Source organism: Numida meleagris, chromosome 19 (assembly GCF_002078875.1).
Source record: "Numida meleagris isolate 19003 breed g44 Domestic line chromosome 19, NumMel1.0, whole genome shotgun sequence".
In the NCBI taxonomy this organism is placed as follows: domain Eukaryota; kingdom Metazoa; phylum Chordata; class Aves; order Galliformes; family Numididae; genus Numida; species Numida meleagris.
Window position 1 is genome coordinate 11,122,014 of NC_034427.1, and position 144,179 is coordinate 11,266,192.

Consider the following 144,179-nt stretch of genomic DNA (forward strand, 5'->3'; position numbering starts at 1 on the left):
TAAAAGCACTTCACAGTTCTGATTGACAGAAACCTGGCCTAAGCAGACAAGAATTCAACTTTTGATGCAGTCTGAGCTAAATGCAATGTATTAAATAACTTGATCCCATTAGAATTTGTCAGGCCTTGAGCCAGTTGACAAGGCTGTGTGTGGCCTGCAGTTTCTCAGACATTGTGCCGCAAAGAAAGGAAGCACGAGACAAAAGCTGCATTCTCCCTGCCATTTTTTCTCCATCCCTTTCTGTACAAACTTGTCTTTTGTCTGTCTGTGTATACATAAACCATCGAAAAGCTTCAGCTTCTGAATGATCATTAGTGATTGCTTTTGGAAAACAGCTATTTGGACTATCACTTAGATCCACTTTGCTGTGGTGCTGCTTAACACTCCTCTTCCACCATTCTATTGCTACAGAGACTACTCTTGACAATACTGAGAATTTTGGAACCACTCAAACAAGGCCAGCACATTTATAAACAAAGCTTTTTATTAATAAAATGTTTACACCTTTTTTGCACAATACATCGGACTGGTAGTGATTTAGCATGTTATTACACTATAAAAGTTTATTATGAATGCGTAAGCTGAAAATGCCGTTTACATTATGCCAAACCAACATTTCTTAATTTTCATTCTACGCACTACATGGGAGTATAACAATACAAACAAAAAGGAGAAAACAAAAGTCTGGTTTTCCTCATTAGCATCTACAAACCAACAATACAGACAGACCTGTACACACCCTCGGGACCAGCCCAAGAGAAGACTAGAAAAGTCTCAGAACATTCATTAGCTTGGGAACTCGTCACTGTAATATTTCACCACTCGTGATCTGACTACAGGTCATGCAGTGAAGCAATGGTAGTAAATTTGTGCAGTTTACAGTGCTGCAAAGGCTCTGTAACTTTGAGCGGCTTTAGTTTGTTTCAGTAAGAGACACTATTAATAAGAAGGCACAGACCCTTCCATCTTTTAACAGGTTAACCCAATACTATAACGAAAAGGCAGAACGTTCCTAAGAGGGACAAGAACTGCTGATTCACAAGTTAACCTTCACGCTTAATTTTACAGGCGTACATTTATTACACCGCAAGAGCTACACGCGTATCAGGTTATTCTTGTGCCCTGAATACACAAAAGCAAATGTAAAGTTTTTGTTTAGACACTTCCAGAAAGATTTCCTTTCTTCTTCATCGTACTGGGGAACGGAGGGTGCAAGGGGGAAGACTGCCAAGAAGTCTTAAGTGTCTTACAGCTACAGAAATATCATCCATTTCTGTGTCTTATTCCAATTCACTGTGCCACAACTTCAATGCTGGATGCACTACGTTCAAAAATACGAAGTACAAAAAGAAGTTAATTGCTTCCATATTTTAAATGATGCTGTTAGGGCTTTACAATAATTTACTTCCTCCAGATGAAAGTGCTTTTTGCCCTCTTATCGAGTACAGTGAAGCAGTGGTACATGTTTCAGCTGCTATGATTTCTTAGCAATTTCATAAAGCTGCACTAAAGAATGGCCATTTTGTTCACAAGTGTTTGCTGCTGTGACAGATACTTGAACTTCTGAAGAGAAAAAGACACCTCTCACCTCTTCTTGGCTAAGTCCCGTGAGGAAACAAAGAACAAACAGTCAAGAAAACATAATGGATTTAATAGTAGGAAATTCACACTGTAACAAGAGTGAAAATGAGGCAAGAAAGCAGCAGTGATGAATTTATCTATGGGTCTGAGATGCAGCAAACCCAAGTGCAGCAACTGGATGGCGTCTTCTATCCATACAAATGACAAGAACGGCAGAAAAGCTTCCGTATCCTTCAACGTTAGAACAGGAGTAGCAGTTGGTTTGTTCAGTAATTTGAGTTTGAAAACATTAACAAGAATGAAACAAAGAAAAACTCAACTTTCTTGAATAAAACAGTTAGTGTTTAAGCAAAAATTTAAAGCTCCTAACTTGCAGGATGATGCAATAGGATGAGCAAAGCTGTTTCTTCTAAGAATTTTCTGTTTTAGAATACGGACCATTTCAGCAAATGCTGTACCAAGTTTTAGCAGGACAAATTCATCCTAATGCCTTGATTTAATAAGTAAAATAGGAGGCATCGAGTAACTCTGAGCTACTAGAACTCCTGTGTTTTTAAATTGCTGCTTATAGCATGTCCGCTAAAAAAAAAAATCAGGGTTGGGAGGGGAAAATTGTGAGAGGAAGGAAAGAAGGCAAGGCTGACTTTAACGTGTCAGAGACGAAGCTCATCAATATTCTCAGAGCGCAGGATAGTCTTATATCCCTCAAAAAACCTAGCAATCTGTGACACTTCATGGACAGTCTGGGAACGCTTATTCACTTTTTGCAGGTCAAACATTTTTGATCCTAGCTGATAAGAAAGAGCTCGCATGCAAATTTTCAAGACTACCAGAAGATCAAAAGGGATTTTTTTAAAAACAAACACGGACATCAGAAGGCCTAACAATTACAGAGAAATATATTTTGGCACTTGAATACTTGTATAAGAAACAAAGATATAGTTTCAAGCTTATTTCTTTTGACATGCTGGAGTCATACAACTCTGGAAAGGTCAGCTGACAATCTTTTGTTCTAAAACACTTCTAAGAAAAGTTAGATTAGCAATAGACAACAATATCTTTTATAAATTTTCTGTTGCCTAACATTAGCAGGGATGTAATCTATTAATAGAGGTGTGACGTGAACATAGAGTAGAATAGTTCAGTTGAAAGGGACCCATGAAAATCATTGACTTGAACTGCCTGACCACTTCAGAGCCAGCCAAGATTTAAAGCACATTTTGAGGGCATTGTCCAAATGCCTCTTGAACGCTGACAGGTGTGCAGCATCAACTGCCTTACTATAGAGCCTGTGCCAGTGTTTGACCACCATAACCGTAAAGAAATCTTTCCTCTTACCCAGTCTGAACCTTCCCAGGTGCAGCTTTGTGGTGTTCCATGTGTCCCATCAGTGGTTACAGGGAGGAGAGACAGCACCATCCTCTGCTTCTCTTCCTCAGGTTGGTGCAGATAGCAGTGAGGTTGCCTCTCGGCCTCCTCTTCTTCTAACTAGACAAGCCAAGTGACCTCAGCCTCTCCTCACAGGACATGCCTTCCAGCCCTCCTACCAGCTCTGCTGCCCTCCTCTGGATGCATTCAAGTACCTTAATATCTTTTTCACAGAACCACAGAATCATAGGGGTTGGAAGGGACCTCTGGAGATCATCTAGTCCAACCCCCTGCTAGAGCAGGCTCCCTACAGTAGGTTGCATGGAAAAGTGTTCAGGCAGGTTTTGAGTATTTCCAGAGAAGACTCTCTGGGCAGCTGTTCCAGTGCTCTCTCACCCTCAAATTAAAGAAGTATTTTCTCAAGTTCATATGGAACTTCCCACCTTCCAGTTTGTGCCCAGTGCTCCTTGTCCTGTCACTGGGCACCACTGAAAAGAGCCACTTGACATCCACTCTGTGGATATTTATAAGACTTGGTAAGATCCCCTCTCAGTCTTGTCCGTGCTTCTCCAATGCCAGTAACAGGCATCGATCACTGGACTAAGGATTCCTGAACTAATTTTGATGTATTGATGAGAACTTGCAGAGCCCAGAGCTGCACACAATATCCAAAGTGAGGCCACACCAACTCCAAATGTGGCAGGAGACGCACCTCTTGACCAGCTAGCTATGCTGTGTGTAACACACTCCATAACATGGTTTGCCTTCCTGGCTGCCAGGACACACTGCTGCCTTGTGGTAAGCCTGCTGTCACCAGCACTCCCAGGTCCCTTTCTGCTGAGCTGCTCTCTCCAGCTACTTGTCTCCCAGTCTGTACCTGAGTATGGCACTGCTCTGTCACAAGTGCAACATCAGCATTTTACCATTGTTGAAATTCATGCCACTGCTGATTGCCCAATGCTCCAATCTATCTAATCCCTCTGCAAGGTCTCCTGTCCTCCAGGCATGAGCACCTCCCAGTTTACTGTCATCAGCAAATGTGCTGAGATTGCATTCCACTCCTGCACCCAGATCACTGATAAAATGATTGAACAAAACCATCTCTAGAACTGAGCCTTGGAAACACTGCTAGGAACTGGCCACTGACCAGACTTTTTACTACAAACTTTTGAGTTCTACTATCAAGTCGGTTTATCAACTCACAGTTGGACAACTGTCCAGAAGGATGCTGTGTGGGAAAGTATCAAAGGCCTTATTATGATCCAGAAGGACTGTATCTACTGCCTTTCCCTCACAGACCAAGCAGGTGGCTTGTCACTGAAGGAGATCAAGTACCGAGGCAAGGCTTTCCCTTTGTGAACCCATGTTGTCTACGCCTGATAAAAGCTTTTTTCTTTAAAAGCCTTTCAACAGTACTCAGGGTAATCTTCTCCATAACTTTTCCAGGGACTGAGGTTAGAATGTAGGTCTGTATGTTCCTGGGTCTTCCTTCACATCTTTCTTGCGGAGGGGCATAACACTGGCTATCTCCCAGGCAGCAGGGATGACCCCAAACTACCACATCTTTTGGTAAATTGTTGAGTAGGGTCCAGATGTTAAGAGTTTTCTCTGAATAATTTCATGCAGATCTTTGAAAAAGCTTACTTCCAAGCACAGAATCGTCAGGCTTTAAGAAACCGTCTCACTGCATAGTCTCAGATCGCTGCAAACCAACGCCCTGCTAAGAAAGCTCATCCCTGCCTCTTGTCCACAAAAAGATGAGCCTCTTTTTAGAAATTTTAAGTGTTTAAGAGAGATACCTGAAGCTTTTTCTAGAGAATTAACAGACAGTAGAGAAGTTTAAATTATTTGGGTGCTGAGTCTCTCCCCGTGCTTGTGATATTTTTTCAGTTTTATGTAGTTATTGCTACTTGTAAGTGAGGCTCCCTGCAGGGTCACCTGCCACGTAGTTTGGACTGTTTCTGTTCTGTAAATCTTCAATTCCCAAGGCAGCCTTTGCAGATTACTGACAATGCACACCACAAAGACTACCCCACTGTTACCAAACACTAAAAATACTTTGACAAGTATTTCATTCAAACATCATCAATAAAGCTTCCTTTCCCAACTAATACTCAATAGGTTATACTGAAAGCGACCACAAATGTTAAGGAACAATTTAGAATTAGCATCTAAACAAAAAGCTTGTCAGTACTAATTTTTAAACCATTCAAGAAATTTAAAAAGATTTTTTTTTTCATAATTAAAACGAAGCTTTGATCAAGAGGACAATTTCCAATGAATCCCACATCTCTTGGCCAGGCTGAAGGAACACAATTCCAGATCAGTAAGAAGGCATTGGCTCCTCTCCTCTTACTCTCTTCCCAAGCACATAGATACTCTTTCTTGAGCAGGCTGGTAACATTAAATTGGTATTACATACACCAACATATCAAAAACAAGTCGAAGCTGAACGCCCCTCTAAGCTGTTAACTGCATGATACGGTGGCACTTACAGAAAAGGTCTCACTGAAGTCAGGAGGGATTTAAAGTGCAATGATTTGTTTTGCTTCAACATGTATCTAACAATATAAAAAGCCTTTACTTCCCTGTCAACAGCAAAAGTTGTAAGAATTCTCCTAGAACCTTTTAAACCACGTATTATAGTAGTTTGGCTACTAAATGCCTCTGTGTTTTGTTAAGCACAAGCTTCCACATTTCACCTACCTAGGCACTTTGCATGCCAGCTTTCAACGTGTATATAAGATATACTACAAAACTATGCACAGCACTGATCAAGAACACTACAGGTCATTTAAGAGAATTTATAGGGAACGATGAAGACACCCTCCAAAACTTAGGCAGCACACTGAAGTAGCTCCAAAACTAAGCTATTTGTCAAATGACATTTTTCTACAGATCTATACTTTCCTAGAAAAGAGTTGGTGTTGCTCAGAAGTGGAAACAGCAATATTTTGTCAGTTTAAAAAAAGCCCTGATCAATGGTATGACACACAGCTCATTATCTTTTTACATATCTGATGTTTGCCCCTTCAAAAAACTTTTTGCAGCAATCACTTCCCTTTAATAGCATTTTAAAATCTAGTCTCCGTGACGAGTGCCATTCATTAATGAGAAAGGCAAACCTCAGGACTTAGGTTTTATTCCGCTATTTCAACAATTCCTTCACAAAATTATTAATAAGTTAGCTAAAATGGTTGATAACCAGTACTCTGAACACTCAAAGGCTAATCTGCCTCCAAATAGAGAAGTTATGTTAGGATAAAATATAATTAATTTCAGCAAGCCTAGTACAAAATGAAAGCAGATGGCCTAAAACTAATACTGAAGAAACCATTTTTCTCCAATGAAAGTGAGACATTGAACATGTGTGTCTCATCTAGAGAGGGCTGCACATCAGCTTTCAGCCAAAGCCAACTGATCAACAAACAGTTATCTTGGCTCAAACCAACTTACATCAACAGTCAGTCATTTTGCACAGGCATGGTCTTTAAAAGCAGCCTCACGTCAATGTTTGGGCAGTTTGAAACAATGGCCTTTTCCATGGTTTCATTAACTGGAGTAATTCAAGATCAGAACTGCAAGAAAGATATGAAGTCTGTGTTCCACCCAGATCAGTAAGATGGATACAGGCACACAAAATGAGTCTGAGGCATCACAATTTCATTACATGTGGGAGGAGTCGGCTGATTCTCACGTGTTTCTCTTTCCCCCCATTTGCTTGTAGTCTAATTCTGGTGTGTATTAAATAAATGAGAATAACTTAGGAAGTAGTTTATAAAGATTTCCTAAGAGATACTATATAGTATCAGTGAGTTAATAAAAATGGTGTAATAGTACGGTACTCTGACTGGAGTTACAGCTACAGTAACATCTGTATGAACATAGTTCTCAGTCTAGCCTAGAATCCAATATTTTATGCTCAAGTCAATAAACATTGGATAAAAATGGTAAAAAATAAAATGTAGTCAACAAATGTAGTCTCCATATTAGCTCTACAAGAAATTTGACTAGTACAAACTAATCTGAATAACAATTCCTTTCATTTCCTAAAAGCTTTTCTCTGTTTCCTTCAGAGAAAATACTTGAGATGATAGAAAGCCAGACTGCAAACAGAGAACAGACCTCAGTTTCATACTAAAGCTTAACAACATGTTAGTATGTGCTTGAGTACTTGAGTCTTTTAAGAACCTCAATAGTGCCAGTGGGAAACAAAAAAGTGAAAATAAATTTAAAAAAGCACAAAAAGGCATGGTCAATCTATGGTTTAATTGCAAGCATACTAAAACCAACACAATATAAACTAAACATTGAATTTGCAAAAAAAAAAAAAAAAGAAAGAAGGAAAAAAGAAAAAAGTCACCACCAAAACAATAAACAAAAAAGCAACCCTAGCAGGTAAAAAAGCCCAGGAACTAAGAGGTAATGATCTACATTACCACGTGTCTTAAGGTTATTTCTTATTTGTACTTTTGTGCCCAAAACAAGAAAGATTGGGTGCACCACAGACTAAAACCTGTTCAGACAGACCTCACACTGTACCAACAGCAGCCTCTATTGGATCTTTCAAATGCAATTTAAAGAGAACGAATTTCAGCCTGTCCCTGGATGAAATTACAGCAACACTGTCTAAGATGCTGGAGAAAAAAATCTAATGGAGAACCCCAGAATTGTATCCATAGGTGTGGAATGGAAGAAGTGAATAAGACTGCCATTTTTTAAAGACTGTTTTTACATAATTTATAATATTTTAAACACTGGTCTCATAAATATAATATGAACACTTTACACATGCTAAGCAATTAAAGGCTTTCCCCCAGACCTTTTAAGTCTTATCAGGACTATTGGAAGCATCTGTTTACAGCATCCGTTTTTAGTCAGTAATCGCTTCATATAGTCAGAACTACATCTAGGCTTTCATTGACCAACAACTTAATGTCAACATCTTGTAAGAACAAGAAGACGCCTATAAGCACATCAGTTTGCCTCAAAGTGATAAAGTCAGCATAGAAAAAAAAAGAGATTGTCGTTTAAGATCTGTTGCTTGTGTCCCCACCCCCGCTGCTTATCTTTAAATAAAAAGTGCAAATGGGTCCTGGGGAGTGGACGGACTGATTTGACTGTTACCTGCCTTCATTTGCTTATTCTGTAGCCACCTCAAAACCAACTGTCCCACTGTACTTTGGATTAGCTACACTTAAATTTCAAATAAGGCTCACTGAAGAAAAGGAAGAAACGACATCTCACTAACCTTCAAATTCCAGACTCCTTCCACCCACCCCCAAGTCCCACAAAAGTGCTCGTTTCCCTTTTTACAAGAACACACAATCTTGATTACAAAACTACTAAACATTTCATTTCAGTTCATCCACCCATTGTCAACTTCCTTTCAAGCAAGGCCAAAGAAGTGATGGATTCCCTTTGAATGCAAGAGATACTACAACTTTTTGTAAGTAAACAGGCTGACGTACGATGGCAGTCTTTTCTGCGAGCATACAGATGTCAGATGAACTGGTCCATTTTTATTGGACCGTGGGCATATGAACACCAGCAGATAGAGATCTAAGCCTGATAATATAAATCCAACGTGAACTATTAACTTCCAAGACCACCTACTGTATAAACAAGTCTGATTTTCAAATGGATCAGTCAGCAGCAGCTGCGCTTTGTCACCGACGGCTGTCTTCTTAGTTTGAAGCCCTTACCACTAGACGGGGGGTTGGTGTCAGTTGATGGAATTCTACGACCTACAAGGAGGCAGAAAAAGACATTTATGGGAAACATATTTGAAACTAATTCCATTCATTCAGTGTATGTCAGGTCATATGTCATTAATGCATAACAGAAGAATGGCAGTTAACAGCCTATACTGTGTCTGTTCTAACACACACAAAAAAAAGCAGAGGCGGCGTTAAGCTAACTTTACACTTCAGGCTAACCTTGTCTTAGAAATCTTAAGTATAGAAGCACCCAGAGAATATGCTCTGCAGGATGCAATACCTTCTGGAATCTCTCTGCTCTTGATCTGTACTTTCCCAGCAGACCACCTGCATGAGGCTTAGCACCAAAATGCTTCTAAGAATAGCTGCTTTAGTCACCCAGTAAGCGTTTGAAGCCGACCGTTCCTGGCTGAGCATTCTTTTTGAGAGGGATTTAAGAAATTATTCCATAGCTTACTCAACATAAATTTTTAGAGTTAGAGGACAACTATTAAGTCAGTAAACCATGAAGTATATATACAGCACATACTTTTGATATCAGCTTCAATACATTGAACTGCTTACAAGAACAAGGAACGTCTGTTTTTATTTGAGAAACATGCCGATATCTGTATCCTGGTGCTGCTGCCTGAAATATATCCTACAAATAATGTGTTCACTTAGGAATACTGTCTGTTTTTTATTCACACATGGGAAAAAAAAAAAAAGGCACTTGCCATCACTCCCTGTCATGAATGAGACAGAAAAGATTTGCCATTTAATTGAAAAATGAGAAATCACAGAAGTACTGGTGGAAAATCCACACGCTAGGTGCTATTTCTCAGGCAGTAATCTACTACTTTCAATTGTTATGTTTTTGAAAATGCATTATTCTGGACTAAGTACAAGCACTAAGACTGAGAATTAAATTCAATTTCTCAGCTGTATGTAGTTCAGATATTCCCCACACCATTTACGGTCCCTTCCATAACCTTGGAAGTACTAACTGAATCATTCAATAACAGATAAAGTAAGATGACACTGGCTGCTATTCATCCAGCAGCACAAGAGTACATGTAAAATTCCTACACGCAATCTTCAGAAGTCATTAAACGATGAAAAATGTATGCAGCTCATTTTGCAGTTAGTATTCATATTTGGTTGTAACACATTTAGATCAGCATACTGTTGCCTAAATAGCACAAAAAACTAACACAGTATCAAATTTCTACTCGAGCTTCTTTCAGAAGAAAAAAACATTACCTGTTTAAATACTTACTAATTTCTATAAAGAGTTCATTAATGTTTATTGCATTTTTCGCACTTGTCTCTACAAATATTGCATGAATGGAATCTGCATAGTCTTTAGCATCTTTTTCCATGACTTCTCTGAAAAGAAGCAAAGAAAGAACCGAATGTAGAAAAGATACATAATTCAGAACTTTAAGGGACTGATTAAGCTTTTAAGTGTCTTGTTTAATGAGTATTTTGTATTACCTGTTTTGCATCGACCTGTTCCCTCGTCCTGAAATTGATACTCATTTTTCACTCTGTGCTGTCTCCTTACTTAGAGGCAGGAGCATCACTAAAGCGTAATCAAACTAAACAAGGCCTCAACCCATCTGACATGACAACAGAGTTTCTTTCTTGACTACTCTAAGTGCAAGTCTGCAATCAATCATTGAGAGCCGTTTATTTTTTCCGCACATACAAGTTTTAGACGCATTGAAAAGACCTTAGTATTCATTCCCCTAATCCAGTGATTTCCTACAGCTGCTCAGAAAACCAGGCATCTCTCAATGCTGCACAGATCATTAGTACAGCATTTAGTTTACATGAAGCAGTGAAGACATAGCTGTGAACAGGAACTTACTTAGACTGTGCACGCAACTACAGAGCCAAGAAGTGAAGAAATATTTTACACTCTTAAGCAGGCAAGTTGCTAATGCAGTATTTCCTTCAACAACAGAAAAAAAACAAACCAAACCCCAACAAGTAAAGAGAAGACTATGCCCTACGTGGCTTTATATAATGTTTCTAAAACACATCACTACTTTCAGTAACAATAGACTTAGGACATCAAGACACAAAACCACAGAATTTATGTCAATGTCTCAAATACTGCCTCTCACAAGGAGAGGAATCTTACTCATCATGAGGAATCTTACTTATTGCTTCAATAGCAACGTTTACATGATTTACAATTCCACCAAAGTACCAAGAAATAAGCATAAGTGTAAGACTTAATATTGCATGCCTTACAGCTGGCACATAAATAGCTTTATTCCATATTCACTCCAAGGGACATGCTATTTCTGACAAAAGTTATTAGAGCACACTAGGTAACTAAAATATAGGAATGATTTGTAAAACTATACCAACTTTGCAGTGGTTCTTTAAACACATAACCATCTGTCTCCCTCGAGACAGCAGCTGCAGTACCTTTTCCAATGAAAGCTGAAAACAAGGACTTTGCACACACCTTCGTTCTGAATTCTGGCTTATTTAACCAGGATATGAATAATAAAGGGCTTCTTTTGTTTTTAATACATGCCTGCTTGAAACTTTGCCTGTCCATAAAGTTTCTTAAAAACCTGTTCCCACTCCCTGCAAACATTCAACCACAGCCAATTCCACCCTAACGCTTAAGGAGCGAGGGAAGGCACCTGAACAAGCAAGTCAGAAAAACCTACACAATGCTTTCCAACAGGCTCGATGTTTTTCATAACAAAATGAGGTGCTACAGATTGACAGGAGTACTTCTTATAAAAGCAGGTAAACAGCTTGTATTACGCTGTAGTTTCATAGGCAGTTTTAAGCTTGTGTAACTTGGCACTGCCACCAGAAGAGGTAATCCTGTCTCCCTGTAAACTGCTCATTCCTAACCCTGCTACCCCTCCTCTGGCATGCTAGCAAGTTATCATGTTGTGAGCAAGATAAATACACAAGGGTAAGTTTTCCTTTTTTAAATTGGTTAGTTTTAATCTAGGTCAATTTTGCAGCCTGATTTAGTGCCGAATCACACAGGTACTCACACCAACAAAGAGGATGTGGGCAAGAAAAACAAAGGTAGACTATAATCAAACTTGCTGGCAGTAGAAGTGGCTCAGTCTCCTTGTGAAACTATAATGGCAGTGCAAAAAAAAAAAAAGCTTAAATTGTTCTAAATCTTTTACGGGCTTTGAAATCTTAAAAGTATTTAGCACTATGAGCTTATCTCCTGAAATGAAGGCTCCAAACTGTCAACAGTTATTTACCTTACGTCATTAAGATCACATTTATTTCCTGCAATAGCTACAACAATGTTTGGAGGTCCGTGCTGTCGAAGCTCTTTAACCCAATTCTTTAATGTTGAGAAAGTTTCCTGATGTGGAAGAAAAACAGAATGAATTAAGAATCAGAAGTGGTTCACAATATGGAAAAGAGAATTGGTAATGATGAGTTAAAGAAAACAAATCAAATTTCTTACCTCTTTTGTGATGTCATAGACTATAATGGCAGCTGCTGACCCTCTATAGTACATTGGGGCTAAAGCACGAAACTAGGAGAAAAAAGAACATATTATGAATCTGATTTTTCACTGACCTCCAGAATTTGCTTATTAATATTAAAATAAGAGAAAATTATTTTTAAATTTATCATTAGCATAAAGCTTTTCTTTGCAGAGAACCAGCACAACAGAATATGTAAAATTCCATAGAAGTATTATTATATGAAGGCCAACCAATAAATAGTTTGGGGATCAGCAGCACATCTACCATAAAAATCAAGCAGCCTAACTTGATGTTGACTAAACTAAAATCTCTCCTTTAATAGGCCAGTTATAAATAGACAAACCCACAGGATATACACTCAGCTTTAAAGACTAAGGGGAATGAAGTCAAAATTGAACTCTTTTATTCTTGCTAGTGCTTTTGGACAAAAAGTAATTTAAGAAAGCTAGCATCTATCACTGCTGATCTGAAATGTTCAGAGGATAGCGTCAATCTCCAGCCTTGCTGAAAAGTGGTTAAGTTATGCCTCTCATTAAAAGCTAGATTAAGAAGAAAAGAGCATTTCTAACTTAAGGCTTTAGGGATTTCGCTCAAGTTTTTCATCAAAGCTCAAAAACTTGAAGCACATTTAGAACTAAAAACGGCAAAAACCCAAAGCTGTGCGATCCACTGCAAATAGACGTGAAGGAACATTTTGGATAATAAAAGCCTACAATAATTTTATTGCAATATTCAAAATTAAATCCACATAAGATATATTTGGCTGGCTGTAAGTTTGCAGGGTATAAACCGGGTCTGTACCTTCACAAAGACAGAATGTTATGAATCCATCATGGCAAGAAAAAACAAGAAGGGGGGGGATATGTGATTGAATGTATTTCCTCAATTTCCTAAAAACCAATGTGATATTCTGCTTATTAAAAAAAGAACCAGACAACTACTCTATGAAACAAAACTCTCACTGAAGCAGAATAAGCTACACGTGTTGTTTTGATGTAAACATATGCAACTCTGGTCTTCTATGCATCTTGCTAGCAAGGAAAAAAAAAATCATGAATAGAACACAGATCTTCATAAAGGCCTATTTGGTTCTTATAAAATATCAATTTCCTTTTGCTTAGTACAGTTCAACTGAGAGCAACATTATAAATCATAAAAGTTTTGGTATAAAGGTGAATTCCAGACCATTTACATTTGGCTCTCAAATTCTGTTTTGAAAACAGGGTTTTGAACACAAAGTTCAGAATAGAAAAATATTTAATAGTGGGAAAGGGAAACACAGGGAGACATTCAGTTCACATTGGGGCATAATCTCTCCCCTCCACAAATACTAAAATGTAAAGGGAAACATATTTGGTAAACCACCACTTGGACTGTTTGCAACTTGGCTTTTTGATTATTTGACTATTTACATTGGGAACAAACCAGCTTTCACTTGCTGATTTTGTAGTACTCTCATTTCCTGCCTGCCAACACTTAGATACATTTTTCCACTTAAGAGCAGTCAGCAGATAAAATACATTAACGAAACAGATGTTACCAGAAACACTAAATTTTCCTTCTGCTGTTTTTTTCAAAGACTTGAGCTTGCCATCCAGACTGATCAGCATTTTGACAGAACTGACATAATGTAATTTCTACAGTTGTTAGATAGGAGCACAAGAATCCTAACTCCTTTAAATAGTCTTCTACCAACTTTGCTCAGTGCAGAAGAAATGAGAGAACAAATTCAGCACACACGTGTAGCTGTATGCCTGGAGAATTAGTGCACATCTCCAGCGCAGAGCAATGATAGTTTGCCACTCCCTGAAACCATTTCGAACAAGGGGCTGCCCCATTTAGTTTGCTGATGGCTTTATGAGTAGAAAAAAGCATGCACTCCTCCAAAAGCCAGGACTAGGAATTGTGTTTTTTAGTATCATAACTTCTTAGAGATTGCAATTCCACGAATGGTTTGGACATTCTTGGTGTTCCAGACCACCACAAACGGGATTCTTTCCACAATACACTGTCAGATGTGTTGCACAGCCAGAAAACCATGCAGCAGATTTCAGCACAAGGCATGTACACAGATCAGCTGTGACTAGCAGTAAGTGACAGTACTGGCTTCCTTGGAAATACATGGGTCCCACACTGATTTCCTTCAGGTGTGGAATATAGGCTTTAAAGATATCACAGATCTCGGGTCAGGGGCCAGCTAAGTCATCCTTCCTTTTTTGATTAAAAAACAAACAAAAAAAACCAGCAACAAAAACACCACGCAACTTGACTAGAAGAAAATTAAAGAGATGTCACTCAGTCTAAAAACAGAAAGACACGGAACGTACTAGTCATGTACAGATAGCTTCCTCAGATTGTAGCATGCTGAAGCCAAACAGGATGGAATGCTAATACGTAACGGGCGCTTCCTGCCAAGTTGTTGCAGGCAGGTTTGTCAAGCTTTCTGTTTAAGAGTAGCACTCTCACAAAAGTTATATTTTACTGCTCAGAAGACTCACATTCAAACACTACCAATTCAGAAGGAGCTATGATGTTCACATAAGGCAAACTATTAACAGTAAATGCTGACTGACTTCTGCAAATAGAAGGACTGGGACGCTTCTGCTAACATGTATATGTATGACATATCCCTGGGACACATCCCTGATGACGAAAGTTGGCTTTGTATCATGCTGCTGCGAGGAGATCATTCAGAATCTAGAGTTCTGAATACAATACAAATATACTAGAGTGACTTTCTAGACATCAGGGCTGTTACCGCCCTAAAAGGCAGCAAGTCAGCTCCACCAGGACTCCAGAAGGTCAAGCAACCGCACAAGAATAACTGAGCCTTTACAAGATTATTATTTTTTTTTCCTCCCCCTTTATAGCTTGGTGACCTAAAACAGGCTCACTCCTTCTTGAGTGAATCCTGAAAATGGTACAGCTGCATTTGCTGGTTACTATCCTAAGGTAATAACCCAACCTGACCAAATGGACTCCTCAGAGGGAAAAGTCTGGTGTCTATCTTTGGTGTAGTTAGCTCACATCTCAGGTAAATTCATCATGAGTAATTGACAGTGTCAGTAGAATTTGAACCGTAAGAATCAGCACTGTTAACATAGGTACTACAATTTCAAGAAATTTGAATTTCAAAATACATTTCCTGATATAGCTTCTAAAACTATCAATTCTGAGAAGACGGTCTACAAATCGATGAGTTCTCATCCAAAACATTGTTCAAAATAACTTTTGATCACCTAAATCCACATCCCACAACCACCTTTATAACCTTAGACATGTCAGTCATTCTGAATACTTCAACTAATAGAATGTGTTAGCTGTATATTTTTACAGAACCAGGGCCTTACTTGTGCAGTGAAACAAGATTGTTTATTTCACTTTAATTCTTGTGTTAGCAGTTGTACTGCTTGTAAAAATTGGAGTTGGACATTTAAAACTCAACTTGTTTTCTCTTAAAATACCACTTTCTTTCACAGAATCCAATTCCAATCTTTTGTTTTCAAAGTTGCTTTTAGATAATCATCCTTAACTTTGTTCTTTAGTCATGATACCAATAATGAAAAATATAAATGTATTTCCATCACCCCTACCTTGATAGAAACACGCACAGAAACAACCGCTCTCAAAGATGTTCATAAAACCAGATCACACTGTGACTTTCAGGGGTAGTGTTGCAAAACATCCAGACTCTAACCAGAACTGTATTTGCAGACGAGATGAAAGATATTTGATGCTACTCACCCGTTCCTGTCCAGCTGTATCCCAAATTAGGAATTTATGCAGCTCATTTTGATACTGTACAGTCTTGGTCATGAATGAGGCTCTGGAAAACATGCCAAAATGTGTCATCTTAGAACACTACCAGAATGAACTGTTGAACAGGTTTCTATTTCAGTTAAATTGCTTTTCTTCTCTAGACATAACTAATTAAAATTTTCATTTATAAATGTTGGAACTAAGGCAAAGGGCTCTATTCAAAGGATGAAGTTCAAGTAACAGACCAGGAGAAACAAGGATGCAGGCTGTAAGCCTTTTGATAAAAATAAAGAACGTATGATGACAAAAAAAAAGTCAGAAAGGTCAGCTTTCTCAACAACACTTTTCTTAAAAGGAGGAATTGTTACCATGAATTATCTAAATGTGTACAGGATGCTTTTGGAGGGTAAGAGATCAAAGCCTCACCCTTGGCATCAGCTTTTTTTCCTTTTTCTTTAACATCTCAGTACTGAAATTCAAATGAATTCTTCATCATTCCACACGTGGGAGTACAGCACAGGAGAGTCTTATTGCCATTTGTAGGTGTTAAAGGGACAGACATCAACAGTAACTCACTCGCTGTCTCCACTCTGTACTGCTCCCATAACCTGTCATTATATATTTCAGCCTGAAGAGGCTCTTGCAGATCTAGAAGACAAACGAAAACCTCTGCTTCAAATACCCCTGCCCTCTCAACTTCCAGTGTATTACAGTAACATTTTAAAACACTACTGTGTTTTACTTGATCTGTTTAATATGAGGTAGCCTTCTCCCCATTCCTTAAGCTCAGATAGTTTGCCAAATAGCATGTCACTGTCCAAAGTTCATTGCTCTTTTAAGAAGCTGAATATAAGATTACAGCATCCCTACAAAGAAAGGATCTAACAACAATTTATTTAAATGCAATAAGCTAGATGTATTTAAGCAACGAGTAAAGGTAAAGAAAATGATAGAAACATCTGTTGAAAAGTGCAAAAGACTTCAGATTCTTTAAGACTGCTGGAAATTAAGCATTACTTCCTAAATTAGACTCTCACTGACAACTTCTCCGGTTCTACAAACCAAACCATACCAGTACCTTCAATTTGAATTGAATGGCTGTAATTCACATCACAATTAAACACCCCAAATGGCAGCTGACTATAGAGGCTCAACTCCACCTGAAATTCTTTGAGAAGCATGACAGGAGCAAGCAAGAGTGCATGAGCAGGTGAGTGCAACTCAAAGACAAACTGCTCTGGGAGCATCCAAACCAGAGTTATCCTTGACTTGTTCTAAGAAAACTGGCAGGATTCCTCCAAATTTCTTAGCTGCTTCTGCCAGCACACACCGTAGCTACATGATGAACCTGAAACCTGTATTATATTCCTTCAGAGTGCCTATGTAACGATACAAAGAAAGACACGAGATTCTGCAGCAGCAGTATTAAGTGCCCACAGCACTGACAGCACAGAGGTTCCAACATTCTAACAGGGTTTCTACAGGCTGCCCACGTTCAAATTTGAAGCATGAACTAATCATGGTCAAGTATGATTGCTCACTTATTCTTAGAAGAGTGGAAACAGGACAGGAAACATAAGATCATATCTCATGCACTCAAATACCCAGGAGGAAATAAAGTTTTGGTTCTCACCTTGAGCTTAGTAAGATGCTCTAAAACTCCCCTCTAGTCCTCACTTTATTCTTTCTACCTCCTGGTCTCAAACAGGAAATAAAAGCATGGTCTAGCAAAAGATCCAATAAGCAAAACCATTTTTGCAACTTCACATAGTCCGGCAGATGGAAAGTTTTGACCAATTACACTACTATTGCAAAGTACTAAAATACCAAGTCCTCGGACCATTTAATTTATCAAGATTGCCAAAAGATGCGAATTTCTAGTCTGTCACTTCAAAAAACCATGGCAATCCCATGACAGTCACTAAATGAATGAAAACAAACAACATCCTGCAAAGCATCCTCACTACCACAATGGTGAGCACCATCCAAAAGTACACAATGTATTCTCAGCCCTTCTCTTCAGGAGAAGCAAAACAAAACTAATCAATCAACGAAAAACACTCTCCTGAGTTTTCTCCAGAATGTAGAAAATTCTGCACTGTCACAACAGAAGTATCACAGATCACACAGATCTTTGCTCTGCAGCTTTACACAGTCTTGTGGATACATGGAGCCTAAGCCATCACATTCATTTTTTCTAGAATTAATAATCTGAGAGACAAATTGAGGAGAATGCAAATCCATACTAGGTTACTGCAAGGTTTAACTCAGGCAATTTAAATGTGTGGTCACACACATCTAACTATATAACAGAGCATCCCACAAAAATAGATAAGTACTCCCCACCTTCACAGACCCTAAGATTCTGTTACCACACCTGGACACCTACTAGTTAAGTAGATTTATTATTATTATTTAAATCAAAAACAATGAAAAAACCACAACATCCAAATGAACAGGATCAGCATGCACAAGCATGACTGTCAGCTTTGGGCCTCTGTAAATACTACCCATAGTAGCCAGCTATTTAACAGAATAAAACTATAAAAAAAGAAAATGTTTTTATTTTTATTTTTTCAAGTATCTGGACAGTTAGGAATGAAGACAGGCGACTGACTAATTTCTCAAAAAAACCTCAGGTAATACAAACAGTAAATTGACCTTTCAGTAGTGCCTCAACAAGTTTTGCTTGCAGTTGATACCACTGTGAGCAGTAGGTCTTAACTTTCTGCACACGCTAAACTTAAATGTTTAGAACAGACTGGCCCCCAGCTTAAGCAAACAGCTCTACAGCTACTAGCCCCGCAGCAGTTTCACTGTCTTCTGAAAAAGAACACTATCTTAGCTGAGAGCTAAGAATGTTCAATCATTGAAGTCATAACAAAATAATCTAGCAATCTATCTTAAGGGCTACCTTTGTTATAACAGGAAAATTAAAATAAAAACATAATTTCTACACAACATCTTGCAGTTTGATACCAGTATTTACACTGAAAAAACAGGAAGAGAGGAGCAGAAGGGAAGAGAGTGGAAGAGAGAAAGACAGATCAAGTAAACCACATTTTTAGAAGGACAGGATGTAGCTGACATTTAATCAGCAGAATCTGTTTGAGCAAAGCTGTAGTAGAGGCTGTGTGGCACCTGAGACAGGAAGATGCATTGCCCCCCACACTTCTCAGCATCAAGTCATGTCCTCCTGTAAGCAGAGAATTGCTTATGAGCAGAGCAGCTCATAAGACATTTTGAAAGTAAAAAAAAACAGCAAAAGAAATAATCAGAAAAACTTCCAACTACTCCAGCAATTCCTGATGTCCTCCCTCTTATCAATTTGAAGATTTGAGCTCAGTAACATTGCTCCTCCAAGGCTTACCTTTAAAAAAATCCTTAGCTGTGAGACCAGTTGCACTAGCAATGTCTTCAGTTACTTAAGAGAATAGGTATAACATATCAATGTATAACATTAGACTGAATTAATGAAAAGAACTACTACCTGATTTAATATATTAACACCTGCAAAAGCCTAGGAGACTTGATATTGTAATTGACTCAAAAAGTTTTTTAAAAAAAAAAGGTCACAACTGCATTATAATCAGACTTTGAAATTTAAGAATAGTGCATGAGAAACGCGTATTGTTCACTTAACAGAAGCACCTAAAATAGAATACTCCTAACAGAATTTTATTAGCTGACATTAGCAACACATTATGGGTCCAGAACTTACAAATGAAAACTTCGTTTACTTTATTTAGTTTCTTACCCTATTGTTGGGTTGATGTTGGGATCAAAGCTATCTTCCACAAATCTCCACACGATACTTGATTTGCCCACACCAGTGTCCTAAAAAAAGAACAGAAAAATGAAAGAGTTACTACTTGCTGTAAACAATTTTTTGCCCTCTCACCTTGCAATATATTTTGTAGGAATAACACATTCCTGCAGAGAATCTCAAGGAAGTTAGAGATTCAGAAATATTTCAGGTTTTATTTTATTTGTTAACTAGAAAAATGAAAAGTCTCTCTCATAAGTTATAACTTCCTAAACAAAGTTGTTACCAAGGAGTATAAAGATCTGTATTCCCTTCTTATTATCAGTCATTCCACCTTCCCTCAGCCCCCTAAAGCTGTACACAAACCACGTATGAACTAGAGCAGGGAAAGACATTCCACATTTAATAGCGTGTACAGAAACTGAATTTGGTACTCCACCTTCGTCAGCCAATTGAGCGTATGAAATTATACAAATGTGACACACACATTTCCACGTCTGACTAATGCTGTCCCACCCTGCTTAATGAAAGGCCTGAGATGTCTTCTATGACACACCTGAGACATGCTTCAAATACAACTTTACAGGGTTGTAAATGGAAGAGGAAATGTCACATAAAAATTTCAGGTCACATTTGTATTTGTACCATCAACTAGATTGTTAAAAAAATAAGTAATAGCAGGCATATCTCTAGGAGTGAAATGATACGCTATCAGCACGAAAGCCATTCCCAATAGCAGCTGGACACTCTGAATTGCCATTTAACCAGGCAGGTAACAACAAGCTTTTTGCTTTATATCTCCAGGATCAAGGAAGTATTAAGGAAATAAACAAACAGAGGCATAAGCACTTCACTGAAAATGAAGTTTTACACCACTCATGCATCTTTTCAAATTGCCCTCCTCTCAGTGACGATGTATGACCTTGGTTTTATACTTTATAATATTTGCAATCTCAACGAACAAAGCAAATATTTAAAGAGAAAAGCAGACACAGCTCCTGGCTCCTGGAGTTCAGGAATCAGTTTTCTTAGGTGCTTCCTCTCCTCTTCTTAGAAGAGGAAACACAGGACAGGGTGAACACTGAGCAGAAAGGAGCTCTGCATTGCCCCAGGTTGTTTCGTATCACAGCAAGCACAGAAACACACAGCTGTCTCTCTGAAGGGCAGTGGGGCCATCTGTGAGCCATGACAAGCCTGCCTGTGATCTACCCAGCACAGGACAGAGGTGCCGGGCACTCCACCTCTTCCCACAGCGGCTCCGCAGCAGAGCCCAGGCACAGACCCTCAGGACGGCAGCGCTCGGCTTCTTCTGAAGATTCTGAAACTCCGACGTCACTTTGCTCCAAGTCTCTTCCTCCCTTACTGTTATGCTTAAAGCACTTTCAAAAGCTAAATATACCGCAGAAAATAAAATTCTGCTTCCCTCCCTCTCTTTCAAGTTTGATTTGGGATATTTATGACCTCCACGTCCGATCCAGCGTGCAAGGAACCGGGAAGCACCCACCGGCTGCCCGCGCCTCCCGTGCCTCCTCTCCGCTGCTTTTCAGACGATAACTCCGCAATAAAGCCGCAGCATCTCCCCGTAAGCCCCGTCCCTCAGAGCACGGCTTCCCACCCTGCGTCGCCGGGGCCGGACAGCCGGGACCGGGACCAGCCCCAGCGGGGCCGCGGCCCAGCGCTCACCACGGCAGGGCCCAGCACTCCGAGCCACGAGAAGGCCGTGCCCGGCGACCTCCGCAGCGAAAGGCCTGGGGCGGACGGACGGCCGCCTCCCTCCCGCCGCCGTACCCCGCGCAGAGCACTCACCCCCAACAGACAAACTTTCAGCTCCCTCAGAGCCATGGCCGGGCAGGCTGCGCCTTCAGCGAGCGCTAGAGACGCGGCCCAGAACGCTCATAGCCCTCCTCGCCGCACGCCCGAGGCCCGAGGGGCGCGGGCAGCCGAGCGCCAGGAGCGCCGCCGCCGCCGCCACCTCCCGCTACCAGCGGCTCCCCCTCCTCAGCCGCCGCGGACCCGACGCCATCTTGGGCGGCCGCCGGATCACCTGACCACACCCCCCAGCGCGGCCACCGCCGCCCACAGCTTTCCTCCCTCAGAGGAAGGGACGGCGGCCGTCGAGGGGCGATCCGCCCGCGGGGAGCGGCCGGGTGTTAAACCGGTCGCGTTTGGAGGCTGAACTGAGGGCAGGAAGTGCGGGCGGCTCCTCCCTGCGCCCTCCCGCTCCCGTCCTCCTCCTCCTCGCCCATGTCCGATCCAAGATGGCCGGTAAGTGGGCGCGGGCGGGGGGCGGCCTCGGGCAACGCCGCCACGGACCGTCCTCACCGCCGCCCCCAAACCAACCCCTCGGTGTCTCTTTTGTTTTTGTTTGTAGGGATCCCTTTGTATTTTGTGGATTTGCAGGATGACTTAGATGATTGTGAGTAACTGTTTTTTTATTTTTCTGCCTCCCTGCTCAGGCCCTCCCCCTCCCCAGCGCTCTGTTGTCTGTCGCTCTTTTTTCACCTCTGCGTTTTTACCCAGGGGAGGGGTGTCGGGCGGCCTGACGGCTCGCAGGGTGCGGTGCTGGCAGGGCAGCCCGCATCGCTCTCCCCGAGCGGCCGTGCTGAGGGGGAGCAGGCCGGGGCCGCCGAGCTGCGGGGCTCGGGGCGGGGGGAGGACGGGGTCCGTCCGGCGGCGGCTGAAGGGATTAGATCCGCTGTGCTTGTGGCTGAAAGTTGGCCGGCGGCTGTAATTCCAACGGGTGAGGCTTTAGGCGCTGCTGAAGGCGCTGTGTTTTGCTTTTGAAGCATCACTGAAGTGCGAGCGTTACTCTGCGTGCTGCTGGAGCAGGGCATGAAAGAAAATCCGCCTTGATGCTGCGGTTCGCTGACACGAGTTCGTGTTTTGAGGCAAGGGAGCAACCCCAAGTCCTGCCGTTGCAGTCCGGAGTTGTGTTAGGCGGTTAGAACAATTCGAAGGAGCATCGGGCAGCTTGGAGAGGCTGTTAGCTCGGGAGATAAGGCTTTGGCCGCTCATCGTTTGAGCTAGAAACCAGCCGGTGCATAGGGCAGTTGGGATGCTGGGTTGAATTTTCCATAAAAAAAGAAAAAGGATGCAGAATTTGTTTTTAGTGAGTGCGTTAATTTGTTTATCTCATAAATATTATTGAGTAATAGTGCTTGAAAATGTACAACAGAAGGATTATTTTTTTTCTAAATCTATCATTAGCATTTAAAGCTAGGAAGGTGATCTTGAGGAATAGAAGGAGAAACACTGGAGTATTTAGGAGCTGAAGTGCTTTCCTGGCAAGGTGTGCAGGGATGTGGCCTCTGCAGGCAGGGAGGGGGTCCTCCCATGGAATGTTGTTAGCTGGTGCTGCTAATTGGTTTTGCTTTCAGTGCTTGAGGCTTCACCATTTTGATAATAGGAAAAAAAAGTGTGCCACTTGTATTTTGATAATATTTAGAAAACGTGGGTATTCTTTGAGATGAAAGTAATGGGTGAATGGTGGGATTAACTGTATGCAAGATAGTTCTTGTTTCATTTTATGTCTCTAAGTGTATTGCAGAATGTCTGATATTTATGCAGAGAGTTAAACTGTAACTGTGTGAGTCTTAGTGAATTTGAAACTATAACTAAAAGTGAGGAAACCTTGGAAGATAATACTTGCAGTATATGGGATTTTTAGTATGTAAGGATTTGAAGCCTTGTTAACACTATGAGGAGTTGCTTAAAAGTGTACTGAAGGTTGCTGTTTACTGCAGTTGGTAAATTAAAGAAGGCCACGCCAAGACCTTAAATGACAAAGTGGGAGAGTTTTGAACAGGATTTAGGCGAGAAGAAAATTAGATAATACATTTTAGTGTGCTTATGCTGATCTGAAGACTGTTCTGTAGAGCGTATCTATCTCACCTGAGTTTCTCTATCAGCTGGAGAACTGCAACAGCTGGTGCAGCACCTTATTTAAGACTCGGAAATCTTTTATTCTTTCTACTCTAATTAAAAAAACAAAACAAAATAAATCCTTTTCATAGCGCTAACGAATGCTTAGCTATTTGAATTGATTAGTTCTTTCTGAATTGTTCCCAGTTCCCTTTCTCTTTTTTTCTCTCTATGCAATAAAACAAAGATACTAGTGTGTCATCTGAGTTCTGTTTGCTGAGCGTAAAGCACAAACAACAGAAATAAGTGCAAATTTCTCATAGTGTCCCGTGGATCTTGGCCTCAAGCTAGGAGTTAGGTGTTCATTCTCCATCAGTTTTCTATATATGTACTATCACAGGTGTTCTTCAGACAGGTGGGATAGGTGCAGATAGTTCAATTGGAAGGAACCTGCAAGGATCATCAAATCCATCTGGCTGACCAGGAGTTCCTAATTCTAGCTGGGCAGATTTCAAGCTTGTTTGTTTGGTATCACTGGAAGGAAAATACTGAATACTTCATCCACCTGTGAGGAGGTATCATATATGTTAGAAGTACTAGCTCATTTTTTTTTTTTTGTAATTTATTTACTAGCTCACTGTGCTCTAAAACTTGGATGTACTATACCTACTTATTTAATGGGGGAAAAAATTGTGAGAGAAGTAGAAATGGGTTCTGCTGTGACTGTTCCTAAGTTCTGTGTACTGAGAGTGTGTTCAAAAATTTCAAGTATTTAACTCTCTTCATCCTTAGCAAAATTGATTTGCTCTGTTTTCCCTCAGGTCCTAGAAGCACTAATGTGTACTTGGCTAATTTAAATGAATAATGAAATTGCTCAAGTAGTAAAGTTAATCCTAGGTGTAGTGTTATAGTCAGGCGTTTAACTGAGATTTGTTTCACTGTCATTTGACTTGGTAACAATTCTGCACAAAATATTTGAAGGGACCAATAGTAAAGTGGATTGCTGAGTCCCTTCATTTTTGAATTGTTTTGTAGTTCAGTAACAAGTGGGAACTAGATGAAGTTAATGGCAAGTGTGTTGTTTTTATATTGTTTGTGTTGTGTTTTTTAAGCCTCAATGTGTCCAGTCTGTGTGTGCTTCAGATATATAATGCTGTAATTGTGTAGGCATAGGGATGGGCAGAAATTAGTTTATGAGATGGGGGCAGTGTTACAACCTTGGAAAGGAAATGTACACCCTCACCTAGAGCATGTAGCTTCCTGCCAGCCCTCAGGCACACAGTGGGTTTGTTCTGAAGCAGGGACTGCTGGGTTCGTTCAGATACAGTGCTTGGAGGGAGCCCAGCAGGTGGATAATCAATCCCTATAAGGTCTGTGTAATCTAAACTATCTATCTATGCTTGTGCAAATAAGTGTTTTGAACCTGACAACTTCAATGGCTGTTGTTTATATACTTTTAGAAATAATAATGGCCACTTGAATGAAACTAAGGGTGCCGTAAGAATGCACCAGAATGAGTAGCATATGCTTTTGGTCAGGTAGGTGGGTTCTATTTTGTCTGTGTGTACATTTTAAATGGGAACAATTAGTCTAATCCCACAGTTTTCTTCTTTTTGAGTCCTGTTGAACTTGTTGGTGGGAGCTCATTGTTTCCAACAATTAGAGAAGTGCTCTGTTTTATAATTCAAGTGGGTTCCTTAGAAAGCGTGCTTTCAGAAATCCAGTCTGCTTTGATTTTATTCTTTTATTCTCCGGAGGACTGTGGCATGATATTTTGCCTCAAGTACGTCCAAATGATTTCTTCTTCTTTTTTTTTAAATGACCAGTATTTTCTGTTGAGAATGTTTTCGCTTCAGTTTGTGTCTGGTACTAGGAAACCGTTTCCTAGCTGAAGTAATGGATGACTTCTGTGAGTTCAAAAGCAATGTTCTAAAGATTCAGTCTGTTTAAGCATGTAAAGGAAAAGCTGAGTATTAAATAATGGGAAATCAATCTTAAATATATGTAAAATTGGACTTTCTTCTTTTTTGTTTAACAAGGATACTGAAGATGGGGGTTACGTAGGTCTTTACGTGTGTATTTATTAATCTTCTAAGCATGTCCTGTTCTTCCCATTTAATAAGCGGGAGAAATTGATGCTATAAATGAAACTGTATCTGGTTTATTTATTTGTTTAGCCAGTGGTGTGCTGATATTTTTTTTTTTTGGTGGTGCCTTTTTTTTTTTTTTAACTTCCCCTCCCTGCAGGCAGGAGGTCTCTGCCTGTAGAGGTGCCTGGTTTTTATTTTTATAGGCAGTTTCAAACCAGCCCATTTGGCTTGTCATTGTGCTTTCAGATTGTTACCAGTTTTGTGTTTTCTTTACCAATCTAAATACCTGATAGAATGTCTTGCCAAGTCAGAAACCAGCTTCTGTTCTGCAGTGGTTGTCACTCCTAGCACATAATGCTGTTCTGAGAGAGACTATTTCTTGCATCTGAGAAGCAGTCCTGGTGTGATTTGTGCTAAAGGAGTATCACCTTTGCTGTTATTTATGTGAACAAAGTGCACAAATTTTATGTGTGCTTTGCTGGGAAAGTTTTAAACCGAGAAGAGAAATATCAGCTACTGAAGTGCAGTGTTTTCTGCCAGTTTGGTTGCTGTATGTGTTTCTATATGAAGTGAGGGAAACTCTTTAGTTGATAATGTCTGCAGTAAAAGGGCCCTGTTACAAACGAGGTAAAATTGAGGTATTTTCCAAAGCTACCAGTGTGATTTAGATGAGCAAGACCCAGTGACTTTGGTGAGAAAAGTGAGCCTTGGTAGCTTTGAAGCAGACATGAGAATTTGTGACTTCAAAGCAATATGGTTTTGGATTTTCTGTCATTGCAAAAATTACTGTTTCTTTTAATGGAACCGATTCTTATTCTGAATTTGTCTGTTAGTTTGTGGTGTGCAATTCTGTTAGCTGAGCCCCCTTTAAAGTGCACGTAGTGAGTTCACTCAAGGTGCAAAGTAAAATGTGTTAAAAGGCAAAGATATTGTGACAGCTGAAATAAATTACATTTCAAGGCCGGACTTTACAGTTATATACGGAAGTGTTGCTGTCTACTTAATTAGGCACAACTTAAAGATTTTTGTAAGCAGTTTCCAGTGATACACAGATAGTTTTGCTTTGAAGGATAGCTCTGAGAAGAAGTGTTGCTATAGGATGCTTTGTACTCCAGCATCTCTTGCTGACTCTTGGGTGATTTTTTTTTTTTTAATTTATTGTTTTGTTTTGTTGTTCTATTGTACTTGTCTTTCAAGTTGGATTTGAAGATTATGGACCAGACTGTGATAGCATGAGGATAACAGCATTCTTAGACATTCCAGGACAGGATAATTTGACTCCACTGGCTCGTCTAGAAAAATACGCTTTCAGTGAAAATGTATTTAACAGGTAAGGGTTCAACAATTCTGCTGGTTGGCAGTCTGAGTCTGATAGCATTGTGGATGTTAGGAGATCACTACTTTTATTATTTTGCTAAATGGAAAATCTCTGTTTGAAAAATAAGCTGTTGTGAAATATTTTTCATAAAATGTAGTTTAATTTGGTCATCTGAATAATATCTTTGGACTCCATCTTCATTTTGTTGGAGCCTGGCAAAATTGTGTAACTTGCCTGTCTAAATGGCCAGAGTGGATCCTGATCTTGTTTTTTAAGGTGCCTATTTCGTTTTGCTAAGATCCTCCTGTGTTCCACCCATGTTGTTGACAAGATATTAAGGCAATTAATATGTTGTCTCTTCACAGACAGATTATTGCCAGAGGTCTTTTGGATGTCTTTCGAGATTTCAGTAACAATGATGAAGATTTCCTGACTGTAATGGAAATAGTGGTCAGGCTCTCTGAAGACGCAGGTTTGAATATATTTATTTTAATTTTTGTGACTCTGGACCATGGTGATGTGTATGAAGTTATTCTATTTTATTTCGTATAGAATCCAGCAATCTCAGTGGTAACGTTTCCGTATGGTTTGAGTCTTTTCATTTTTGTCCATTTTGAAAGCATTAAAGCAAAACAAAATCCTACCTTTTTCCTAAGGTTTTTAATTTTACTGATTTACTGATTTCGGTTTTTTTTTACAGATTTACTGATTTAGTTTTTACTTTTTTTTGTTGGTAGAACCGACTGTACGTACAGAGCTGATGGAACAAATACCTCCAATTGCCATTTTTCTGCAAGAAAGTCGACCAAAATTCCCAACAGCATTTTTTGAATACCTTATGCCCATAGTAGTGAGGTATCTTACAGATGTGAACAATCAGGTAGGAAAAACAGGCTGCACGAGTTAAATATCTGGAAATTTTACTGTGGTTTGGTAATACTGAGGCATGAGAATAAAGATAATAAGAAATTCCCTGTTAATTGATATCTGGCTCCTCTGTAGTGCTTTGTATTTATTGATTGCAGCACAATTTGCTAAGGATGTCTGAATATATGGATTTTTTTCCTACTTCCCTTAGTGGGGAGCTTGTAGGATTATGTAATGGCCTATTGACATTGTGTCACGGCTTTCAAATCCTGACTTACGCTTCAGATTTTGGCTTCTCCTCAGAATGTGGTACAAGGGCATCTAACAATTATATTTAGTATTTATTACTAATTATTTATACTGTTAAACTGCATTTTTTCCCGTTTCTTTAACTTGTACCTTTGTATTCAGTGGAAGCATGCCTTTTGTGGCTCTCACATCAGTAAGTGTTGTTTTTACAGCTGTAGACTTTTGCTCATTCACACAGGTTAGAAAGGCAGGTCAAGAAGCTCTGCTCATACTGCTGGAACAAGATCTTGTTTCTCAGAGTGACATTGAAAACAAGGTGTGTCCTATTCTGTTGGACCTCTCTGCTCCTGACAGTGATGATGAGTACAAGGTGGAAGCTGTGAATGTAAGTAAACTTGAAAGAAGCTTATATATTTACATTATTAGGCTTTTTTAAATTGCTATTATTTTCTATTTTTATCAGTGTTATTATAAAGCTCTTTTGGAATGTATTTGTAACTACTTTTGTGCACTACTTTAATAAGCCTAAGAGCTCTACATTAATCATGGAACTTAAACTTTCTATACCTATTCGATTTCAGTTTGTTGTATTCTTTTTCTGTTTGTTAGTTGCTCTGCTGCAAATTGCAGAACTTTTGTAGTGATATAGTTGATGCTGGAACCAGAGCCTGTCTGTTAAGCTGTTAAATCTTGAATCTGTAAGTTTTAGTCATTTGTAATGTTGAACACTGTTGGAAAAACATAAGTTCTCAAAGAATTTGAGCGGGGTCAGGACTTGATACCTTATACTGAGAGGTTAAAAAAGAGACTAGAGTTTGTATCTTAAATGAATTCAAGCAGAAAGTGAGAATATCCTGAGTACGGTAATTAAGATGAGGTCCAAGAACAGTGCTGACATTAAACAGCAGTGAGCAACAGAACCTTTTGTTCATTCATCAGCATAGTTGAATTTTTGGTTTAGCACAACAAATCTTTGATTTTTACTCTTCATTTTTGAGAAGGTCAGGTTTGAAGAAATTGTTTTAATAATTCAGGATGCAAAGTGATTGTCAAAATGGTAGTCAGTAAAGAAAATGGGTAGCTTTAATTTAGCAGCCTTGTTTTAATTCTGTTAAGATCATTGTTTCACAACAGGCTCTTTATTTGCTCTAACAGGTTTCTCAGTAATGTTGTGAAAGTGTATGATGATGATTGTGGTCTTAATTCCTAAATGTTACAGGGGAAAAAAGCCAACATTCCCTCTTCATTTGCAGGAGATCAGCTAACTCCACAAAATGTGTTGATGTGTAATTACATTTTGGTGTGGCTGTCTGACTCTTGAGCTGTAGAACAGTTTTACCTGCTAGGTTTTCCTCTTCCTCGCCTGGGAGTTGAGTATTGCTTGGGCAGTTTTCCAGGGTGATATCTGAGTTGCAGATGCCTTTTAAGAGTTTGACAGTTCTAGGAACATGCTTGAAAAGTGTCTTCTGTATGTCTTATATAGCATTCTGTTACGAAGGCAGAGAGGTAGGAAACTTCAATTTAATTTATTTTCACAGCAGTAACGTGGCTTGACAGTTCCTTAGATAAAGGAGCTAAACTAATGAGCATATTACTGACTAAATTCAATTATGCTGAGATGTTAACGCTTAAAAATTTTGAATATAAGTCTGGTAAAGTTTGCAGTAGCTCCCACATACAATTAGTTTTGTCTTACTCTCCTTTGTTTTCTCCTGTTGTATGGAAAACTTCTGTTTTATCGTGACTTGTCTTCCTGTAAAGAGAACTGTACTTGTTTTTAGGCATCAGAGCAGACCTTTTAGAGCCAAAGGGGTTACCTGCATTCCTTAGTTTGAAATATGTCATATGCTTAAAGATTATGGCTTTATATACTGAACAGTGCGGTAGAACACTCTTCTCTGTGCAGAAATAATAGTGTATTCCGCACGTAAGTCATGTTGAAAGCACATTTATTAATGGAAGCCAATTTATTACTTAATCCAGTTAAATAATGTAAAGATATGTTCAGGAACAGTGATATCAGAGTTATCTTTAAATAAAAGATACAGTTGTGCTTTACAGAAAGAGATATATAGAAGTGTGCATAATCTACATCAGTGATATCTCTTTCATGGTGGTTCCTTTCTTGCTTTTGGAAATAATTTTTTAGGATAAGCTATGCTTATAAGCTTTCTAATTTTCTTGTCCTTCCATATATCCTCTTCTTGATTTCAGATAATCTGTAAAATGGCTTCTATGCTGAGCAGGACAACAGTTGAGCACATGCTACTTCCTCGTTTTTGTGAACTTTGTAGTGATGGGAAATTGTTTCAAGTCCGAAAGGTCGGTATATTTTCAACCGAAAAAGAATCTGTGTATATGTAGTTATTCAGATGCCTCCTTGAAGAATTAAATTGTAAATTTTGCTGATGAAATTTGAAAGATTCTTAGAAGAATACTTTTAACCTTTTGGAATGGCTGTAGCTTCTGAAGTTCAGTAAAGAAATAGGTAACAGCCCTTTGGGAATAGCAAGTCTGGTGCCGTTTATAGTTTTTCACAACCAGTATTTAAGCCACCATGGTCAGTTCCACGATGCACGCAAATTACTCAGTCTCCATTGTCATATATGTCCATTGTTGTATTTCAAAACCACAAATTCAGAAATAGTAGGTATTTGAGACATTTGTCTTTCTTTAAAACTTGGTATTATTGAACAGAGAAGTCTCATAAGTGTGAGATTTATTCAAAGTCATGATCAAGTACAAAGGAAACTCATAGCATGAAGTCTTAAAATAGCTCAGTAGAATTAAGGGTCATTTAGAACTTCAGCTTGGCCCCAAACGTAAGCTCTGGTTGTTGGAATGTGACCTGCCTTTAGAGCATTACAATGCTGATTTATGTTAAATAAATCATACATTAACGCAGGCCCATGTTCATTGATTTTAGATTTCAGATACTTTTTTTTGCAACATGAATGAATGTCCTTTCCTCCCTTAATTATAGAATTTGTAATGTAATGCACTGTAAACGGCATTAACTTGAGACCTTGATTAAACTTTGCTTCAGCAAAGCGCTTAAGCCAGCAAAGATCGTTCAGTCAGTACACCTAAGTCCTGACCCTCATATCATATTTTAGTCTGCTTCATTTTTGACAGCTGGTGTTCAAAGTCATTGAAACTTCTAGTAGGCTTGTTAGCCCCTTTTAATTATTACTGAAGCAGATGAAACTCTTCACAATGCAGAAGACTTTTCACTATTGATTCCAAAGACATGTGGTTTATGGAAGCCTGCTCTAATTGAGTCTTTATCTGGGGTGAGTTAATGTTACAGGGTGTAGTTACATGGCTGAAATTTGAATAGTCAAATGTGCAGTTGTTACTGGGTGTAAGTAGTGCGTGGTGAAGTTCATGATGAAACTAAAGCTCTTGAAAAGTCCAGAATATTGTTATTGACTTTTTTTTTCCTTTAGATTTGTGCAGCTAATTTTGGTGACATTTGTAATGCAGTTGGGCAAGAAGCCACAGAAAGACTTCTGGTATGTTTTAAAAAAAAAAAAATCCAAATCCATTTACAACATGTGTATTTATCAGTTCAAAAAGTTCAGTAATTAGGTCTTTTCCCATAATCTGTGTTAATACATTTTTAAATATAATTGATGGCTTATATGTGTACTTGTGAATTACTCACTCTGTTTTCCCTGAACTAGGTGAACAGTCAAGTTTTTAATTTCAGGAAAAATCAGCCATTTATAATCACATTTTCTAGTGCATTTTTAAATGAGTGAATGAGAACAGGTTGTTCTGTGAGGTTTTCATTGTCTCCAGTTCCAAAGAAATACCTCGATAGTAAATTGCTGCAGCCTGACCTTAGTCTTTAATTTGTCTTGGTTTTGCTTATTTTTGGCAGATTCCCAAGTTCTTTGAGCTTTGTTCTGATAGCGTTTGGGGAATGAGGAAAGCTTGTGCGGAATGCTTTATGGCAGTGTCTTACACCACATCCCCAGAGGTCCGCAGGAGCAAACTGTCCCCGCTCTTCATCAGTCTTATTAGTGACAGTTGCAGATGGGTAAGGAACTCGCTCTGTCACTGATGCGTCTGCCCAGGCAGATCATACACAAATAATGGGCAAGTCAGAAGCATGCTCTACGTTCTCCACACAGTTTGCTGGGATTAGATTCGAATCTAGTAAAATCTAAGCAAGATTTTAACTTGCTTTACCTCTCTTTTGCTACTTAGAATTTCTATCAATTTTCTTTTATAAGTGTACTCTTCAGAGAATAGCTTGCTTTTGTTGAATGTATTCATTGAAGTATGCAATGAGACCATTCAAGTTTGTGACTTAAAAATCCTTACTGTGTTTGTAGATGTGTGTTGAATGTGCTAGCGTTCTTTGTGTAGATTGCACTTATTTGTTAATTGTTAATATTTGGTATTAAATGAAGTTATTATAGTAAGAAACGACTTCAAACCTAATTTTATTTTCAGCATTAACTCTATAGGAGTTGCTTGAACCCTGAAAGTTGTCTTTCTCCTACACCAGGTTCGTCAGGCAGCTTTTCAGTCTCTTGGCCCTTTTATTTCTACTTTTGCAAATCCTTCAAGTGCTGGTCTCTACATTCGAGAAGATGGGACACTGAGTATCCGACCATCAGCACAAGATGTAAATTCCAATTCCTGTCAACCAAGCAAGAATATAACTGTAATGGCCTCTAGCACAAATGCTTCATCATGCAGGTAAAATCATGGGAAAGATGTGCTATAGGGGAAGGGAGAAGTGAGAAGGTAATTCCTTTAGTTGCTGCTTAGGGCTAAAAGTCGTGACAATAGATCCAGGAAAGGTATGAAATATGAAGTCGAGCATGTATGTCTATTTGAGTGTAGCAACACTATTGAAGTGTAATTGACTTTGATGGCTTCAAAGGAAAATAAAGGGAAAACTGGTGAAATAAATCATAGTACTAACATTTTTTGTCTTTCTGCGGGAAAAAATAAGCTTCTGTAGTTGAAATGATCTTTTCTGAAGTATTTCACTGAGAAAGTATTGTTATAGATATTTTATATGGATAACTGTGTGTCTGTTATCAGTTCGGAACAACCAATGGAAATCAAACCAGAGTCATCAACTGAGGAGACTTCAGCTGAAGTTAATGTGCCACTCTCTGTTGAGAACCTCAATAGAAACACGTGGGAAGCAAGTTCAGATTGCTGTATGAGTTCTGGAGAAGATCTGTCTAGATTGTCTCAGGATAATGGAGTTGTTGCTGGTGTGGTAGAAGTTGCTAAGGACATCAATTTCCCAGGAATTACCTCAAGGCTACAGTGTTCTGAGGATGTATTTAATACTTTCCTATACTGGCGTCCTCCGCTGCCTGATATAAGTCAGGATCTGGAGTTGCTTCAGTTCAAGACTGAGAAGCACAAAGACAGCTGCTCTGTGCCATGTAATAACTGTGTTGCTAGTAGTGAAATAAAAAAAGTTCTGGAAAGCTTACAGGAGCACATAGATGATCCAGATGTTCAAGGTGAGACTGTAACAAAAAAAATAACATTCTCTCCCAGCAGATCCTTACCTTTACAAAAATACTTGCAGTGTGTGTCTCATTACCACCTAAAAAACCAGTCAAGTCAGTCATCCTTAATCAACCAAGTTTCTCATTCCATTGTGTCTCTTGAGTATTGTAGTGAATTAGCTTGTAAATATACCTGTTATCAATTCTACTGTTTCCCTAATTTCCAAAGTATTCTAGTATTCTTCACCTTTAAATTATGCTCTGTTGTGTCTTGAGTTTATGCTTGCTGTAGACATGTGGAAATACAGCTACTGCAAAGTTTTTGCATTCGGAACAATTAGTAACTTCCTGTTCATAGCAGCAATGCACCATAACAATACAGTTTGTCCGAGGTTAGGTGGTGGTACTGGTCAGTGGTAAACCTGACCTTTTATTTTCCACCTACTTCTGCTGACCAGTTTAGAAGTGGTTTGACTAATTTCCTTCCCTAGCTAGAATTTTTTAAGAAATGTTTTAAATGCGTATTCAGCTGCCTGGAAAAGGCATTAAACAATTCAAGTATATTAAAGAATTTGTATTAATATGTTTGATGTGGTGGGGAAAGGGATGTGAGCCAGTTTGCTGTGATGCTTCATGAGGGATTTTCAGAATCATCTTTCACTAGTAGAAATTAGTAAATGCTTCTGCTGAAAACATTAATATATCCAAATCATTGTTCTTAATTTACAGGAAAGTTTTGTGGAAGAGTATTAGGCCTTCCTAACATCACATGTTTGCTAATATACTGTTTATGTGAAGCTTAGATTGGGCTTCTTTTTATCCCTTCAGATTAAGTAATTACAAGTTTAATTCTTTTAAGTGCAGAATAAAGACTAAGTGGTCTCTTTTGCTTCATACAGCTCAGGTCCAAGTGTTGTCTGCTGCTCTCAGAGCTGCTCAGTTTGATTCTGTTGGGGATTGTGAGACCAAAAAGATGGAAGAGAGCAGTGGTGAACTTCAGAACAAAACCATTTCAGATCCAACAGCTGTTTCAGATGCTACCTGCAACCAGGTGGAGGAAGATGCTCTTTCATCCTCTGTGTCCCAGGATGGCATTAGTGACCAGCCTGCTGCCAGTATACTGAAAAGCACAGTAAGTATGCATTGTGCTCCATGGCTGATAGGAATTCCTACCAGCTGAAGTAGCGTGTTTATGTAGTCAGTGACATCAACCCACTTCTGACCTAAAGGCCTTGAGTATCGCTACTAACTTTAAAACCAAAATAAAACTATTGAGGGTTATTATTTCTACGTGCTCACAGAGAACGTGAGAGGTAAAGTTTTGTGGTAGCCTTGAAGGATTTTTCATATGAAAGGTATCAAGTACAATCTCACTTCTCCCTGCACTGAATTTAAAGTTAGTCTGTTTATCTTCAGACAGAAGGCTGAATCAGGTGGTGACATCTACACAGCTCCTGGTTGCGATTTCTTGATTATAATGTACAGATTGGAGAATTATTTGTGCCTTAATAGTATTTTTGGAGCTAATTTTGAATAAAAGACAAGCAAAAAACTTGCTTCATTTATGAACAAAAACTGTAAAAACAAAAATGTAAAAACAAACAAAAATCCCAAAAGCCCAGCACCCAAACTGCGTGATCTTTTAGACTCTCTACGATTTTGGTCTTTTAAACCTTTTAATTTTCTGTTTTCTGTTCATGTTTGGAGAGAGGTGTGTGATTTTTCCAAAGCAAGTTACACATTTATTGTATTGACTTAGTTGAAGCGACTGCTCTGCTACCTTGTTTAATATTTAATTCCATGCCAAGAATAAAAACTAGTAAAAGTAACCATTCAAAATCTGAATGAATGTTGAGTTTATTGCATTAAAGTATCTTTGTTTTTATAAGGAAATCTAACTACCATTCCCCTTTTTGTTGTTGCAGTCTTAATAGTGTTTGTCTTTAGTATTTAACTGTTATCTTTTTTGCACTTGTATAAACACACTGAGCAAGGCTTTGCCTGCACAAGGTTTTGTCTGTTAAAGGCTATTTTGTGTGTGAATTGCATTGCTCTTAGTGTGATGCTTTGAAGTATTGCAAACAATGCTAAGTCTGATTTCACTGGCTAGTGTGTCTTTCTGTAGGACTCAGAAGAACAACACAGAGGAAACTGTGTATTTACAAAGAAAGAACAAGAAAATAATCCACCATTTGAAGATGATAAGTCAAAGTTACAGGTGACTAAAATAGCAACTAACTGCTTCAGCTGAGTACTAAATACAGTTAATCTTATCCTTAATACAATTCTAGCTTTTGCAGTTGATCAGTTGTAGAATGTGAAGAAAGGCTCTGAGCATTTAAGGAGAAAGCTCTTTCAAATCTGAAAACTGGAAAAATTGTTTCTAATAAACAAGCTTACCTGCTGCCTTTTAGGTAGAGGAGGAGTTAACTATAGTTCTTTTAACTGAATTTATTGTTTGTCTTCAGTAAAGAATACATTTTTAGTTTGATTTAATGTAGCATGTTGATAAAGTAATATTTACTGTTCATTGCTGACTGCTGTATCGTAATGGGAAGACAAATAACTCCTCGTTTGCAGTTTGTGAAGCTAACCCATGAAATGGAGTTGCTGTTGCTTTAATTTAGATGCTAGCTAGTTGGTAGCAAGAGAGCACTGTAGCAGGACAGGAATGTTTTCTTAGTGATTTTAAATTAAAGGAGAATGTGTGCTTCTCATGTGCTCTCTCACTCTACAGGATATCATACCTCAACCTTTGCTAGACCAGTACTTGTCCATGACTGACCCTGCTCGAGCCCAGACTGTTGATACTGAAATAGCCAAGCACTGTGCATACAGTCTTCCTGGAGTGGCCTTAACGTTGGGTAGGCAGAACTGGCACTGCTTGAAAGATACTTATGAGACACTGGCCACAGATGTACAGGTAAAAAAACAAACAAAACCCACAACCAAGCAAAGCCAAACAAATTTAAGAAAGTCTTGTAATGATAAACCAGAGTTTTGAGTAGTTTTATTGTTGGTTTACTGCACTGAAGTTATAATAGGCTTTCTTATAAGTGATTGAATGTAGACTAAAAATACAGAATTCAGGATTTAAAGCAGACTTCATAAATGTAATTGACACTTCCTACTGCTGTGTAGCTTGCTCCATTTCTTCTGCTTTCTCAATCCCTCACATGGGTGTAGTTTAAAAGTTGTTTTTTTGTTTTCCTTTTTCTTTTCTGATGATTGTGCCTAATCTATATCCCTTCTTCAACTGTTTGCAGTGGAAAGTACGTCGAACACTAGCTTTCTCTATACATGAGCTGGCAGTTATTCTGGGGGATCAGCTAACAGCTGCTGATCTGGTGCCAATTTTCAATGGTTTCCTGAAAGATCTAGATGAAGTGCGCATTGGTGTCCTTAAACACCTCTATGACTTTCTAAAGGTAGGAAAGCGTAAAAGCATAATGTAACTTCTCAAGAAACTATAATTGACTAAAAAAAAAAGTTGTTTTAATTAGAGGTACGGGTATCAATATCTAATTGGACAAGTTTAGTTTTGTACTATACTGCCATTTTGTGTGCATGTCTATTGCAGCTGTCCTATACCCCAACAAAATATCAAATCTGAAAAATGTGATTTTGAGTGCTCCTGATATGGGGAAAGAGTTAGTACCTCATGCAGACAAGTTGGACCATTAGCAACTTGTATTTGGGGCTGGGAGAGAAGAGAGCAAATTTTTGTGGGCTGCTGCATAATAAGCAAAAATCTGTAGGTTTTGATTGGTAATTCTTATACCTGGAGATGGTGCTTTGGCAGGTATCCTTGCAGAAGGGAAGACTTGCATATTTTTTGGATGTCATTGTCTGGCGTGTCCAAGTACTCGGCTGGTTATACACAATTAGTAGTAAATGTCTTGTGGATAACCTTGCTTTCAAGTGGGAAAAGGACACACATGTTAATAGAGAAAAACCACCAGAGTTTTTAGCTTCAGTAGTTTCATGGTAGTGTTGCTTTTCTTTCAGTTACTTCATGCAGACAAAAGACGAGAGTATCTTTACCAGCTTCAAGAATTTGTGGTGACTGACAACAGCAGGAACTGGAGGTTTCGTTACGAGCTGGCAGAGTATGGGCATTTTCACATACATTAATAACCTGGGAATAGATAATTATGTTAAGAAGCTAGTGGGTAGTAATCCTAACTAGCATTTTTTGTTATTTCTTTTTAAATGGAAATTGTATTGTGATCAAGAATGATAGAAACTTAAATGCCTGTCAGGTATCAAAGTGGAGATCTGACTTGCATATAGCTTTTGAAATAAGACAATCTGATAGATGCGATTCAGTGAGGTTTCAGATTTTACTCAGTTCTGGACTGATGTAAAGTTAACTGACTTATATTAAGGAGATGTATTAGAAAAATGACTCCATGCGTAAGTATCTTCAGGATAGAAAAACCTGTTCTCAGGAACATTATTCATTTGGTATTTCCATATGACTGGGAATATAGTTGAGATAGTGTCATCTCCCAGTTCTTTTTCTTGCAAACCTTACTGATAGTTGAGTACCCAAAGAATGTTCGTAAACACTGCAGCTAAAAACCGACCTTCCTGTTTATCTCGTTGCTTTGTGATGTTGAGGATGTACTCTCCCTTCATAGTTTGACTCAAGAAACTAAATCCCACTGTGGTGCAGCTCTGTTGTACAGCAGTGCTCTGACATCTAGTGGAGACTTCTGTTACTCTGTGGTTGGTTGGTTGATGGCTGCTGGTAACGTACAGCGGTCGGTGTGACTGAAGTGAGTTCTGTGCAGTTTCCTAGATTTAAACCATTTTCTGAAACACATTTCTACACAGAATTAAAGCTGTCATTTTTTACTTTGCAGTAAGGTGAACGATACTGGTCTGAAGTTGCAAAGAAATTTCTCATTGTACTTCCATGTGTAGTTTTTATTATTTTGCTGCATTTGTACAGCTAGTTGGGGTAAAAGTTTCTCTTGTGCTGCTTGATAAAGCACGTCCCTGTTTTGATATGTGTGTGTACCCTCCTAAGAAAAGGATCTGTTCAAGTGCTTCATAGTAACCATGGTGATTTCACGGCTTCAAATGATCCTTCCTTACCTCTAGCAGTCACTGTTGAAGCGGGGTAGTGTTGCTCTTGTGTGACTCCATTGCTTCTTTACTTCAGGCAGCTAATCCTGATACTGGAACTCTACAATCCCAATGATGTCTATGACTACTTAAGACATATTGCGCTGACTCTGTGCTCCGATAAAGTTTCAGAAGTTCGGTGGATCTCCTTCAAACTGGTCAGTTTTTGTTTAGCTTAACTTATACTTTTTCTGCAGAAATCTTTTCTTCAGAATAAACATAATAATTTGTTCTGTGAGCAGAGCTGATTACGCCGTATATGCTTGTTTTTTCTGAAATACAATTGATCCCCTTTTCCTAAGGGCTACAACGTAAGTCTCATTTCTTCTTCTCTTCTCCCCTTCCTTTGCTTCACAGGTTGTAGCAATACTACAGAAGTTCTATGCAAACAATGCAAATGCACTGGGATTAAATTTCATTAATGAACTTGTAGTACGGTTTCGCCACTGCTCCAAGTGGGTTGGAAGACAAGCTTTTGCCTTCATTTGTCAGGTTGGAATTTTCTTTCTCGATGGTTATATGCAGATTTAATTTAGAGCCAGTTTGAGGCTTTCCAATAATGTAGTCAAAGCTGAAATCTGGAATCCAGAGGTTTTTTGGTTTTTTTTTAAGTCGTAGTGTGATAAACATTTTGTAATACCAACTTTGATATCATTGGACAAGGGCTTACAACATTGACTTTTTTGAATGATTAGGCAAAATTAAGGACAAGATAGGAAGGAATGGCAAATATGTTTGGTTTTTTTTAAAACAAAAATCTCACTCTCTTATTTTTTGCTTTTGTCTTGCAGGCTGTGGTGGAAGAAGAATGTATGCCTGTTGATCAGTTTGTTGAACACTTGCTACCCAGTCTTTTAAGTCTTGCTTCAGATCCTGTGCCAAATGTAAGGGTTCTGCTCGCCAAGGCTCTAAGGCAGACATTACTGGAGAAAGGTACAGTCACTGACTTCCTCTGAAAGAACCCATGTCTCATGAATGTTGTCCATCTGCCTGTGCAGTCACTCATAAATTGGCTCGCTTGACTGATAAAAACCTGTTGTGTTTTCAGTATAAGCAGAACCAAATTATACCTTGTAATCTGGGATATTGCATTTTAATTCAGATTTTGGAATATAGATTTAGGCACGTGTAACACAGTGACATTTTTGTCTTGGAGTAATTGTTCATCATCATCATCCACGAAGGGCTGTAACCTGGCATGGATAGTACATCAAATGCGGCACTTCCCCCACTAGGGGGCAGTTACACACTTGCTTATACCAGGAAGTAATGCTCTTGCTCCCTGTTGCTGCGTGTGTTTATTTTTGGTATCTATAATGCTTATGGCAAATATATTTAAAATTATGAAATAAAAATGTCATCTTGGATACTCTTGCTTTATTTCAGACATTTCTTTTGAATTAAGTGTATTTTGTTTTGATCCATCAAATGAACTCTGTACTTCTTTCTGAAACATTTTGCTTTTTGTCTCACGCTAACAATTGTAGTAGGAAATACTGTAACTTTTTGTGCTGCTCTGATTTCCTGTACTATCATTACCTTCCTTTTGATTAACCAGAGATCAGTCAATTTTTTGTTTTCTAAGGAAATAAATTTCCTGGTTTTATTTCTCAGTTAAAATTTTGGAGAGGTTTTTTTTTTTTTTTGGAACTTCATATAGCTGCAGCTTCCTGAGCCTCTTTTTACTTGCTGATATGCTTCCATTCAGGGATTAGAAATACTTTATGTACCTAGTAAGATGAATAAGAAGCTGCATATTTCTGTCAGTTTCCTTAGCTTGCTTTAACGTCTCTGTGGAGTCTATAAATGAGGTGAGATACCCCATATATTGTCAGCATCCTCTGTATTTCTGTGCTGTGTATGCCCTGTGGTTTAAAAAGTTCTTTTTGGCTGTGATTAAAATTCTCATTTTCTACCCTTATTCTAGCTTATTTTAAGAGTGTTGGCAATCCTCATCTAGAAGCTGCGGAGGAGACTATTCTGGCTTTGCAGTCTGACAGAGATCAAGATGTGTCCTTCTTTGCTACCATAAAACTGAAGCAAAACAACATGGACAATACTCCCATTGAAAAACAAAACTAATCTGTTCTTCTCCAGTAAGCTCTGAACATCAGAATGATTATTTGCACATTCATGGTTAGTATGAATAAGGTGGACAAACAAAAACTTTTTATCACCTTGTTGAGTTCTAAAGGGCCTATTGAGAATTGCTGTAATCTTCATTCCGTGACCACCTTTCACCTACAACCGTTTTTCTACCTTTGTTTTTGAGCAATTGATTTTTGGATTTTTTTCTTCATAAATGTGGGTGATAACTGCAGGCAAGAGCACAGTTAAGTGTTGTATGTAAGTTCTTACACATGCTTTATGTTTTCAGAGTAATTGGAAATCACATTTCCTTTTTTTAACAAAACAGTTCCAGTAGTAGTTTGCTTGCTATAAGCTTGTAATGTTTTCTAAATCTTAAAAGTTGATTATAGCAAATTTACCTGAAGATATTATTTTCTCGTTTTTATTGTAGCTTTTGTATTGTTTCAAGGATTGCATTTTATTTTAACCGGAGGAATTGTATATATGTGAATAGCTCTTAAATTTTAACAGAAAAGGATGAAGACTTTAATTCTGTATCAGTGGAAAAAAGCTCAATCATTTCATTTTATAAAGTAGTTATTCTGCTGGAGGTAAAGCACGGTTCATTTTTACTTAGTATAATGTGATATTTTTCAAAGCACAGAGCTCTGACGTTTTTTGTGACTTTTCTGTTACTTTATTTCTAAACTATGCTCTTACAGGTGTTAATACTGTTTCCGTTACTGCTGGTGCTTGTAGCTGTAGAGAGACTGTTAATTTCCCAAACGGAAAATTACTCATCCTGCTCTCAAGTTCCCTTCAACTAAAGGATTCAGTTCTTACAGGGTGTGCAGTATCCTTAGAAGGGTATTACAGAATTTTACAGACTTAAGCTATTTTACAGGTCTGTTTCATGCCCACATCATTTGAAAAGCACCGTTAAGTGGGCCAACGTTCAGATCCCCATCAGCCTGTAACTTTTTTCATAAGACAGAGGACACCTAAGTTCTGGAGAAACTCCAAATAGTAAGTGTTGAGGGTAAAGGTGTTTGTTCAGTTTGCTCTAGAGCTTTTGTTTATTACATGGTAACTGTTGAGGCAGACAAAAATAGGCTACTGAGATCCTGAAGCTTGAGCAGGACATGCCTATTGTTGATTTAGATGGGTGTTTCAGAAGGCAGAATATACAGGTGGAACAAAATTCTATTAATCTGGTAGCTTCTGACTAGTTTGCAGAAGTGGGATGCTAGCACTTTTTGGTGGATGCTGTCTTCTGTCATGCTCCTAACCTGCAGGTAATGTAGGGCCTGAAACAAAAAGAATCTTTTTATGTTTGGTTTGGTAGTTTGTCCTGTTCAAAAAAAAAAAAAAATTCTCAATACTAGAAAAATTTTCATGTAATAAGTTACTTTGTGGACCCACTAATTTGTTGTCAGTAGACCTGTGGAAATATTTTCCCCTTATTTCACTTCTTTACATTATTTTTTTAAAAACGTGGCATGTCTGAGATAAGGAGTCCAGCTGAGGAACCTACTTGCTGTATTTTTTAAGGGTAGAGTTTTGTATGAGTTTGTCTAACTAGTCTTGTATTATAATGTACAGTATTTGTAATAAATTGTTTTCTTGTGAGTTCACAAATACTTTTGGAAGGTAAAGGCAGAAATGTACCATTGCCATCACTGCTCTTACAGAAACAGTATAAACTGTAAATTCTGGAACGTTCTACGTTTAATTTTTTACAATTTTTTTTAATAATTTTAAATGGTTCTTCACTACAGACTTTTTATGATTGCAGTTTCTTAACAAAGATTCTTCAAGTTAATTTTTTCTAGTTCTAATATCTTTAATGCTGGCATTATATTGGTATTTTATAACAGTTCAAATTTTCTAAGGCCTTTCTGATAAGGTTTTACTTCTGTTTTTCTATTATCAGCTCATTAAATTTCTCAGCACTGATCAAAATTTTTGTGTGTATATGTAAGTATGTTTGTAATGTACATAAAGTAGATATGTTGAATGTTAACACAACCCAGGTTTCTGTTTGTTAGATAATGTTTTGTCACCTTGCAATAATCCACTGGAAGACACACAAGCTTTCATGTTTAGGCATGTCTGGTTAGTGTTCATTGAGAAGTTTTAGTTAGAATATATATAAACAATAAGCCACCATCTGTAGAAGTTCACTAAAAACTAAATAAAGATCTTTGTTTTTGACAGCATTTGATACCTCTCTAGCTCTGGAAATCACATCTATTTCAAATGATAAGATTTCAGTAGAGCATTTAAAATTTTGTTTAAACTCTACAGTTGCATGCACTAATGGAGGACACCATAGCTTTTGGGTATGTCTTTTTTTTTTTGTAGACAATGTGCAGGTCTGTTTGTAAAGGGTAAACCTGCATAAGGTTTGCCTTTTTGTTGTAATTTTATGCTAGAAATGATTTTGGCATGACTGAAGACTGCACTTTACATCTTGTTCTAGACAAATGTATCCAATGATGAGTAAAGCTGTGTGTTAACAGACAATTCTCTGGGTTTAAATTATGCAAAAAAAGTATGTATTTTAAAAGCCAGATGAAACAAAGTTAGGTAGTTGATCCACTCCCACAAAAGCAGTAAGAATATCACTTTAAAGCATTTCTAGCTAAGGAACATGAAAACAACGTTAGTGGGTGCAATATTGCTTGAATGTTACTGGAAATTATCAAGCACTTGTAATCCAAAGCATGTTATTCATGTTGCTTGGAATTCAGACTCACTGGTATCTTCTGTATGATGTACATTGGGCATCTGTGGGGATGCTGCCCTAGTGGCAGTTGTGACTGTACACAGTGTTGTTTAGAACCCAGTTAAATGGAGACACTCTGGAAGTGTCATTCATTTGTCAGAATAGAGAATCTATGTAACTTTCTATTTGTATTTATCTCAATAAAATCTGTGACTGTTTTATAAATCAACTTGTAGTAACTGACCTTTGTCATTAGTGGGATAAGAATGTATTCCTTATGGTAGGGAGGTGTTCAGTAACCAAAGTACAGTCATCTCTTTAAACCAGAGTGGTGTGGAATTCATCATGATGTGTAATAAAAAATCCATTAGATGTCCAGAGATTTGAAGTAGCTTTCAGCACTTACTCCTCAAAGCGAGCATGCCAGCAGCACTTTCAAACTAAGATTTTGTCACATCTGAAGCTCTAACAAGGTATATTTTAAGTGGAGAAGGCTCGTGTATGTGTTAGGGGGGAGTGGCATTCACATCTTTATATTAAATCCTTCCCTCTCCAGACTTCAGTTTGGAACAACATTCTGGACTTTTTTCAGTGTGATGCTTCTCTCAGACATCCTGCATAAATGAATGATTATGGAGCTTTTAGGCTTTATGGGAGGAATGAGTAATCAACACCTGGATGGTTAGTTTTGCTTCTCATATCAGGAGTCTGGCTGTTCCATCTCTTGCCCTGGAACTTCTGCCAACTGTTGCAAAAGAATACATGACTTCTCCCCTTCTTTTTTTCTCTTCAAGATTAACATGATGCAAAAATGAAGAGAATGAGCAGCCCCTTGCAGCTCCTGGTAAAGCCTTTCTGCACTCTTTGAGTTAGAACAAAAGACACATGTAGTAAAGTGGAAACACAAATGGAACAGCCATGTGCTCTTTTTAGGACACATCAAGCTAAATATCTGTGTTGTGACCTGAACTTGAACAAAGAAAACAAGAACATGAAATATGGGCGGCTTAGATGTTTACCTGAGTAATTACTTCGTTTCTTTGCTCGTCTTCCAAGTAAGTTTGTCATCCTAGTGAAAATCAAAAGATAGTGAAGAACAAAGAAATCCTTGTTACCATCTTGGTGCATACAGGCTGTTACATCACACAAGCAGGCTGTACTTCTGTGATGTCAGTTTATGCTGCTTGGATACTGTAACGTGCTAGCGATGTACAGGGGAGTCTGTCCTTAGTGACATCTGTCCTGATGACAGGGGGTGTTCGGGGAAGGGAGAAATTACTGCTGGTTGCAGGCCCCTGTCCTTATAATGATACCAGCCTTTGTTAAGAGGAAAGCCTCAAACTGTCCCAGTCAGTAACAACTGCATGCCTGGGTCTTCCTTGCCTGTGCAGCCCTTTAGCATCCAGCTCAGGCTAGCTGAAACTAATGAGATATTTTCACTACCTCAATGCCACAATGACTTGACTCTGAAGAAGCTTAAGTCTGATTTAGAATTATTGACTGGGATCCCCTTCCATTTCCAGCGGCTTCACTACCTGGATGAAAGTGAGAACCTGTAACCTCTGTGGTTCTTGAAGGTTATTCGTAGCGTCTCTTTATCTGCTTGTTCACTCACTATCTATTTACTGTAGTTTACGTTTGTCATAATCTCTGACGGTGCATTGACTTGCTTTTATTTTATAACTCCCTTCAGTAGATCTGGCAGACGATTCTACGTTTATGGACAATGATATTGTCCCTGGTGGAACGATTACAATGCGCATCTGGAGGCAGGATGGCTGGGGGCATCTCGTGGCAGCTGCTGCAAAAGGAGACACTGTGAAGGTTGATTCCATTGCTTCTGTGAATGGGTGGGGTGCTGTCTGTAGAAAAACGCTGGGAGTGTGTTGCTGAAGGTCTTAAGTGCTTTTATAAAGTAAGAGTTCATAGAGAAAAGAGCGGGGAAGTCCTTAGTGGAAGAGACAAATGTTAAGTAGGTTAGTGGTATTTCCTTCAACAGTTAACAGTGAAAACTGTAATTTGGAGGGGGCTGGCAATCCAAAAACAAGAAGGGATGTCAACCCTTAATGCAGGCTGTTCAGAAATAAGGCTTTTTGCTGTTATTAGCAGACTGAATATACAGCTGGAACCCAGTTTTCTTTCTCTGTCTTGGGACTTCTTGTAGGACTGATGTGAGTATACTTTTGGTTTACTTTTCTGGTTCCTGCTACCGGAAAAAATGTTGGGATTTTTGTTAAGCTGCTTGCTATTTTTAGTCTTCTGATGTGTTCTGTACAAAAGACATTTAAGATAAGAGAGCTGATGCATAGTATGCAATAAAGGCCTTTTTCTTAAATACCTTAATCATTAAAAGGCTTTGAATTATTTCTTTTTAGGCATTCAAGAGGGGCTGAGTGACTTATTCGTATTGTGGAATTGAGGCAGAAACTCTTTTTTAGTCCATCCTCCTCTGGCAATACTGACCATGGAGGAAGAGTGGGAATTGATGCTCTTTCAAAGCATGTAGCAGATTCAAAATCGAGGATCAGCAAGCATTCTGCATCCCTTCCGCTTTGCCTGCTGAAAGCTCGCCAATCATCTTCAGTTTGCAACGCTGTCAAGCCTGATTAGTAAGACAGCTTTTTTTTGTGGAACAAGTAGTTTCCATGGCTCTCTGATAGAGGACATGCTGCTTTCTTGATTTAGGACTGAAGTGTTGTCTCAGCAGAAACGTGAGGTATTCTGATTTGTACCGTAAACCTTTAGGCCCGAACAGATGTGATTGTGAAATATCCTTTGGTGTCTTTCATAAAGAACCATTATCGCTGTTGTCCTGGCCAAATTCCAACTTGGCTAATTATATTCCGTTCCTCTGTATTTCCCCAACCATTTCCAGTTGATACTGCGGGATTCTTCGCTTGCTGTCGTTAACTGTTGTGTAGTGTTGCAGTTCATTGGTAAGCAGCTGTTCTGCATCATGCCATAAATGGTTTCCATTTTGCCATTGGGCGAAGTTTTTTTTCTCCATGTTTTCTTCTCTCTCAGCATAAAGTAGGAGGCAAAAAGATGCGCCAAAGGCAGTGGTCTCCTTTGAAGGGAGAGATGTATTGACATAAGAGCCCCACAAGAAGATTGAGACTTCTGACTTTCAATTATATTTAACAAAAAAAAATCCTCAAAGAAATAACTGTGCAGCTGCTCTGCTGATGTGCTTCCTGTTACTAGGTGAGAAGGCCATGGTGCATTGTTGAAGATTTAATCCAACTTGGAAATCCCATCTCAAGAAAAACAGCAGTATGAGGCACCTGAAAGTTGTTCCTAGGAGGCCTTTCGGCAACACTTGAGAACACTTGAGATGTAGTTGGCTTTATTGTCAAAAAAAACCCATAAACCACCTTCTGGGAAAGAAAGTGATACAGGACTGTATCCTGAAGCAGCTTATGTTTATGAGTTGCCTACAAGAATTAAGGCCCAGAGTCTTCATTAGATCCTAAGAACTTGCGCTTACATGGCAAGTGTCTCCTGCCTTTGTTGTCCTTCCACAGAAAACTTGGAACCTGGTCAGTCTCCAGTGAACTTGAGAGGGACAGAAATATTTCTTCAAGATTTTGTAGGTCTTAGTAACTACATACATAAAGAAAACCCCACTTAATGTTCCCTCTCAGGGATGGCAATGAATAAAAGTTGTTAGGTAGTGGCAAATCAAGATAGGGCAGAGCAATATAGAACAAGCATGTGCTATTTAGCTTATTTTAGAATGATTTATGCAGTGTGCTCTCCACTCAGGTAGGAGACTTGATATTTTCAAAGAATAAGGCCATCCTTATGAAAGAGACTAAAAGGTTTCTGTTTATTCTGCAGCTGGCCCAGCTGGGAGTTACAGAAGATTATGCTGGCTCCTCTCCATATGCAAAGATTCTGGGACCAGAGCAGAAAAAGGAGTGGGTAGCGCACCGTGCTTTTGTGGCTCTGTTTGTTGCCAGCCACAGAGGCCATGTTAACGCTGTCAACTTTCTCCTGAGTCATGGTAATATTATTAGATAGAATTATTCTGCTCTGGCTGTACCTGTATGGCATACCACCTTCCTGCTTGCCAAGTTACAGAACTTTACCTGAATTATCTTGCACCTTTTGTATTTGAGGTGGAGAATGCATTCAGCCCATCAGCTCTGGTGTAGACTTGAAAGCAAGGAAAACCGCTCTTACTATGTGTAACAAGTTTGATCTTAAAGTAGGTAAATTCAGAATGGAAAACAGGAATTAGAATTTTTTACATGCTTTTAAGCCTCAGTTATTTCTTGCTATTTTCTTGTTATCTAAAAACGCTTGGTTTTTATCGATCTTGTGCAGTGCTTTAGCAATCACTGCAATACAAGCAGAGTTGCGAGTTCTGCTTCCGTGGCTCCGACATCTGGGCTCTTTGCCTTTCCTGAGAAATATATGTTTGAAAAAAGGACAGCCTTTTAGATCAGCTCAGGTCACTTGTCTTGAAGAAAGGAACACAGAGCTGCTAATTGCTTTCTGTAATTGAATTTGAGTGCTATGGAAGAAATCCCACCTTGTCCAGCAGTGCTCCTTTCAGCCCAGGTTCAGCCTTGGCCCTGTTAAGTCTCATTGAAGGATGGTGCTGGTTTCTCCCAGTGAGAACTCCCAGTGCAGGAGTAATGGCAGTGCTCAGTTGGAATGTGCCTTTTTGTGAGCTCTGGCCCACGGGTGCCACTGCCCCTTTCTGTGAGTCCTGTCACACTCGGGCTGTGTGTGTTTCTTTGCAGGTGCGGATGTGCACTCCAAAACTCCACTGGGAAGGACCGCGCTGCACGTAGCTGCTGCCATGGGCCGCTGTGAGTGCATCGAGCTGCTCCTGAGCTGTGGGGCACGAGTTCTTGACCCAGATTGCGAGGAGCAAACCGCGGTGAAGCTGGCCCAGCGCTGGGGCCAGAAGCAGAGTGAGCGTGCCCTGATGCGTGCCCTATGGCAGCAGCCGGCCAGTGCCAGGCCTCAGCAGCAGGATGGAGCTGTGCAGCAGGCCCATGGCCAGCCGGCCTGAAATACACGGGCTGACCTGGTTCTGGCAGATCTCTGAAGACTGTTAGTAACTTTCCCAGTGACGCACGCTTTAAATAGAGGTCACTCAGTACCACTTGTAGGGTTTTGTTATGAAATAACGTCGTATTCCGATGGCGCTGCAGCTAGGGTGACAACTAGCTCGGCCGCGCAGCCTGGGAACATGTGCTTTATTTGTAATTTAAGCTTCTTGGCCGTACTGCTTTAATTTCCTTGAGTTTAAAGTTGCAACCTACAGGGAGAGCCCCTGTTCGCCTGTGGATGTTGAGGTCTGGAGGTCACAGTGGGGCCGGCAGGGGGTGTCCCAGCACCGCGCTCAGCAGCGGGCGGCAGCGCTGCATCCTCCCCCGGCTACGGTGCTCAGTCTGTCTCCAGAGTAAGGTGATAAATATCCCTGACTTCCACATGAATCAAGTACTAAAGCAAGGTTCAGAACGCTAGGCTATAGAAGCCAGTTACTGCGGGAGAGCATATAGCAAACGTTATAGGTGCTGGCATTGATCTGAACAAACATATGCAGAATTCCTGCTGTAACGATGCCTGTATGTACTCTTTTTAAAGAAAGCTCACTCACTGGTTTCCTGTTGGTTATTAGTTCTATGTGATTCAAACATATAGATGTTTGGTAAATGCTTAGGAGAATGACATGATCACATTCTATCAAAGAGATCAATAGACGAGGTATAAAATGGTGTTTTGTGTCTTGCTGAGCAGTTGGATATTGCAAGCAGGATTATACAGAGAAATTTTTAGAAATCCTTTATTCTTTCTTATTGTCTGTCTAGACTGTCTGATGTGTGCTTAGGCTTCTAGAAAGGAGGAGAGGATTTGTAGTTGCTTTTAGCCATTATGCAGCATAACTCGGGAGAACAGGGAGAATGTCATACCCAGAGAACTGGGTGACCTCAGGACGAGGATGCCAGAAATGGTAGTAAATTACTTAGTATACAGTCGCGTAGGGAAGATAGCAAGTATTGTTTGCTGGTAGCTGGAAACTCACCCTCTGGGAAGAAGAGAGCAGAAATCACCAGTGCATTGTGGCTGGGAAATGAGTATACACTGATCCAAAATTGTTGTGGGGCAAATTAGAAGAGAATTAACATCTGGACAAGGCCAGCACTTAAACAGCATGTGCTGTTCTTAGTCAAGAAAGAAGAACTTGAGCTAAAGAGAGACCCTCAGATTAACCAGAGGAAAAGAGAGAGTTTGTCCTCAGGAGAGGACCAGGAATATGAGGCATTTTGTGTTATGGTTGTTACTTTCTCTTCTCTGCTGCAGTACAGGGAAAGGATCAGTCTGCAGAAGACTTTAGTGAAGACTCGTTAATGAGCTTTGGGATTCTCAGATAAAGGAACAGGCTGATTATTATGAAGAAGAAAAGATACTAAAATGATTTGGATTTAATTTGACCCAGGGCAGGACGAATGTCACAACTGTCTCCTAATATTAGGAAATCCAAAGCAATCCTTTTGGAAGGACAGCGACTCCCCTGGATGCAAAAAGCAGTAAGTTAAATAAAGATGACAAGCACAGCAATAATTCATCACACTTTCTTACCGTTACAGCTCACCCCTTTCCTTGCTTGGGCAGAGACCCCCAGTGTTGCTCAGAGCCATCACAATGACTGCTGCTCCCTCAGAGCCTTGAGAAAGCCAATGCTCAGCAAGCCTGAAACTGGCTGCTGCTACTTAGAGGTAGTAGTTGTAGCCAGGGACAGCCTTGGATGGCTATGGACTGTCACCTTTGATAATTTCAAACAGTGAAATGTTCCCCAAACATTTCCTCTTCCTCTAGAACCATTTCTAACTTTAACTGAGTTACATCCCAAATGTTTGCTTTGTTCCCATGAGCTCCTCTGAGATAGCTGTTGCAGAAGAGAAGGCCTCATGTTGTGCCAAAGTGATGTACTCTTAGGACATGCCCACTGGTGAATGGATGCATCTATAAAGGAATAGCATTGCAGAGGCTGCGTTGCAGCAGTAGTTTTCAGGCAGTTTGTTGCTTTGTATCCGAAGGCTCTGTGTGAATGATGGTTTTCCCTGTGCAGTGGGTGGATCCCACTCACTTGGCCAAGAGCTGTGCTTTTACTTTGCTTTAGGGAGCAGACAAGCATCTCCCTCTGCTCCCAGTTCATAGCCCTGAAACCTCTCTGGTATTAAAAGTTCCTTTCAGTGAAGACAGAGGGACCATTTTTTTCAAAGTGTGTTACTCACTACTGGAACTTCCATGCTCGTGTGGATATGGGTCCTGTCAGAATCAGGTAACACTGAAGTAGAGTTTGCATGCTGATGTGTAATATTGACACTCCTGGAAGCCCAGTGCCACAGCTGCTCTGGTCTTACTTGTGAAATACAGCCTATAGCAGGCCTCCCTGTGAAACCTGGAGACTGAAACTTGAGAGCAAAGAACCACGACTACTTTGGCATTGTGCAAATAACTTGTTAGCTCAGTGTTTTTTTTTTTAAACAGAGTTTTCTTGTTATACCTGTTCCATATTTATCTGTAGTGCAGAATGCTGTGGCAATCACGACGTTGATTTCTCAAAGTGAATCAAATGAATAGAAATTGTTAAATGCTAGAGTACAATATAGCTTATAAAACCCAACAGACATCAGGAAAGTTGCACTGATTGGACTCTTAGATGCTGTTTTCCTCTTGCTTGGGAAACAGAATTGTAGTCAGCTTGCAATCTCCTCGACATTGTTCATGGAGGAAGCAGACAAAAAATACCAATGAAATAGAAGGGCTGCAATTTAGTTAATTTTATGCTAAACACAATCAGCATTCAAACTGGGAGTTACCAAGTGAAAATGTATTGATAGAGAAGCCAAAATATTCTCTGTGATTAAATGGTGAAATATTAAAACAAGATCTCAGAGACTCCTGAAAGCATGTAACTGTATGGCAGAGGAGATGCAGAGGTGAAGTTTGGCACTACTGAAGTCAAAGGAGGTGACTGAGGTCATGAATTAATCCCCTACACTGGAGGTCATGAATCTATATGGCATGAACCTGTGCAGCACTGGTGTGACAGAAGACCTTGTAACAGTAAAGACAAAGAGGAAAAAAAAAATGTTTTAGAAGAGTCGTTAGAAGAGTGGTTGCTTATTTAAAAAAAAAAAAAAAAGAAGGTTGCTAAGGATCTATCTGTATCAGGACCAATATATGAATGCTTTCTCTGCCATCAGTTTTTAAATTTGCAGTGTTCCTTGCATTGTAACCACCAACTGCGTTCAAAGACAACCAGAATTTGATTGTGAACTCTTCCTGAGGATCATGTTGACCATTAATGTTTAGAAAGGATAGTGGTTCGCAGATGGAAGCCAAAAGCTATACACTTTCTAGCATGCTTCCAACATCTATTACGCTTCCAGCATCCCGTTTAGGTTGGTTTAATGCCTGACCTACACTGCAATTGAGGTTAGTGCTTTGCTTTTCCTTCCAGTTCTCCATATGCTGTTCTGTTTGCAAGATTTGCTTGACGTAACTGTCTGGTATGGTTTGATGGTGTTTTGCTAGGATTCCTGTGTGTTCAGAAGCTAATAAAGGAACTGTCAACTCAAAGGCCTGTCTTAAAATGTGGCCCTACTGGCTTGGGATAAGAAGCACAGAGATTCCTTGTCCAAGCCTCTTCCGTGGAATTCGTGACGCTATTTCAATTCCTTTGGTTTCCAGTAACCAAAAAACCATTGGGGTCAAGCAGAAGTCAAGGTATAAAAATTAATCACCGTGAGCTTCCTTACTTAGAAGCTGGGCCATATGTTAAAGGAATGAGCAGTTCTTACATCTCTTGATGAGTGTTTGTATGCATCATTCAAATGTACATGTGTTTGAATTCCAGCCTGTATTGATTGAATTGGTCTATGATAATAAACAGGATAAATAAATCAGATGAAAGTAAAAGTACTGATGTGCCTGTAGAATGGTGTGGGATTAAATTCAGTGCTGTGACCTTGAGCAGGATGTAATTTCAAAAGTGCCTTAATTATGATGATGACATAAAATAAGGCTGAGGAAGCTGGAAGGGCTGAAGGAATAGGAGGCAGAGGAACAAAACAAACTCATTTGGAATGACTTGGTTTCACTAGGATTACAGCCTGATAAGTGGCTTATGTGGTTTATGGTAAGGAAGTGTAAGGCCGGGGACCATAGGTAGTCAGACTCCAGTTGGAGTGAGAGTAGTGTGCAGTACAGATCAGGGCATGGCAAAAAGGGCACATGAAACATTGGGGGAAATTGTTTCTAAGGTGCATTGCTGTCTTGGTGCTTCTTTTCTGACAGAGATCTGCTATACAGCTGTGCTTGCTGCACAGCTGAGGAACTGCTGGCCCTGCTGAAGGGGCTTCTGTTCAGCATTGCCAGTGCATGAGCTCCCATGTAAATGAGAGATGGGTTTGAAATGATCTTTCTCCTTGAGGATTTCCAAATACAGTTTTACCTTGTTCTGGGTGCAAACTAAAGCAAAGGGGAAGATGGAGGGAATGTGGCTGTGTCAGCACAAATTAGGGTGACAGAGTCAGGTCTTGTCTGCCAGTGTAGAAATGGCCAGGAGTCCCTTAATGCTGGTTTCTCCAGGGAAAAGTCCTCTAAGACCTATGAGATGGGAGCCTGCTAATTGCAGATGAAGAGAGGAGATCCAGCTTTTGATGGAAGAGTGAACTGCAGCTGGGCTGCCTACTTTTTCTTACTTGTGGCTAAATAGCCTTTGAAACTCACTTAAAGGCAGAAACAATAAAAGGAGGAGGGCTCTCTGCATTGAAATCTACTGACGCCCTCCCAGGTTTCTCTGTTAGATAACATATTAACCACTCCTGTTCAAAAGTGCTTTCTCAAAGTTGGCCCATATCTCTAACCACTGTTTTGAAAGAACAGATATTTAAAAATGCAGTCTTTCTATCTTATATTTACTGACCCAACTTCATTTATATCCGGAAAGATTCCCAACAGTTGATATTTTTTTTCTAGCATCTTAACACTGCATCAATAGTACATGGACTTGTCTTTTTCGTTGCTGCTGTATTAGGTGGAAATCCATTATCGTCTAGAAGCCGTGGCTGCATGGGTTGTTTGCAGTGGTTGTAAAGGCAGTGAGGAGCTACAGGGAAAACTGAACTGGGAAGGGCAGAAGCCAAGGCAAGCCATGAAAATTCGCAGTGCTTATGTCAGACCTGAGTCATGAATGTAGAATGGGAAAAGAATACGAAGGAAAAATTCCAAGTGCATCTCTTATTTCCCCCTTTTTTTGAGTCTCTTTGGGTTTCGTGGCTTCTGTTTGACATGCTGTCCAGTTCAGCGTCCCTGCTGGAGATGCTGGAAGCAGGCACGATGCGTTTCGATGTGGATTCAACCCCCATCCAGAAAAGTACCTCTTCCTGTGATGATTTTTACTATTGTAATAACAATGATGAAGGAAAGGTGACTCCTGTGTACTTGTGCCCCATGTTTCTGTTATCCATTGGGTCTCCACAGCACATGGACGGCGTTAGAATCTGCATCCTTGGAGTTCCTTTGTCGGTTTGAGCTGTTGTCACACGCTTAGCTAATACCCTCCAGTAATTTCCTTATTCATATGCACACTTAATGTCCTTAGTCATTAGACTGAAAAATGTTAACCTTGTCATAGTTAGTGACTGGAAGCAGAAAAGTCCATTTAGTTCTCAGGGGAATGAATTCTAATTTTCTGCTTGTCAGAAAGTGACATTTTACATATTTTTCTCTTTTTTTTTTTCCCCCACTGTTTTAGTGCTAAGTTTAAATATGTGTGTGTCATAGGAAGAGACTTTTTGTCTCTGCTGAACACCCCGAAAGGCCTGGCAGGAATCCAGTGCATGAGCCTCTTGACCAGCAGCTTCTGCTCGAGCTCATTTCGAGCGCTGGGGAGAATGGGAAGTGAGAGCGAAAAGTTAAAAAATAAGGGGTTACTGCAGAGGGCATATTAACATTGCATGTCAGAATGCATATTTTTTTCCCCTGGAAAATATGGATGAAAAGCAGCTCATCTGGAATAAAATATCCGATGAAGAAACAAATTATGTTAATCAAGCAGGCTCGTACTAATATTTGTCATTAAGATGTGACACATTCTATTTAATGTCACAGACTGCTGCAACCCTTTGAGAAGCGTGCTGGTTGGAAGGCAGCTTGCCTGCACTCACTGAGTTCACTGTTCTGTGGAAGGGAATAACTTGTGTCTTGAAAAATAGATGGCATTTATGGCAAAGAGAAATAATCCTCCCACAGATTACAGCTGTTCCTTGCATTGTTGTGCTGGTGGTCTTATCAGTGGATATTTTCTGTGTTGTTTTTTCGGTTGTTGGTTTTTCTTTTTGATACATTTCCATAAAGCTGTTCTGAGGAGAACATTGTGTGCTGGGAGCTGGATGTATTTTGAGAAAGAGACACCACTACAAAGAACTTGGAGTCTAAATTGAAAAGATGGATGAAGTGAAAATGAGGGATGGTTATTTTGCTTTTTGCAGATGGGAACTGAAGCAGGAGAGCGTGACTGTTGTGGCCAAAGTCACCCTGGGAGTCCACAGAACTGCATCCTGATCTTTGAAGTCCAATTTCAGTATCTTTACCATGTATTGCCTTTCTGTTCCCTTGCTGCTGCATCTAGATTAAATATGCACATGTGTAGTGAGATAAACATGTTCTACATATGGTTAGCCAAATTCTGACCTTAGGGACATGAAGCAAGCTCTGACTGATACAGTTAGGAGCGCTTTCATGGATGGACTCAACCCAAGGAATACAAAAGAGTGTTGGCATTCAGCTGATGAAACATCCTCTTGTAGGCTTGAGGTGGAACTGTGTTTTAACCAACTGGGGCCTCTCCGTGAGGTCAGGAGAAGGCATGGCAGCCAGTGGGTAACAAGCGGCGAGGCTGATTGTCTGACTCTTGTATTGTCTGCACACCAGATAACGATTAATTATTTGCATGTAAGAAATCAATAAATGGGTACCATAGGTTTTGGAGGAAATAGTGTGTACTTATCTACTTCTTCATATTAAAAAATGGGAAAATGGCCAGCACAGAGCCCTTCTTCAAAACAGCACGAGATTCTGGCTCACTGGATATGATGATCCTTTCTCATATTTGGATGCTTTTGTTATACCACGAGTACTGTCCACATGTGCATTATTCAGCTCTGAAACAACAATGGCAATACTGCCAAATGCACAACTAACAGAATATAAAATGCAGTCTAAATAATTTTAGGATTTATGTGTTTTTAGTCTAATGTGTTTCATGAAATCTCAACATTGTTTGCTGCCGCAGCACCAGTAAGCCCATAGGTGCAGTGCAAAGCAATCTGACTGTAATGCCTGTCCCTATTGACGGTGACTGATTAGCAATGACTCCAGGGGTATGAATGAAAGGAGAATTAAAAGCAGATTTAGGGAGTCTTTTTTCCTTCTTGAGTCTTAAGTGTATAATGCTGCATAAATACGTCAGGGACATCTTAACTGTGATTTGCTGAGTATGAAGAAGATTGTTTCTTCTGAAGTTAAATAGCACTGACCCAAGGTGAAGGAGTTAGTCCTAAGCTCTCTGTTGCTAATAGCTAGCCCATAAAAATGCTTGTTTTCTCGGAGCTGTACCTTAAACAAATAGGAGGACAAACAAATACGGTGAAATATTTTGCTCTGAACCGTGGTGAGAGCTGTTGAAATTGGTCTTTTCCCATTTGCATACAAGTAACTCAAATGATTAATGGCATTGCTTCCAGGAGAGCAAACAGCAGCAGCGCTCCCTGCAAGCCAGCTAGTTGGCACTGCAGTGTGTTACCGCTATCCTGGCACCGTGCCCTGGTCAGAGCCAGCTCCCGGCCATCCCGAGGTGCAGGCTGAAGAAAATGTTACTGTCATGAAGATTCAGGGGCCATCTCCTGGCGTTCCGTGCTGCAGGGAAAGAGCAGGAGGTGTCGGAGCTCTCCGTCCTCCCAGTCCCTGACCCAGCAGCACTACTCTGCACAGACTGTTGTGCCTGTGATGGAAGCACGCAGCCAGCCTGACTGCTCGGGACTTGGGCTTAAGCAAGAAGGGCTGTTCTGTTACCCCTGAGTCACCAGAGAACTGACTACAGCCAGGGAAGAAGTAGGGTGCAGACAGTGCCCGCCCTTCTGTGGGTTTCCTTCCTGCTTTCCTGCCCATGAGCCCTGTGGCACTGGCACTGCTCAATAACTATACCTTTGCTTCTGCTAAGAGACGGTGAACGTGCGAGGTTTGTTCCTTCAGCAAGCCTTATTTGAGATGGAAGCTGCGCTGCACATAATAGGGAGCACAAGAAATGACTGGATTTTATTTAAACAAAGGATTTGACTGTGTGCTGGCAATAAGAGCATAATGGCTGCTTGGTTTTTCCAGACGAGAACTGTGGCTCGCTGGTTTTTGTTTTTTTTTTTTGGGCTCTTGTTTTTGTTTTTGCTCCAGCTTTTAAGGATGAGAATGTTGTGTCTGACGCATGTCAGCGAGCAGAGGAGATTTACTAGCATGGCTGGGTTCGTCTTGCTCCCCTGTGATGAATAAAAGCATTAACCGTCTCTCACTTCAGGAGGAGAAGGGGGGCTGTCTTCAGCCTGCGAGAAGTGAGAAGGCTTTGTCAGGTTTGGGTCAGGCGGAGCACGGGGCTGAGCGCCGCTCAGAGGGCGGACGAGCCGGGTGTCACTCGGCAGCCTGCAGGCAGCGCTCGGAAAGGCAAGAGACAGCAGCGTGCGTGCGGGGCGCGGGGTGAAGGCTGCCATGTCTTGTTTTGGTGCAAGGCTGTTTGCTACAACAAGCATCCCTCTGGAAAGCAGTCTCGGAAAGATGGATTGAATAAAGAGCAGAGAGAGAAATGGCCGTTTCCGTGCTCTCCGTGTTGGAACTATGTATAATGCGTTGTCTGAGCTGTTGCAAGCATTGCTTAACAAGATGCCTGTCTGGTTGTGATCCCAGTCTGGTACATTTGAGGCCTGATCCTGCGGTCAGTTGCACCCAGTGAAGCTGGTGTCAGTGGAGCCCTGTAACCACGTAACTGAAAAGGGCTGGGTAAACTTAGTTTTTGCCTGTGCCAGGTCTCAATTGTGGAGAAATGTATTAAAAACTTGGAGTTTTCTCAGTTTGTTAACAGGAAATGCAGAACTTTTAGATAATTTCTACTGAAATGAATGAAGAAATTCACCGCTCCTGGTGAATTTGAGAGCACTCAGGTATCCTCAAAGTCCTTAGCTTTTTGTTACCTTTGCAAATCAGGGATAATAAACTTAAAAGACGTAAAAGATAGCACAGGTAATTATCCTCAGAGTTACTCTCTAAAAAAGATGCTTTAATGCATTGTACTCATGTACGTAGCATAACGTAACACGTAACCTCTATGATGCACTTATGGAGAGGAGGAAGCACGCTTATTTTAAGCTCAGTTTTTTCAGGTGCTCTCATTTCTCACGAAAGAAATAATGGACTAAGAAGTAACAACCCGGCTTTGTTCTACAATTTCCTGTGCTGATGCTAAACGTGGTGAATTTTTTGTGCTTGTAGAAGGTTGACTAAGGCTGTGTTATGTTACTTTTGAGATTAATGTACTGATTTAAGAATAAATAAAGCATCAAAGGCTGGAAAAATCTTACACTGGGGATCAGCAGTGATGATGCTTTTTGCTAAGCTGCTTTACAGCCTTTGGAAGTGGCAGTGTTCCGGAGAATAGACTGCCTCCTGCGTCCAGTAGGAGCTTTGTGTGTTAGAGCAAATAGAGCTGCATCTCCTTAAAGGAATGGGAATTAAAATTAACCTGTTGTGTTTACTTCTGTGTCTGACCCCATCTGATCCTTCCCTGAACATCTGGTGAGCTGCCTCCCCCAGCACTGTCTGTTGTTACACGGAGGCTGGCTGAAGCCAGCTCATGAGCAGTGGAGGGGAAAAGGCAAGTGCTTCAGATCACCCTTTGTGCAACCTGCAGTTTCTCTGATGCTTTGTGCTAGGTGTGCCGTGGCTTGACGCTGTCTTGGGAGAGTTTTGAACATTTCATGCTCTGTAATGGTGTATAGAACACAGCGCTCAGACTGGTAAGTGTATCTTACTTTAAAGGCGACGGCATGCTAAGAGTTTCAGCTCTGAGATGGAAAGCTGCCCTGTGGTATTGTTCAGGTTATATCCGAGGATTTACTGTTAGAAACCTTTATGAAAATAAATCCACCACTGAGGCGTACAAGAAAGAGTGGTCTTCTAATCTCCTTGTTCTGTATAACTGAGCAAGTGTTGAGATGTGTGTGAGCGGCCTGAAACCCCATGATCAAAAATATCTCCAAGTCATCTGACCAAAACAAGGTCCTTTCCAGAGTTCCGTTTCCCTGGTGCAACATGAATCAGGTGTTAGCAATTTCTCTGTTAGTTCTGGAAAGTTTCTGGTTTTGTTTTGAATGCTGCTTTATGGCTGGTCCTTTCCATGTCCGATAGAGCAGATCAAAGGGATACAGTTTTTTTTTTTTTTACACTGAACCTGATCAGTTTCACAGCACGGCGGTATCATTTTCCAGTACAGTTCAGTTTATTATGCTCTAGTCCTATGACATGGTTTGACAAGCTTTCAACCAGTTAAATTTGATGGGATGTGAAAACCACAGGAGCCAGGAAGGAGGTAATAGTCTGTGAGCAGGCCTTATCTGTCTTGCTGCAATGACACTTAGGGTTTCGCATTTAGAAACCCAGTGCAAAGAGTGACCTGGACTGGGCTTCACATGGGAGTAGAGGTTTTGGTCTGGTTGACAATGACTAGTGTTTGTTGCTTTGGGGCTTTGTAGAATGTGAAAGAAACCACAAACAATCCTTCACTGAAGGAAATGATATGAGTGAATGGGGAGCCTCAGATCTCCAAAAAGGAGGGGGGAAAAACATATAAAAAAAATCCACATCCTCTGTTTTGTAAGGCAAGCGATCTCAGAACGAAATGCAGGCTGACAGCAGGAACTGGGACAGGAACTTCTGTGCAAACTTAGGACTAGCGTGGTTATCCATGAGGATGGCAGGGGAATAGAACCTTGTAGAAATGTACAAGGGCAATCAGAGCTATTCTTTAAGTGGCCGCTCTTTGCAGCAGCAAAATCCATTTTCTGTTCACATTCTGTGCTGGCTTTTCATTTTGCTTCTCTTGGTATGGTGACTGCAATTTGATTAGTGCCGCTTACACAGGATCGCTATTTCACTATCATCTAAGCAAAAATCTTCACTCTCTGATGCAAAATCCATTTTAAATAAGAATCTTTCAAATTCGAGCTCCCTGTAAAATATCTTGTATTAATTAAATTGTAAATAGCAAGAGCCAGTTGGATGCCAGTTCTAACAATACAGGAAGGAACGCGCTGTGAAGGAAAATGCACCAGTTTTTTTGCCTACCAGTGATGTTGATCAAGCAAGCGCTGATGAGAAAAATAATTCTGATTTCATAGTTCTTCAACTTAAATGCAATTGTAACTTAAGTCCCTACAATTATTTCATCACACATCCGCAGTCACGAAGGGTGCGGCTGATTTCTTTTCACGTATTGCTGTTGATTGTGGACAAAATGCACAGATATTTCTGCGTATCGAATTCTGAATGCGTACTCTGTAGTTTCTCTTTAAAAACAGTGTTAGCAAGGAGCTAGTTTGACTGAAAGCAGTCAGGAGACAAGATGGCTTCAGCTCTGTGCAAAATGTTAGCAACGGAGGAACTGCTGCTTCACTTTGCTAACGTGAGCCTCAGGCCAGCAAAAGCTTGATGAATGACTGCGTTAAATGAAGATTACACTGAAGTGTAGAAGACACATAAATATTGTCCTGTTTTCAAATTTCGGTTAAAAACAGTCCATGTAACATTTTATGTATGTTTAGAAACATCTCCTTCCGCTCCAACTTGCATAGGAGCCCAGGCTTAGACATTTGTATAGAATTACATTTCTCCTGAATTCTGCTGTGTTTTTGAAGTGATTTAATTTTGGTATGAAGCCTTGCCCCCGCTGCGTGCACTGAATTTACTAACGCTGTCCCGACCTTGGAAATAGCGTGATATTTTACAGCATGCAGTGACATTTATGTGTGCAACTTGGCTCCAAAAAATAGGTTAATTTCCACAAACGAGATGCCAGGTTTGAAACCTTACAAAACGATTTAATAATCCTGTATCAGCAAGTTGGGCTCACGATTGAGGCAGCTGACTGGGCAGTGCGTTGTCAGCTGCAAATCCAAAACTACTTCACACATTTTTCAGGTATAAAGGGTCAAATTAAATGTGCTGAGAAAAGAAATAGGTTTTTAGTTTTGTGTATCCTTGAATACCAAAATCCTAAATGTGTGGACCAGCAATTAACAGATTTATGCTATAGGAAGTTAAAATTCTAGGCAATAATCTTTACGCATCCCCCAAATTATCAAAGTATTTATGAAGTAAAAGTACATTAAGTGATGGAAAGCGTAGTTAAAAAAAAAAAAAAAAGCAACAACCTTATTGTTCGTACAGAGTTAATATCCAGACATTGGGAATAAAATTCAGAAACGTCCAACGATGGGTGGTGGATAAGGAGCTTATTTGGGTTTTCAGAGTCAAACAGTGACTCATGGATTTGGTTTTCACTTCACACAAACATTTCTGGATCTTTGATGCCAGCTCTGGACCTTTAATGTAACATTTTGAAACAGTGGTTGTGAAGCTCCCCTTTCATTTAGCTGGAATTCATGTAATTTTGTTGCTACCAAATTACATATTAATGTTACAATACCTGTTTATCTAAATCAGACAAGAATAAAAGGATCTATACATGACCTTAAAACAAGCTGAGGAACCATTTTATATATATATGACACACACATATATAATAATAAATATAATATATAATTAAATACAATAAATATTATATATTTATATAAATATAGAAAGCTAGCAATAACAAGAAAGCATTTAATATTTAAAAACAATGTAAAATATAATTAACTTGGTTTTTCACTGAACAGTTTACACGTTATACTTGGTAGCTAAAATGCAACTTAGTTTAAATTTGCAGTGTCTGATTCCAAGTAATTCTTTATTCTGTTTTTTAAGGCTGGAGTTAGTTCTGCTATGTATTCTCATTCTTCAGTAATCTTTCCAAAGGATGTGATTCACTTCTCCATTATTTGTAAAGAATATGGAAAAAGTAAAGCATTGTTATTTTGTGGGCACTTGGAACTGGATGTAAAAAAGTAGGTGGGCTGTTGATCACTGTGAGTCATTTGTTGGGAAGAAGGAAAGAACAAACGCTAGCTGCTGACCTACTGCTACGAAACCAAGGGCTTAGTGCTGACTCAAGTACAAAATGATTGCTGCAGAAAACAATGGGGATCTAGCAGCAGGATTAAAGAGGAAAGCCTTTCCTTTCTAAGTAATAAGGAGTATGAAGGAATTGCCTGTATGAATTTCTTGGAGACTGTTATTTGTTTCAACAATCTTGTATTTGAGATGTTAAATGTTAGTGAACTAGAAGCAGAACCTGCAAACTGCTGCTACACCTAAATGAGGCTCCTCTGAGTTTTCAGGAGTCCTGGCACATCGGCAGGTAGGTAATGAAGAGCGAGGCTGAGCCCTCTAACGCTGAGATAGCTGCACCAATAGCTCCCAGTGCAATCCCTTGCTGTTAACAGGTATGTGTTTAATGTAAAATGTAGTTTGCAACACTGTGTAACACGTGAGAGAACAAATACTACAGATTTCAGAAATAATCTATTGCACGTAAGCAGGCATTCATGTGCTTTGCTGTTAACGCCTTCCTCTTATCTCCATTTGCTTTGCTAACATCATTGCAGGAAGCGTTTAATAGCATCCAAGGGAACAATGTGCCTCTTCTAAACCAAGCATCGTGGATTCCCCATTGCTTACAGGAGGAACCAATTCATAATAGCTTTATCTGAGAGTGCGAGACAGGAGTGACCCAGTGCTCATTCCGATCCTCATTCAGATATTTGATTGATTTTAATGGCAGTATGGAAACGTATTTAATTTTCTCTCTCCACGCTGTATTGTACTGTGCTATGTGGTTGCTATGCCTGGTAAACAGGATACAGGTGAGATTCCACAAGCTGCCAAATCTAAGTGCTGTGTGACAAACCTTCCAACCAGAGAGTGAGTCTTTGATCAACTGAGGAATGCCTGGTAGGTTATTCAAGAAACTACTGCATTGTTTGTGTGTTTGTTTTTATTTCTACACAAATATTTCTGAAAATAGGCTTGCCATAAGAAATGATTTGATAACACATTGTCTTTTTTATATAAAACGTGTTAAATGATGTATGAAGATGGGTGTATTTAGAAATTTTCAGTGCAAGAAAATACTTGTAGTAGGCCAATTTAGCTTCTCTCTCTCTCTCTCTCTTTTTTTTAAAATGAAGTTACTTAGACTGCAACAGTCTGTTTCTGAGTTCCTACCAGTCCTGGTTGATATAAACATTGCTATAAAAAATCTGCAGCAACATAAATACTTTGTAACATATTCTTACTTTGAAACTTATGCTTAGAAACTTACATTCTGAACAACAAAAAGTTCTTCTGATACCAGAACTGCTTTTAGAAAGTGACTTTATTTTACTGAATGGCTTTTGTAAGCATTACTTAAACCCATCAGGCAGCTCCACGGGAAACTAGGCAGCTCTGAAGCAGTATTCACAGCCTGAATGCTATGGGTTCCAAAACGTCTGCAACAAGCAAAATGCTGCATCATGATGTTCACGCATTGCCACAGTGATTGTGGATGCTTACAGAGGTGTTCAGCAATCCACTGGAGAATGTTAACTTTGGAATGTGAGTGGTTCCATGTGCCTAGCTTCTTGTTTCTAGCTGTCAGTCAGAGGGCTCACGTGGCCATTTCAGATCCTTGAAGAAGGCGCCTTTGCAGCTCTGGATTTGAAAACAGCGTTCAAGTTGGAGCTCCGGAACAGCTGATCTCCAGCCAATAAATCCCTGGGTAGTCCTAGGAACTGGAGGAGATGGATTCACCTAGAATAAAAGTAACACATAGAATTCAATGTTTAAAAGGTTTTTGATTGTAACTTCTGTCATGCAACATCCTCCTTCGTGCTCTAGTGTGGATGGAAATGAGAACGTGTAAAAATAGTGGGTTTAAATGCAGTCCGATGAATTAATATCCTGAACACACACTGACATTCATGGAAGGAAATAAGAACTTCAGAAGATTGCCTAGTTGCATGCAAGTTTGATTTAAAATACAAGATGGTTTATATCAGGATAATTTAGGTCCCATTCTATAGCAAGGCACTGGGGAAGAGAGAAGTTAAATGGCCAAATTCCAGTGAAGTAACTACCTTTCATTTACCGTGCTTTAAAGAAGTCTTTTAGTGCCTCAATTGGTATGTATGACAGGAAATCAAAACTCACAATTATCATTTACTAGTATATATTAGCATACGTTTTCTGCATATATACAGTTTTGTTCAATATATTCCTAAGGGCTTTGTGTTATTGGAAGGATTTAAGCTTTAGCTTTAACAGTAATCTTTAGGCTGGTTGCCTTCTCTAAACAGGAAAAACAGCGCTTTATACTTGCTGCCATGTATTTGGTAGCAGCGCTGCCATGGAATAACAGTTCTGTGTCCAAATGCTAAAGATATTACTGACCAAGCTGGCTTCTGCATCCAGAAGTACTCATCCATTCCACTCTCTACTTTAAAAGATGGGTAAGCATCAAGTTAATCTGCAACTAATCTTGCTAAAAAGGAAACAAACCAAAAGTCAGCAGCCTCCGTTCAGTGACTGCTGTGCTTACTTTGGCTGAATCGTCTCAGTTGGGCACTTTATATCATTTTAGCATCTGGGGACTTAGTAGAGAAACACGCAGTAAGAGAACAATGTTTCAGTTCTCTTGCCAGAGATACTTCACTTTGTTCTTTGGCCAAGGCTAGAAATGTTTATGATATTTAGGTGGAGCAGTTCCTCTGAGAAGATAATTTTTATGGCCAGAAGTGCCACCCACCGAGCAGGATAATAAAGGAAATCATTTCCTACTTATGATCTGGGGGAAGGGACTGTGAAGAAGCAATTATGAATCTAACCTAGAGAGAAGAGCAGATATGACAACTGTTACCATAAAGGTAAATGTGCCGAAAGACACGTCGTTCTGCATAAGTGTTTAACAATATGTAAAAGGTGACCCGAATCACAGATAACCCTTGTCTTCCTGGACAAATAAAAGATTTGGAGCTGAGATGGAACTCTGATCCCTGCTTCAGTCTGCGTCAGGCTACACATGCTACTTCAGCAGCTGGTAGCTGTGTGTGATTTGTAATGCACGCATACCCCCACGGTGCAGCACAGGCAAACCTGGCTGATGGAGCTTGGATGCTGGACCAAGTAGCTCTAATGGCAGAAGTGCTGCCATTTGGTTTGTCACACTCGGCACTGCTTCTTATTCTTTTATTCAGTTTAGTCTCAGTAGAAGTGCTCGCTCACCTTATCTCACCACCCTTGGAATGCCTTGAAAGTTAGGTCAACAAATAGGAATTTTCAGTCTTTTTGTTTCCTTAGTCTTCTCGCAGTGGATTAGCCGTGCTTTCTGTTGGCATGTTCTGCCTCTCCTTTTATGACTGTGTTCCTCTCCCCTTGTTAGCAATCTAGCTCTATGGTTATTCTATGTGGTGGTGATTTGGATGCTGTATATTTATAAATCAAACGCACTGACTCATTAGAACTGACTTCTCCCGGCCGATCTCATTTGTGCCGCTGAAGAGGACAGAGGCATTGTGTCTGCCAAAAATAATACTTACATAAAGCTAGAAAAAATGGCTGCATCTTAACCAATAGTTAAAATTGAGAGATGAGGCCATGATAAGCCTTGAAGTAAGACGTGTGTGTGTATATTTGAACAATGACTGGTCAGCAGTTGTAAATGGGTCTGGGCGTTCTTCTATAATAAGCCGTACAGCTGACTGTTCCGTTACTAGATGTCACAGAGAATGGGGGAGGTGCTTTAGGGGAAGATGATTACATACAGTGAAAGCTCTGAACTAACAACCATATCCAAAGGGCAGTTCCTTGTTCTAAATGAGTCCTTTAAAGCATTGCTTGGGTCGCAAATACAATTGACTCTGACCTTTAGCTAAAGGCCCAACTCTGCAAGTCAACTGATGTTAGGGCTTGGGTGGTCTCTTCAGACAGGTGTTGCTGTACTTCAATCTGAAAAGCTAATTTCTAACCTTAATATATTTTTCCACAGGTGTCACGGGTCGAATGCGCAGATGCTCTGGGAGCTCTATCTTGGGCTTTTTTTCTTTCTTTTCGTCTTCAGCCAACTGAAATAAAAACGTCAGCATTAAAAAAATGGGCTCTGATATCTGTCCCATTCCCCTGATGGCTGCATCTGTTCTCCCTGTTCTTTCCACCTAAAACAGGAGTACATATTGTAGTGTTTTGGAAATTGTTGTCATGTACTTTTTTTCTTTTCTTTCAGAAAGCAATATAAATCTGAATTTCAGGTGAAAAGCAAGATGCTGTAGAGTGATTCAACTCTCTTAATTGCACCGGTAGTTCAGAAAGGGCTAGAAATACATCTTTTGTGCCTTACAGACCACAAGACAAGGAATAAGTTCACTAATAAGAATGCATTGAGTTTGTTCAGCTTTTCAGCTGCCCATCTATTAGCACTGTGCAAAGGTGGTGATGTGACAGACAGCAGTTATCAGGGATGGACGTCGAAGCTGAGAGGACACAATGCTTTGGAGGTGCTGATGTGGATGCCTGCAGGAATGTTCAAAGCATCCTGGAACGGATGCAGTACCTCCCGCTGCATGGAGGGTAAATGTTCGGCTGCATTCAGGGGCCTGATCCTGGTCTTTAGCAGTGAAGTGTCGTGATTCCAAATGTAACATTCTGCAATGCTATATGCTCATATCTAAAGAGGGGTGAGAACAGACACCTCTCCAAATATTTTAGTTCACTGCAAATTTCTCCACTGAAATTTTAATTAGCTAGAACCTTTTCCCCTTGGTTTTTAGAGTACCATATGGATAGACAAAGGGGAAATGTTTTCCTGTCAGCGTGCATCTCGTACTTGTTAGCACTGCTGGGAGCCGTGTTTCTCAGGAGAAATACATCCGGATGTGCGCGGCATATCAATTACCGCTTGCTGCATTTTGTTCAGAGGAAAGCCGGAACCCTGAGCCCATTTCAGTGGTACTGCATCTGCAAACTGTGAACCTGGCTGAGCCAAGCACGCGCTGTCCTTCTGCGCGCTCATCGCGTTGTGTGCGGGCAGCCCGCTGTGTGTCCCACTCGCACCTTGCCCGTACACCGTTCCCTTTTACCTCCTCAAGAGCCGTTTTTAAGAATCCCCATTTGTGAGACCATCGTTTTGCGGTTTCGAGCTCACTCTCAACGTATCGTTTCCTGCAATGGAGAAATGCGTGAGAAGACTTGGAGAGCTATATTCTCTACTATAAACCAACGAACCCAACGATGAGTGGTAAAAAGCACAGCGCTGAGCGTGAGTCTTCAGCTCTCCGCCTCCGAGCAGCACGTCTATGGCTAACTCACAGATCATGGGAGATATTTCCCACGGCCTGGAAAGGAGATAAAGCGCATAAACGTAGCTCCTCGCAGGCCGCGTTTGTATCAGCCAGCGGAGGAGGTCGTGTTTGTCGTGACACCGGGAAACGCGAGCCTCGAGGTGCCCGCCGAAAGGCCTCTGTACCCTCGAGCACGTGAAAGCACGAGCGAGTTCCTCCCGCCTCTGCTGGCAGAGCGGAGGCTGAGAGCGGAGCTCGGTGCGGAGGGGGCACAGAGAGAAGCGAGAAAGGCGCTGCGGGCCGCTACCAGCAGCTGTCCTCCGCCACCGCGCTGCGCGGCTCGGCCATGTCCCCCGGGCGGGGCCGCGCGCTGCGGCCGTTGCGGGGCGGTGGTGGCTCGCGCCGACGGCCGTGACCGGAGCGCGTGGCCGAGGCGCGGGGCGACCTTCTCGTGCCGCGCACCGCGCCGCTCCGTTCTTTGCTCTCCAGGCCTGGAGAGCGGTCCTCCGAGTGATACGATAACCCACGGTGCACAGGCGAAGGGCTGATAACACCGCGGCTTCCTGCTCGCACGCGCGCCCTTAAGGCAAGCAGGGGAGGTGCGCTTGGCGTTGCTAGCGTTCTATCATTTTTATTTTTTGGATGCTCTTCGGTAGGAACGCGCGTCAGAGCGAAGCAGGTGACGAGTTCGCGGGGAGCTGCTGCGTTTCAGAGGAGGGGGTGTTGCCCTCGCTCCCGCGCTGCGGGCCGTGAGGCGCTGCCCGCCTCTGTGGAGGAGCCGCGCGCCTCCGTGGCGCTGCAGGGAGAGCCCGGCGGGTAGCCGCGCTTTGTAAGAAGTTCATTTCTTTCTTGTGTGCGGTTTTGTTTTTTTTTTTTCAGTCTTCCCCCAGCTGCTTTATAAATCATCAAAGTGGCCAACTGGCTCTTGGCTCTATGGGTTGAAATAATTCCCTGCCCCTTGATGGAGACTGGTCCGTACTAACGCTGCAAATTGTTCTTCGTGCTGTTGGACACTTGTCATAACATAAATGCAGAAACATTTTGCCCTCAGCTGAGTGGTCTATAGGTAGTGCGTTTGAATGCTTATTTGCTGTTTATTATCGAGCGAAATATCTAAAGGTCGCAAACATTTGCACATGAGAAGGCTGTAAATGTTTTTAGCTGTCACGTAGGCACACCAAGAACTTCTGTTTGAAAAAGAGGGAAAGAAGTCTCCCTGTAGTCCTAAAACAGCAGTTGATGCAGCTCTCTAAAAATCAGTAAGCGATCAACAAATGCAATATTTCACTTACAGGCCATTTCTTGATTCTCTATTTGATAATTAGACCGGCAATTAGACCAGCTGGGTCTCCTATCGCACCCATAAATGCTTACTCATTGTCCTATTTAATTAACCCCTGCTGCTTAGTCACAGTTGTCTCAGGAGCCCTCTTATTACAGTCTGGATGTTTTCTGTGAGAGTAAGTAATTTGTTAATGAAAGCAATCAAATTCATATATATATATATTAATATGTGTCAGGGTTTAATCTCATTTGTCAGGAGAGAACGAAACTTTTTACTGATTTAGTGAAAATAGAACATAATAATGTTCAGCGTTTCTTTTTTGGTACTTAACCGATAATTTGTCAGACAAGGGGATGCAAGGAGGTGAGCCATTTCCTTTAGATATTATTAGGTTCTTCTGAGCACAGGACAATATTAGAAAACTTGCAGTATGGAGATGCATAATGAGATAGGATTTTAATGAACTGTTAGCTGTACAAAAAGTTTTAAGGTCACATATCCTTTGAGATTCAAAGGTCATTTACAGAAAGGCTACGTCTTGTAGTTATGTACAGCAGCATTTGTCAGTATGTGACAGATGTTGAAGTAAATACTAGGTAGATACATGTTTAAGATGCGTGCTTAAATATGATCCAGTCTAACAAGGAAACAAGGTGATTGGCTCCACGCTCTTCTGTGTGGTTCTACAAATGCCGCCAGCAGCATGAGGCCATGAAGGAGGGCTTGGGGGGATGGGCTGGGTGTTACTGCTAGGTCTGAGTGTTCACAGCACTATAGCCTTGGAATGTTTGTGTTGGTACAGGTAGAGGTGGTACTGCTCTCTGAAATAGATTAGAGAACCAAAGCGACTTAAATAGACTCAGCAATAAGGGAAAATCAGATCATTGATCTACTCTGTTTCACAAAACAGCTCCGCAAACAGTTGTGCTTCTGCAATCAAAACAACAAACAGAACGGAGACAGGAGAGGGTGATGCCTGAGCCGAGATGAACAACCAAGGGTAGGTGGACCTCTTACACCTGGATTTTCACGCAAGACTTTGTATAAAGCAATGGTGGCTTTGCTTACGTCGTTATTGGTCTTCAAAAGGAGTTAAGTTTTTCTGGGAATTTCATATGTCTGTACTGATGTGAAAATGTTAAGGCTTTTAAATATTGGTTATTCACGGAGAAATGTCCAAATTAGCATACAATCGCTCTGCTAATCTTTGAAGCTGCTTGGAAGGAGCAAACCTGTTCTCTTTCAGGCTCTAAGAAGGGTTTTGCAAGTGTTGTTTATGAGCTCCTCAACTTCCACTGAATGAGCTGAGAGTGATTCTAGATCATTCTTGTGCTCAGATTCTAAAGATGCAGGTATGGAGTACTTTATGTTTGACAGTACTCTAAACAAGCTCTTATGTAACTTTCAGTTCCAGTTACAAGGCCAGACCTAGCTCATGGGCCTAATTCCAGCATTACGTTATCAACCACACAGTTTTTACTGTGTTTGATATTCTTGCCATTAGAGATAAGAATCCTCTGCTTTTCATCAGACTCAGGGAGGAAAACAAAAGAAGCAGTTTATTTTTTGTTGTTGTAAAGGGTATTTTGAGTGTTTTTATATTTTCTACTACACAGGCTATAAACATAAATGGCTATTTTACAGTGTTCAGTACAGAACTGTAATTAGATCTAAATCCTTGATCTCTTTAATAAGAGCTCTGCATTGTTCACATTGGAAAGTTACCAGGAAAAAGTACGCTGAGAATCTTCTCTGAGAGGCACGGGATGATGTAAAAAAGCTAGTGCTAGTTTACTATTTTACTCCTCTATGTACATGCAAGGTAAGTGTAGGCAGAGGGGGCTTGGGGATCAGCAGCACGTAACGTGGGTAGCAGGACAGTGCCTGAGAAACAAATCTGCTTGGTTTGCCTTTGAGGAGGTCTTAGCAATGACTGGCTCAGCTTTTGGTAGACTCAGTGTGCAGTGACATAAAAGTGCTTAGAGATTCTTCCAACCCTGTCCTTCTCCCGTGCTACTTTAACAGCGTACTTTGTCATAAATTGCAGTAACTCTCACCACGAAAGCAACAATACAAGGGATAAAGTATGACTTTCTTTCCTCTTTGTGATCTGAAAGCTTACGAGTTGAGAAGTACTTGTCACTAAACGAGGCTTTGGGCAGGGTACTTGCTTTCTGAATGCTTTTGAAATGAACTAGCAACTGCAAAGTTGTAGTGCAACAGAAACGTTTGTTAGGAAGGGGTGGGCATTACTGCTGTGATTCTCTGCATGGGACAGCTGTGGCATAGGGGGCTCTGCAGCTTCTGTCTCATCATGTCCTGCTGGAGTAGAAGTTTACAACTGCTGTTTTCTGTCTGGGAAATTCAGACAGTGCAATATGGTAACCTGTGCAATGAAAAATGCATGTTAGTGATTTGAGGAATTGTCTCAGGGCTGTGCCACTAACTTGTACGTGACCAGTAAGTCCCAAGCACTCCTGATGTGATATGACTGCTGCTGAACATCTGGCAGTTCCATAGGGGCAGCTGTCGGTGTTCTGACTAGGCTGCTTGGGTGGAAAGTGCGAATAGTCTACACAGATGGGAGATAAAGCAGCAAGGGAGAGGACAGTGCTAATATTCCTAAGGAAACAAACAGTGCTGTATGCCAGTCCATGCTCTGTGGCTTTCTTTCTGAAGGGCTGCACTTCTCACTATAAGCACTGCTGTCCTTGCATCTAAAAACTTGAAAGGCCTTGTTTTCCTTCAGGTACGTGCTAGCTGTCACCACTCCTCCTCTGAGGAGAAGCCTCTGAAAATGGAGGTGGGTGCTGAGGTGTAAATAAATCCATGTATAAATCTATACTTAGGCTCTTGCATTGAAAACATTTACCAAAAACGTTGATTAGTACTGGTAGTTCTGTGCTTGGTGCCTCGTGTTGCTTTTTACAACGCTGAGTGTGGAAGCCTAATAGAATAGATTAGCAAAGACTCTAGCTATTTTCACAGTGTTTCTGAGTAATACCTCCGATGTAGGCTGCTTGAGTGGTAGACTGCTTTGTTAGGATCGCTGCGATTTCTTTTAAGTAAACTAAGTCCTGTTGAGACCACGGATCTGCCTTCATCCAAAAACAAAACAAAACCAGTCAAACAAAAAAAGCCCCAAACAGCAATGAAACAATAATTAAAAACACAACAGAAAAGAACGTATCACATCAAGGAATATGTTAATTAGAGTTCCTGGATTACCATTTATTAGAGGAATCCGTGGCTTAGAATGATTGTGTTTTGTCGCCGAATTTAGAATGGTCATGATCTTATGGTGGCTGTAATTATCCTGTGGCTTTTTGAACGGTGTCCGGCGTTTCTATTATCCCAATTTAAAAATGTTTTCTCTCCATAAAATGTCACAGCAGCAGTTTTTGCAGATTTCTGTACTTGAGAGGTATGAGCAATCTTAACTGAACTTAGATGCTTGTCAGTAATTCCTGGAGTTATATTTGGTTTTGAGAAGTTCCATTGCTTTTGGCTCAAACTGCAGGTCTGCATGCGATGCCTCCTTCCCTTATCCTGGATGGATACATGTACATTTGTGCTGTAGCTGGTGGAGTTTGGTATATGTGCTCCCCAAAGAAAGTTATTTCTTCCAGTGCCATGGAAGGCTTTTTCATTGTCAAATTGTGGGACTTTTCAGCATTGAAATTCTTTGTTTGGAGGCGTTATCTCTGAGCACTGCTCCACAGCTCCAGTTGCAGAGGAGTTGCACTATGCTGCCTGGTTTAAAAGATCAGAGAATACGACCACCACTTCTACCCTTCTTGTGTAAACTGTTCTTGTAAATGCCGGTGTGCAGCACCTGCTGGAATTCTCCCCAGGTGTGTGCTGGAATACCTCAACGTAACGGAAATTAAAGATGAAGCAAAGAAGACATAAGTTTGAATTTTGTTGCATTGTATAAACTGAAATCAAACACTTCACGGTCTTTGAAAGTACTTTTTCTCTCAACAGAGTGCATGTTTCAAATCAGAAGAGTTGCCTTTTTTCTTTTTGCGTGGAAGGCAGGGGGTCTGGGACATTTTAATAGCTTTCATATTCAACTCCGCAAATATATTATTGTGGCACAATAGTTTCTTTGCATGAGAATTGCTTAAATGATTCAAAATGGATAGAAAAATATATTTCAAGTTTTAATTTTATGCACAGTACATTAATGAGCAGTGCCCCTTAGAGACATACTGTCAGTTTAACATATTCACAATAATCTCAACACAGATGTTACTCCATTTAAATCCTTTTAGAGAGAAGAAACCAGCAATTTTTCCTTGGAGAACATTGGAAAATATATTATTGTTGAAATTACATTTTGATCCCAGAATGCTGTGTAAAATATCACTGCTCGGATGAATAAGTAGCACATTGTTTCTGTGTAAAACTTTCCTGAGCCTTCTGTAAATTCTGCAAACAAGTGACAATTTTGTTAGTCCCGTGCAATTCTGTTTCCCTTGAGGATGACTGTAGGCGATGTTTTTAGTTTGTTTTTAGTTCAGAATTCTCTATTTGCAGCTCTAACGTGGTGAAGTTGTCTCTACTAGACGCGTTTTACTGCTCTTTTTCTGAGCACGTGCATTAGAATACTTGCTTGGAAGAAAGTGTATATTTAGGATAATTTTTGTTGGTGTTGGAAGCATTTGTAATGGACTTGGTGTTCTGCAGTATGCCAGTGTTCTGTTTTTCTGCTTCATGCGCTCACGCTGTACTCCGTTCTTGTGTATTCTGAAATATTTTTGGGGGGCGGTGGCTCATCGTAATGGTTCTGCTGTTTCCCCAGGTTATCAAAGCCCCTCTGGGACCGTACAAATACGAGAATAGTTCTTATTTTTGACAGTGGAGTGCATAATGTGTCACCAGTTGGTTTTTATTTGAGGGGGAAGGGGTGCGGAGTTGGGAGGATGGTGGTGGTGGAGAGTTGGGAGTGCAGTTGATCTGTTGCGGAGTCAGAAGTAAATGTAGCAGTTTTGGCCATCGCAGTGTTCCAACCCCTTCCTTGGGAAAGGGCTCTGCTCCCACAGCCATTTCGTGGAGTCTGGTGGCACTGATAAGCATTGCAGTTTAGAAGACATTAAGATCACAGTTTCAAGGCCGAGACCTGTTCTATGAGCCTCGATGCAGAACACTGCATAGGAAGGAGAACGACTTGATGAAACTTAAGGCAGTGCAATGGAATCTCCTTTATGCAGCAGTATTTATTTTGCATAAGCAGATAGCTTGTGAAATAGCTGCTCCTTTCTCTTCTCTGCTGTTAAGAACACGAGAGGAGAAGCAACTGTTAATATGCTGATGTAAACTGGTTGCAGAACTGTAAGCAAACAAGAACATCTCGTAGCGTTTCTGAGTGCAACCGCTGCGTTTAAATAGAATATCTTTCATTTAAAGTTAAAAATGAACAAGAATCCAATTCAAATTTAAAGATAATTCACATAACACTGCCACTAAATTTTTTAAGCTACTAATGCATTTTTTATTGATGGAAGTTGTAAATGTAAAATTTTGACATGCATTTAAATATTAATAGAAACTCGTTCTAGACACAAAAGTAAAAAATTCTTCTGTGATTTTTAAAGAACAAAGAATACAGTAATTTCCCTACTTTCATAGACAATTGATTGCAATGTGTGTTAATGATATTAAAGCTAAGTATCACTCGCTTTGGGCTCATGAAATTATGGCAGTGGATAAATTTGCTTCTGTTGGTTACGCTGCTTTTGATCTTTTGTTTATATAATTTTTTAACTGCATCCCTGGTAAGATTTGTACATCTTAGTCAGATGTAAAATCTATTAAGTATAATTTAGTGACCATCATTGAAAAGATGATAATCTTTTAAAAAAATATTATTGATATCAACGTCTGGAAGGCTCTTAGATTAAGTCCCTGCGTGGAGAATGAATTCAGTTCCTCAACAGAATACAAAGGAAAAGGAATGCATTCTGCAGCAGTCTGGGTTGTTTGGTTTTTTTAGTAGCTGTGGGAGGTCATGGGATTTAAAATATTTACACTGTCATCCTTATGAAATCCAGTGATCCTAGACATACTTAGTTGCATTCAGAAGACTCAATATTTAGACATATGCTCTATAAGTAATGTTGCCATAGTGAAGAATGATTGTGCAGTGACTGTGGTAGAAAAAATAATGCATAAATCAATTTAGTATTGATAGTGGGGGGGAAAAACCAGGATTGTGGTACTGAATTTAGGTTAGGATTTTGCTGCTTTTTAAACTCTAAATAATGTTTTTCTTTACAAATTTGTAGACGTCTTTATTGTTACCAGTAATTTTATTCAAGGTTTGGCAACTTTCTTTGATCAGATTTCCTGCTCCTTACGTAAACTGTACCTGAAACATAACCCAAATGGGTTCTTTTCTGTAAGGGTAATGAATGCCTGTGTAGGTGCTGTGACAAGACAAAAGTGACGGAAAGGTAAATGATGAAGCATCTTCTTGTAACTGTAAGCTTTGGTTTGATAGATCTTTGAGTAACCCAGGTTATGAGATGCAATTTAACATGCGTGTACCCCAAATAAAGGAAAGCAGCTTTATTTTCAGTAACAAGTTAAATAGAACCCACTCATGTAGGATTTCACATTAAAGTAATTGTGGAGGAGGAGGAATTACAAGAACAGAAAGAAAGTTTACTCTTCCTCTTCGTAGTGAAAGCAAATGTGTTTTTCTCCAGAATCTGCCAAGCTTGTGTTTTAATGATTTAACAGATGGAGTTGGCACATGTGAACCTGGAAGATGCATCTGTCTGATTTTTCCAGTCTGAGGATTTTTTAACTGCATTAATAGCACACACAGACGATGGTAAAATATCACCTCCCCAGGCTGCTTTGCTCTCCTAACACATAATGTCTTTTAAGAAAAAAAAAGTGATAGGAGACTGGGGTGAGGAAAAGGGCAGAGAAATGAGGTTTTGAAAAGTTTAATATCTTCTGTCTTCACTCCGCTAGGCGTTTAAACCTCTCACTTTGATGAATTTTGTGTGTGTGTGGTGTGGAAACGGAAATTCCACTCAGGCACCCTTATCTGTGATATCAGTTTGGTTAATTACTTGCTCTAAATAAGTAAACAGCTTTCAGAGGAGACCAATAACAAGCAGTGTTTTGTCCTTTGTAATTTAAATGACCATGACTTAGCGTTGTGCTTCGTATCTAATTTTGCTTTGGTTTCTGTTAGTTTTTGCAAACGTATAACTTCACATTAGCAATCTCGTTTAATCACTTGTACTGTTCATTCAAGCAGGAATGCAGATGCATAACTGCCTTAACACTTTAACAAGGGCCCTAATTTGAATTTCTTTATTTTAGGGTGTATTTCTTAACACTTGCACAGACTGCTGAAATGAAAGGTGTGGCTACCTGTGTAAAAATTCTGGAGACTATGGATTAAATACTTCCGTTGTATGTAGGAGCTGACTAAAATTGCAAGTTTGCTGTGCTGTTCCTGCAGACATCTCAGTGAGAACTTCTCTCTTCCAAGGAAAGTATTGTCCAAGGGCCTGATCAGTCACAGTGTTCAGATAGCACTTAGTAAGCTGTCCAGATGATTACACTAGTGCTACAGACCAGCTCTTGCCAGGATGTGTCCAGAGGAAGACAACAAAGATGGTGATGTGTCTAGGTGACAAGGAGCAGCTGAGAGGAGGCCTCATGGCAGAGGGCCAGGCACTTGAGCCGAGGGAACTGGCACGGAGCTGTGTCAGGGGAGGGTCAGGCTGAGTGCTAGGAAAAGGTTCTTCCCCAGAGGGTGCTTAGGCCCAGGAACAGGCTCCCCAGGGCAGTGGTCACTGCCTTGAGCTGCCGGATTTCAAGGAGTATTTGGACAAGGCTCTCAGACAGGGTTGGATTTGGGGTGGTCCTGTGAGGAGCCAGGGATTGGATGCTGTTATCCTTGTGGATCCCTTTGATTTCAGGATACTCTAGGATTCTATAGGATATGGAAGGGGTTCTCATTCTGTTTCTAAGTAAAAATGTTGGGGTGAAATGTAGTCACCACTATTCTATCACAGGAAAGTAATAATCTGTTGAGCTGTCTGTGCCTGTTCCAGATATTCCAGGTGTTTAATGCTGTGAGCACTGACAGTGACAAGGTACCTCAAAATATCAATCACTGTTTTTAGACAAATGTGCAAAACAGGACAAAAGCCTTTTGAATTCAGTTGTGTTTGGCTTGAATGAAAGATGCAATAATATAAAGTTGCATTATCCTACCATATGGTTTATGCATCTGCAAACCACAGTAAATCAAACCCAAAGGCAACTTTCTATGTCTTGTCTAGCCCCAGTTAGAAGTAGGTAACTTGCTTCTTTCTAAGGCTGAAATTTTGAGCACTGACATTGCACTTCTTGCAGAGACAGTACTTGCTGAAATGACAATGGCTTTCACTAACAGCTTTAGATGAAATTGAGAAATGACATTCTGGTTTCTAGGGCAGTAAAGTCAGAAGATTTGGCCTTATTGAAACCATTCATCAAGCAATTCTGGTGAACTGTAATAAGACTTCTGAATTCTCAGGCAGCGTATTGACAATATGAAAGGTAATAAGGAAAATTTTCCTGTCTAAAGACATATTTGACAATTTTTAAAAAGTTCGGAAAAGTTGAGATTAAGAAAGTGAAGAACTGTCAAAAACAAATATCTGATTTATCTTTTCTGTACATTTTTCATAGCAGTTATTTTGTTCGTGGATTTATGAATGTAACATACAAATATTTTTTGCCTAAACTGAGAATAATTAATAATTAATCTATGAAGGATTTAACTGGGTTGCAATTCTTATGCCATTTATTCTACATACATATATATAGGGCTTTCTTTTGACAAAAATTGAATGATTCAGCAATGTTTGTGCCTTCATTTGAAGACCGCAGAAGTCAGTGAAGTGACTGACATTCATAAGAACTGAATGAAATTCTCTTATAGTTGGGAAAAATAATCTTTTAAAAAATCTGCTAGCAGGAGACACTTCATTGTGTCTTTCTCGGTATTCACACTGTAAAGAGCACGTCATAGCAGAGACCGTGTAGTCCTCAGTAAAAAGAGAACCTATTTCATCATGAGCAAGGATTGAACACTTGAACTTAGAATTTTCTGATCCTTACATACCTGCATTTATTACAAAGGGAAGGAAACTCCGCATTGCTTTTCATGGACCGCGCGCTAAGGGAGTAGGGAGGGGCATTGTGACTTCAGCTGTGTTTAGAGATTGGCACCTCTGTGGTCTGTGTATATTTTTAAATACCACGTCTTGAGTCTTACGTGGAACTATTCTGGATTCTCCAGAGACTTTTGCACAGCAATAGGAGTACAGTATTACAGGTCTAGTTAGATGTAGCGTAGTCGATCCATTTTAATGAGAGGATTATGTTGATTCAGGAAATTTCACGTTAAATGGTAGTGGGTATCTTTCCCATCTGGCTGAGATGTCCTGAAGGCTGTTGTTAGCATTGCAGTTTAGCCTGCAAATCAAATCAAATGATTTTGAATGTTGTACCATTTTTTTCCTAGGTAAAAGGAAGAATTGTTCTCTAACAATTTGCTTCCTTCCATCTTCCCAGAGTCATCTAGTCTAGAGTATCAGACATCATAGGATCTGCCACCCTTTGGATGTGACTGTTTCATTTGATAATGAGAACTTAGACAACCAGTTTCAAAAAGATTTGTCACTTCTGGTTGAAGTTAGGTGTGATTAGACCTACTTTTGCTATCTATCATCAAATAATTAATGGGAGGGTTTCATGGTGCTTTTGCATGGTTGTAAAAAAGAAAAAAAAAAGACTTGAGACATTGCAGTATCAAACATATGTATTTCAATAGTCTTGGTCTGATTCTTGCAGACAGAAATAGAATGGGTCTCTTCATTTTTTTTGTGATTCAGGGAAGAGTGCTGAGAAACTAGAAGCACTGGAGTCCTGGAAAGAAGAGAGTGCCAATTTTCTGCAAGCACAGGACATTGAAAATATCACTGCATTAACCATAGCAAACATCACTGGAACTGTTTGTTTTAATACCCTCTAGTATTTTAACAAATGGCTTCACAGTTTTAAGGTTTGATTAATCAGTTCATTGTGTTCTTTCTTCAGAAGAAAACATGTTACTGATATCCTTTGGCAGGAGAGACATATGGGTTCTAGCTGAAATGATGAAGCATTCTTTAAATTTTCTTTAAATTAGCAAAACAGAAGTATGACTTGACACTCTGCTCTTCTCTGCTGCTATTGCAACCAAATTTCATTTGAAAGAGCGATGTGGCTCTTTTTTGTCATTGGCTTGGTGACAGTACTTCATCTGGATGAGATTCCTCATGCTTGTGGGATGTGGCACACAGGGTTTCAGCAGCAGTTAGGTATCATTTCTTCTGCACTGCTCTCTATTCCCAAAGTTTTTAATGTTGCAGCTCAAGTCAACCAATAAGTAGAAAATATTGGCAAGAATACGTAAAATACCTAAAGCAAACAAAATCAAACACAACACTCACTATTCTCACTGTGTAATAAGTTCTTTCCTTCCTGGTTTTTCTGTCAAGTTTTCTGGTTGTTATTTTTCTTCTTTAAAAAAGTCTCAGGATTTTTTTTAATCATCTTACAAAACATTCTTTAAGGTGAAATCTGTGCTAAGGGAGATGCCTTTGAAATGCAGCAATGAAAATCATATGCTCTTTGGGATTCAAGCCATTTTATAAACCAGGTCATTCCAAAGCTCCTACATCATGTGTGAGAAGATATCCGCTCATGCCATCCGTTTCAAAAACAAAAAGCCCACACACGCCTTTTGGAGGACACGTACGCTTCACTTCTCCAACAGATTCTGAAAAACAGCCGTGTTGCACATTCAGGATTTTTTTATGAGCTTTTATTTCCATCTTTCATTGTTTTTCATTTGGACAGTGAAGTAGCATAATTTGGTTTTTATTTTTCTTTCTTTGGTCACAGAGACAGAGATGAAATTTGTGCCTTTGACGTGTGTGATGAAATTTGTGTTTTCCTTTAAAGTAATTCTCACTTGATGTCCATTCCATACCAAGCTGGCTGAAACCCCTCTGGCTGCTCTCACAGTTGCAGTGCTGGTTACTGAACATTGATGTTATTGTAGGCACCGGGCGGTTTGATCTCCTATCATAATGTTTCCAGTATGATACTAAGGAGCTAACATGCGTCGTGTTGCTGGGCAGTCTTTTCTCTTATTCTTCATGTGAATGTCTAGGTATTCCAGAAACAGACTGAGTTAAAAATTGCATTGAACACTGCCTAATAACTCCAACTTAAAACATGATAAGTGAACACTTGCAAGATGTTATCCTCAGTGCCATTAACTTCTAGAAACTAAATGGAAGTTAATATTGAAAGTACCAGAAATCCAAAACATCCTGAGGCTATTTCAGTACTGCCCATCGTACGGATTGTTGGTTTTGACAGCCAAATTTCTTTGCACGTTTTTTTCCCTTCCAGTTTCCTGTCTCCACTTGTGCAAATTGTAGGAGACTTCTGAGAGACTGTGAACCTGCTTTAGCAGGGCTTGGACTGGATGACCTCAAGAGTTCCCTTCCAGCCCTTGTGATTCTGTGGTCCTGCACTTCTGTGATTATCAGTGTATGTCTGCATATGGTGGTGGTGGTTGTTGTTGAGAAACTGATTGTACTCAAGCGTGGATTTAGATTTTTTTAGTAATCTGTTTATTATTTTTTTCCAGGGAATAGAACAGTTTGTACGGAAAAAGAAAAGGTTAGTTCAATTTTATAAACCATCAGTTATTTAACAAACCTATTAGAATGATGACTTGGCACGACCAAGCTTAAAGTGAATTAGATTATGCCCCATATATAGTCCACATGTTTGTTTTTTTTTAAATAGCTTAAATCAACTGTAAAGTAATTTTGATCCAAGAATTAAAATGTAAAAGGGAATAAAAATTGCTCGAACAGGAAATGTCAGAAAGGAAAAATAGTTCTAGATGAATTTTCTTTTTTTTCAGTTTCAAATTTATGATAGAATTAATCTTAACTTAGTCTATCAGACAGCAATTTCTCATTTTAATCCTGAAAGAAAAGGAATGACACCAATGCAAGATATCAATATTTGTAAAGGCATATCAAATCACAGACACTGACTGGAGAAGCTGCTATGCCAGCTCATGTGAGATGCTAGAGGAGAAACATGCGGGTCAGACTGACCCAAGCTATGAAGTCTTTCACCACTAATTTGAATAAGATTTGTCTTTTACTGTAATGAACAAACAGAAGAATCAGCTAACAGAGGCTTTAGTGATAAAGTATAATTGAAGTAAGATAAATGAACAACTCGTTCATAATGACAGTGTTGGCTGCCATCTCTGTAGCACTAAACTCTCTGAGAGAAGACAAATACTCTGTGCAGCACCAAGTGTGACTGAGTGCCTTTAAGGAACAGAAAGTGCTAAATGACCTTTCATCGCTTTAATCACTTGACTGGGTAGAAATATTTTTAATGAAGGTCAGACGACTGGAGAAATATCATAGCTGATGGTGTAAGTGGCAAATTCTTGACTGTTATGCGCTCTGCCTGATAAGGTGTTTTTTTCTAAAAATGTTCTTTGCAATGAGTGTCTCTTTTTAATTATTATTTTGAAATATAAGTTGATATTTTGGCACAGTAATAGTAGCAGTACGCTAATAAACTGTGTGGTATTAGATGGTGAAGACTGGTGAATCTTTAAAGCAGTGGTTGGTGTAAAAAAATAAAATAAAATAAAATTTAAAGACACCTGGTCACGTCTATGTCTGTAGGTTGCTTATATCTCCATGACTTGTTTTTATTATGCACAGTAGGGAGCTTCCTGGGTAATTTTTTTCTGGGCATGAATCAGGTGATTCTGTGGTCCCTACATAAACAAATAAAAAAGCTGTGGAAAAACAAAACAACAAATGGCAAACTGAAAGAATGACTTCATACATTTTAGGCAGGTGACCTGTTGGAGGCAGGCTTGGAAGGAGAGCAGAAAGGAGAGCAGAGGTTAGAGGTTTGGCTTGACTTTGAAGTAGGTTTTTTGGGTGTAATTCTATAGGGAGTAAGTGATGGCTTACAGGGGTATTCTGAACTGAAGGAAGAATGTGACATATTGGAATTATGCTAATTGTTTTATCTTGCAAGATTTGTTGGGCACTGAAGACCTTTGCTCTCTCCTCTTTAACTGTAAAATTTGGAAGCCAGTTTAAGTGAGACATCATTGGTTTTTGTTTTCTATTTTTGTTGTTGTGTTGTTTCTTTATAAATACAGAAAAGCAGGAAATTGTCCACTACTGTCAAGGAGATGATAACCAAGAGTAAAAGATGAATCACAAATTAAATATTCATAAGTAATGGATCCGAAGCAAGATGTCATTTAGTTTTCAGAGATGGTTGACCTGATTTTGTGCAGCTCTGCACCTAGAAATACTGCTGAGAAATAGTGCTGAGAGCACGTGATCTGTTGGCACACCCTGTGAACTCTGCCTTGCCTGGATGTACTGGCGAGGGTCAGTATTGGTAACTTCTGAATTTTCCAGTTCTCTGGCACAGATGTGCTTGTACTTTGCTTATAGGACCAATGTTGATATTCTGGAGATTCAGTTTACATTTACGTCAGCTCATTTCACAAGATTACATTTACTTGTACTCTAAGCCTCCTTTTGCTGTAACTTCAGAGTTTTTTATCGCTTCTTTTCTAATTGCTCCAGTAAAAGCAGTCTGCAGATGCATTAATATTAAATATCAGAAGACAGTTTTGTAAGTAGAGCATGCCTGCATCTGGTGAGCCTTGTTGAGAGAGCTGCAGGGAAATAGGTTTATGCTGGCATTAAAAAATAAAACAGCCCGCCTTGTTTTGAACAGAGACAAATGAAACATTTGCATCCTTGGTAATTTGGATGCTGGCAAAGTGGCCTTGTTTCTCAGTCCTTTGACTTCAGACACTGTCATATAATTTCCACTCAGAAGAATACGTACAAAAGAAAAAGGAAAGCAAAGTATGTTTATTATTTCTTTACATGTTCAGCAGGAAATCAGTGATTTGTTATTCAGACACATGACATTGTTACGCTACAAGATGCAATACCATGAAGTGATAGATCTTGAAAAATGAAAACGTGTCTCTGTGGGACAGTCACTCTCAGGGTGCTCATCTATCAGCTTGTATTGTGCCTTTCCAAGCCAAACCAGAGCAGCAGAAATCCCAACATCTGTGATGTGTGTTCTTCCTTTTCACAGATAAAATATAAACAGTAGGAGGCCTATTCCTAAGATGAAATGTATCAGCTTTGTAATAGCGTCCTTAATATTTTGTGTTTCTCAGCACAGCCTGACTATTGCTGTGTGACACTGGGATTTTGGGCTTCAGAGGAGCTTGTGCAAACGTTGCCCTTCAGTTTCTGACATGTAAATTCATTCCTTTTGCTTCACTTCTCATCCAGTAAGTTTTCCTGTCAACTGGGGATTTCAGCTAATGCAGGCATACAGTAAAATTCAAGCGGAGAAGTTTAGTTTTCATCTGGTTCTGCACCAAGGGCATGTGTACACAAATTTTACAGACTCAGCACAAAACCATAAGGCCTTGAAGTTCGCATACCTGGGCCTCATGTTTGCACAAAGCTCAGCAGGATTTGGAGAAGTCTTTTTATTCTGAGTTTGTCATCTCATTGGAAGTTTAATGACACTGTAATGCTGTAATTATTATAATTCAGTGTATTTCCTTAGCAGCGGCTGAAGCAAAGGAAGACAGCAAAAAGAATTGTGGTAGGGAAACTTTTATTTAATATGCCAAGAGATCTTCCTATGTTCTTCCCATAACAGCTTGCTTGCCAGTTTGCATTCCTGAGCCTCAAATATCACCATAAGTGAGACATCTCTTGAAACCTGACCTATTTATTCCGTTTCTATTCATGACAGTTTGGTGAGGAGGCTAAGTCTACATCTGACTATAGTCTACACGGAAAAACAAACTAGAAGAAAACACGTTTCATTAATTTCCACCTAGGGGGAAAAGCTCCCATGCAAACTGGAAGTTTTCTGGTCTGGCAGTGTTTGTTCAGATCTCAGGGTGCTGCAAAAGATGAGCATGAAAAGAACACAAGAGAAAACAACGTAATTCTCACTTTTATGAAATCTGCTTTATGGTGATTGATAGAGTGAAGTTGAAAGTTCTTGATTTTAATTTGCATTAAGTCCTTAAACTGTGTTGGGTTTTTCAGTTCATTCTCTGTTTCATCGGCCTTGCTGGTGCAGCTTTCCATGTCATTGTTAACTTTGAACTTCTCTACACATGTACTCTCAATGAGTAAATGTAAGCTCTTTTTCTACTAAAATTTTTTCTCTAGCATTTTTAAACTGGCTTTGACTTACATTGCTGTAATGTCCAGCAACCTCCTAGCTGTGGATCAGGATTTTATTCTTCTAGATGCCTGACGAACACAAAACACGTGCCAGCTCATGTTCTAAAGAATTTACAGTAGCAATGGACACAACAAACTTTGTTGTATTTGGATATATCCTGTGGAACCATTCTATCACATCAAATATAAAATTATAGAAATGAAACTGTGTCAGCTCCTAGATTCCTACTTATTTAGAAATTGTGTTATGGACAAGTCTAAGCTGTACACTTCCTATTTAGATATCAAGCTGGTATCAACATGCTGTGAAGTCTTTGTGATTTTTTTTGTATGCTTGGGATTTTTCTCAAATTTCAATTTCGTGAATTGCTGTGACTGTACAGTAGTTCTAGCGTCCCTTCTAAACTAAGTTTCTAGCCACTATGGTTACTGAGAAAAGCTTGACATTCTGAGTAAACACAGAAGCATTACTTTGTTTTTTTAAAAAAGAAAATTGTTGCTCATCCTAAACATCGCATTTTCTAAAATCTCGCTGTTTTGTTTATGAAGTTCTTCAGATTCAGAAGGGGTTTGTGGATATTTTGCAGAATGTTTCTGTATCAGTATATCAGCCTGAGTGCTTGAATGGGCATGTAAATGGAGCAGGGCCTTTACCCGGCTGTCTGCACAAGAGTGAATTTTACCTTGTCTGGTCGTTATCCCAGGAGATAGAAACACCTGCTGTCTTTATGCCATAGAATGGGAAGCAACTTCAGAGACTCAGAGAGAGACTCTCCATGTTCTAAATAGAAAAGGACAGATGAAGGAATGGCAGATAGCTGCAAATCACAGCTTGTGATTAATGTCTCCTGATCTGCTTAAATAATTTTACAATTTTTGCTAAATGCAGACTCCCCGTGCTTCATCGATGAGAACAGCATGTATTTTATTTTTATGCCCAGATCTCACTGAAAGTCAGCACCACCTGGCATAGATGCTGTCTTGAAGCTTTTCTAGTTCAATTCATTCAAGGCTTGATTTTGCAGCTGCTACTGCAGTGGCCCTTTCTCAGGATTCTCTGTCTGCAAGCTGATTCCTATCAAGTCTTATCGTGAACTGCAGAAAGTGGTGCTTTCAGAAGGAATGGGATGACTTTCCTTGTGAGATTAGCCCTCAATGGGATCTTGGAAGAAGCAGATCCTAGAGGTTTCCTGTTTTTTTTTTGTTTTGTTTTGTTTTTTCCTTCCCCTCCCTCTTCCTTCTTGTTCTGTAGCTTCGAAAACAGCATTTGGGAGAGAATAATTTTACATACCCTTCTGATTCTCCAGGGCAGAGTTGGTGTTGTTCTGAAAACAGTTGTGGTTGGCTTTGCGTTACAGACTTGGCTTCATCTACAAAAATGATCTTTTCCTGAGGTAGCAGCTGGGACTAGGGGGTAAACACATCATGTGCTTCTTCTAATTGAGCTATTTTGCTTTTTTGGCTTGTTAGATGATTTTTTTCCAAGAGCCCTTTTACCATATGATTGCTTCCTAATCTCCATGGCCAAACTAATGTGTTCAGCTGGGTGTCATCTTCTGTTATCATATGTAACAGCTGTGTCACTGGAATAAGCTGATGGTGTTTTGATAACATATATGCCCTTTCAGATCTCACCTGAAGGCTGAGCAAATAAATGACATTAGCAATTTTATCTGGTCCAACGTAACAGTTCAACACCAAGCAGAATGTCTGCTGAATTATCAGTTTGTGCTACCGTGTTGCAGCTGTTTTCCAAACAACCATGTGAACAATGGTGGGTTTTAAATTCTGCCTTCAGTCACAGCCCAACTGCCATTAAGGAATAAAAGAGAAATGAGTCAAATGTCAAGGCTAAATTAAGAAGAGGGAGGTCTATGGACAAACAACAATACCGTTCTGACTACCTGGTGAAGAAAGAAGCATGCTTGCATGCACACATTAGCTTGAAGACTTGCTTTTTTGATCTGTGCAGTGTTTCTAAGTGAATCTTCAGTTCTCCTAGGAAACCATTATTAGGCTAATTGAAATGCTGCCTGTATGTTTAAAAGCAGTAAAATGCTATGGTACATGCTTAAAGCCTTTCCTAAAATTATATGAAATTTTTACTGGGAAATCAGGTACCATACATGTATAAACACTTCAACCAGCGTGTGATCTAAACTGTAGATACTTCCATATCCAACAGACTTTTGTTGTATTTTAAACAGAATATTTGAATGGTTTTATGATGCTGCCCGGCAAGATGAGAGTATAAGTGGGACTCAGTCCCAGAGTGGTGACATTTTTGTAGGAAGATTTTAGCAACGGGCGTTCTGTTCTCCTTTTTAGAAAGCAAATGGCTCACAGAATAGTTGCTTTCATTGCTAGTATATTCTAGTCAATTGAGATGCTGTTTTGTCTTCTCTTTGAATGAGAGCATGGAACTAATAATCTATTAAATCTCTATGCAGCTCCCTCTCTTGTTGAATGTTTTAATCATTCACACCAAGCAGCCAAATTGCCAAATTCTCTAGCGCATATGTATGCTGTATTGAAAGATAATGGATGCATATGTTGGAACTAAATTTGGCCCACAGTCAGGGAACTTGACTGAAGGGGCTGATTCTTCTAAGCAATTCTTACAATAATTGTAAAATATTGTTAACAATAGCCTGATATAAACTTGTCCTCATTGTTGTACGGGATCTTAAAGGCTCAAGTCCAGCATGTGTTAAGTGCAGAGCCTCTCACTGACTTCAGTGAACACTGGATGAAGCTTGAATTGGTTTCTTTGTCTCTGTATGCTTTTTACTCTGTCCCTTTTTTTTTTTGTCCGTAGCATTCAGATATCCAATAATTCTTTTGCAACAATTATAAATTCTGTTCTTACTCTATCCTACTCCAAATTGTAATTTCTCATCTGTAACTTTTTAAGAGAATAATAAAACATTTCAAGCTGTATACGAATTATTGCTGCCCCTATATACTGCTCTCTCTGTGACATATTGGAAATTAAAGACATTCCTATATGTTCCCTTACACTTCCTTTGTGTTTGTCACTTTTACTCTGGGAATGCGTAGTCTGGTTTGTTGACTCAGTTTTACATACATGTGTATGGATGCCTGTAGTGGAAATGCAGAGCCAATCCAGGGGAGCTCAGGTGCATGCAATGCAATGCACCTGAGTGACCAGAAGGACTGGAGCCAGGATCCACTCCTTCCCAGACCTCATCTAAGGGTTGACAGTGGAGGTGAGGGTATCTCTCTGGAGATCCCTGTGTTCCTGAGGCTTTCTGAAGGTAAGCAGCTTCTTTCCGTTATCTCTGTGCTCACAACTTTTGTATTTCAGCAAGTTCTCACTTGCTGCAGCCTAGGACCTTGCTGCTCTGCTGTCATTGCCGTGCTTTCCATCGCGTTACAATGCCTGGAAGAGCTGATGAGTTATTTGTGTCATGTTGAAGTAAGGTTCTTGCTCTGCTGCATGAGAGAGCCAGAAGCCATATAAACACATGAAGTAACAGATATATGTCTCACTAGTGCTTCTTAACTCCAGCCATGATCATATGTTGCTAATGAGCTTGTAATCTGCATGGAATTTGCTGGCATATCCTTGCAAAATATTCTCTAGCGCTATTGCTAAATAGTTGTTTGGGTCCAGAGGAAGGCCACGAAGATGATCACAGGGCTGGAGCGCCTACCCTATAAGGACAGGCTGAGAGAGTTGGTGTTCTTCAGCCTGGAGAAAACAAGGCTCCAGGGGAACCTTATAGCAGCCTTCCAGAACCTGAAGGGGGCTACAGGAAAGTTGAGGAGGGGCTTTTTAGGAGGGTGTGTAGTGACAGGACGAATGGAAATGGCTTTAAACTGGAAGAGAGGAGATCTAGGTTAGATGTTAAGAAGAAATTCATTACTGTGAGGTTGGTGAGACACTGGAACAGATTGCCCAGCAAGTTTGTGGATGCTCCCTCCTTGGAGGCATTCAAGGTCAGGCTGGATGGGGCTTTGAGCATCCTGGTCTACGGGAGGTGTCCCTGCCTATATTAGGGGTTGGAACTAGGTGATCTTAAATGTCCCCTCCAAACCATTCTATGATTCCATGAGATTCATTGTACTGAGTGTGAATGCTCATTTAGTGTGCAAAATGCCTCTTAGGTTAAGAATGCTGCTATCCACTGTGAATGGTGTTTTGCTCAAAGTTTAAACTCTTAGTGGTAATTGGATGAGAATAGTAAACATCTATTGTACATGGCTGTGGAGTGTTGTTATCTGTGCATAAGTTGTTAGTCATTTGTGAAGAGAGGCATAGAGTTTTCTTAACAAACTTATGAAAGAGGCTTAATTAACAGAATAGTCTGCAGGGCGTCAATTGGTTAGAGTAACTTTGTTTATCTATTTGCATGATGAACCAGAAATGAATTCTTGGTTTTTAAATTGACGTTTTTTATTTTATTTTTTTTGAAAAGATAAAAGAAAGTCCCATGCTGACTAGTCATGAAGCTTTGGCTGTTTGGCAGATACTTCACTTCTATGTGGAAAAGAGTTTGTTTTTACACAGATAATTCTGGCAAGTTTCTTCTATGGCATGCTAACAAATCCAGCAGGCAATCTGCTAGAGCGCATTTTAAAACAATTGTTTTCTGACCTCCCCTGTGTGCATTGCACAGGAGGATTGGAAGTATCAGAAATGTGATGCAGTGCAAGTCTGTCAGGCATGAAATGTTGTCACTTTCTTTAAAATAACTAGATGATGGTTTCAGCTGTAGATTGTAGATTGATATTGAATCTGTATGGTCAAGTAGTTTTTTTTTTTTTTAATCATAGACACATCTTAAAAATAGCAGATTTTTTTTCTTTTCTTCATGGACACCTGTATTTTGTTGGAAGAAGAGTTGAGTGATCCTGGGAAGTGGAAAAGAGTGGCTCTGTACAGATGCATGTATCAACTGCTTTAAAGTTAACATCCTCAGGGAGAAGTGTGTTGGCTACCCGAGTTACACCTCATGGTATCTTTCTCACTGGAGTTTGGGTTTGTGAGTGTGTCTAACAGTTAGAGTGGTGAAACAGAGAGGCCCAGCATGCCCAAGCCACGTTATTGTTCTGTCCTTATCTCTAATACTGACTGAGCAGTAGGTAGCCTTGCCTCTATTAACTATCCCACTAATGACGTAAGATGCTCAAGTCCCCAGGCCAGGGCCTGAAATAGATAAGAGGAAGGTATGGAATGTTTTTATTTCTTCCGGAAGTTCAGATAGAATGAAATTACTTAGTTGAATTCATGCATGATATTTTTGTCAGAGGCAAGACAGCTTTTCAAATGTAAGAAAATATTCCTTCATTTATGTCCACAAGGACTATACTTTAGAGAATGTGCTTGATTTACAATTTAAAACTGCTTGTATATTCTGATATGCCGTGGTAAAATGTTGTGATCATTTAGAAGTGACTTTCACACGTTAAAAGTTACAGTTATGGTAAAGCAGGTAGTTCCCAAGTATTCTGAGCACGTTCCAAGTCAGTTCTGTGGGGTACTAACAGACTTTCAGCTGATGTACCACCATTAGCAAATCTAAATGAATTTGTAGGTGATAGTAGCTGAGGACATTCAGTGTGGCATGATAGATGAGGCTGCCTCCAACCAATTTGGGAACACTATTCATTTCCTTTTTTTTTCTTTTTTAATTTTCACATCTAATATGAAACATTTTTATTCTAGACCCAAGCAAGTCAGCAAACAGAACTTAATGTGTAAACTGAGATGCTGGATGTATTGTCATTATTTAAAGGCTAGGAAAATGTATGTGCTTAACTATTAAGTCTAGAGTATTTCTAGTGTTTGGAAACTGCTTATTTTGATAAATACTAACCCAGATTCTTGGCTGATGCTAGTCACTATAGTTCCTTGGGAACAGGAGTGTTCAACCAGCGGAGGATCTGGCACTGCAGTGTCTGTCACAGAATACCATCCAAGTCCTTGGGAAAATGAAGTGGTGGTGGGTTTTTTTTGTTTTTTTTTGTTTTTTTTTTTGGAGGCTAGTGAGCTCTGGACTTAATCAAAGCAGACAGTTGTCATTAGTGGAGTGCTGTCGGGCCCATTCTGAATTGTGTAAATGCCCAGCTGCACTGCAGAGAGAGAGAACCTGGAGTTTGTAACTGCTCTGGTGAGCTGTACTGGAGGTAGCTGAGTAGCAAGATGGAGTAGCAAATGTGAGCCTACTTTGAAAATTAGTGCATTTATTCTCTGGGGAATTAGGAATGTGTGCTTAATGGCTTGAAAATAGAAATGTTTTAATGAAATTGGGTCTGTTTTCTCCTACAGATGGTGCTGTTTTCACAGGAAAAGTCTTAAAAGTTTAAATGTCAAATAACTGCAACGCAAATTCATTTTCAGCCCACAGGGGAAAAAAAACAACAGGGAGTTGCAAGGATGGTTAAACAAAATAAAAAACAGTATTGCTCTGGAAGTGGATAGAAATCAATAGATGTTTCCCAGTAAACTCCTCAAAACTGCTCCTCTTTGTTTTGCCCGATCTGAGCTATGGCAAGTTGTCATGTACTTGAGTAGATTGCTGGGATTTACTCCTGTGAAACTGAGTTATATTGGTTGGGGTGTACACATGAACAAGTGGAAAATATGTCTTCCAGAACTTAGATCCAAAACCATACATATATATATAGAGAGAGAGGTATTTTATCCATTCTTCCTTCCTCTTTCGCTCCCTTTTTTAATTGCATTTGAACATCTTGTAGGTAAAGCAGGAGAGTTAGAGGTTGTGTATTGGAGCGTTCATTCACCAACCCAAGAACTAAGCAGCTATTAATGTTCTCTGGAGAAACAACAACTATGCATTAAATACAGTGGGCAGAGGTGGTATACTGTCAATTTCAGGAGTATTTTGGGTGCTCAACACTCTTCTAGTCCTACATTAAAAGACTTGGGTGATAGCCTGATAATTATTTCTCAGTGATGCATTCTTGCTATGTTACTTTTTCTGCTGACTGATCTTTTCAGTATGCTCTCCTTTAAAATAGATACATACTGCTATTTCTGTGTTAGGCAGGTATAAAGTTATACATGAGGACATTCTTGTAATAACAGACTTCTGGCCTATTTATGCTACTTAGTCAAGACAAGATAGAGATTTAAAAGTACTATGTGGTGGAATTTTCTACCTCTAAGAGTGCTACTTGTGCAGAGGATCGCTACAATATGGAAGAAAAGGGAATTTGATGTCTCTATTAAAAAAAGCCCAAAAAAGTGCTTGTAGATTTAAAGTCAAAGTACGTTTTAAAAAGGCAGCAACAGCCCATATTGTGTTTTCTGTCACTTTCTGAGAAGCCCCTTCTTGGTGTGTGCTGCAAACAGGCCTTGTTGCTGCTGATTCAGGCTCAGGCTGGTTCAGAATCAGAAAATTTTTCCTGAAAAATTTCTGATACAGAACCTGAAATGTCAGCAAGGCAGCAGTGATCCTGGGAGGAGCTGCCCTTCTCTGACATCACACAGTGGGAGAGCAGAAAGGAAATCGTATTCCTCCTTATTCCAAACCAGCAAAGATTTTGTTTTGTTTTTTAACTAAATGTGTATCATGGGCTGGCGAAGGCTGAATAGTGAAGACAGTCACTGCTGGAAGCGTGCTGCTGCCAACAGAGTGTGTGACCAAAACAATATCGTTCTCTTCTTTCCTTTTATTTCTCCTTTCAGAACAACTCCTAGATGTTCTGTATACTGGCATGCAGAAGGAAAGAGAGACAGATGGTGTGACAGTGGGAGAACAGTCTATTTTAGCACTAATAAAAATGGGACTTGAGATCCATGTATGGCAGAGAAATTAGAAGCTTGGAGTGCTGGGGAAAAAGCAAGACAAGAACTGACCTTTCAGAGTTACAAAGCTATGCACTGATGGTTTTTCTCCTGCACTTGAAATTTACAGTTTTATTTTCCCTTCTTGCAAAATATGAATAAAACCAATGGTGCTACTGATGTACAGTTTAAATTCTGTTTTAAATAATATTGAGCAAAATGTAAGTTGGTTACTGAAGATGGAAAAGTTCCCATGTTCAAAAGACTTATCTCACATGCATCATTCTTATAGCTGCCTGTGTTCTGTGTTTGCTTTTCTCAAACATCCAAAAAAAGAACAAAAATGCGTGTTCTCTGTTCTGTGAACTCTAACGGATCCATGCCAGTTCACCTGTCTCAAGGATGTAGAAGCCACTGAGCTTGTGCAACTCTGAGGAGGTAATACCAGCTGGAGAAGAGATCCTTTTGCAATCTCTGTGGACACTGTCACTGTGTAGCTGTATTTTGATTTTAAGTTTTTCTCCTTTGTCATTAGTACCTGTTTTATTTTGAGGGTATGAGTAAGACTGTATTTAGTATGAGCTCTTATGAAAATAAAACAATAGGATTTCTTGTTTAGTCAGCCATGAGGTCTCATCTCTGCCTTTGTATCAAGGTTCTTATATACATGGAGGTTTTGTCAGTCTGCAAAGCTAGTAGCCATCAGTGCTGAGAGGATAAAGGTTGTCAAAATGAAATTTCCACTTGGGAGTGTTTTTACAGGTCAGCACAGGTAGGCTGCTCTTAACTGGTTTATAAGTGATGGAAATCACTTCTAACTTCCTGAAGTTAGTGTCTCTGGAAAGAGGGAAGGAACAGGTGAGACTAGATGAGATGCTAAGTAACCAATTCTGCAGGCTGATACCAACAGTCTGTCTTCTCTGTGGTAGAAAAGAAAAATATTTCTCCTCTTTAGAAGTATAAGCACAACTAATTCCCTGTGATCGTCATCTGATGTCTTGCAAACTGCTTTAATGTTTAAGCTAACTCTCACAAGTGTAAGGTACTTCCAGTATTCAGAAGTGACAGGCCTCCAGTTGATAAAATAAGGTGTTTCCAGAGCTGCTAAAGATAAAATTGCAAAATTATTCCATCTATTCTGTTTGCTTCCCATTCTGTCTCACTCAGAAAAGTCTGAGGGGGAAAAAAAACAAACAAACATGGAATTTCTACATCTTTCTCAAAAGTGAAATCACTTGAAAAGAAATATCTGACTTTTATGGACAGTCCCATCAGGCTTGGCAAAATTTGAGATGTTGACAGAAACAGAATGAATTTTCCTGTAAGGATGATGCCTTGCATGCTTCTGCCATTCTTTGCCTGCCTGCAGAGATTCCTAATTCAAAGTTTCCTGCGTTTTTAAGAGTTTCCTGTACTGCTCTGTTAACCGAGTTGTAAGAACAGATGTGTTGTGTATTACTGTTCCTAAACTGTCCTGGTTATCCAGGGATGGAAATGAGGGTATGAAAGAAATGGTGTGGAAGGAAGGAAGCAACAGAAATCCAACTGAGCTCTCATGAAAGCCTACAGGAACTTTTTCCATTGACTTGATGGGAACTGAATTAAGTTGTTGGTGAGAGGCCATGTTCAAAAAATCTCTAGGTCTTGTGTTCTATTCCACATCTGTAGTGGATCTGCTGAATTTATTAGGAGTAAAAATGTAGCTTACAGCATATGGAAAATAGAGGGGGTGAAGGTTATGAGAAAACCCCAACTTACTGATGTGGGAGTGGAAAAGTCCTGCAAAATGAACTGTTTCAAATACACTAAAAACATACCCCCAAAATCCCACAAAGCCTTCCTGCATTCATAGTCACTGACTTCATCAGTTTCACAGCATTACTTTTCAATCAGCAAACATCATAAAAACAGGAAGGCAGATTTATGGCTCCTTATTAGCCAGCACCATTACAGTATTTACTGTAGTGTGAAAAAGGAAATCAAGAAGTGCTATAAATCTTAGTGGCTGCACCCAGATGCATTTATTTACTTATTGGATACTTCACTGGTAGCTTAGCAGATGCCTGCTAGTTTACACATATATTTTGAGCAGATCAGCAGACTGCTCTAGAGGGATGGGTGTTAAAATTCCGCTGGGGTCTGTTTTGGACAGTGCTAGGAAGAAGCTAGTGAGAAATGTTCAGCTTACATAGTTGAACTAGTTTTTGAAGGGTCACCAACATGTTAACCAATCAGAACTTCTTTAAATGGAGTATTATTACGAAGACATAGTCTTGCAATAACAGGAAAATAAAGATTTGGCTATTAAAATAATACAAATAAAAGCAAAATGTCTGACTCATTGAACAGCTAATATCTTAATGTTCAAAGAGGAATCACAATCAGCATAAAGCTGATCTAAAGCCCTGGAGCTGTAATATTCCACTTGCTCTATGGTGTGAGTAGTATCAAATATGGGGCTCTATTTCCTGCAGGCCAGCCCCTAAGGTTGTACCATACCATGGACAGAACTATGGTCTATCCAAAGAAAGTATGTCTGCTGACCCTGGATGGCCTACTCCAATCTGCAATCAGAAAAAAAAATGACACCTGTGAATATGGTTGTTCTCAAATGTGCATAAATGCACGAGTGCCCTCCTTATATAAGGCAGTTATAATTGTTTTAAGCAAATACCTTTTTCTTTGAATGTCTACTTCATAACAGCAAATGTCACATTGGCTAGGCCTACTCTTTACAACTTCTGTATCTATAAAAATCTAATTAATCAATGGAAGTTGGGGTGAATACGTAAACATTAAATGTCTGAAGGATCTATTTCACTTCCCAACTTTCTCAATAAAAACACAACTTATTTTATTCAATTCAGATTTGCGGTCAGATGTAAAATGATGGGTCTAGAATTCTGTTCAGAGTCCAAATGTATTTTTCCTGAGGGAAAATCATGAACCCATTCAAGCCAACTGAAATATTTCCATTGACGTTTAGTGATCCAGGAAATAACTTCATCCCCAAGCCTAACTGGTGCAACATCTCTATAAACCACCTTGGTTTTTGTTATTGCTATTGTTTGTTGTTTTTTTCTACTTTCTGTTGGCTTCTGTTTCTGATGTTTTCACAATGAACAGTAAAATGCAGAGTATAAATTATAAATGAACAGTTTCAATGAGGCTGTTGATTGCAATGACTAAAATCTAATTAAACAGTTTAAGATCTAAGTGATATTATTATTAAAGAATTACATTAACAGAGCATTTGATCAGCTTCTTAATTTGTTTTATGTGAATTATACATATGAGATAATGTGATTCTGACTGACAAAAGGCCCGGTTCTTTTTCTTTTTTTTTTTTTTTTTGAGGAAAAGCTATTATGCTATGTTTAAATTGAAATAATTTGGTGGATAATTCTCAGGGAAACAAAAGCATTATTTTGGCATTACCCTTCTACCCCTCCCTGCCTCTCTTCTATAGGCATACCCAAGATCCGCGAATCTGCTCCTGGAACCCTCTTGATAAACCCTTCTGTGCTTGCTCCTGCCTATGCTCTCCCTTTTTGTGGACATCAGTGACTTTAATTCCACTGAAACATTTTTTTCAAAGCATTCCTTGCAGCAGATGGTCTCTGACAGGGGAAGCCATCTTTCCTAGTTCACATTTATTTTCAAATTTCCAAAACTGGAGACAGAGGAAGAGAGAGAGAAGGGGGGAAATGAGGAGAACACGGGGAAGATGTTAAAACACAGAAAGATTGAGGATGCCAACTCTCTTTTCCTCTGCAGAGGAAAGAGAAAGTCATGAGACAAAAATGACCCTAGAAAAGGAAATACAACTGGTTGATTCACTCTTGCACTGTGCTGTTACTCTTGTGTACTTTAGGACTCTCATAAGCAATAACCAAATCCTTACGCCTAACTCTCTGTCCTCCTTACTTTGTTGTGCCTTTTCTCATGTGGTTTGTTCTGCATTGTTCCCTGAAAGCAATCTCTAATGAGCCTAAATGTGCAGTATTGTTTTGGAATAGGTTCCTGTTTCTCTTGTTATGTCTAGAAGGGTGGAAAATTACTTTTGCTCTCGAACTGGTTCAAAATCTTCCTCCCACGCTGAGGAGCTTGGAAGTGGCGTTGGAAGACAGTGTTTTCTGGCTGTGAGCATCAAAGTGAGATCCAAAGGGCGACCATCTTTAAATATTTAACTACTAATAATCTGGTTCTTAAAACTGACTGGGTGTTTATGGAAGATAGTATTGCTACTTGATGGTATTGATCCAACAGATGCAGTTAATCCTGTATTTTAGAATACAAAAAATATTCAAAAGCCATTCTGGACAGATAAAAAGAAGTATTCCACTCAGCAAAGTGCTCTTAAATATTGATGTCTCAGTAGTCTTGCTATGTCATTACCATTTTTTTCTTTATATTTTAAATGGAATCAATACTTTTTTTTGAGGTTATGATCAAGTACCATGAAACATTTTACAAATCTATCTGCATGTGATATATTTTCTGTTCCCTGAAAGCTCTGTTTCTAACAGATGATCCAGTAGACAGCATTAGTAACTACTGACAGATCAGGGCTGAAAGTTGAATGACCGTTTTTGATGTTTCAAGTTTTAAGCATTAAACTAGACATATTCTTAAAGAGATTTAATTTTCACTGATCAGAACTGAATTATTTCCAGAAAGCAGGCAAAACCTGAGGACCCTATATCATTGTTTTCATTGGAAGTCACAAAAATCCTATGAGAATTTGAAGGCTTACTGCTTCTGAAGCACCTTGAGTTTCTTAAGTTCAGGTGCAATAGAAGAAGAATTGTTTAACTTGTGCATAAATTGACATGTTGATAGATACCTATCTACTGAATGGTGGTTTCAAGTATTAAATGATTATTATCCAGCGCTTCAAGGCACTGATTCTTTGAAAGGTCTTTCAGTATTGTGGGAGACTGACTTCAGCTGATTATTTCTGAGCTACAAATTCTGATCTGTAGACTTATTTTGTTCTTCAAAGATAGTATAAATTAAGTCCTGTAGAAGAAGGGGGCATCCTTAAATTTGAGGCCAATAAAAAGTGGTCCCTTCCTTTCCTTTGTTGAACGTCTCCCACCTTCAGAGATGTACCCCACCTCTCTTTCAGTAGCCTGTAGGAGGGAATTAGAGTGTGTGTGTGTACGTATGTAGACTGTAGGAGACATCCATATTAGGATGTAATTAGGTAAGATGGGCAATGTGAGAGAAGAAGGAAATAGAATTACCTTTGTTTATTGTTTATACAGACAGCGTATGATGCATACACTGTCATGATTAAAAAAAAAAAAAGTGGAAGGATAAAGAAATGTCTGTACTTAGTGGGTGATGATATAGCTTTCTCCACCCTTTCTGTACCCAGCACATTGACTAATGTTATTATGGAAGTGACGGTTAAAACAGTGACTTGTGCAAGAAAAAGAACATGCCCCAATATGTGTCTAGTACAGCCAGAAACTTTTAGTGTTTGTTTTTACAAAAGTATCAGTCAGCTACACAATCCCTATCTGTTTTTCTGCCCTCTAAATGTCAGATACCACTTCCTTTTCATTATGTTCTTTGGCTTTTATGCAAGCAGCTTCTTCTTGAGAATTTTCATGTATCACTCATACATCTGTAGGGCGAAACATTGCTTCTAGGCATTTATCACTCACTTGCTGTTGACATATAGTCATAAAGGTGACCTATTTCATATTAACAATCAATTTCCTTTCATTGTCACCACTGGGATATGTTCTACCCTTTCACTTCCCCTGTCAGAAATGTAGACTTAGGGGTCAGATTGAAGACTCTGAAGGAAAAAGGGTGATTATTTGACTCTATGCATCACTGCATTCTGTCAAATTTATTTTAATGCTGAAGAAAAATATCCAAACATTGAGTTCTAACACAGAATAATAGAACACAGTTAGACCTAAATACCAAACTTTGTATGCAATCTTGGTAAAATTGTTTCCGTAATGCAAAGAGTAGTATAAGACTCTCATAAATTTCAAGGCATAATAGCAGGTTATTGGAGTTCTTTGTGCAATTTCAGAACTTTGTATCTTTTATATTATTGGAATTATGGTGTTGAAAAATTAATAGCAAAAAAAAAAATTGTAAAAAGAGACATACTTCTGCATGTTACTGAAGTCTATGTTAAGGAAAAGGAATAGTATGCATAAACTTACCGTGTTCTTGACATCTGTTTGAATTGTTGAGCAAAATGGTCTGCGTTCGCATTTAGGAGATGCAATAATTCAACAAGAGGTGCAATCTGTCTTTGGAGAACCCGCGGGTTTGTCACTGAATTTCAATATCAATATGGGGCACTTTTGTGTGAAGAAAATGCCAAGCTTTGTCTTGAGGAAAGAACAAGATAATGTTTGAAATAAAGATAATTCTCTGTTTCATAGAAATTCACAGCAGCTGATCAGTGTTAGCTGTAGTGTGCGCTGGATTGGAACTTATTTCTATTTTGGAGTTTTAGATTCCTCCCCCGCTTCTTCCTCGATATTCAGTCTCCTCAAAGCAGTTGAGAGTGATGTAGAAGATCAGTCCAGAACAGTGTTTGCCTAATTTTTATTTATTTCTCATCTTCATTCTGTTTTTATAAACATGCACAAGGTAATTCAGACTATGCTTTCCTCACAGGAGAAACTCTGCCAATGTTATGTGCTCATAGAGATGTGAGAGATCCAGTCTGGCCTCTGACATTATTGATGTAGCATTTTTTCAAAGAGAAGTGGAAACTGAGATAATTGTGCTGATAGAACAGCAACAGGTTGCCTGAGAAAACTCTCGTATACAGAAATTTCAGGGCTTGGGAAATAAAGATCCCATTCCTCACCTCTACTCCTCACGCAACACAGATCAACTCTGACATGGTTAGTTGTGCTGTATGCTGCCTTTGTGATTTATTCCACCACGATCCACTGAGTTTTGGGGCTTAATGGGCCATTCAGCTTGAGCTGGCACACCAGAGGCTGGTTCTGAACAGAAATGCTATACTTAGGTTTGGCCATCTTTGTTGGAAAATCAGAAGGAGAAAATTTTGAAGTAACCTTCAGCTGTTGTGAAATAGAAAAACTTGCTTTGCTCTCTGCTTCTGACAGAGCTGAGATAAAGTTGGCTGCATGTGGATCCTGAAGCATCACACTCTGAGTTTGTAGTTGGTTTTAGCTTTGACCTTGGGAAGGTCTTATGAATCACTTTGTTTTCAGTTCCATGAGTTCATCTTAAAATTATGAAACAACAAACAGTGTGGCAAAGGACAGTACATTTGAGAAGGAGACAAAACAAAAGAAGAAAAAAGCCAATACCACTGAAAGCAGCAAGGCAGCCACAGAAGTGTTTCATTAGTAACAAGATGAGGAAGAAACGCCTAACAATTTCAGCTTTCTGAAACCGAAATAAAGGGGAACAAGCACTTCTAAACCTATGTGATATATTCAGGAGACTTTCTGGTCCACCTGCAACTAATCTGAGCTTCATGGATCTAGTGTAGAGAAGGTGGAGGTCACATGGAGAACTGAGAGACGTAATACCATACGTTCCTACACTTGCATTTCTGTACATCCTCTTTTATTGACTAATAGTTTACTGTGTTTCTGGTCTGAAGGTCTCAGAACAGACACCACCGTACTTGAACTAGTAACTGTTATCTATAATTGAAATCAAAATATGTATAGGAGACAATTATTTCTAAAGACTCGAAGTTCTTGCAAAATGATTTTTGAATATCTACTGAGATTTCATTAGCACAAAACTGTCCTTTTCTTGCACTGTTGGCCTAAGGCATAACAGAGCTATCTTAAATTCAGGCTAGTGAATTTTAGCAGGTGTGAGCTATCAGCTCACAACATCCTGAAGTGCTTGTGCTGGCTGTGAGGTACTTAGTGTTTTCATGGGAGAATTTGTAGAAACTGAAGAGGACTGTGGCCTTTGTACAAAAAGGGAAAAGCAAACACAGTTCACACCATAGATGAATTCAATCTTTAGAAATGTAAAAATGAAATCTTTGATTTTGATACTTGATTTATATATTTGAGATTAGCTGGTGTTTTCAGTGGTTAATGAACAAAAATCCAGGATGCCTTCAAAATTTGTTTTATCTGAAATCTTACTGTGATGGTTTGAGAGTCTTAGTCTGTAGGTAAAATTAGTAGAATGTGCCTACAATTTGCAGTATACCATATTTTACCTCATCCAGCTGATGTAGTGAATGTTGAAAACAGAAACAGATTTTTGGCTGCAAGTCCTTTTGGAAAATTTGTCAATCTACCATAATGTTAGAGCCAAAAGCACGGGTCAGACCTGCATAGAAGCCTCTGCTTTTGTGCTAGTATGTACTTGGTTCATAGTGGGAAAGCTTGCCTTGCTTATGGAGACAACCTGGCAGGAGCATAGCAGGCAGTAATACAACAGAGGGCAAAAAGGTGAGAGGGTGAGTTTGGAAAGAGACTGAACAAAACGTTTGTCCTGGTGTTTGTAAATGACGGGAATGACTGATACATACCTGATACATGGGACCTGCACTTGGCCAGTGTTAGTGGAAACGGGAATGGTCAATTTCCCTGTATAGCGTATGACAGGAGTTTCTTAGCAGCTGGTCAGAGATTTGTGTGAGTAAGGGAGACCTAGATGAGCAAGTGTCTGAATGAATGAGAGTGCAAATGTTACAAGTTTTGTGGTTTTCTTTGCAGATACCACATAGGCCACAGAGTACTGCTCACTACATTGCAATTCTGATGCCGTAAGATTCTTTATGGCATTGCATTTCTGGGAGTGTTTAGGACTCATCTTTATTTGTAGCCTTTCTGATGTCTCTGGTAAATTGCAGAACTATGTAGTGCCACAAAAGGAGGTATAAACTGTGTACTATTAGAGAAAAACACACGTGTTGTGTGTAAAAGAATCTGCATGACACCGAAAAAAAAATATTTTTTTTGTATTTTTTCTTCTTAAGCCTTCCACTTCATTATGTTAGGCTCTACAGGTCACTGCAAAGACAGTAAATGTCAAGGTATGCAACGGGCCAATGCTTTAAAGACTGTTTAAAAATTTGTTAAATCTTTTGAGATCTATGTTGTCTGAAAAACGTGACTTGAAGGGGAGGCATCTTCAGACCCAAACTGGATCAAATCTTGAAGAGTTTTACATTTACTCTAGCACAGCTTCTGCTGAGGTCAGAAGTTGGTGAGAAGTTAGTGTGTGCCTCAGTTTTGTCTCACTGTTTCCACGTGCATCTAGAATCAAGTTTAGACACACAGAAACGTTGTAGTCTGAAAGCTTACATAGCTGCAAATGGAGATGCTCTCAAAATTTGTGAATCTGTAAAGATTTTCTTTCATTTATGTGTTCATATACAAACAGATACCTAATATATTTTTGTGGATAAGCTTAGGGTTATTTAGCTCTTCTAATAGTTCTATTTATGATATTTATTTATAGTTCCATAAGTTGTACTGGGTTTCCATGTCCTAGTAGTATTGCAATGAAATGTGATTTGTATTATTTTGTATTATGCCAGAATGAGACTAGATAAGACAGACAAGACTAGGTCAGAATCTAACTGCTGATGTAACAAACACGGTACATTTAATTACATAAACTTGGTTGTACATATGTATTTAGGCATTCAGCTGTTGTGAATAGCTAAGATGGCTTTCCTTAAAACATACTGCTAGTTTAACTGAACTCAATGCTTTATTATTAGGATTCAATCATAAACAGTTGCAGGGTATTTTCATTGTCTTTTTCATTCTCTCATGTCTTATTTTCCTTCAGGAATATCTCTGAAGTTTTGCGGGTGTGAATTTGCCATCTCAGCTGTCTTTACACTTTCCTGATGCATTGTGCTCTGAATTGGGTCACATGCAGTTTTGCAGTGGTACAATAGTCCTTTTATGTGAGAGCTGTCCCTTCACAACTTGCTTCCTCTGCGTCTTCGGTCTGAAGACTATAAATAGAAAATGCTCTGGATTTCAGGATGGAGCATTTGTATTACTTTTGCTAAAATCTGCGAAATTGTTGCTAAGTTTCTTGATTTGAAGGAGTTAAGCAGAAACTTAAGCTTCAAAGTTCAGATATGATTCATCAATAATGTGTTATTTTCTGTGGCAGTAGAATAACTGGTGTTAAATGATGCTTCGTCCTCAGCTGATAATTCTAGGGAGCAAACTTACTTTTCCTGTTGAAGCTTTAATGTTTGTTATAACATGATAGGACAGCACATCCGATGAAGCTACAAATAAACCAATTATAATGCTAAGGCTAGGAGCATGCTATTATGTTGGGATGACTATGGACCATCTAGTCCAAAACATACTCCTGACAGTGGTCAGACCCATGGTACAGCATTGCAAGAGTTCGATGCTGGGATTATATGTTCAGAAGTGACCATCTTTCCTAATTTCATTCATGTAGTAGCTAGTTTATATCCTCAAGCAAGACATTTTGTCTGTGATTTTATCTCTTTAGAAAGACTAATGTATAAGCTTTTGAACACACTAGGTCTCACTCAATTTTTTTAAGGTATTGAAGAGGTGTGAACACAGTCTGTGATCTGAAGAGAATGTCAGTGGAAAATCAGAAATTTTGTGAACTACTGAAAGCAGCAGTGGCTTCTCTGAAGAGTTTGAGTGCTGCCTTGCTTGCTCAGTGAAAGGAGCAGGCTGAAGGGTCAGATGATACATGACAAAAAAACTAAGACCCTTATCTTATACTTTGCAACACAATATATTGCTGATTTCCCTCTGAATGTTTAAGAAGGTATTGCAATGTATTTCCAACATGGACTGCTCCTCTAAAAGTCTGGTTGCTATCCAGGATAAGACTCAGCGCTGTCAGCTTGGTAAAAGGCAGGCTGATCTCCAGGCAGTGCAGAAATAAGGAATCCTGGCAACTTCATTCAGTAAGCCAGTCTTTGAAAAACTCAGATGAACTGTCAAAAATTAAGATGTTCAGAGAAGTTGAGTGAAGTCTTAGACAGTTCCTAACTGATTTTTCTTTTCCAAACCTTTGGAGAGCCATTGCAGATGAAGTTGTGCCTTTTGCTAAAATTTTGATCAGCATCATACCTCTCAAAGAGATAAGAGAAAATAACAGAGATTACGTGAGGGCAAAGAGGCATAAGAACAAGAAAAACCAACCTCTAAAACGTGGAAGTGATCATATGGTTGGGCTAACGCAGGCTTTGAACAGTCATGATGACCTTAAATCTTTTGCTGACACAAATAACAGAAATAACAGGCTGTCTTAGAGCAGTCTTTGATTACAGAAATGGAAGGATGGCTTTTCAGTTTCCACTTTCAGCTTGTGAAAATTTGAACAGCTGATGTTCTAGGCAAGATCTGGTATAGAAAATACCTACAGGCTTTTAGCATTGCCTGCTTTTAAAGTTTGGAGCTGCGTAGTGATACACAGCCTGCAGTGCTAATGGGTACGGATGCACTTACAATACCGAATGCATGCATTTATGTTGCCTTTAGGTGTAAAGTGTTCAGCTCTTCCTTTTCTTTTTTCTTTTGTATGTTTTTAATAGTATGCTTTGAGTCTTCTTGAATAAAAAATGTTTTTTTCACCTTCAGCAATTAACTTCAAATGATGTTTCAGAAATGGGCAAACTACCTTTTTGCTTACAGACAGTGAATATTTTTTTTTGAGGGATCAGATGTATAGAAGCTTTTACAGCATGCACAAAACAACTTATGACAGAATAACAAGCTGCCCTGTGCCTTCACAGCAGCTGGCAGAGTGAGTCATTGCTTCTGGCCCTGTAATGCAGACCTTGCGTGTCTGGGAAATAATGCCCAGCCAAGTGTGATTGCAAGCTATTATTAAGGGTTTATTTGTGCAATTGGTGTGGTTGAGGTCAAACATCTTTCTCTCTATTTTCATGTAGTGTTTTCAGGCAGCTTTCAATAGCAATTCCATTATACACCTACTATGAAGATATTTTACCTCTTCTACAAATTGTGTGTTAATTACTGCGTTGTTTTTTCCATCTGACTCTACTTTTGAGTAAGACAGCAGTACTAACTACACAAAAAACAGGGATTTCTGTTCTTTGACTGTGTGGATGGACTCTGTTCAGTGGGCACTGACTTTTAGGTGGAACTAGTTAAGAGGAAAACTTCATCCTTTAGTCTCTGTTTAAATACCATAGTATTTAGTCTAGCTGGCCATCAGATGTATTTCAGTCCCAGAGGCGATCAGTGGTAAAATGAGGATTTGGATCTTAGGTCTTTGAAACACTCAAAATGACAAAGTGTGAAGCATTATAATTCTCAGCTTATTGAGGCTTATCCGTATAAGCACTCTCTTTGAAGCCAATATGATTATTAATGTGAGTAAAATTTGTAGGATTAAGTCCTGAATTTCTGTTGAGTCTGGTTTCCTGCTGTTACAAAACTGCTGATTGGTGTTTTTCCTTAGAATAACTGGATAGAGTTGTAGCAAGAATCTGGCAAACATTTTAGGTAAGTGTGTTATGGTAGTAACCTTGCACAAGAATACTGAATTCCAGTGCTTAAAATCATTACCTGCCAGTGAAAACTTGGCAAGTCTTGTAATTTGGTCAGAGAACATTGATAAGGAGTAACTTAATTTGTGAGAAATTGATAGCTCCGTAGAAAGCAGTCTTGGTCCTTCAGCTATGTACTCTGGAAGGCAAACATTCAAATAAGTAAAATAAACTCAACATCTTGTATTTCCCATAAGGAAGAAGACTCAGAAGGTCTCTTACAGTGCTGGTAATTGTCTCTCTTTTTTTTTTTTACGTGTAATTTTTTAGGTAACAGTTCTTGTTTAAAAAAACAAAAAAACAAAAACCAGGAAGAATTTAACATCAGTGAAACTTTACTGCATTCAGCCCTGATTTACACAGTTGTAAGAAAGATTCTCAGTGTTTGCTATGCAAAATTGGCATCAGTGTCAATTCCTTCAGCCTCTGAGTAGCTCTATGAAGTCGGGTTTTCCATTTCAGTAGTGAAATTAATGAAGGAGAGAAACTTAGATTCTTCTACAAAAATCCATTGGTACTCATATGGATCATGCCAGCAGAATAGTTCTTAAAAGATTAAATTGTTTTTAAATGGTTCTTAGGGAAATCCCAAAGGTCACAGAAGAGGAAAGGGATATATGATGGCTTATGTGTGGTGTAGTTAAAGTAACATCATTGAAATAACCAATGGAGATGCATGAGTAGCAGCAGCTTTTGCAAGGTCTGAGGCTTCAAAAATCTTGATCTCTCGTTAACCCTTTCTAATTTTAATTCTTATAACACGTTTTGGAATTCTGGAGAGAGTTAAATTTGTCATGGAATCCTGTTTTCCTTCCCTGTTAGGGTTTGTTGTCCTTTCTGCAATGGTAGCGCTTCTTCCTGGCTTTGGATGAGTTGTCAATGTTTTGTTCTGAAAGCCTGTTGTTTTGCTCCTGATTGTGTCTGATGTGCATGAGCTGCCTTCTCCACGTCAAATCTTTCTGACAGTGATTAATGTACTGCAGAGAGTGTGTCATGGTGAAGAATATCTATTTTGTTAAGGTAATTCCTTATTCTGCTTTGTTAGAGATAAACTTATTCATGGAAAAAGGGTGCTTTTGGTAGGAGTCTAAATGTACATTTATGTGCTAGGCTGTTTTCTGGAATAACTCTACTGAACTCTGAGGCAAGATCAAATGAAAATTTGACCCTCCATTACAGGGAGCTTTAATAAGTTAAATAAAGGCTGAATTGTGCAATGGCATGAAGAAAATGCTTTGAGATGAAGATCAGGTTGGAAAAAAAAAAGATGTCTTCCTTCACATTGGAACAAATAGCTGTGTTGTAGACTACAATTTTGGTAGCGTTTCCCATGAAGAACCTTCATGCTGAACATGTTAAATCCTTCTTTGAAAAACCATCAGATTGCTGCCTGCCACAGCTCTCGTAAAAAAGCTAAAATCCAAGTCATACCAATCTTCTGCAGGGAGGGCTGCTTTGGCTTAAACAGAGAACTCTTGTGGTATCCTAAAACACTGTGACAACTGCAAGGAAACTAAGGAAAGAAAGGCCAAAGAAAGTATTTGTACCCGTAGAATTATCTTGTATTAATGCAACAGCCATATTAGTTGTTGCAAAAATCCTGGGCCCAAGTCCAGATTCATCATGCAGACTTGAAAAAGCCCACATGCTTTAGAGTTACAAAAATAATACTGGATTATTTGTTTACATAGCATCCATAAATTTGCAGGTTGCTGTACATTCTAAAAATAAAATCTAGCCCCTGGAACAGAAGTGCCACAATGAATTTTGGTCACTAGGCTTAAACAGAAAAAGAAAGCTACAAAATTCTGAGATTTTTAAAATCTCATTACAAATCTGTCCTATCCTCTGTATTTTAAATATTTCTGCTGTGAAAAAGCAGAAACTTTCTTGCAGCAGTATCTCCTAAAAACAAACAAACAAAACCCAACCAAAAACCCTAAACTAACATAGTGGAAGTATAGAACCCAGCCATCTCTTGCTGGATTGTTGAATCAATGTCAAACTCAACAGCATATGAAAGAGTGACATACAGTACGGACTGCAGAACAGGGCAGATATGTATTTTTGTTGACATCTGGATGCCTTTAATCTGCTATACAAATGAGGATTTTGGGGACAACAAACTCTTAATCATACGCTTACAATAACTACAAAAACAGAAAAAAATTGTTTACTCCCAAGGTTACGTATTTCTTTCTCTTTAAAAGGCCCTCTCTTTGAGGGAGCACACAGTTATAAGAGGATATATCATTTCTTTAATTCTTAAACTCTTGTTTTGTTGTTGTTGCACATTTTTCTTAATGAGTTTATGAATAAAATGACCAACTATGGTCATTTTATGACAATGGTCCTAACTTTATTGGTATAACAGTGACAAAATTCCAATGATTTTATTGGAGACATCTGTAATAAAAGGTTTTCTTCACTTGAAAATTTTATTTTGAGATGGCTGAGAGTTGTGTGCTTTTGTGTTCGTTTTTTCTATGGTGGCACAATTACTAGCCATAGTCCATGTAAGAACGCCATCCAAACACCTGCAAATGAAGGAAATGCTTTCCATACATTGCAAGTGAGAGTTCTCAGAATACCTCCTTTACTGCCATTCAGCTGTCACATCAGTGGGGTTTGAATTTTACAGAAAAGAAAGAGACATCTGGTTCTTACTTTGATTTTTACCATGGAAAACACAATAGCAATAATTTCACTAAGGAAGACGATCAACTAGTAAGTAATGATATGATTATTTTTGATTTCTTTAACTGTAGAGTGGTGGTTGGTTTTTTTTACTTCAGGTAGTGGCATCTCAGATTTTTGTGTACATTTCTCATCCTATCCAGGTTCACTGTACAAAGGAACTTAAATGAAGAATTTGACCATAAAACTCATTGTATTTTCAGTTCCATAATCTTCAGTTAGGACACTTATGGGCCTTAGTTAATAAAGGCATACATTGGCTGGTTTTCCATTAAAAATTAGGACCAAATTCTAGTTTTGTCTTTAAGACCTACAATTCCAGTGGCCTTGATGTAATTAGGAAAATCACAATCTGATCTTCATATACTTTCCTGATAGAAAGTGCGTTTTGGCATTTCCTATAAGTCACCATCACCTTTTGCAGAACAGATTTTTTTTTCTTTTGTGTGTCCATTTCTGTGTTCTCACTGTGATTGTAATTAATGAAGTGATTAAGCTGAAAACAATTCATAAAGGATGTGAAAAGTCTTCGGGTCTCAGTACATTCTTTGGGAGGTAAGCTCAATTATTTGTTGTAGTAGTTGAGCGGATTGTCAGATCAAAGATGAAAATTTGAAACCAGAAATAAAACCTGTTTTTAAAACCTTGTAGATATACAGAAATGTAGGAACAGCTGTACTGTGTCAGCTCAAGTGTCCATCAGTCCCAGTACCACGCTCTACCAATGGCAGTACTGGATGCCGAGGCAGTGGTACTTTGTTAGCATGCCTCCTGTGTGGGTAACTCCACCGTCAGTGCTAGGACTTGCTGTATTACTTTCCACTGACAGGCTCCATTGAGGGCCAGGTCTGACTGTGCTTCAGCTGGATAGCTACTTAACATGAACTCAGTCAGGAGAAGACAGATTATTGTTCCTGTTTGTAGATGGAGATCAGTGGCAAGAGATTGGAGATGATTCTCATGAAACAAGCAGGAATTCTGCCTGTGAAAGGCTGAGCTGAAACCAGGTCTTCATTCTTAGTCCAACATTTATGCTGCAAAGAAAATTTTTCCTTCCTTGTGGGACTCTGGTTTTGTCAGAATAAAAAATGAGTCAGGAACCTCAGGAATTGGTCCAGTGGAATTAGTGTGACTGACATTTGGTGATCAACCTGACCTTTAACAGCTTTTCATGTTCCTAAAATGATTGCTCTCCAGGCTCTGAATAGGCCCTGTGTAACACCCCTTGCTCCCCTCTGAATCGTTATTTATTCTCTTTTTGAAACTGTTCTTTCTCTGCTTCTTTGCTGATATCTTATGTTTTGTGCTGGTATGGAAATAACGATGGTAAAAATTATATGATTCAGGGATAAAACATTGTGTCCGTCAAACTGGGTTCTGAATGGTTAGTAGGAAGACTGAGTACTTCTTTGTTGCGATGACCTTGGCAAATAGGATGACAGACTTTGAATGATTTGTATTGTCTAATACTGTGTTCTTCTGGACAACAGAAATCTCAAAGAAGAAACTATTCAATTTTCAAAATTTGTTTTAAATAGGCATAGACATCAAAAGTGAACGCTGTTGTTTGTGCACTTGGTATTCATACATAAGAACTCATTGGGATCCTATTATTTTAGGAGTGGCGAGGTGCTGGATTATAGATACATCAGACTTTGTAAAAATCACTATTTGATCAATTTTCTTTTCCAAATAATATGTTAGCACTAATTAATATTCCTAACTATGAAGTACAAATCTCTGTATGCACATCCTGGAAATGTGTCATTGTATTATAATATTGATCAGAATCTTACTTTTTAAATAGTTATGATCAATTTTCTTTGCTTGCAACACAAAATCCACCCCTGGCATTGCACATGCTTAAATTTACACACATGAATAACCACGCTGACTTCAATTCACATCAATAAATTTATGCGCATCTGTAATTATTGCCAGATCAACATTGCATGTTGTAAAATAAAGGAAATTGTTCCCAGAGTAGAGTAAGTATTCAAGATCTAGTGGAGGTAGTTTTACTTCATGTGCCATTCATGCAATCTATTGGCTCAGGAAAATGGAAAAGAAAAAATCTACACTTCTAAAATAATGGAAATAAGTCAGTCTCCTCTTGTTTATCTGTTTTTAAGACTATACTTCGCATGCAGTATTGAGAGATGTAAATGAGGCCAAGCTCAAGCCCAGAAAGTTCCCAATTGTAAGAGGGTCTTGCTTCTGATCTGTGGGTAGTACATCTCCTTTTCCCATATCCCACAGGGATTTCAGCATTTAAACTATAAACCTTGTGACCTCCTATCAGACCTTACCTCCTGAGGAAGGTGTATTAAGTCAGGATGCAGAAATAAATTTTCCTCAAAGCTCCTTCCTGAACATAAGTTTGTCTGTTACAGTCTATGTAACATGTCGTGATTCAAATATAGCTTGGCCTCTTCATTTGAATATACTGCAATTCAATCAGCACTGTTCCTTCTACATTCTTAGCATCATCTGCCCCAAATGTGGTTGGCAGCATGCTTTCTCACTTCAGGGAACTCAGTCACAGTGGACCTATCTTCCTCTGCCTACCTTAAAATATCTTGATTAAGCTTGCAATTTCACTCCTTGCTTTCCAAACTTCTGACAGGTGATCTTTCTCTTCTGTTGTCTGAATTCCTTCATTTTCTCCTTTGCTTCCTAATTTCCTTCCTTTGCGCAGAGGTTTTTGCTGTCCACACTGACTTCATGGAAGATTTTTTTTTTTATATTGTTTTACATTTTGAAACTCTGCCCCTTCCTGGCTCTGACATTCCCTAGGAAGGACTTCTCTGCAAGGTTCATTTAGGTACTGTACCTGTGTGAACCACTGTATAAAACTTGAAATGAGGAAGGATTCCCCAGTAAAATAAATGGAACTTTGTCTCTGGCTTCTGCTTCACTCTTTCTGTACGTTCTGGCTCATACTTTGTCCTGTGTGGATAAGGGGCTGTTTTAGTCTAGGCGTTCTCTGACTTTGTGTTGTTCCCATCACATTCAATACAAGGAGCCTCAAGCCTAATTTCCAAAATCAAATTAAGTGGAGATCATTTCTAGTGCTTGATAGCCACATTTCTCCACCTTGCTTACAATTTTCTTCCTTTTGTATGTGTGCTCAGCTGGTAACAGTGACAAATCCATGCATTTGCAAAAGAAAAATTGAACAGAGTATTAGATTATATCTGCAAAAGTGGGTACAGATTGTTGGAGCCTGGTAGAAAAACTGGTTAAAAATCTCCAAATTAAAGGTAGTTAATATGTTTCATTAAAAATTGGTATAGGTTTAAAAATAAATGCATACACAAGTGCCATTATGAATTAAAGCATGTTATCAAGCTCTCTTATCAAGCACGCAGTGACTTATTGCAATATCAGCATATATGTATAAACACAATGAAAAGTGTGGGCTGTGTGTCCAGTGCTTCTTTAAACATCAGACCTTGCACTCACACTTTCTAGGAGTGTGGGAAGTCTGACTACATGTGGACCCTGAAATTCAGTTCATCCCTGAAACTGTGTAAAATAAGGATTAATGATTAATGACCTCTTTTCGTGGTTTGTCCTGTAGTTTTTCATAATCGACCCAAGGTGGCTTCCCTGCTAGCGTGTGAATTCAGTGCTCGTGCTCTGCTAGGAGAGTTCTCTCTTTCAAAAAACCAGAAGAACTGAAACATTATATGGCACTTCTTGTGTTTGAGAAGTGTATAACCTACTGGTGTTTGTTACGGAAAGCTTAGTCTCCTTCTGGCAAGACAACGGTTCTTTCCATTAACAAAGAAACGTACCAGGATTTCTAGTGTGGATCCAAAAGCAAAGTTAATCCTTCCATCCTGGTCTTCTGCTCCCATCATGGACTTTGTTTTTACTGCTGCTTGAGATTTCATTATGTTTATGACCACGTTCTTTTTTGTGTCAGGCTTGACTCTGCCTCTTTTCTTATGTTGTAGCTCTCATGGTTGCTTATCTCTAAGTTTAATGTCCCCTTGTCAGTATACCACTACATATATTTCCAACATAACTACATTGTAGCAGCAACAGTTCTTGCAATTCATTCTTCCCACCCTAGGCACAGGCATGTGACCCACACTCACCTTTTATTTCCTTGTTACAGCAGAAAATGAGTCCAGCAGTACCAGAAGGTCATCTGTACACAAATAGGAAGGCTGTCACACATTTTTAATATAGATAACGTGGTTGCTTCTTATATCCTCTGTGAGCACATTCAGAACCACAACTTGAAGGTCGCATTCCGTTTTGTGAAGTCTAATGGATATTTGCAACACAGTAGAAAGAGTTCTGTAGGCAGAAGAAAATCAAAATTTGGGCTTGTTCACTTGCAGAACCTCTTGGTTTCCTTCACTGACCAGACAGAGCCAAGTACGTGCAGCAGGTATCATAAGGTGTAGTTTGTACATTATGTCCTGTAACATGAGGTGGTATTTATACATTTTAATTACTTCTGTGGTATGTTTTAAAGTGGTATGGTTTCATTAAGTAATTTATTTATGAAATCCTCAGGGCTTCCTAAGGCCTGAAGCAGCAGGATGATAATGATTAATGAAGGCAGGCAGCATGTGGCTGTGAGCCCCAACATAGCTCACTGCAAAGCACAGCTCATGTATTCTTCAGACTGCATGGGGAGCAAGGAGAAATGATCTGCTAAAACACTACATTTTGATTCTGAGTATCCCACTGTACTTAAGGTAAAAGCTGTATTTGTAAATTACATATAGGAGGATTGTGTGTGAATTGATTCTAAGTTATGGTAAAATGAGAAATATGTCTTTCTATGAATAGTGAAATCTGTATTGTGTGATCAACATGTAGATGTAAAATGAGACGCTTCTAGCTTTTCTTCTGGCATGGAGCTCTGAAGCTTTGTATAGGAGCTATACCATTACTGTTTCTGTTGTAGAAGGTCTGGAGACCCTAAGTGACCCCTACCACCAGGAATTGTGAAACGTAGAATGGAAGTAGGTCCTGAAGAATTTGCATTCTGAGTAGCACACAACAGTGAAGTAATGATCCAAGAATTCTGCAGAGGACTGATGTCAGGAAGAGGATTGGAATACAACTGTATTGACAAGAGTTGACAAGCCACATTGCTTTTCTACAGGACTTTGGTCTTTCTTCGTTGGTGCTGCAGCTTCTCTGTTCTGCAGGGACGATGTGTATTAACAGAAGCCTTGTCTCCTTAAACAGCCTGTCAGTACCCAAGAGCACTCAGGCAGTGCAAAGTCTTTGCAAAGCTGAAACACAGCTGTTCTTCATATGCAGATATGCAGCTGTTAGACAGGAATGTTCCACACAGCCAGGAGATGAGAGGTTTGTGCCAGGGAGTGACTCAGAATGCATGGCCCCATAGTTATGTGTCTTCAGTGGGCAGAAACCTTTTAAGTAGAGGTGTTCTCTTTGAAGGCTGTGTGCTGTGGTAGATGTGATGGTTTCCCATGTCCTTATAACATACAGACAGAATGCTGTACTTTTTATAATCCCTTCTGCGTTCATTGCACTAGTATTTGTGCTGAGCTGAGTAGTTCGCACTATAAAATTAGAGAAGATGTCTGCTCTTAACCTAGTTGCATAAATACCAAAGACTCCTTATTATCAGCATGCAGAATGATGGGAAAAAAAAAAACACCTCTAAAGCTAGTTTCCATTGCTTACGGGTAGAAAGCTACTTCTGATCCTGTATGGCATCACTGTTTTACATACTGAGCCATATGAGTGGTAGCCATGATATTTCAACCTAGATTGCTCAGCTAAGAATATGATGAGATGATTGGTCTGGTTACAAAATGAGCTCTGTTAATGATAAAGATACATGAAGAAAAAGATAGCAAGAAGGGCTTAATCACCAGAATGTATAAGCTCATAGGATTTCATATCAGTCATGCCATATTCTGACTCTACATACTTGGTTGCTCTCATTTGAGGTAGTCCTGAGCAAATGTTACAATTGATGTGTAAGTAATTATTTAATATTAACAATATGCTTAGTGGCTCTTCAGTGGAAGGTCTTGTATTGGTACTTTTTTCTTTTTTCAAAAAAAAAAAAAAAAACATGCTGGAGATAACGGTAGTTCTGCTACCTTTGTGCAAATATAAGTGAAATCTTCTTTGAGCATGGGGCTGACATCTCTGGATGCCAAAACAATTATTGTTTTGTGTGAGAAATGAAAGAGTGCCAAAAATCTCTTTCTTTTCTCTTTGCTCCTCTATTATTAAAGCTCATTGAAAACTTTAAAAAGTAGAATGTAGTGTCAAGAAGAATAATTGTTAATCTTTGATTAAAAAATTGCAACGAATCAGTGTCACATGACAAGAGTAAAAACTATCCCCTCATCAAAATGATACCTCTTGGGAAAAACACTTTGCTGAGGAACTCCTCTAAGTATATGGAACTGAATTTTGTTCCTCGGAACAATTCAGTTTAGTTTGCACATCACATCCACTCATCTAAAGAAACCCACAGGCAGCACAAAATGCCAGGATGCTCCGTTGTAGGTACAATGAAGAAAGCAGTTCTGTCTCACAACATTTACAACCTCAAAAAACAACGTGATGTTTTATTACAAAACATTTCATCCATCTGTTGCAATGAATTTTTCTCTCTCTCCTTTTTTTTTTTCTTTTTCTTTGTTTTCCTGACTGCTTGGTTGTAGTGTCTGCATTCTGATTCCTGTATTTTCATAGCTGAGTGATATCAGCATCCATTTCTTGGGGGATTACAATTCATTTTTTGCACGTCCTCAGCAATGCAAAGATGCAAGGATAGAGCTTTTTATTGCTCGCCTGCTGAACTCTGAAGGATTTATGTTGCTGCCTTCATAGCAGAAAAATACTCCTGTCAATCTATGGACCTCCCAAAGAATCTGTGCTAGCCCACTGGTGGCGTTGGGTCCATGCCTTGGTCTCCAAGCAGTTTACTTGCCAGGCACCCAGTGAGGGACAAGAGGATGTGTGCTTTCCCAGCCAACAAGGAAAGGATAACATTAAAATACTGGTGATTCAGTACCCAGATGAATGTGAAGCATTTTGTATGTGTTTTAAAGAGATTGCAGTTAGAAAATGAATACTATTCTGAGCAAAATCTTCCAGGTCACCAGTTCTTTCTCCCCATGTTTCTTTCCTCGTACTCCTACTCTTTGTTTTGTTAGAAAAGTAGAAGTTAACTGTTAGACCATTGTGTTCTTCAAAATGAGTCAGTTCTGCTGTATCCAACAGAGTTTGGTTTGAGTTTAGCTTCAGAGTAAGATGAAGTACAATTAAAATGGGGAAAGTGGCACAGTGCTTAGTACTGCGTCTGCTAATTGCTCCAGTACTTTCATTTATTGTGACAGCTCTCCATGATGAATTATCACTCTGGTGGGCTCCTCTCCACTTTTAGCAGCTTTTTCTTGGATTAATTTCTGTATGTTGATGCACATTGGTGTGCTGAGCACATCCCACAGTTTGCAACTATTAAGTCTGGTCCTGATACTGCTACCGTTAAAATTAATAGTTGGTCTTCTGCCTCTTGTAATCATGGGAGATGACATGGCTCTGTTGCTGGTGTTGATTTCCCAAATTTCCCCTCTTCTCTCTTCGCTAATGTACTCTATTGTTAAAAACGAATGGTTGCAGTCTGAGTAAATTTCAAAGCTACAGAGTGTGGAGCAGGAGAACTAGAGGCATGGAGGTAAAACAAAGGGAGAAAAAAATAAGGAATATTTATCTTTGTATTCTTAATGTATCATTTATAGAAGAAATTTGTTGGCATTCTTTAAAAGATAAGATTTACAAATTATGTAAAATCTATAAAATCTACTAGGACATGGACATGGCAAGTTACATGTGCTGGATTTAGTGCTTTGTGCCAGGCGCTATGCCATCAACAACTGACTGAGGAATGCAGAGCTGCTTGGCGCTGGGAGCAGAGGATAATTTGGGGCTGAAAGGAAACAGAGCAGTAAGAATTGAAAGGGCAAAACACTTTCCTCCCCTACATTCAAGAGAACAGGACTAAGTGAAGCTGAGGTGGGAAATGTATACAGAGGCACAGTTTGTACCGTTATTAGTAAACCACCGGTTGGCGTGTATGTTCTCCACCCATGTCTGATTATCAGAGGAAATGTATCTCTTTGGCCTCTTTGTACAGAAATTTAGGGTCGTATCTGGATGCTTAAAGAAAGAGAGAAACAACTAGCTGCATTTTGAAATGTACTTTAAAGTCAATATGAGTCATGTACAGACAGAGGTATTTTTGATGCCATGGCTAAGCACTTACCTGAATCTTCAGAAAAACAAGTGTGTGTCTGCAGATCTGGCTCGCAGCCATTTAGCTCAGCAGTAGAAATTCAGAATTCCTGATTTAAAAATTGTGGGTCACAGTGATATTTGAGATAAGGGATGCTATGCTTGGTCATGTTTTCCTCTTACATTTCATTTTGTAGAGGGAAATAGCAAAATACTGAAAATGTTGGAAAGTGTTCCACACCTCAGTTTTAGTTCCTATGGGAGAAAAAAAAAGCATACTGCTTCCTTATATTTTTAGTTTCTTCCATATCCTTCCTTTGATTCTGAATATTTCTTCCTGGTGTCTGTTTGTTGTTTGTTTCCATTCTTATTTTTCTGATCTGCAGTAGTTTCTTCTCTTTTTTTTTTTTTCCATCAACAGCTTACCTGAACTCTTATTTTTCTCCTTTGTTCTCCGTTCTATGCCTTCTCTTTATGCTGTGCGTCATCTGTTTCAGTTGCTGTTGCATTCCTCTCCTCTGTTCTTCTTACAGAATGGAAAGTCACTAAACTTCAGTACTTAAAAGCTGGGTGGGAATTGCAAAACATAATTCCAGAAATAAAGCATACAGAAGTTCAGAATGTTCAAACATGGGACGAAAGAGGGATCCGGTTTTATATCTTTACTGCAATCTGCTACCGTTTTTTAGCTGGAATGAGGGCCAGTTGTGCTGTGTCCCTATGTAGTAAAAAACAATTACTGCTTTTGTGATTTTAATTAACTTTCATAAATAAAACAGACAAAGCTTACATGCAGAGTTGAGGGATTATGAAAGGAAAAATGATTATTAGATTTCTTAAGATCATCGAAGAAATCTCAAACTAGATCTCCTGAATCCCTTTCTGGTATTTTAGTTACTTCTTTCCTTCCTGTCTAGATCTTAAATTTTGCATCAAACTTTTCTCCTTCTAGTCTCTTATAAGCTAAAGAATCAGCTAATCATATGCCTACCTTGAAAACATGCGTTCTTCAAATTTATGCCCAAACTTGCTTTAATTCTAGTATATCACTTGGCATTTCTTCTGGAAAGAGTGGTAACCTTGAATGAAACTATGAGAAGTAGGAGTCCCTTGTCCTATGAGTAAGGCTGCTGTAGAGCCAAAGGATCTATCACATATTTTAGGAATAAACATTACACCAAACTCTGGTGTATCTCTGCTGACGTTTGTGCTTAAAATTTAGTCTCCATTAACGATTCATTGGATAAAGCCATCTGCCCACATAAGTTCCTGAATCAAATAATTATTCCTACACAGATTACAAATTTAAAATCGGAGAAGCAGGCATTTTGTCAATGGTTAAATGACTTATCTGACAGTAGACTGTTCTTTCAAGAATAAAGTGCTCAGAAGAGAAGTGAGTGGGCTCAAAGGGAGGCTGAGGGTACACATGATGCCAGGAACTACACATGGTTCTCACATAAGTATGTCCTTAACAGTTAGTCTTCATGCTTGCTTGATTGGTAGGTCATGAACTTCCGATGTTAAAAGAGCAGAGATAATGAGACAAAGGGAGTTTTAGAATTGGAAAGAAAGCCAGGGCATTTTTCCAATTCATTTTTTGAATGTACAGAGCTATATTTCTCTTTGTAGTTCAAATTCTTGAGCTTGCCAGATCTGTGAATATAATAATCTTTTGTCCTTGTCCAATAAATATCTCCATTCTACATAGGAAAAGCAGGAATGGAAAACATTGATGCAGCTAAATATTCCTCATGTCCTCTACTGGTAACAGAAGAAGGCCTGGGCTAACACAAAAGCATGATATCTGGAGTTTTGGTGACACGATCCACTTCCAAAAGGAAACTGCACAGTTCAGAATAGGTACATTAGGTTGATTTAAAAAAAAAAAAAAAAAATTCCATAATCATTACAAAAAGCTTTTTCTCTACATGACTGATCAGATACATGTTTTTCAGATTGATAATACCAAAGTCTATTTTATGCTGCCTTAAGACCACTTTGAATCCTCAGTTGTAAGCATCAAGAAGGCATCTGCGAACCATGGGATGCCATTTCCTTCAAAGTTTTCTAGCTGCTGCCTTTCACTCTATGAATTCTCTCTTCCTTGGGTGAAGCCATTGAACCCCCTATCTATATCACTTTCCATCCCAAAAGACATCTGAAGGATTGAGCTCCTTTTAAGTGCGGTGGGAGAAACAGCAATGACTGTGTAGTTCCCCCGGACACTAGGCAAATGAGATACAGTCCTAAAATCTGAAGTCTAGCTTGAGAAATTCTTGCCTTGTTAGCTAGTGTTTTCCTTCATTGCACTCAAGTCAGGAGTTTCAGATGGCTCTATTATTCTTTAGGTGAGACACTTTCTCCTGCATTTCTACTTTCCTTCTTTTTCCTTATCCTGCCAGAGATAAACTGCACAAATCCTTTGCAGAAATAGTTGAGTGGATACTAGGCTAGTTCAATTGTATGTTATTTTCTCTGATTCATACCTTTACTCTTCTTTTACATTATGACTCTTCATATCTCTCCATCACTGACATGACCTATATTGAAATAGCATCATAGAAAACTTTTATTCTCACGTATAAAGGCAGTAGGACAGAGTGTTGCTATCCCCATATTAGTCTGAACCAGAGAACATATGTGATTTGCCCAGAGTAGAGGAATGAACTCGCATCTATTTTAGCACCTTACTCATGGTCTGTCTGTCCTCTCTGAAGATTATCTCTGCTGAGATAGGAAAGATATTGAATTTGGTCATTGTACATAAAATCCACTTTATATTATTCCACTAATCTGCTGTGAAATTGCAGGCTGCAATGCTGAGAAAGAATCAAAGGATTGGTCATTAAAATAATTTCAATTTCAGTCACCTAAGTTGTAAAATACTGCACTTAAACTGTGTGTCACTCAGTTCAACTGAAAACTGCTGTAGCTCAAAACACAGCCTGGGCTAATTAGGGGAGCAATCACTCACTGTCCACGTGGTGGCATCCTTGGCAGATATGTGAGACCATTGCCTATGTGGGAGAGTGTCTTTGCTTGGTGTCTTCCAAAAGCCTGGGTTTTATGAAGGAACTTGAGGTTGTGCAAAGATCCATCTGAAGGAATGATATTTTGTCTGGATGCTAAGCTTCCTTATCACATCAGAGCTGCTAGAGCTGCAGCTGGCTTTTTGGGTCTTACACAGCTATATTTTCTCTCTCCATGAACTCTCAGTTTAAAAAATCCATAAGTCTTCAATTTGATATGTACGTGAATATGTAAATCGTGAAGAAAGAGGGATTCTGCTTTACTCTTTCCCTGTATGTATATTAATCTCTGCTGTCCAAGCAACCAGAATCTTCATCTAGTTTTCAATTCTGTGTCTCTCTGTTGTTAAGGCATAATATTTGTTGGCTTTAGGATGGTACTTTATCTCCTCTTTTGCACATTGTTTATTTGGCTCAACATAAATCTTTCAGCAGAATCACAATATTCATATCTGTTTTGCACTCTCAGGAATATCTCTTTTCATAGTCTCCTATTCAGAAATATTTATCTTTTCCATGCTTCTTCCTACGTGCTGTTTTCATAGGGTACCATCCTCTCTGAAGAAACTCTCTCTTTGTTCTACTGATGTCAGCGACGTTTATGAGGCCATGGCTTTATCAAAGCAGTAGGGCAAAAACATGCAGAAAAGCAGGGGTGAAGTAAGAAAAAAAACAAATGAGAATTTGGGATAAGGCTGTTCTGAACACAGCTTGTTTTATTACTAGCAGAGAAAGTGGTCAATCTGAAATGAATGTCTGGTTTGTCTAGTTTCTAGTGGGTAGTCCCTTTGAGGTGAATAACAAAATTCTCTCAGGCAGCAATAACAGTGAAATGATAGTAATGGGAAACTGTAGAAGGAGGTAACACTCTGGAACAAGCCCCTCTGAATATCATTGGTTCCAGATGTTCAGCATGATCTATTCTCTAAATGTTGTGACATTCATCATGAAAGTTGACTATAATGAACAGTATTTTTTGTTGTATTGGTCAAGACTGAAAAAACGTTAAGATTTTTTTTATATTTTCAGTCACCATTTGCCAGATTTGAGAGGCCTTGTGAAGACTCAGCAGCTTTTGAAATTGTAGTCCAAGTCCCCATGTGTTTCCAGGAGATGAAGGCTTCCCAGTTGCAGATCAAAGATGAAACATTAATACCTAGGAAGTTACCCTCAACTCTTCTCCCAAAATATGTTCTTATGCTGAGGCTATATAAAGTGATTGATCTGTTACTGTGTCTGTACTAAAAGACTTGTTGGAAGTATAGGTAGCATCAGAGAGTTTATTGAAATATTTCGCGCTAAGTTGAAGATATAAGGGCATGGAAAGCTAACAGGTGTGAATGCTAATGGAAAGTTATCTTGCATTGTTTGCAGGTGTACTGCTCAGGTTAAACCACAAACTTTAAATACAGGAAAGCTTCCCAGAACATTGCCTTCATTAAAGAGTTCCAAATTCTTCATGTTATGCTGTAGGCTGTTGTTTTTAATTTTTTTTTTTTTTGTAGAGTCTTTGGATATCGTAATTCTTCCTTCATGAAAGCACAAGGTATGGCTCTTAGTTCCATACATCTTAGAAGGCCACACCCTGAGCACAAAATAGTGTTGAAAGTCATTCCCCTGTCTTATCCTTCCAAACTCAAACTTTGAAGGGGTTTGGGATGTGGATGCTCTCTTGTCCTGCTCAACAGACCTCTGACTGTGATAATATCCTTAAGGTTTTAACTATTATTGAAGGGAAGCACAAGAACACAGTGCTCTTGCATGTGGCTTTAATTATGGATCCTCATGAATATTTTTCATACTCACGCTTAATTATTTTTTCCTGAAATCTCCTCCACTCCGTAAGGATTATGTTCAAGTGTGTTGTTAAAATACTGTATAGGAGCTAACATGATAGATTAAGGGATCCTGATACTACTGCTTACCATTTCATTTCTAATTCAGCATGACAAACTGCACAGAATAGATTGAATAACCAGGGCCTGTTCCTCATGAAAGCATCTATAAATTAAAAGCAAAATAGTTTGAGCTGTTTTTCATCATGCTAGGTCCAAGGGCTGAATTTTCATACCAAACAAAACAATATCATCATTTTATAAGATGTTTTTTTGAAAACATAGGGTTCCTTCGTTATTGTTTTTTCATTCAATAGCAGCCCTTCACTTTTTTTAAAATAAATATTTATACAAGCATGCACTGTAAAATGAGATAATTTAGAGTCTGAAGCCCTACAGGGAAAAATCTCTCCTTCTTCGTGATGATGTTTTTCTGAACTGTTTGATAAATATTAACCACTGAGGCAGTTAAGAACCTAAAGGTACTTTTGAATACTGAAAGGCGATCAGTTTCCTTTTTATAGATGCGATCTTATTCAGTGTGAACTACACCTGAGCATTAACAAGCAGAATCTATCCATCTAGAAAACACAGGTAAATTAACCCCTAAGTCAAAACAAAGTGTGCATTGACAAACATGCTGTAGGACAGCTGCATTTCTGAAATACGGTCAGGATAAATTTTGACTCTAGATTCCTTTCAAGTGTCTCAGAAGTTGCTGCGATGTTGGTGCTACAAAGCCTAAAACATTTGCAGTCAAAATCTTAAACCAAAAGAGTTGTGCAAAATTTGTTTTTCTTTGTTGACTGGCTTTACATGTACTCTTTTTTCAGTTTTGATTTGAGCTGTGGTTATGATTCTGTTTAGAACCAGGCCAGAACCACAAGTTTGGATCTAAATACCCACAACTCCTGGCCCAGATCTGGATTTTTCATCTTGAGCTCATCTCTGATTCAAAAGAACCCCCAAATTCTGTCAAAACCACTAAGCTTAGTTTGTTGGAATGCCAAGCCACAGCTCAGCCCAGGTTTGTTTGAAAATGGACCTCAATCCATCTAAAACTGGTCGTGGGTTCAGCTGAATGTGATCCAAAGTTGAATCGTAATATTTACAAACTTCAGAAAATCTGTGCAGAATTCAATATTTGTAGGAAAACTGAATTGAGAGAGTTTTGTGAGGTCTTCATTTTCTTTCCTGTGGACATTTCATGTAGTTCTACAAACCCATCGTGACAACTGCACTCATTTGGAGGAACTGGTAGCTTGGAGAACTCTTGTGCTTGGGAGTAATTCTGAAAATACTGATGCAAATGTATCAGTTTCCTCACATGTTTTTTCCATTTTTAGTGGAATTGCTCTTGTTCTGCTCTGCATTCTATACAATTAAAATGAAAGCCTTTGAAGTGTCTGAATTTGCATATTTTATAATTTTTTCAGAGACTTTGTCATAGCCTCTTATGCAAGTGATAGCATTAAATCGGAGTAACAAGATGAATTCCAGTAAGGGAGTAATCTTCATTAAGCTTGTTTATTTGCAGGAGTTCCATTAAATTAAGAATCCTTATCAGGATATCTCTGTACTGATGAAACCAGCTTGGCTGTTTGCCCAAAGCTATGTTTCCCTGCCTGACACGTTGAGGTCCTAGACTCTACTCATGCATTTGGCAAACCCAGGAGATTGTTAGTTCAAAACTGACATTTAACCCGTTGTACAAGAACAGTCTCTGTAGGCTAAGAAATGGAGGTGCAAAAACAGGCTCGGTTTAAAAACAGGTCAAAGGAAACCTACAGCAGAGTTTGAAAACTGGTGTGTATCTGAGTCCCCTGACCTGACTGTAAGACACTTTCTGTGTGGCACTAGCTGGTGTAATTTTGGTTCAAGCTTGCAATCCAGCATGAGGTAGGAATGCTTGCTTGTGAGCTCTTGTGAGCCTTGCCCCGTGTTTTCCTGCCAAGTCCTCTACGCCTCTAACCTCTGTTCATTTACAAATGGCACTGTGTGAATGTAAGGGCTGTTACACATGGATACAAGTAAGTTTGAGTAAGATTCATTACAGGGCAAAGGCTCATCATTCAAATGCATCTGAATATTTTACTCAAATCTACTTCTAGTTGGAGAATTGGACACAATAAACGAAATTGCATTCTGTTGAATTCAGTGGCAGAATTCCTAACTAATTTTAGAAAAGACAAGATTTTATTCATGTATTAGTGAATCACTTAGGAAACACATAGGCTATATTATTTAATTTTCTTTCTCTATGTGCTAATGGCTTAACTGCAAGAATGTGGGACTCCCAAGCAAGAGAATTTGTATTTCAGTTTTCCATTGCACTGACAGCATCCATCAGAAGTTTTCTCCATGCTTCTTCTGCAGCTAAAATGTCTGTTGTGTCCAGTGGCAGCACTGTGCTGCACACAGAGCGTTCTGACCTGAGGTTTTCCTCTGCTGTTAATGTGATACTTCCAAACATTAAGACTGAGAGAGAGTAACTTTAAATATCTGGGTGTATCTGTTTTTTTTCTGATGATTCCAGTGTGGCAGCTAGAAAGCTTTGTTATCAGATGCCATTTTCACATTTGATCAAGCACTAAAGCATACTTAATTATAAGAGAGAGATTTCTCTTCAGCTGTCAATACCAAAATAAAACAAAGTCTGATTTTGATACATAATTTGTATTGAGAGGCTCTCCCTCTGGTCCCCATGGTTTCCAAACAGAAGACTTATTTTGTTCATTAATTTTTATGTGAAGAACATAGAACATTTGTAAATTGTGAAGAACCTAGAACATTTGTAAATTGTGAAAAGTTCTGTGCATTGATCTGCTTAGGAAACAAGTGCATCCTAATGAAAATTTTGCAAATGTTAAAAGAATTTCTCGTTATAAACTCATAGCTAGCAGTCACGACGCAGTTCCAGCCATTTCATTCTCCTCTTATCTGTTCTGTGTTACTCCTCTTGTGTTTAGGAAATGATGCTAAGACTATGGAGAAGAGGGAAAAGACTTCAGAAGCCTTGAACATTTCAGATTGGAGAACGAGTATTCTTAAAATTAGAGGGAAAAAAAATTTAATCAATTCCTAATTAAACAAATGGCAGAACTCCAGTATAATACCTTGAAAAGGAGCTCATAAAACATGAAACCAAATTTATTTTCCCACTAAATGTATTTAATGATGGCTGTAAGTCACTGGAGAGGTTTCTTCTCCAAATGATTTAGAGAGACACTTACACTTTTCTGAAATACCAAAGAAAATTGATTTGACATGTTTCGTTCCTGCTGCACTGCAACAGATACTCAGAAATATTCACTCCTCTGCAGAGGGTAATTGCTGTGGTCAGTTGGACACATTATCAGCAACAGATAGGAAGCCTTCAAGAAGAGAGCTCCACTTAAAGATGTTTGTGCTCTCAATTAACCCAGTGGCATCTGGTTGCAGCAAAGATGCTCTGCTACATAATAACAAGAAAAATGAGATGTTAATGAAGATCTGGACATAAACAAATATGCATCTGCTTATATTTGCACTCCTGGCATGGCCCACCATGATGCTGTTTAGGACTAAAAACAAAAATGCAGTGAAATGAAGATTTTAATGAAAAAAACTCTTATCTTTCTGAATTTTACAATTCAAGGATAATGGAGAGAGCTCTCTGAAATGTGAACTCTCAGATGCCTGTACTCCTATTGCAGGAGCTGTGTCTGTATGTGTGTGTAGATACCAACCGTAAGCATGTAACTGCTCTTACAGTGACAGACGAATTTAAGGTGGCTCAAAGAGTGGTAACAAACTGCTTGATAATGAATGTTGGGAAAACTGCGATGACAGATCAAAGGATCAGCTTTGTAGCTTTCCATTCCTGATGTATTTAGTTGAGACTGACTGTAAATAAAGTTCTAGTCAAGTTCTAAATGAGCAAGGCAAGGTCTTCTAGGGGAACAGAAATACTGCTGTAACATCCTTCTGAAGGGCCTTATTACATGTGTGAATTGTGCAGAGATTTGCAAGCTTTGATTTTCAGCGAAAATTGCCTAAAGCAATATTAATTGAATATGCATCTTTCTGATAAACATACTGTACTTCTGAAACTGTTGTCGTCAACATGACAACAAATGAGTATGGAAAAGTAAAATTACTGAATGAAAGGCAGAGTTACTGATGTGAATTTATTACTGAGAAGTATGGAGTTTGCTGTTCCATTTTGTAAACAGCTGCACCCGTGTGGCTGCATCAGATGGATGCTGTTTATGTGCAGTGGTTGTTGGGTTCTGCATTTGTGTTACAATGAAAGGCAGAGGAAGATGAAAAGTGGTGGAAACAAAATGAATATGTAAGAAAGGAGGAATTCAAGCCAAAGAAGAACAGTAAGTTAGGAAATGACATCCGGCCATTCTGCTGCTAGGTTCCCTGCACTGCAAAATGAGCACACGTTCTGCAAACAGAGCCCCAAACACCACAGACACGTTGTGTTCTAGAAAGAAATGAATGCTTCACTGTGAAATCAGAATACTCCTCTGAATACTTAAGTTTTGCAAAGTATACAACTTTCGTATAGAGAAACTCAGTGTCACATTAAACCACAATACAGACTGTGGTTGAGTACAGCCCTGTAACTACAACCTTTGGTCTTAAGTGTAGTCTTTTAGGAAATACGTACTTATTTGGAAAGAAGGGTAGAGAAATCCAAAGCTATAGATTGTGGTTGAATGATGACTATACCTAGTAACACTATGGCAACTAATGTGAATTAGAAAGATCTATTTCTCCCTGTTCCTACTGCTTTTGTTACAGATGTGTATGCTGTAAATGTTATTTATAGGATTCATTTAAATTCCACATACTTTCCTAGCACATATTCCACCTTCTTCTTCAGCACTTGTAAAATCAGTATTCTCAAGCAGTTTCTTCTTGGGCTCCTCCTACCTTTCTTTAAATCTGTCTTGGAGGGCTCTGTGTGTTTCCATGGAGCCAATTTTTAAGCATTTGGAGATAAACTCAAGCACTAAACTTCATTTTTAGGGAAAACCAGTGCTGTTGCATACTGTAAAGAGCCTAATCACACTTAGCTTCTGCTGGTGCAGTGTTTAAATGAAAATTGTCGATATTCAAAACACCTGGTGTGCTTCCTTCTTTTTTTTGATCCATGTGTGTTATGTGGATATACAACATAATCTAGCTAAGTATTCTGGGAAAAGGACTTCAGATTTCCTTTTAATATGCTTTTCCTTTTATAAGGCATTCCAAAACACCCAAATAATAGAATTATTAGTAGTATTTAAGCAGCTAAGCACCCAGTAATGCCTGCAGGCTTCTATTTCCTCACTTGAAATAAGTACAAGTATGAAAAATAGAGGCTGTTCCACAAAAATCTCACCTGTTTTATAGCAGCACTAAAAACAAGGCAGAATGAAGCTGTGAAGAACTACCATGCAAAATACCAAAAATCCACAATGGCCTAATTTTGGCCTCTGCTAAAACAGGTGTTTGAGCTAGCTCTGACCAGCATGCATCTCATCAATGCTGGCTGCAGCTTTTGATTGCCTATTTGCAGGTAGTGCCAAAGGTTTACTTCACTTTACCTGTGGCACTGACACAGATAGTTGGAGGTGGCACACCCTGCACAGGTGCGATCACTTTTCTGCTTATAACACTTATGCTGATGTGGTGTAGGGAGTTCTAATCAAGTCCCTCACGGTTCTGTGACTTTGCTTAATGTGATAATCCAGACAGACTGCATCCCAGAAATGAGACATTAAGCATTTCAGAGTTAGGAGAAGGCTGGGCATTTGGCTGGGCTTGCTAAATTGTATTTTGCTGTCTTTTGGCTCAGCTTTTAAAAAGGCAGCAGTGAGAAGAGCTTTGAGTTTGCATTCAGAATGAAATGTTCTGTGTTCACGGTTTTTAAAGCTTTCTGTTTCTGTAACGTCTTCTATCCAGAACCTCAAAATTCTTTGCAAAACCCAGTAAATTAAAGATCACAGCAAACTTGTGATGAAAAGTGAGGCTCACTACTAGGTCTTTGTGATAGAATAACTAAGTTTTAGAAATGGAACAGAAAAGTCACTCTGTCCTCCTTCTGAGACTAATAACTTTGATCAAATACACAGAGGAGAAAACTGAGGCACTGTGTTTAGGGTTTGCTGCAGTGTCATTTTGAAAGATCTCTGGCACACTGAAAAAGAGCCTCTGATTCCTCATAGAATTTGAGCTATTACCTTATGCTATTAGTTCAGCCAACGTGGAATAAATACAGTTCTTTAGAAAGATGCAAGACAGTCTCCTAGAATGGATCTAATAGGTCATGCAGCAATTCCTCATTGGCTCTAGAAATCAGTTGCCATCACGAAGCATGCAGTTTGACTACCTGTGCTAGTTCTGGAGGGTGCATACAAGTGAGGATCAATCTTTTCATTAACGAAAAGAGACCAAATCGTAACAAATGGGTTAATTCTTTGAATGTGCCCCATGTGAGTTTATTCAGTGACTTGCTTGCTGCCTTGAATTGGGGTTTCTCTCACCCCTTTTCACAGTTGTTGGAAAAAACCTCATAGTTGAAGCTGCCACAGCTTTTACTGATGAAACGTCTGGTTATAGAAGAGGGAAGTTTTTCTGGCATTAAAAGTGAACTGAGCTTGTTTTAAAATATGCATAAAATCCACATTCAAAAGAATATGAGGAAAAAGTACTTAAAGCTGGAAAAACAACGGGGAAGATGTCGGAGTGTTTGTGAAAATGACATGGATGTTAGTTATGAAGGTTAGGTGATGTTTGGGAGTTTCTCTGCAGAGAGATTTAGTCTAAATACAGTGCACTGGATTCATAACTGATTTTACTCTGCTGAAGTACAATGAAATTGGGTCTGGACACTTCAGTTTTTGTTTCTTCAGTGCAGATATTCCCACATAATGGAGAAACAGTTAAAAAACTGAATTTGAACAGAACCAAGAGTTCTCTTTTACGATTTACCAAAATAGTGGCTTGAAAACTGCTTCAGTTCACTATAGCAATATGAGCTATATTCACAGTTGTTTCCTAAGTGTGGTTCTGATTCAAACAGTTCTGGAATTCTGAGCTTGTCAAGTCCCTTTGTGATTGACTTCATCTTTCACAGAAGGCTCTCGTGGATTTACAGTTGAGATCTTGATGGATTTCTTCTTTTTTTTTCTTTGTAATTTTAATTGACACTCTTAGTTTTAAATCCCACACAGTTTCTTCCCCAATGCCCCCACCAAGAGAAGGCAAATAGTGGGATTTTTACAACTGTTTATAATGTAACACTGGGAGAACTTCAAGGAACAAAGAAGTGATTATGTTTGGCTTTATTCTTTTTCATTTCAAATTTATTCATATTTGCCAAAAGTTTTCAGCTGTGGTGCTGGAGATTAAATGGCAAATTTCTGGCAAACATCACCGAGCTATGTTTTCATAAAGAATCAAATCTAGCTTCTGATTAACAGGAGAATAGTTCTATCAGCACAATCATTTATGCTTACAGTTCCTGGAATCATTGTTATTTGCACATGGAAACACACAGCATTTGCATATGCAAATCGTGCATTTGAGTGTATTGTGCTTCCAAAACAATACACGAGGTACAACTTCCACAGTGGTCTAAAAACCACACACATAAAATAAAGCTAGAACTGATAAAAAGTACAGGATAATTATGGCAAAAACTCTGATAGAATCAAGAACATTCTTATAAACGTCGGTGGGGATGGCCATAAATCCCTGTATGCTCTTCCACTGAACCCAGTCCATCGCTCACATGCTTCTGTCTTGAAGGTGAACTGACAGCCTGGCTGGGCATCCAAATGTTATACAACAGCCCTGCTGATTGTGTTGATTCAAATAATTAATTGTTTTGCATGTATTGAAATTAAACCAAATTATTGCCTTAATGACAACAGGAAAGAGGAAAAGAGGAAAGCAGAGAAGAGTAGGACCTGTGGATTGGTCAGAGATGGTCTTGGGTAAGCTGGTCTCTGGGCAGTTTAGCTTGAATTATTCTGCTTGGAACTGGTCTCCTAAGGATCAGAGGGCAAGACACTAGCTGGTCTTTGTTCATGATAAAGTTCTCTTAACAGCTTCTGGATCTATGCAGTAAATTCCACCCAGGCAGATTTTAATGCAGCTATAGATACAGAAAAGCAGCAGTCTAGATAAATCTCTTTCAGTCCTTTGCCGTCCCAAGCAGACTGGAGGAGTCCTCAGACTTCCTCTTCAGTATGTACCACACCACAGCCCACAGAACGCTTCCCAAGAGCATATACCACCCTTAAGATCAACAGTGAAAGAGCAAAAGCCACAACTATGATGTGCTTCAGGAAGGAGGAGAGAGGATCAAGAGCGCTGCCAATGTGAGTGAAATCTACATGAAAGAGCCTCCGTCACTGCACTGCTTTCATGGATTAAAGGAACAATTGAGCAGAAGAATGAGAAGGCGATGCCAAGAGGAAGGGAAAATATGGAGAAGGGAAGCTGGGTTTCTCTGCTTAAACCATTCTAGTCACGTTCTTGGCACACAAGCAGAAAAGCACAGCTGCTTTACATCTGCTACGGAGCACTGGAACTGAGCAGGCACTAATATAAGTATTCTCAGCCTGTTCAGATGAGTATTTTGTTTGCTCTGGTATGGGTAGAATACTTTTTGTAATTAGTAGCATGGAAAATTATTTTCTAATGCAACTGCCTGATTTGGCTTATAGATGTCTGTCAAAGGTCAGGGACTTGCAAAGGCTAATTTTGTCACTAGAATGTCAGACCTGATGCCTGCCCTAGGAGACACAGTAACCACTGAATTGCACAATTTAATTGCTTTATGCTTATATCCATGAAAAACACTGACATTTTCCTTTCAGGTAGCATCCTTATTCTATTTCATGTAGTAAACCTCCCCAAGCATTTTAGAGCTTTGTGCCTAAAGTGAGGCCCACTTTCTTGATTACCAGTGCAGTACAAAGATGATAATAATAACAGTACAAAATTTCTTTCCTGCTCTGTAGTCTTTGATTTATATTTTGAATATGTCATTGAAGTATTTTTTTTCTAAGACCCTCAGTTTATCGAACGTGAGGAAAGTGGATAAAAATGGAAAAACCTTTTATTCTAGCTCAATATCTCAATTGGATCCTATTCAGCACCCAGAAACAGCCAGGAGGTAAAAGTGCTAATAAATATATAAATTGACATGTTTGGCTTCACACTAAGCCATTCACTGTCATTAGTGCCAGGGGAATCGTATATTTCAGGCCTAGTCTCATCCTTTATAAGTGAAGCTTCGGCTAGTATTGATAAGTATTTTGATTACATGAATTATATGAATCAGAACTATTAAAGATAAGGAAAATATTAAAGCAAAGAGAGACTTTGTATCACAAATTACAGCCCAGGAGAGACTTGGAGCACAGCAACCAGGAAGGGGTTGAATTGGGATCCTTGCTCACTGCTGTCAGAAGCAACAGCTTTCGGTCTTCTGCTGCCTGCTGCTCCAGTTCTTTAGTAAGAGTTAAGGTTCTTCTAACTTTGTATTACATGATAATACACCTGTGTGGGTGATGACGAGAACTGCAACTGTGATAATTATAGCTGCTGAGAACAGCAGCACATTCTTCAGCTTAGCTCCACACTTGGAATGTGTGTGTGTGTGAGTGTCATGTGGCTGTCTGCATTGCTCAGATACAAGCACTGGTGGATGCCTGAGTCTTCCAGACAACCATATGAAGAAACCTGACATTTCCCAATGGTTGTATGAATATTAAGGAAGGAAGACTATTTTGTTAATATGCTGCTTGGAGTAGTATACTAGTATTTAGTTTTAAGATTTGAGTCATGTTTTGGGTTTTTTTGTGTGTGTTTGCACAGTTAATGTGCAGGTATAACTAAAACGGAGTGCTGATCTGTGGAGCAATGTTCTGTGTTTGTTGGAGCTTTAACCACGTCTAAGCCATATGTCTTGTGCAGCATGTTGAACAAACACCTTTTTTTATCATTCTTATGTCTCGGGGGAAAAAAATTGACAGGGCCATGGTAAATTGCTCGTTCAACTAAATGTTGATGAAGAGGCTGCTATGGATCAGGCTTGTGGAAAAGATTCAATGCTGCTGTCTATGCAGAGGCAAGAAACAAGGGCTTCCTTTTCTTCTCATCCCTTTGGAGCCCTATGACAAAGCTGTGTAAGTCTGCTAATTAAACTGGAGTTTTGCACTTCGCCCGTAGGAGTTTGTTCTTACGAAATGTAGGTCATTTTATTGACATGTATTTTTCAGCATCCTAATCTCCAGTGAGAGAGTTATGAGAAACAAGCTGTGCTGCATGCAGACAAAACTGAGTGCTACAAAGAAACAGAATGTTTTATTATATAAAGGTTTTAGTAAGCCATTAGCCACCAACCCCACATCAGGAGAAACAGGAATAAGGAGGAAAAAGACAAGGCACACTTCTCCTGTTGTTGACACACACTGCTGTTTGCTGGATAACTTCCACTCAATCTGATGGAACATTAGATTTCATACAGTGGGTGCTTGCAACCAAACACATGTTGTGCACATACCTACGCAGTCTGGAAGATCCTGGCCTGAATAGTATGTGAGCAGCACTAGATCTTCCTTTTACATTTGGAAGCAGTGTTCCAATGAGCAGAATAATCAGGTCTATGACAGTATTGACTACCCGGTGGCCAACATGTTCAGAAATTACTGTTGTTTTGAAATACTTCCATTTGTCTATGCTCATTTTGCCGCACTTTCTCTAGGCGTGATTTTCGGAAAATAAAAATTGGGCATTTTATGAAAAGGAGGGACTCTCAAGTCATCCCAAATTGCACACTCAGAAATAAACTATGAGTCACTTAAAAACTTAATTCAGTATTTATATAGGAAATTTTTTAAAAATCTAACAATATTTGTGTTATTTAATTTATACCAAATGTGTATTTGGATGTATTTCTCACTAAGTAGTACAGAGACATCTTGGGTGTCACTTTGTAAATTAATGACTGTCTGTTTTACATTGTCGTGAGATAGCTGTGAGAAAGCATACAAGTGAAGCTGTTCACCATTAAGAATTGAACATCTATGGTGAGGTGTAACACAGGGTGCTTGGAAAGCTTCCTATTGAGTCACTCCACTTCTGGGCACTGGAATTTTAATATTTCACAGCTCTTTTCCTTCTTTTGATACTAAAACAGAAAATTACTTGCAAGGTTGATTTTGTTTTAGAAATTTATTTCTAAGGTTTGTTTCTAAGGTTGTATCTTAAGGTCTTACAATATCTCGAGGCCTGTTGGGGGCTATTGTTAAAACTACAAAGAAAAGCTGAAAGAAGGAAAGCAAGACAGTGAGGGAAACCTTCTTTCTTCCGCATATACTGCTGCTTTTTCACCTTTGCTTGGGACTTTCTGTCTGCTTCTGAATACAGAGTGTTCACTATATACTCATATGAGGAACAGAGATGCATTTATTTGCATTACCCAGTGAGCTAGATATCTTTTTGGAACATACAAATCATGGCTTTCAATCTGTACTAAAGCAGGGTTTGAAAACAAATGTAGCCTGGTCCTAAAGAAACCCTAAGGCCTGAGTGTTTTCATGAGAACAGCTTCTCTACAACCTTCCTTTATTTTGCTATTACTTCTGGGCTCTTTCTTACCCTTTTGTAGACTCTTCTCATTCTTCTGTGCTCTACAGCAGTAATACTTCTCTTGAAGGTTTAATCAAATAATGTTTGATGAATAATGAGATCCTCAAAGAAAGAAGATGAAACCTAGTGACACAACTCCAAAATTAATAAAAATGAAAAGATAAAAGGCAGAACTAAGGCATACCTAGAAACAGAGTCTGAAATTCCTCTTAATTCCCAAGCCATATAAGGATCCATGCATAGCTATGTAAGGCAGAATCTGCAAAAAGAGATGAAGTTTTGGCTGATGTAATGTGGGATTCATTGTGTTCATATGTTTTCTTTGCGAGCTAAATCAATTCTAAAGCTGTCAGTAGGCCTCTCCTTAAATTAGAGAGCAATTTATTGCTGTGTATGCCCAAGAACAGCTAAAAATGTCAACACAAGCACTCGCTTGGCTATATCCACTGCACTTTTCCATATTGCTTCCTAGAGAAAAACAAGTATAACAAAGAGTTAAGGAAAAGTTGTCTACCACGTGCAATTAAAGGACTAATCCTTCTCTTCTAGTACCTTCAAACCTGGCACCAGAATCTGGACTTCATTTAGAATTTCCAGTGACATCGCTGGCATCTCCAGACATGGATGATGTGCAGAAAAATGCACCAGTCTTTGGCAGGAATTTTCTTGCTAATAAACTTCTCAACCTAGACCTCATCTACGCATACATGCACAAGTGCTCTCTCACACAGATATAAATATATATAGGGCATTTCATAGTCTAATATTAGTTGTGGAAAATGATATAGCAGTAACTTGATACTCTCAGTGCCTTTGTGGCAGCACATTCCTAAGGAAATACCTGTGTGATATATTGATGATACAGCTTAGATTTTCAGTTGACAGAGTTGTGAGTGATCTTGACCTGGCAAATCTTGCAGAACTGTGAGGTAGCAAGCCCTTCTAACGTGAAGCGGGATGTTCCCATTGCAGGATTCTCTGTGTGTTTGGAAGCGTCAAATAGAAAAGGTGCTCAAATAGTGCCTGCAGAATGCTGAGGAAGAGGGGAATGTCCAGTGAAATACAAGCTCCTCTTCTGTTGGCAAAGAAATAGCGTAGAATCTGGTTCAAGAAACCTTCATGATCTTGCATGTTTTGTTTATACCTGTTTGTGCCTGATTTGTATTTAGACTCCAGTCTAAACCGCAGTCACATAACCTTTTTTTTGCAATTTGTTCTCAAATGCAAATTAAATAAAGAAAAGTCCCCCAACAAAACCCAACTGTATTTCTAGTTCATGTATTTGATCTTCTCCTTTATTTTTTCTTTGTATATTTTGAATAAATTAGTAATAGAACTAGTACAGAGTAGTCTGCTGGGTTCCATATGTTTTCATGCATTGCTCACATTTCCTGTCCGTCTTTGGTGCCATCTCTTCTTTGCTGCTTTAGATTAAGCCACAATGCACAGCCATTTATGGTTGTCATATGTTGTCTATCAGGCTTAATTGTTCATCCTGCCTTTCATCATCTCATCATATTTCACAGACCACGATTAACTATGATTCTTTTGAGGCACCCAGCTTGCCTTAACTTGCTACTTAGCCTTATATATCCATATGGTTCGGCTCGGTTTTCAAAGATCTCTGGCATTTTGCTACTTAGCTTAACATAACAAACCGAAAACTGTTTTGGCTGGTTTCTTTGCTGTGGCATATATACTTTTCTGTATATTAGAATATAATATCAAAGACTAAATGGCAGCTGGTAGATCTAGAGCATTGTGAAGGGTGTGCTGCAAAAGAGCAGCCCGCAAACTTTGTGTACTGTTGATGTAATTTCTCTTTATGTCCTTTTTCTTGTCTGTGCAGTCAGCAGTGATGCCTTATCCCTTGGGGAGTTCTCCTGCTCTCTCACTTTTCTATTATTCTCCTAATTTAGCATCTTAAATTTAACTGTTATGTTTTGTGCTCTGTATTGTGTTCCAAAGTTGAGAACGATTCCCAAAGCTTGCATGGCACATTTTGCATCTCCATTAAAATCAATGGGAAGACGTTAGAGAGGCTGAGGACAGAATTCCTTTTAAATGGAATTTTTTTTCTGAGACATTTTAGAATATGATGATATCTCTTTCTCTCTTAACTTTTCTGGACTGTAAATATCTTTTGCATATCTTTAGTCCTTTAATCTGTCCACAAATTTATTATCTGCTTTTCTCTTTTTTCTCTAGTTCCCTGAAAAATGTGAGAACGAAAAATGTATATAGTTATCCTCAGAGTTGACTGAGTGTCACAAACTGGACATAGACATGAAGTTACCATTGTAGGCTTAAACTAGAGCTGTCTTCTCACACTGTCTTGAGATCAAGAACAGATTTTAGATCTGTTTAGTTAAATGTAGTAATATGGAGGGAGTGCAAAAGATACTTCTTGCATTTTTTGCATGAAATATTTCTCTCACTACTGTTGAACCATTAGGGTTTTGCTGTGTTGGCAGTAAGGGTACATTAGAATGAGTCTAGAGTGGACAAACTGTAAGTGCAACATAAAATGTATGGCCTAAAAGAATAAATAGGGAAGCAAGAAGCAGCAGCATGAGATGAAGATTTCCGCAGTGCTGTCTGTACTGTACAGGAATGTGTAGTCTCAGTAGCAGGAGGAATGAAACAAGCTTGCTCTGGGGATATGCAGACTTTCCTCAGTATTTGTGTTTGTATCTCATGAGTTTTCCCTCCCTAGTCACTCCATCTATTGCTTCAGGTGCTCCCAGCTTACACTGAACACGTGCAAGCTGTTATTTCCCCAAGGGAAAAGTGCCTCTGTAGACTTTGAGTGGACAAACAACTGAGGAGCACTTCCAAAAAAGTCAGTGGGGAGTGGTTAAGGATGGTGGCTGATCCACAGTGGATCTGGATGCTGCTGGAATCTGAGCCCTGGATTTTCCAGTATGCCCATCTGAAAATACAGAATGAGGAGAGCAATGTTAAAATAAACTTGTTCAGCTAAACTGGCACTTTGGACTTCTACCTGCAGCCTCTAAACTTCTCTTTCACTGTTTTCTTAATTCTCTATACAAGGGAAAGCTTTAAATTAAAGAAAGGACGTGGTTACATTTTCCAAGGCATTCTTGTTTGTCTCTCCAGTGAGGATGCCAAACAGATGACAAGCATGGTATTATTTGTCCATGTATATTTATTAAAGTTGACTTAATGAAACCTGTGGAATCATACCCCTAATCTTACTTGAAATGTCATATGCATAGAGACAAGAAGCTGGTTTACATTTAAAGGACAACAAAACGAGGGGATTGATCTCAAATTTTTTTAAGTTGATAGAATTTTTGTGTGCCTGTAATTTTGGAATTTGCGTGCAGAAGGAGTGCTAGGATGGAGTGAAAAGTAAATACAGGACAGCATTTACTATTCTTTCATCTGATGGGTGTTTTTGCCTCATCTGATGTTCCTGGGGCTGTCCCTGAGTCAGCTCAAGATACTTCACCTCCTTTAATAGCAGTTTTATATTTATAGGAGCTGATTTTCCCAACCTGCTGGGAAACACGGCCTTTGTGAAGTATTTGGTCTTTTTTCAATGTGATATAACCAAGGGATGAAAATATCCAGTGATAGAGAGAGAAGGAGAATATATGTTTTTAAATATTTCACTAATTTGTCATGGAAATCTGGAAAACATCTGCCTCCACTGTTTGTTCTTCTGTTCCTTTGCTTTTAATTATCCCCACCTCTTTTTAATGAAATATAAACTACGATTTCACAACATTTTATGATAGACCAATCCATACACCACTGCCATGACATTTGCAGAATCCTGTTCTTGGCCTTCTCCTTCTTCCAGATGTCTTCTGTGCAAACATTTCAAAACTAAATATTGATTAAAAACAGTTTAAAGAGTAAATGCAAACAATCTCTGTGAACAGGCACATTAATGCAGTTATGGAGGTCAAAGCGAGATTTGTTTGATTTACATTTTATTCCTTCTGATTCAGGGAGGGCGATGGAATCATGTTCCATCCTGAGTCTTATAGTTGTGTCCACTGCTCCCATGTGCGTGATAGTGAAAATGTGGTCTCTGCTGGCTGTGCTTTTGTAGGCAGGCAGCAAGTGGCACCTGGAAATCTTCTCACTTCCCAGTATGCAGCAAGACAATGAGAAAACAAATTGGAAGGCAAAGCATATATCTGAATGGGTGGGGAGCTGCTGATCTGTCGTACTCATGACTGGCACTGCAGAATTCTTTCAGCCAGAGATCACAGTGTCTCAGAAGACTGGAGGAACGAGTTACAGATAAGGGACGTATGTAGACATCTGCAGCAAGGGACATCTCAGGGCTAGGAATAACACTGCAAAGCCAAGACTGATCTACGCCCTGTCTTGCTAACAGAAAGGAATTTGTTCAGTAACTCCTTCCACTGAATCTTTGTGCACAAGTAACTTCCTTCAGTTCTTTGCAAGGACCAGGATTTGTCTAACTGGAAAAATTAACAAAATCTTTTTTTTCCAGTTCCTGCACACTTGCATCACTGCATGTTTAGGAAAGAATAAAACCTCCTGCTTTCTGAAGCTAATGCAAGGAAAGCTTGGGTTATCAGTGACACTTACTGCTCTTTCGACAAAAGGATGAACATAACTGCCCTCTAACACAGGCAGGCATCACTGTAGAAGTGTCTGAAGACCAACATTTGCTACAGTACAAGATGAGAAGCACAACTGAGGCGGTGTTGACTCCTCTAAAGGGTGCTGTGTTTGAAATAACGCACGTGAAGCCCCTTCTGCTTCTACCCTGGACAGGAATCACTTTCCAGAGTCCGCATGGGTATAGCAACAAAGCAGAGAGCAAAATAAAAATTTTATCACACAGTTAGTTTTTCCATTACTAAGCTAAATGCTCTTGTGCTGTCTTATACTGTAGCTTTTATTCTGTTCCTACCATGCTGCAAATCCAGTATCCTGATTTCGCATTTGAGTCTTGGCGACTCATTACTTAGCATGTTTCTGACTTTTACTATGATACAGAAGAAGAAAAAGTAAGACAAGAAACCTGTAGAGAAATTTTCGAAGTGAATAATCATATGGAACAGCTAGGCAAGGTTCTATGGTGACATCTCAGCTTACTATTTGAGCACAATGTATGTCAAAGCCTCTCCCTCCGAAAAAAAGTGGAGAAGGAAGATGCTGGGAGCAGCAGAGGAGTCGTTCCTTTGTATAAATCGCTCTTTCCAGAGTCTGACTCTTGTGAATTTCTATTATAAATATTTTTTCAGTAAATAAATATGAGGAAATGTTACCAAATGTGTGTTGAATGGAGACTAAAATGACAGATTGGGAGGGGATGCATGCTTTAGAAGTGGCCGATACTTGCAAAGCTTTCAGTCTATAAACATTTGTGCATATCTGATTTTGGTGTTGAAATAACCAAGGGGTACGTGTCAATTTGTATCTAATAGTTCTGGCAGAAGGCAAATCATGGCAGGACACAATTAACTTAGGAAATAACTGAGTGCCGTATGGCACTCCTACAACCAGAAAAATAGTTTTATTTTCTGTTCTTTGCAAAACTAATCAAGGGACAAGGCGAAGTGGGTTTTTCAGGAAACTGCTGACTGATTCCTGATTTGTCAAGGACAAAACTGTTTGTTTATTTGTCTTCTGAATAATATCTAGAACATGAATGCCCAGAATAAAGATGTGGCATCAGTGTAACTGGCTCTGCTACAGACACTTTCCTTTGGGAAAGAACTTCACTCACATGTGAGTTTCTGGAACTGGGCTCTGAATTCTGGAATAAGATAGTTCTGGATCATTGTCATTGCCCGGAAACGTTCTGCATGTGCAGAGTTAAAATTGTTTCAATCTGGCTCACTCCTACAATGCAAATATCCACCTGTGCGTTACTGTGAAGAACTTTCTCTGAATCATCTATTTCAGTGTGCCTAATATTGATTTGATTGTGGGTTTTGGCATTACTTAAAAGCTTGCAGTGTTTTTAATAGATAAAATATGTTGTGTTCGTTATTTGTGTCAGCGCTCCCTGGGGAATGTCACTTTGTTCAGAGTGTTTTCTGAGGGGCACATACATACACAGACCCCTGCAGATGTCAGTTCAAGCTCTGCACCCAGGGAATAATGACTAACAGGCTTCAGACAATGAAGAATCCCAATTAAAATCCCAAACTGAATTACAAAAAAAAAAACCACACCTTCTTATTCTTCATGGATTTCTGTAACAAATGAACTCTCTTTGCTGTTTCCAAATATCTAATTATATCCATATTTATATGAATTAGACCCTGAGACCACAAGCAGGGCAGATTGGAAAGGAAGATGCAGAGCTTACATCTCCAGCTCTCATCTGAATTTCTGAATACTGATGACTGCATAGCATGACGACAGAAACTTCATAAATGATATCTCAGCTAATTTGAGTAACTTGAAAACATATTTCAAGTTACTAGAGATGTGCTCCTTTTAGGCTAACAGCTCTGCGCTGGGGTGCATTAAGGAATTATTTCAGAGCATGATTCAGACCATTGATTCATGTTACACTATGATTATTTTTAATGTTTATGTTTTAAAGACATGGAGATTTTATGTCATCTTTATTATTTATCTCCTTTTTTTCTTCTTCACAAGTTTTATTGTTTTGCAGTCTGCAAATAAAGTCTGAAACTTAAAAAAAACACAAAACTATCAGGAAGTAACAATTTTGCAATAAAGCCCCAGCTAAACTATAGTTTTATGTTAAAGGTATACCAATTATTCAGATGTTAACATTAAACTAGACCTCAGCATGATTGCCACTATAGCCATATAACTGCTATGGTCTAACAGGTTTAGCTTATTAAACTCCAGTTTATGCTAACAATCTGGGACCTGCAGAACCTTTTTCTCTCCCCTTGATTGTAACTACTGCTCATGTATGGCTTTATCTAGAGAGTGAGATGCCTTGGTTCTATCTCAGTGCCTCCTTACCTCATTATACACTCATCATTTGCCCTGGTTATAGGGTATCATAAATTAAAGAAAATAATCTTGTACAGACATACAGAAGTTTTCAGGGCCTGATCTGGTAGCACACTGTTAAATGGAGATCTGAGAAGTTCACCTGCAGTTCTGAATGTTTAACTCTGCTGGAGCAGGATCAGTGCAGGATGCGATCTGACCCTATCACTTCCCACCCCCTGCAGCAGAAAAAACCATCTGAGGGGTTTATTTACTGCAGCTACCCATGATAGCTGGTTTAAAATCAACATTCGGAGAACAAGCCATGGGGTTCCAATGCAGTGCAGAATTTACTAGAGAGGAGAATATTGCTCTTGGACAAGGAAAACAACCGTTCCATTTAGCAAAAGATTTTGAGGTTTTGAAGTGTATTTATTTTCCAATAGGAAATGACAGCAAGAGCTTTTAAGATTCTCAGAGGCACAGACAGACAGACACATGGCCCAGAGCAGACAACAGACTGCATCTTTTATCGAGGATGGGATGGTGTGAGGCTTAGCCACCGTGTCCTGTTATTTTAGTCTTTTAATTGCAGCTTTTTTTCAGCTATCTCCATGTCACATGAAGAAACATTTTTGTCCAAACTGATGCATTTCTTCGAACACTTCAAGTTTTTCTAAAAGGTTTCATGGGGAAGTAACTCTTCCTGATATTCAGCAAGCCAGAGAAGTTGCCATATATACACACCTTGTCAAATAAATTTGGCAATGCAGATGGTTTTGGACATTTAGAAGACTAAAATAAATGGTGAGAAACAGAAATCACCCAATGCTGAATCAGGGATTTGTGAAAACTCTAACACCGTTATGCTCTTTGGAATGTTTTTCCACTTCTCTTCCAAGGGAACCTTGGACCTCTGAGTGAATTTCAGGCCATATCTGCTTTAGCTGTATTATTTCTGTACTGTTATTTTTTCCTCTGTAGACACGTTCCTGTTCTTACTGCAACTGAGTTTTCTGTAAGAATTTTCTTGCTTTAACCATGTTATCCTACATTCATTCTTGTTTTTTTGTTGCTGTTTTTTTTTTTAATAGATTCCTCCTGTGCTTTTTAATTCATCTGGTTCATTTTCCATACATCCTGCTTATTTTTCCAGCTGCTTGTTTTTAAAATGAGTTATCTGACTTTTACTGTCTACTCTTTTGGGGATGCATACAAAACTCTTCCTTTATTTGCTTTTCCCTCTCCCCTCCACAGCACCTAATGCTTGTGTTTGCCAGTGGAACCTAAGAACAGGAAATAAAAAACAGCAAATCCACAAGCCCACAGAAGTGCACAGAATGATAGAATGGCATGTGTCAGAAGTGGGTACAGCTGATTTGGATAAAGCTCTGTGCTAAGTACTTCCTTTTGAGCTGCTTTAATTTTGTCATATCTCTGAACCTGTCCCTTTGGGGTTGCATTTGGTAACAGACTGTTCACTAATATGGAAAAGAGAGAACTAAGTTAAACCATGCTCCCAGAGCTTTTCTGCTTGCACCTGAAAGTTTGTGTTGATATTTCCAGAACTGTGACAGTAGTTGCTGTTAAATACAGTGAATCAGTCACCTGCAATGAAAGCAAGCTGTTGGTTTTTGGGTAGGGCTAGCTTCTAGAAAAGGACCGGCAGGGATGTTGTGAATGCTTGGCTATGCTGCGTAGTCCCAGAAGTGAGGCACTGAGCTAGGAGCGTGGTTGGCCTTTGGACTCTTGGTCACCTAATCTTGAATTTAGTACAGTATGTGTTTTTAAAAGAGACATAGTTCAATCTGGAGTTAATTCAGGGCCCCCCTGCAGTGTGAGTAGCTCTGGATGGCCACTTCTGGCCCGGTTGCTCACTTGGTATACCAAAACTAGGTAACTGTTTGTTAAAGAAGTTCAGCACATATTTTCCAGTGACCATGTAGATGCCATTTCTTGCCTTGGGATAAACAGATGGATGCGATTAATTTTGAATTCTCTTTTAGCCCTCTTTCTCTGCTGTGTCACTACAAATCTATGGCAGATTCTGGCCTAGAGCTTGACTGAGCAGATGCGAGTTCGAGCAGCTGAAAATGGAAGACTGTAGTGCAAGACTGTAGCGAATAGGGAGGAATTCCTACACTGGAATATCTGGTCAATGTTTAATGTAGGATATCTCAAAAACATAGCTAAGGGAAGAGATAATCGGTGCTGAGGATGAGCTGGTGACTAGACATATCAAAAATAAATTTCAACACAAGAAATCTTGCTGTGCACTGCTTTCCCATATTGAAAAGATGGAGATTTGTCAGCAGAATGTTTTAAGATTCTCAGCAGGATTAATATTCTACGCTGAATAGATGAAGGTGCTTGACAAAATATAGTTTGTCCTAAGCATTTTTTGACAGAATATATTTTATCCATATAAGGGCTTTAGCAGAACTGTCAGGGATGTCTCATGATAGATGGCAATACGAAGACTTATAAGAGCCAGCCTATTAAAAAAAGACCAGACAACTTAGGGCTATGGCAGCCTATTTGACTCTGAGTGGGTGGTTGGAAAGGGCTGAGGGAAGAGTGATCTTCTAATAGGAATTTAATCATATACCTTATAGAAATAATGGGAATCCAGAGATGATGAAGGAAGAGATGAGAAAGAGAAAGCGTTCTGGAGAAATTTCCTCACAGAGAGGATGATTCATTTTGGACTGTGCTGTCAAAAGGCAGCTATGGAAACTGCAGCTGTGGATGTATTAAATAGGCGTCAGGCAGGTGCTTACTGGAAAAAATGTTATGGATGGAAACAAGCACCAGGAGGAGTGGGAGGAATCTGCAGCGCCAGCTTCCGGTTTTCAGTTACACCAGAATAATGTGTTATTCTGCATTTGCATTGCAGATGCACAACAGTTTTCAGTCTGAACAGATGCTTGGCTGCCATGGACTTTCATGAACACGTGTCCAAGGGGCCATTTTCACCCTTCTTTCTGACATTTTTTGAAAGGAAGAGGCATATTAAATCCCAAGATGAAGGGAACAGTTTCAGGTTGGAAAAGATTGAGCAATGGTGGTGTAACAGAGAGCAAAGTTTGGCCCGCATTATTTTCCTCTAGCAGGACTGTTTTTCCCATTAGTACAGCTAGAACTAAAGAGCATCTCTGACGTATGGCAATAAATCAAAAGTTAAGCCCTAAGGAGAAAGACATAAAGTGATGGAGAGATATTCTATATTTTGGGGAAAGAAAAAAGGAAATAACAAAGTGAATGGCTTTAAGTATTTTTAGGAAGAGGAGCTGAGAGGGATCAGAAGGTTGCAGCCTCTTACTGGTGCTATCATCCAGAACAGTTGAAACTGCCTGATGTTCTGCGCTGAGTGACTTTTGAATATGTGAGTCCAGCAGAAAAATGGAGGGAGAAACTTGCAAACATGCCGTTTCCCCAAACCTGCGTGTTTCCCTCAGTTCTCACAGATTCTTTTGGTTCTCTCTGTCCTAGCCTGTTGAATTCAGGTCTCATGTGGTAGCAGATGTTGCCATTGGTTTCTGTTTTTGCTAGAATGAAGTCGAACCTGAAAATTTGCAGAGGAGGAAAAATTCCTGACTCTGAGGAGACACAGAATATAAGTAACCTCTGGAGATATTCACTGAGGCTATTATTGCTTTCTTTCCTGCATCTCAAATGTGTTTCCACTGACTCAGGGATCAGGTTTGAATGCCTCTGTGTCATAATCTGAGAGCAGTTTCCACTGCAGTTTTTTTCTCAGCAGTCCCATTATGACCAGAATTCTCTGTCCTGCTGCCCTGCCCGCACACCAACCAGTACAAAGATAGCTACAAAACACAGCCCTAACAACAAAAGCCTCAAGGTTCTTCCAGAAGCCAGACCCTCAGCAGTTCAAATCAGAGAAGATCATTTCACTACACTGGAGAAACACCAGTTTTGCAGTAGCTGAAGATTTGTCCCCGAAGTTTCTTTCTACAAAGGGCACAGGGAGAAGGTTGCTGGAGAGAGCTGAGAAAAACATCCTGTTTTCTTACGGGAGACTCAAATGTCAACCATCAATATTTTATCTCCTGAATCCTGGGGATACAATTTGGTAGATAAAAAATGCATCTGTCCTTCAGTTCAGTTGCACCTCTTTGAAAGCATGTCCAAGTTACAAACTCAAATGCTTCCATAAAATTAGGTTTCAGTTCCATATGTTTCATTGTGTGCTGCATGTTTCCATGGCACAGAGCTGCCACATAAAGCAGTCTGCAACCCTTTTGGTTTATCCTAAAGCCTTTCAAATCTGTCTCCTCTAAGCTTGAAATTCTCTCATTCAGGCATCCAGTGCTGTTGAAACCCATGTGCCAATAATTCCTAATGATGTGTATGTCTAGCCAGAGTAATTCTCCTCATTCAATTTGCAATTCTCCAAGTAAATCCTTTCAGCATTTTGACTATAGCAGTTTATTTTGCACTCTGAGACATGTGGCTCTCTTAAAACCATCCTGAATTTACAGGCAAAGTGATGTCTTATAATGAAGGACAACCAAACTCAAAGTTTGCTTTGGAAACCAGGGATAGTATTATCTTTGCTTGCTTGCTCTCCTGGGCTTGAAGCTGACACACATTAATGCAAAATCTTCCCTTAGCATTTGACACAAAGGACAAAAGCTGAGCCATTTCCCATTTGGCAGCATATTTTGTCTCGTTTTGTTGAAAGACCGTATTGGACTGAGGCTTACATCTTATGCTATTTCCCATGCTTAAAAGCTAATATCTGCAGTAACCAGCAGAAACTCTACTGTTAAAGCTGGACTCTTGCTTTATAGAGGCAGTGTGCTCAGGGCATCGTGAGGGGAAGAAAGAGGCCCTTTCTAGTCCTTACAGGCCAACTTCAGCCATCTATTGAGATCACAGTGTTGGGCTCAGGAAGGAAATTCTGCAGCTGCTATAAAGAGGATTGTACCTTGGGTCTTTGGAAGAAGTTGAGGTGAAGATAACTGGGTGAGAAATGGGAGTACTTATCAGAAAAACAGAGAATGGAAGCACACTGGTTTTATCTTTAGAAACCATTGTGACTTACATGCTCATTTTGTGCTGAAAACAAGAATTTTTTGATCCCTGCGTAACAAAGATATGTGAACTCAAGAAGATTTACTTTGATCATTGTGAAAAAAGAATTTATAAGCCTCCATCATTTCATTCATTTATTTTTTGTCTGTTCTTCAATACCCACAGAAGGAACAGCTACATTTAAGGATGTTTATTTTAAGTTGGTACTCTGGATTGAAAAGCTTTTCCATCTGTTTCTGCTCTGCATTGGATATAACATATTGCAGATGGCAGCATTTATCAGAATCCCACTGCAGACTATTTGCTGGCTTTATGCCTTCAGAAATGGGCCACATTCACCGCCACTATAACTTCAATGAAACTGATGGAATGGTACCACTGGTAAATCTGACCCATCATCACAACTGAAGGAAACTTGTTAAGTGCTTCCTGAACTATAATCATGCATTTTGGGCACAGTGGATGTGTCTTGGTTGACTAGTTTAATGTAAACATATTGAATTATATTTAGTTTTCATAGTTACTGAAGATTATTGGTTTGTGTTAAAAACCTCTTAGTTCTGATTTTTCCAGTCCATGAGTGATTCAGGGAACAGCTTTCTAACATACCATCTCAGATTGCAGCCACAAGCTTGGGTGTACAAGCTTTTTCAACAGGCAGCAATTGGGAAGGAGCTTCTGTTTTGACTGACAGTGAAAGAGCAGTGACATTGGCCACATCAAGGTGTTTTTCTTTCCTTAAGGC

At 39.3% G+C, this 144,179-nt stretch overlaps 4 protein-coding genes and 1 long non-coding RNA gene across 11 annotated transcripts; 3 read left to right on the top strand and 2 right to left on the bottom strand.

Annotated features, from left to right (window-relative positions):
• On the bottom strand, positions 8,280-21,721 carry RAB22A (RAB22A, member RAS oncogene family). Of its 2 annotated transcripts, XM_021416283.1 has the most exons (8): positions 21,474-21,488; positions 19,659-19,738; positions 19,043-19,097; positions 15,887-15,968; positions 12,118-12,189; positions 11,906-12,012; positions 9,928-10,037; positions 8,280-8,696 (listed from the first exon to the last, which is right to left on the bottom strand). In XM_021416283.1, exons 3-8 carry the CDS (start codon positions 19,081-19,083, stop codon positions 8,599-8,601), a joined length of 510 nt encoding a protein of 169 aa, XP_021271958.1. In that variant the 5' UTR covers positions 19,084-19,097; positions 19,659-19,738; positions 21,474-21,488; the 3' UTR covers positions 8,280-8,598. The 2 variants fall into 2 exon arrangements, with proteins under 2 accessions (XP_021271958.1, XP_021271957.1); XM_021416282.1 differs by lacking the exon at positions 19,043-19,097 and having other exon boundaries at positions 21,474-21,721.
• On the top strand, positions 21,782-43,697 carry LOC110407989 (serine/threonine-protein phosphatase 4 regulatory subunit 1-like). 5 transcript variants are annotated; one of them, XM_021416276.1, is made up of 20 exons: positions 21,786-21,932; positions 22,039-22,083; positions 26,816-26,948; positions 27,302-27,408; positions 27,674-27,816; positions 28,291-28,437; positions 30,267-30,374; positions 31,502-31,567; positions 31,939-32,097; positions 32,572-32,765; positions 33,117-33,553; positions 34,441-34,673; positions 35,667-35,759; positions 36,279-36,464; positions 36,808-36,969; positions 37,550-37,650; positions 38,712-38,832; positions 39,032-39,166; positions 39,466-39,607; positions 40,602-43,697. In XM_021416276.1, the coding sequence occupies exons 1-20, from the start codon at positions 21,926-21,928 to the stop codon at positions 40,754-40,756; spliced, it is 2,874 nt and encodes a 957-aa protein (XP_021271951.1). In that variant the 5' UTR covers positions 21,786-21,925; the 3' UTR covers positions 40,757-43,697. The 5 variants fall into 5 exon arrangements, with proteins under 5 accessions (XP_021271953.1, XP_021271951.1, XP_021271955.1 ...); XM_021416277.1 differs by lacking the exons at positions 21,786-21,932; positions 22,039-22,083 and adding exons at positions 24,296-24,898; positions 24,989-25,066; XM_021416278.1 differs by lacking the exon at positions 22,039-22,083 and having other exon boundaries at positions 21,782-21,932.
• ANKRD60 (ankyrin repeat domain 60) lies at positions 43,840-62,751 on the top strand. The gene is made up of 4 exons (XM_021416281.1): positions 43,840-45,017; positions 45,166-45,296; positions 47,313-47,478; positions 48,224-62,751. The coding sequence occupies exons 1-4, from the start codon at positions 44,837-44,839 to the stop codon at positions 48,496-48,498; spliced, it is 753 nt and encodes a 250-aa protein (XP_021271956.1). The 5' UTR covers positions 43,840-44,836; the 3' UTR covers positions 48,499-62,751.
• On the bottom strand, positions 63,061-67,721 carry C19H20orf85 (chromosome 19 C20orf85 homolog). Its single transcript, XM_021416284.1, has 4 exons — positions 67,323-67,721; positions 66,815-66,896; positions 65,708-65,803; positions 63,061-63,494 (listed from the first exon to the last, which is right to left on the bottom strand). Exons 1-4 carry the CDS (start codon positions 67,361-67,363, stop codon positions 63,339-63,341), a joined length of 375 nt encoding a protein of 124 aa, XP_021271959.1. The 5' UTR covers positions 67,364-67,721; the 3' UTR covers positions 63,061-63,338.
• Positions 68,400-91,508, top strand: LOC110407994. Of its 2 annotated transcripts, none has more exons than XR_002444121.1 (3): positions 68,400-68,475; positions 69,211-69,300; positions 91,356-91,508. It is a non-coding gene; the product is annotated as an uncharacterized LOC110407994 (long non-coding RNA). The 2 variants fall into 2 exon arrangements; XR_002444122.1 differs by lacking the exon at positions 68,400-68,475 and adding an exon at positions 68,966-69,102.

Bases quoted from the DNA above. Each gene is read 5' to 3' on its own strand.
- RAB22A (XM_021416282.1), bottom strand. From the start codon at position 21,509: ATGGCTCTGAGGGAGCTGAAAGTTTGTCTGTTGGGG. The intron at 19,739-21,473 runs GTGAGTGCTCTG...TTCTTTTTTTAG, and splicing joins TGAAAGTTTGTCTGTTGGGG to GACACTGGTGTGGGCAAATC. The intron at 15,969-19,658 runs GTAAGAAACTAA...CATGTTTTCCAG, and splicing joins AACATCAACCCAACAATAGG to AGCCTCATTCATGACCAAGA.
- LOC110407989 (XM_021416276.1), top strand. The intron at 27,817-28,290 runs GTAGGAAAAACA...TCATTCACACAG, and splicing joins TTACAGATGTGAACAATCAG to GTTAGAAAGGCAGGTCAAGA. The intron at 34,674-35,666 runs GTAAGTATGCAT...GTCTTTCTGTAG, and splicing joins CCAGTATACTGAAAAGCACA to GACTCAGAAGAACAACACAG.
- ANKRD60 (XM_021416281.1), top strand. From the start codon at position 44,837: ATGCCTGGGTCTTCCTTGCCTGTGCAGCCCTTTAGCATCCAGCTCAGG. The intron at 45,018-45,165 runs GTGAGAACCTGT...AACTCCCTTCAG, and splicing joins GCTTCACTACCTGGATGAAA to TAGATCTGGCAGACGATTCT. The intron at 45,297-47,312 runs GTTGATTCCATT...TTTATTCTGCAG, and splicing joins CAAAAGGAGACACTGTGAAG to CTGGCCCAGCTGGGAGTTAC.
- C19H20orf85 (XM_021416284.1), bottom strand. From the start codon at position 67,363: ATGGCCGAGCCGCGCAGCGCGGTGGCGGAGGACAGCTGCTG. The intron at 66,897-67,322 runs GTAGCGGCCCGC...TCTCCATTGCAG, and splicing joins GTGGCGGAGGACAGCTGCTG to GAAACGATACGTTGAGAGTG. The intron at 63,495-65,707 runs GTTAGAAATTAG...CTTTTATTCTAG, and splicing joins CTGTGGAAAAATATATTAAG to GTGAATCCATCTCCTCCAGT.